This window comes from Panicum virgatum, chromosome 6K (assembly GCF_016808335.1).
Source record: "Panicum virgatum strain AP13 chromosome 6K, P.virgatum_v5, whole genome shotgun sequence".
In the NCBI taxonomy this organism is placed as follows: domain Eukaryota; kingdom Viridiplantae; phylum Streptophyta; class Magnoliopsida; order Poales; family Poaceae; genus Panicum; species Panicum virgatum.
Genome location: NC_053141.1, coordinates 9,721,483 through 9,864,013, shown reverse-complemented (window position 1 = coordinate 9,864,013; position 142,531 = coordinate 9,721,483). Strand labels below are relative to the sequence as shown.

Here is a 142,531-nt window from a genome sequence, read left to right as displayed (position 1 = left end):
AAACTATCCTAGGTGGCACATAATCAATGTGATACTACACATTGTAATTAGCGCAAAGAGTAGAAGTCAGTTGCCATCCTAAAAGGATTGCAATTCTAATTTTATCCTAACTCAAACCATTTTAACTTTATCCAAGTTTAAAAAGAACACCAATATTCATGATACCGAATGAGTTTCATCATGAACTACAATTTTCATAATATATCTATTTGGTGTGACAAGTGTTCATATTATTTTCTATAAATTTGATCAAACTTTAGATAGTTTGACTTAGGATAAATCGAGAGACATTTTGAAATGAAGTTAGCATATATTGTATTGAAAGTATTTCAGGATTGCATGTTATCAATTTCGGAAGCATTTCTAGCAGCCTTCATTAGAAGCCCAATTTTATTTGTTTTAATTATCTTTTTTCCTAGTTTTAAATACTTTTTCATGAACGTGTTGCAAACACGTGTTTTATTAAGAGAAAGAGTAGAAATACAGTAACACGGCCTCAAGTTACAATACCACTTGAGCAGTGGCAAACGATCCCACTGATCTCGGTTGGTAGCAGCGCAATAGATAGGAGCCGGTTTTGCTGCAGAGAGCACATGCCCTTGTTCGCAAGCCCATGCAGTTGTGACTTGTGAGGAACGTGGCCACTGGCAGCATTAGTTTGGTGCCAAGCAGCAACCAAATTTATTGCTCAATTCATTACACAATGTTAATCCTTGTATTCAAAATTCCACTTTACAATGTTTACCCATCGAGGATATCAAAGATATATAGTTACTGCAGTATCTCTACACGATACCCTAAGGCCACACTATTTATCGATGGAGGATAACGAAGATATATACTTACTGCAGTATCTCTCCATAATACCCTAAGACCATACTAGTACAAAAATGATCTTTGATATTTGACATTTATCTCAGCTACATTTTAGGCATTAATCCCAAGTTCAATGGCTAACAGGGGCCGGGGCATGGGGATAGTCCGGTTGGAACCACCAACCGGGACTAAAGGGTCTATATTTAGTTCCGGTTGGTAACACCACCAGAAACTAATGGATGACTTTTAGTCTAGTTGGAGGCTCCAACCAGGACTAAAAAATCCTTTAGTCCTGATTGCAGCCTCCAGCCAGGACTAAAGGATCCTCCACATGTTAGTTTAAAAGAAACGCACATCCTTTAGAGTCACATGTGCTGTGTAGGTGGGATGGTAAGGAAGCTACACGTGACATAAGAGGTCTTAGATTCAAGTCCTGCATCCCAACCGGTACAAATGAGCTTCTCTGTACTATGCCATTTCCAGTGCCCGTTTCGTAGGACTTTCATATGCACGTTAAATACTATCACATAGAAAATTGAATCAAAGAGAGGATGAACCATGTGCTGCCCTATAGAGTCATGGGTATTCAGTTGAATACATATTCATAGTCCACAACATATATATGTATCAAAAAATAAAAAAATAAGACATCTCTAAAAGAGTTCTTAAATCAGTCTCTAACTCTCTATATCCTTACATAGAGGGTCATTCTAAATATTACTTCTCCCCGAATTATCATTACTAGAAAACAGGCCAAAGATTCAGGCTAAAAGTACCACTTATTGTTTGAACCGGTACTAATGTGAGATATCAGCACCGGCTGCAATAATAACCGGTACTCTTGGCCTGCACCGAGCACTGGCAAGCCACGCCACGGCACAAACCGGTGCCAATGCACTAACAAAGGCACTGGTTAAAGCCATGACCCGGTACCAAATGGACGATGCATCAATGGCACCGGGTAGTGGTACGACCCGGTGCTAATGGAGCAGACATTAGCACGGGGTCATGCCATGACCCGGTGCCAGAGCTTTCTCCACATGATGATAAAACGAACCGGTACCAAATGTTTGAGAATGAGCACCGGTGGAAACAACCACCCGGTACCGATGTCCTCGCGCGTCTGGATATTTCCGAGTGCTGGCCGTCCTGATCTTTCTCTCGCGTCTCTCTACCCCTCTCATTTCTCCTTTCTCCTCTCATTTCTCCTTCTCCTGCATGGCATGGCTTGCAGGAGCTTCAGTAGCGGCGGCTGGATCCGGCCAGAGCGGCGGGGGCCGAATCCGCGCCATTGGTGCTGCACGTAGGGATCTGTGGCCGGCCTCCTCCCCGGCCTCCTCCCCGGCGACGGGCGGTGTGAAGAAGCCCCACCGCTTCCGCCCCGGCACCGTCGCGCTCCGTGAGATCCACAAGTACTAGAAGAGCACGGAGCTGCTCATCCGCAAGCTCCCCTTCCAGCGCCTCGTCCGCGAGATCGCGCAGGACTTCAAGACCGACCTCCGCTTCCAGTCCTCCGCCATCGCCGCGCTGCAGGAGGCCGCCGAGGCCTACCTCGTCGGGCTCTTCGAGGACACCAACCTCTGCGCCATCCACGCCAAGCGCGTCACCATCATGCCCAAGGACATCCAGCTCGTGCGCCGCATCAGGGGTGAGAGGGCCTGAGCGGGCCCCACCGCCTTCCTCGCCGTTGTCGATCCCTCCTCGTGCTGTCTGCTTGTAGGATCTGTGCTTCTCTTGGGTTCCTTCTGGTGGCATGTTATTAGTACTAGTATCGTTGTGGTTGTGTTCGTAGTGCCAGGAACCTGCTAGTTTATTTTGCCCTGATACAGTTTTTTTTCTTTTTTTTCCTTACTTTTTTGAAATAGAGATGGGTGTTGATTGTATCTATCCTGTGATCGATTCTTTGAATGATAAATCTATATATGGATTTTGTATATGTCGATCCAATATTTTGTGGTTGATTCTTGAATGATTGGTGGAAGGTGGGAAGAGAACGGAAGAGGATACGAGGGAACATGAGAGGATGCGATGGAACGGGGTGACCGCCTTTGGTACCGGTTTATTTTTAACCGGTGCCAAAGAATACTTTAGGCACTGGTTGATTTACCCGGTGACAAAGAGAGAGGCCTTTGGTCGCGGTTTCAGGGTACCGGTTCAAAAACCGGTACCTATGCCTCTTTTCAACTGGTGCCTACGGCTGTTTTTCTAGTAGTGTATCGTGTCCTCACGGAAGTTTTCTTATACCAAATATCCCGTATTATCATGTTCCCACGGCAATTTTCTTATACCGGATATCTTATTGTTTAAACCTTGACATATTAGGAAACGTGACTCGTAAATTAGAAATTTGAAGGAGGAAGATCTAAGAACCAGTTTTAAAATGGTAAGTATTTGGGATAGGGTGTGGATTTTTATTTCACAGATCTAGAATGAAGAGAGATGATTTAAGATGTTGCTAACTTAAGGGACTGGTTTAGAGAACATTTGGAGAGAGGTTTAACACTAAAAATTCTAAATTCATAATTAGAATATCCTTTAGGGTGAATCTTAGAGATGATCTAACATCACAAAACATGTTTTCCAATCTCATATTGTCTCTAGGGCTCAAATGGCCTACTCCCCTACTCTAGGCCCAGCCGTGACTCCCAACCGGCACCAACCCTAGGTCCCCTTCCTATCCATCCCGATTCCACTTCCCCTTCCCGCGCCCTTTCCGCTTCCACCCGGCAGCAGTAGACTCTAGTAGCAAAGCGGACGACGACTGCCTGTGACGAGACATGAGCGGCCTGCGGTTCTGGAAACTGCGTAGTGCATAGTGATAGTTAAAAAAAATTTCCCCTTTAAAAATGTTGAATACCCAAATCACAAATTCTAGATCCACCCTGGATGAACCAGGTTCAGATCATCTAGATGAAACCATGAGAGCAGCGAGCAACGTGTTGACGCAAATTTCGGTCAACACACGAGAGCACTCGAGCGTGCGGGTCGCAAACGAACCGAAGGGCAGCGAGGCCATGCAGATCGGTCAGACCGGTTGAACAAACCTGTCAGACTGGCTTCTAGGGTTTTGTCGGGATCGGTCGTCTCGAGGGATAACTATCACACTTACGCGGTGAAGGACGGCAAGGTTTACGAGCAAACCAACAAAGGATAACCAACGCGCTTACATGACGAAAAATGACTAGTTTACGAGCAAACTAGCAAAGGCCGTCGAAGCTCTCGCCCGGGAGGGACACCGTTAGGGCGTGAACGTCGCCGGACGTGTCCTAGGTTGACCAGCAAGCCTTAGGACGCCATCTCTGGTCGTGGAGATCAGCAGACAAACAGCATGTTGAGATTAGAAGAGAATTAGGGTTTCGAGAGGTTAAAAGTAGATACAAAATTGAGTTGTTCGATTGGGTGTGTATCAATCGGCCATAGCCCTTTATATTTATAGGGTGGGAAGATGTACCCGTGGGAGGTCGAAAATATGTCAAAAACTGACCTAGAATCAAATTATACAACTCTAATTCGGACTAATCTGCTAAAAACCGGTCACACCGGTCACCAAATCCGGTCAAACCGGATTCACTATGTCACATAGCAGCCAAAACTGGTCAGACCGGTTTCCATATACGGTCAGACCGGATTTACCCAGATAGGGAAACTTCCAGTCGCCATATCTCCCACATCCGGACTCCAAATTATGCGATCCATATATCCATTTCAATCGTCTCGGCGAGGGCTTCATCTTGGTGCATTAAAACTCATAATTTGACCTCATCTTAATGCTGTTTTGAATCCTTCTTTATCTCATTGATGAAATCATATTTAAAATATCCCAATACGATCTCCATATCCTGCACAATGGTCATACATGCCAAACTTGCAAAATAATAAGAGTTGATACTGAATTGGTTATTTTGGCCTTTATCTTGCCTCCTTCAGGTCATGCCAATTTTGAGTGTCAACATATGCCCCCTGTTTCTTGGTAAAGTTTGCGTACCAAGAAACATCTCTTTTGGCCAAAATTATAGAAAACCGATGACTAATACTAGTATATCGTCTATGTTTTTATTCTAAAGCCAATAAAACTTCATCGGCCAAGGTACTTGGTATTAACCAGGATGACAATATCATCTTTGCTATTTTCATTTGCACATCATGAGTGAGATACAAGCCCGAGTACACACCACCTCGGCTATAAATACTTGATGCAATGGCTAGAACCATCTTCACACTCTCAAATAACCACAGATGCCTAAATCGACCAAATCATTATGAAAACAATTGGTCTTTGCAATGATCCTCAACTTAGCATAAAGTAACCCAATATAACACCTGTAGGCCATTATGATCATAAGTTAAGCAAAGATGATATTCATAACATGCTCGTCAGCAATAATATAATCGGCCTCATAAATGAACATGCCACAATCACGGTGCAAATGGCCAAGATTAAATTATTGTCAAGAACAAACCTTCGGCATCTTGATGGCAAAACTCATCATCAAAATATAACTGATTGTAAAATGCCAAACTTTTATACAGCTAGAACTCTGTTGATAATCAATAAAAGATTTTCTCCAAACACTAACCTCGGCTGCATTATGATTTTGGGCCACCATAGCCAACTTAGTGTTTTCTACAGGAAAAACGGTTAGACCGGTTCCACAAGCGATCAGACCGGTCTCATAAATTGATTGGACCGGTTTGTCCAGAGAGTGCAGCTTGGCATCAACAAACATCGGCCTTTTGATATGAAATTGATCTTTTCTAATCGTATAGCCAGATGTTTGATGCTGTGTCAAAATATTTGCTCCGTTATCAACATGTCTAGGTATATGATAAATGACACATTCATCAAAGCAGGATATCACATCAAGACATTCACATAATAAGGATTTAGTGATCCAAGTAAGCATTAGTTTAACTTAGATACTTGCTGCACCTATTAATATTGAACCACCAAACACTTTTGGATATTTCACACCTATGGATTACAAAATTTCTAGATCGAATACAAAACTTTATATCCGGCTTAATTATTGGTGTAAAAGTATTTAAACTGGCTATATTTCTCAAAATAGCATCACTTGATGAAATAAAACAGCACCAGTGCCTTGAGAACTCTTTCAAGCCGATTCAACAAAGTATAAAATCCATAGGGGTAAATTACTCATTTATTAATATCCTGCCCCCAACCATCAAATCATCAACATGACGACAATTGAAATGTCACCAGGGAACCACCACTTTAGCACGATGACCAAAACATTCATGGGCTATACATGTTGCTAAGGTCGATAATAAAGATATCGTCCATGTATAATCCATCCATAGAGTATAAATAACTGAAATAATTATAAAGAAATATGAATGTGAAAACTAAATCATGAGAATCTCATAAGTATTTCGGCTTTTAAAATTAATAGCAATATGATTGCAATTAATTAATATAAAGACCCATATGGAACCAAGAGTCAAAATTAAAATATGAGGAGTAACCAAACATATTATAGGATGTACTCCATGATATAGGCATATGTGGCATTTGTAAAGCATGTGGATAATGCAATGACAAATAATTTTGATGATTTGGTGCAAACCTCATATTTGAAGATCGTCTCTCAGACCTTCTCTTCTCCTTCAATTGGGTTGTACCTTTTGCTTGAACATCAACCTTGTCTTGACTCTTAGCACTCCCTTTTCGAACCCATGCCAAGTTCTTCTTTTTCAGCTCTTGAGCACTAAGTCCTTGTAGCCTTTTCTTCTGCCAATTTAATAAACCAAGTGGATGGCTTCGCTTCGCTTCAGTTCTGGACAGCAATGATTTTCTCTTGATTTTTGGCTTCTTCAACTCCTTTTGTTCAGATTTGACACTAGGAATATCAACACTTGATTCTTCCCTTCCATTTCCATCAATAGCCTAAGTCTTCAACATATCAATCGGCTTTTCATCAATTGAATTCAGATCTGAACTTATATTTTTCCGGCCATCTCTTTTCACCACATAAACCTGCTTGGCAATATTTTTCTTCTCATAAACTCTAGACCGATTCTTTGACATAAAACGGTCATTCATAACATGTGGTTGTCCTGCATGCACCGGTTCTCTTGGAGCTGCATACTCTACATGATGTGGTCTAAAATATGAAGGAGTATATGCCCACGGATCATCCAACCCCCATGAGGAATAAGGACTAAAACTAGTTGGATGTGGAGCAGATGGAATTGGCTCGTCCTTGTGCAGCAAGCGCAGCACCTCCACGAAGTCCACACGTACGGGAAGAAGCTTCGCTCTCCGATTGCTAGATCCGCGAGAACGAACTAGAGATTGATGCGCGGGAGAGATGGCGGCGGCCAGCCAAGAGGCTAGGGTTGGGGGCGCCCTCCTCCTTCCCCTTGCTTATATAGGCCTGGGGGCGCCCCTCTAGGTGGACCTTAATGGGCCCCACCTTGGGCGCCCCCTTCAGGTGGGGCTGCTCCAAGCCCCCACCATGATTCCAACCCTATGGGCCTCTCTAGGCTCATTAGTGCATCAAAGCCCAGTCTAATTTGGATCTCATCCTCATTAGGCTTCTAGCCCTTAAGTGTGTGACCCTATGGGCTCGCGCACGAATAGATATGGCCCAGTACTCCTACTGGCCAATAGTTGATAGCGGTCTCTAGCAAGACGTGTCAACTCCTACGCATGTGCAAATCATATCTGTCGAGCCGTCACAATCTTATACATGCAGTTCCTTTTGCCTCACGATATTTGGTCTAGCTTGAAGCCGACCACTCTTTCTCGATCCTATGATTCGGAATCCTTGGTTAACTCTTAACCCTAGCATGGCCATGCATTTTCTGATCCGAATCACTCGAGGGGCCCAGAGATATCTCTCTCTTGTAGAGAGGGGCAAATTCCGTCTTGACTGACTATGTCTCACAGCATGCTTCTTGACAGACCCGAAAACCACCTTTATAACTACCCAGTTACGGTGCAGCGTTTGATGACTCCTAAGTAAGTCGGTTCACATCTTGAGTACATACGACGATCTCAGGTCTTAGGACACAGCGTACATATTGTGTAATGAGAAGTCATCATCTCGTGTTGGGTCAGTTCAATCTCATGTCTCACATGAGCCCACATTATTAGTTTGACATTACCATGTCCATGACTTGTGAAACGTAGTCAATCAACTAATACAAGTGCTAGTCTAATATTCATGTGTGTCCTCACATGAACTCCGACTAGGAACACTTTAGAATATTCATACAAGTAAAAAGTTTCACAAATACTTCACATAAGTATTAATCAATGCAAGTTGTCATCCATGAATATCCAAGGAACACTTTATTAACCATGAATACAAGGAAAAATGATTACCTCTAGGGTATATTTCCAACAGTCTCTCACTTGCACTAGAGTCAATCCAGAATGTATCTAATACCCATTGCTCTTGTGTGCCTCTTATCCTTGGCAGCTTGGGCTGTGGAAGGGGTTTTGTCAATGAATCTGAAATGTTCAGGTCCGTGTGTATTTTGCATATCTTAATCTCACCCCGATCGATGAATTCTCGAATGAGATGAAATCACCGCATAACGTGTTTACTCTTCTGGTGATTCCTTGGCTCCTTGGCTTGCGCAATGGCTCCACTGTTGTCACAGTAGAGATCCAGCGGGCTAGAGGCATTAGGGAATTCACCAAACTCAATAAGGAACTTCTTTATCCAAACACCTTCCTTCGCAGCTTCCGAAGCTGCGATGTACTCGACTTCTGTTGTAGAATCGACCACCGTCTCCTGCTTGGAACTCTTCCAGCTAACAGCACCACCATTTATTGTGAACACATAACCTGATTGGGACTTTGAATCATCTTTGTCAGTTTGGAAGCTAGCGTCGGCGTAACCCGTTACAACGAGCTCTTCCCCACCTCCATAGACCAAAAACACATTCTTAGTTCTTCTTAAGTACTTAAGAATGTTCTTCACAGCTGTCCAGTGACTCTCACCTAGATTAGACTGGTATCTGCTTGTAACGCTTAGAGCATAAGAAACATCTGGACGGGTACTTATCATTGCATACATAATAGATCCAATTGCCGAAGCATATGGAACTTTGCTCATGTGATCCCATTCATCAGTTGTCGTAGGACACTGACTCTTACTAAGATGTATGCCATGTGACATAGGCAAGAACCCTTTCTTCGCCTCTTCCATGTTGAACTGTTTCAACACTTTGTCAATATAAGTATCCTAGCTTAATCCTATAAGCCTCCTTGATCTATCTCTATAGATCTTGATGCCCAGTATGTATACTTCTACTCCTAAATCCTTCATCGAAAAACAAATTTTCAATGAAGTCTTTACGGACTCATGCATAGGAATATTATTTCCAATCAGCAGTATGTCATCTACATACAAGATTAGAAATGCAACATAGCTCCCACTTTTCTTCTTATAAACACAAGCTTCTTCTTCGTTTTTAATGAAGCCAAACCCTTTGACTAGTTCATCAAAGCGAATATTCCAACTCCGAGATGCTTGCTTTAATCCATAAATGGATTTTTGAAGCTTGCATATCTTTCCAGCATTGGTCGGATCGACAAAACCCTCGGGCTGCATCATATACACGTCCTCGGTCAGATTTCCATTAAGGAAAGCTGTTTTGACATCCATCTTCCATATTTCATAATCGAAATATGCAGCAATAGCTAGAATAATCCGAACAGATTTAAGCATCGCCACGGGCGAGAAAATCTCGTCGTAGTCAACTCCTTGAACTTGTCGAAAACCTTTTGCGACAAGTCAAGCTTTATAGATGTGAACATTTCCATCCATATCTTTCTTCTTCTTATAGATCCATTTGCACTCTATGGTTCTCACACCATCAGACGGGTCTATCAAGTTCCAAACTTGAATTTCCTTCATGGATTCTATTTCGGATTTCATGGCATCTTGCCATTTCTCAGAGTCAGGGTCTGCCATCACCTCTGCATATGTTGCAGGCCCATCATTGTCTAACAATAATAATTCCCGCGCTGCGTGGAGCCTTGCTGACCTTCGTGGTTGCAGAGGTGCTTCTGTTGCCATAGACATCTCAACTTGTTCAGCTACATTAGCGTCACTTGTAGAGTCTTGTCCTATTGGCTCATCTCGAACTTCTTCGAGTTGCACCGTTCTTCCACTTTTCTCTCCTTTGAGAAACTTTTTCTCTAGGAAAACTCCGTTCCGAGTGACAAACACTTTGCCCTCAGATCGATTGTAGAAGTAATACCCTAAGGCCTCCTTTGGGTATCCCACGAATATGCACTTATCCAATTTGGGTGCAAGCTTGTCAGACTGGAGTCGTTTGACATATGCTTCACAACCCCAAATCTTTAGAAAAGACAAACTGGGAGTCTTGCCAGTCCATATCTCATATGGTGTCTTATCTACGGATTTTGATGGCACCCTATTTAATGTGAAAGCTGTTGTTTCTAGAGCGTAACCCCAAAACGATAACGGTAGGTCCGACTGACTCATCATTGATCGAACCATGTCCAACAGAGTTCGATTATGTCCCTCAGACACACCATTTCTCTAAGGTGTTCCAGATGGCGTAAGTTGTGGAATAATTTCGCAACTCTTTAGATGATTGCTAAACTCGTGGCTTAGATATTCACCTCCACGATCAGATTGTAAAGCTTTAATTTTCTTGCCACACTGATTTTCAACTTCACTCTGAAATTCTTTGAACTTTTCAAAAGTTTCAGACTTATGCTTCATCAAGTAGACATAGCCATATCTACTCAAGTCATCAGTAAAAGTTATAAAGTATTGGAATCCACCTCTAGCAATTGAGCTCATTGGTCCACATACATCAGTATGTATGAGTTCCAGTAAGTCTGATGCTCTCTCTGGAAAACCTGTGAATGGCATCTTGGTCATCTTGCCTAGCAAACAAGCTTCGCATGTCTCGTATGATTCAAAATCAAACGAAGTTAGAAGTCCATCCGAATGGAGCTTCTTCATACGTTTCTCGCTTATATGACCGAGATGACAATGCCACATGTAGGTAGGATTCAAATCAGCAAGCCGAGGCCTTTTATCATTAATATTATAGATATGTGAATCATCAAGATTTAAAACAAATAGCCCATTCACAATGGATGCAAAAGCCAAAAACATATTATTCTTAGAGATAGCACAACCATTGTTTTCACTCGCAAAAGAATAACCATCCTTCATCAAACATGAAGGAGACAGAATGTTTCGACTCAAACTAGGAACAAAATAACAATTACTAAGCTCCAAGACAAATGCTGACGGTAGGTGAAGTTGCATCGTCCCGACGGCCACAGCAGCAACTCTTGCATTATTGCTGACGCGTAAGTCAACTTCTCCTCTTTCAATGCTTCTACTCTTTGTCATTCCCTGCATCGAATTGCATATATGAGCAACCGATCGGGTATCAAATACCCAAGAATTAACATAAGAGTCAGCGAGAAATATTTCTGTAATATGAACAACAAGCGTACCCGAGGTGGAAGAACGATTCTTCTGTGTGGCTAGGTACAGCTTGCAGTTCCTCTTCCAGTGTCCTGGCTGGTGATAATGAAAGCACTCCTTGTCTGCAGCTGGTTCAGGTTTAGCCTTGGGTGTAGGGTTTGGCTTGGGGTTCGCAACCTTAGCCTTGCCCTTCTTCTTCCAAGAAGAATCTTTCTTCTTGAAAGCAGGCTTGTTCTGGACAACCATCACATAGCCGCCGCTTGTGCTCTTCTTGATGTCACTCTCTGCTGTCTTGAGCATGCCACACAGTTCAGTCAGGCCCTTTTCAGCCCCATGCATATGGTAGTTCGAGATGAAGTTCTCATAGCTTGGCGGTAAAGAGGCGAGAATGAAATCAGTGGCCAACTCTTGGCCAAGTGGGAAGCCCAGCTTCTCCAACCTCTGTGTGTAACCAACCATCTTGATTACATGCTGACCCACTGCAGCGCCTTCTGCCATCTTGGTCTCGACAAAGGCCTTGGACACATTGAACCTTTCAGTCCTGGCCTAAGTTTGAAACATGTCCTGAAGTGCCACGATCATATCGTGTGCCTCATGGTTTGTCTCGAACTGTATCTGTATGTCAGGTTCCATGCAAGCGAGCATAAGGCGGCTTACTTCAAGGTTGTTGTCACAAGTCTTTCTGTAAGCAGTCTTTTCCTCAGCAGGTGCATCATCAGCAGGCTCTTCTGGTAATGGGGTATCTAGAACATCTTCCTTTTTCTCTACCCTGAGAACAATTCTCAGGTTGCGGATCCAATCCGCATAGTTAGTCCCATTCAGTTTGTCCTTCTCAAGGACCGAACGCAATGAAAAGGATTGGGTGTCATTGCGGACCATGATCTACAACAAAATAATAATGCAAAATACTAAGACAAACGTATTCACGATGGAGTGAACGATATTAAGCAATTAACAGAATTTACTCCCACTAAAATCAATATCCCTCTATTGATTCTTAGCGATTCAAGACCCACAACTATCAAGTCAACTAGTGAGCTTTAGCATCACCGTTAGAAGACTAGATAGATCGGTAAGCAACTCTTTGCTAATCATATCACATATGACTCTTGTTGTTGGGTGACATCTCCATGTCTCGCTCCCAACCTTTATGCCCCTAGGTCCTTAACCGTTAAGATGACCTTGTCAAGCTAACCAACCCTTTATGCATGCATGTATCCGATACAGCCTGTCTAGTCAAGGAAAATAAGTGGCGCCCTAATTTTATAGACCCACCACCAATCGTACAAGACATGTGACAGTGCAATGTTTAGTTGGTAGGGCATGATAGCTTGAAGTTTGTGAGGGATCGTTCTACTTCTACTATGACGCACGTAGTAGTAAAACGCCAAGAATGGCAAGCACATAATTGTGAATCAGTATGGCCCTTGTTCTTCTGGTGATCTCCATCTCCATAGAACTTGTTCGCCATGTAGATCTCCATCTTCATAGAACTTGTTCACCATGTTGATCTCCATCTCCATCTCCATGTACATGTGCACCATCCTTCATGTGATGAAAACTCCAAGAACTAGGAGGGTTTTACATATATACCATTACAAAAGATGGTCCCGACGTCCATACCACTAAAAAGTTTGGTGACACCTTTATATCATCGCATTTTTTTGTTTTGACGTCTGTACCATCATAGATGGATTGGAGGAACATATGCTAACAGAGCTACAAAAGGTCCATGATGCCCTTGGGTGCCCAAAAAATGATTTACCCTCCATGCCATTCAATTTTGGAGACCTCTCTATTTTTCTTCCAACGCTTGAGTACATGACCAAAAAAATTTTGTCCTCCATGCCACTCCATGGCATTCCATGCAAAAATGTAATATGCTTTGCAATATGATATATTTTTTTAATTCTTGCACAAATAAATTATATTTGGACAACACAAATAAAAATATATTTTTTATCCATCATTTGGACAGCATCATCATGTCATGTCTTCATATCTAGTGTGATCTCTGCTAACAGGAAAACACCTGGTTTTTGTGAGTAAATGCACAAAACTGTCGATGTGAATATAAATCCATATTTTTGTGAGTAAATCTCAATCTCCGAATGCTCCAACCAAACTCTTTTCACATTTTGAATTTGATTACAAGAACATTTTAATAACTGTATTTACAATGTTGATTCTAATACAGACTACTGCTAGTGCCCTATTACTGAACTGATCAGCTTCAGTAGTTCCAGAAGACTTGGTTTCTCCTGTACTGCTTCCTGAGGTAGATGCCGAGCAGCTTGTAGTACGCCCACTGCCGCTTCTCGCCGGTGGCCTCCAGCAGTGCCTCGGAGCTGGCGTGGAAGCCGCCCTTGCCGAACGCCTCGAAGATGATGTCGTTCGTGGCCACGACGGCCTCGGCGTTGCCGTCGAACCGGTCGAACGCGAACGTGAGGTTCCGCGTGAGCCGGCGCTCCAAGTACGCGTCGACGAAGCAGCCGTGCGTGACAAGGTCTGGCGCGACGCCGTCGCGGCGCATGTGGTCGACGAAGCAGGGGAGGGCGGGGCGGTGCCCCCAACGCGCGGCCCCCGCGCAGGCTCCCACGTGAGGGAACGCCCCTGCGCAGGCCCCCACAGAGGCCGCGTAGGCCCCGCGGAGAGGCGAATCTGGAGGCCGCGCAGACCCCCGCGCACGCGCCCCCCAACGCGCGGCGCACCCCATGGCGAGGCGAATCCGGAAGGGAGGGGAGGGGAGGGGCGGGGCCGGCGGCCTGACCGGCGGCGGCGGCGTGGGATGGGGGCGTGGGATGGGGGTGCCGGCGGCCTGGGATGTGGAGGTGGTGCGCGTGAGATGCGTGGATATGTGGATGTGGTGCTCGTGAGAAGAGTTGGGAGGATAGGGTTTGATGCAAGGGTAAAATGGTCATTTTACTAGGTTAGGCCCACATGTCAGAGCCCTAGATCTGTTAACTTCTAACGGATGGTGGATGGAATGGTATAGACGTCAAAAAGAAAAAACGCGATGATATAGAGGTGTCACCAAACTTTTTAGTGGTATGGACGTCGGGGCCATCTTTTGTAATGGTATAAATGTAAAACCCTCAAGAACTAGAACTTGCTATTACACCAAATAGCTAGTAAATAAAATTACAATCACGACTTGGATCATCACAGGTCGGCACGCAGGCCATTACATCAAATGCAACAATTCATATGGCTCTGGCCGAATTGTCATAATCACGAAACGCGGGTCATGAAACAATTACACACATGCATCACATACACATAGAGGCCATACCGATCACAAAACCTGCAAAACAGAGTTATGCGATTCCAACGTCCGAACTTAAAATGCCGAAAACTCTATCTTCTGGGCCGAATTTCGCAAATCTAAATTTCGCGTAAATGGTATGCCTGTTTTGAACCAAGTCTAACTTTTTCTGTAGATACAAATTGATATAAAATTCGCCTAAATCCGAGTTCGTATGCAAAAGTTATGATTGTTTTACTGTAAAACACGTTTTTACAACAAAACAGAATTTACAGTAGATCCAATCTACTGCCCTAGGCATCTCATGCATCTGGCTTATGCCCTAAGTTTCGATTCGACCAATCACATTGATCTCCAACCGCAGCAACCGGGTTTATGTGCACCACTTAACTCCGATGGCGGAAAACCGACTGGTAGGAGTATGTCGTTGCACAACCTTCGCAGCTAGTTTACGAAACTAGGTCATAGATCGATCTGAAACTACGTATATCTCCATATGCGCATATCCGAATCTATAACAAGACAGCACTGGCTCTTGATACCGCTGTAGGAATATGGGGTAGAAAAAACAAAAAATTTATACCGCATAAACCAGGATTACTGCAGTTATAAATCACGGGATTACCACTAGACGCGCGGTTGCGGAACTTCTATAGCGCGTCGGTGTAGTGCAGATAGAAGCCGGCAGTGAAGTTGCATGAACCTCCTCACGAACGGCTCGTCCTTGTGCAGCAAGCGCAGCACCTCCACGAAGTCCACACGTACGGGAAGAAACTTCGCTCTCCAATTGCTAGATCCGCGAGAACGAACTAGAGCTTGATCCGCGGGAGAAATGGCGGCGGCCAGCCAAGGGGGCTAGGGTTGGGGGTGCCCCTCCCCTTCCCCTTGCTTATATAGGCCTGGGGGCGCCCCTCTAGGTGGGCCTTAATGGGCCCCACCTTGGGCGCCCCCTTCAGGTGGGCTGCTCCAAGCCCTCACCATGATTCCAACCCTATGGGCCTCTCTAGGCCCATTAGTGCATCAAAGCCCAGTCTAATTTGGATCTCATCCTCATTAGGCTTCTGGCCCTTAAGTGTGTGACCCTATGGGCTCACGCATAAATAGACATGGCCCAGTACTCCTACTGGCCAATAGTTGATAGCGGTCTCTAGCAAGACGTGTCAACTCCTATGCACGCGCAAATCATATCTGTCGAGCCATCACAATCTTATACATGATGTTCCTTTTTCCTCACGATATTTGTTCTAGCTTGAAGCCTTCCACTCTTTCTCGATCCTGTGATTCGGAATCCTTGGTTAACTCTTAACCCTAGCATGGCCATGCATTTCCTGATCCGAATCACTCGAGGGGCCCAGCGATATCTCTCTCTTGTAGAGAGGGGCAAATTCCGTCTTGACCGACTATGTCTCACAGCATGCTTCTTGACAGACCCGAAAACCACATTTATAACTACCCAGTTACGGTGCAGCGTTTGATGGCTCCTAAGTAAATCGGTTCACATCTTGAGTGCATACGACGATCTCAGGTCTTAGGACACAGCGTACATATTGTGTAATGAGAAGTCATCATCTCGTGTTGGGTCAGTTCAATCTCATGTCTCACATGAGCCCACATTATTAGTTTGACACCACAATGTTCATGACTTGTGAAACGTAGTCAATCAACTAATACAAATGCTAGTCTAATATTCATGTGTGTCCTCACATGAACTCAGACTAGGAACACTTTAGAATATTCATACAAGTAAAAAGTTTCACAAATACTTCACATAAGTATTAATCAATGCAAGTTGTCATCCATGAATATTCAAGGAACACTTTATTAACCATGAATACAAGGAAATATAATTGCCTCTAGGGCATATTTCCAACAATCTCTCACTTGCACTAGAGTCAATCCAGAATGTATCTAATACCCATTGCTCTTGTGTGCCTCTCATGCTTGGGCTGTGGAAGGGGTTTTGTCAACGAATCTGAAATGTTCAGGTCCGTGTGTATTTTGCATATCTTAATCTCACCCCGATCGATGAACTCTCGAATGAGATGAAATCGCCGCATAACGTGTTTACTCTTCTGGTGATTCCTTGGCTCCTTGGCTTGCGCAATGGCTCCACTGTTGTCACAGTAGAGATCCAGCGGGCTAGAGGCATTAGGGAAGACACCAAGCTCAATAAGGAACTTCTTTATCCAAACACCTTCCTTCGCAGCTTCCGAAGCTGCGATGTACTCGGCTTCTGTTGTAGAATCGACCACCGTCTCCTGCTTGGAACTCTTCCAGCTAACAGCACCACCATTTATTGGGAACACATAACCTGATTGGGACTTTGAATCATCTTTGTCAGTTTGGAAGCTAGCGTCGGCGTAACCCGTTACAACGAGCTCTTCCTCACCTCCATAGAACAAAAACACATTCTTAGTTCTTCTTAAGTACTTAAGAATGTTCTTCACAGCTGTCCAGTGACTCTCACCCGGATCAGACTGGTATCTGCTTGTAACGCTTAGAGCATAAGAAACATCTGGACGGGTACTTATCATTGCATACATAATAGATCCAATTGCCGAAGCATATGGAACTTTGCTCATGCGATCCCACTCATCAGTTGTCGTAGGACACTGACTCTTGCTAAGATGTATGCCATGTGACATAGGCAAGAACCCTTTCTTCGCCTCTTCCATGTTGAACCGTTTCAACACTTTGTCAATATAAGTATCCTGGCTTAATCCTATAAGCCTCCTTGATCTATCTCTATAGATCTTGATGCCCAGTATGTATGCTGCTACTCCTAAATACTTCACATAAGCATTAATCAATGCAAGTTGTCATCCATGAATATTCAAGGAACACTTTACTAACCTTGAATACAAGGAAATATGATTGCCTCTAGGGCATATTTCCAACACAAACATAGCATTATATATACATCATAGGCAGTTAATATCAAATATTCTCATGGGACATCCATCACAAACATCGCACGTATAGCACAAATATCACATAATGTTCAAATTTAGTCCACAAATCCGAGTCGAACATCCACAGGCACTTGTCCAACATCGACAAGTCCAACATCCACAAGTCTAACAATCACAAGTCTAACATCATATAGTCCATAGTCCAGCACGCACAAGTCTCTGGTCAGATCCCCTAGCTGGCCACTGTGACGCCGGCGAGTGCTCATCCGGAGGCTCATTCGATGCCATCCCCGATTGATTCTGCAAAAAGGAGAAGATACAAGATTACATTCCTGAGTCAATATTTAATTTAGGCGGAGGTTGCAGGCAAATACATTCATACACACTGGAGTGACTGTAGAAAGAAATACTATAGGTGTAAAGGCCAACTCTGGTGGAGGTGGAGCTGGCGGAGGCCACGGCATCGTTGGCGGCGGTTGATAGTTTACCGATGCACCTAGACCTTGAATATAGGCGAACATGGTCTGCATCTGTTGTTTCGAGGCCTCATACCTCTGCCGCTCCTCTGCAATCCTCTGCCGCTCAGCATCCATCATCCAACAAGTGTACGTGTCTAGAGAATAACAAGCATAACAAGCATAACATTTTTGGCATGCAAAGGTTTGCTGGTACACTTATCTAGAGACAAACAAAAGAAAGGAACGCACGTATCTAGAGAATTTTCAAAGTAAACTGGAAATGTTTATTTGCTGGCAAATGACACAAGCTTATATAGTTCATAAGAGAACTTATTTGAAGATCTCAAAAATAAATATACATATCGACATAGGTAATTGGTTGTGTATATTTGAAGCACAATGTTCTAGCAATGGCAGCAATGACAGGCCTATAATAATGCTATAACAAACAATCTGAGAACATGTTCGGTAATGCTATAACACACAATTTGATAGCTTCCCCTCCTACCATTTCCATTTTCAAAGCTCAGAAAAATAAATGAACAAGTGTGAACTAAATCGACCACCACGGCGTCCAGGCGGAGCTTCAGCAGCTCAACTGGATTTCACTCTATATAATTTTTCTTGTTGTTCTCGCAACAAGCCAATAAGCAACTAAATAACCAAAAATATATGCTATTTACTTCTCATGATGCCGAGAACGCACGGTCTAGTCACCCTCACCAAGCTAGTCTGCAGATCCAAGGTGACGGCACTACAGGAAACCGGTAATTCGCCGTGTACCTAAGAGTTCGCCGTGCGCAAACCATCGGGCACACGGCGAAGAGAGCCTTTGTCGTGGGCCAAATACAGAACACACGGCCAAAATAAAGCCCACGGTGGAAGGAGGCTTTGCCGTGTGCCCTAACCTCGACACACGGCAAAATGATTCTTTGCCGTGTGCCTCAGAGCGGCACACGGCAAAGGTAGGGCCACGTGGCCAGAGCATCACAGTCGGTCAATGCCGTCACATTTTGCCGTGTGTCTCCGTTAGGCACACGGCGAATTTACATCTATACCGTGTGCCACATGGAGGCACACCGCAAACATAGCGCCACGTGGCCCGTCGATCACGGCCGGTCGACGTCGTCATATTTTGCCGTGTGGCCAGGTTTGGGCACACGGCGAAATTTATATGTTTGCCGTGTGCCAAGATCTGTGGCACGCGGCAAAGAATCTTTGTTGTGTGTCCTAGATCGGACACACGGCGAACTCCCGCGCACTTATTAACTCTCTGGCTCACTGACGCTCTCTCTCTCTCTGGTCTCCCTCACTCTCTCGCTCACTCGCTCCCCACCGCCGCGCCAGACGCCCCGCCCCGCCGCCGCCCCTGTGCGCTAGCCCGGCCTCGCCCCGCCGCCGCTGCGTGGCGCGCAGCGCCGTCCCGCTGCCGCCCCGCCCCTCCGCCCTGATGCCGCGCCGCCACCGCGGCCCTGCCCCGGCCCCGCCCCGCCACCGCCCATGCGCATCGGCCCGGCCCCGCCCCGCTGCTGCTGCATGGCGCGCAGCGCCGTCGCCCTGCAGGAGCCGCCCCTGCTGGAGGTCCCGCGCCTCCCGCCGTCGCTGCTAGAGCCCGCGCGAGGAAGTCCCGCGTCGCCCGTCCCTACTGGAGAGCCGCCCGCCGCCGTCTCCTGCGCCTGACCTCCGGCGCCATCCGCAGCCCCTCCTGCCACGCCATCCCACGAGGAGGTCCAGCGTCGCTAGGCCCAGGCTCTCGTACTACCGCGCCACCATCCACGGTACGCATCAATCTCTCTCCCCATTGTTTTCTGAACTAAATTTGTTTTATGATTTCAATTACTGAATAATTGCATAACAAGGACAAAGGCAAAGCGCCACAAAGACACATTCAAGCACCGTATGAAGCCCATGACACAATATAGCTGTAAAGTCGTATATTTAAGCATTCCTATGCCATCCAGCACAGCTAGGCAAACAAAAGTCCAGATCCAAGATGGAAGATTTAGAGGGTAAATGCAAAACAAATAAAATGACTAATCTCTTAATCGACATATATTAGAAATTGTCCTTACAGAAATGAGGAGGATAAAATACGGCAACAAATTAAGAAGATAGAAATGACTATATAGTCCCACAAGCAGTAAGCAAGGTGATACTGAATCACTGAACTTGCTTCCACAAACAAAACCACATATTTAGACTTCATAGCACACTGATTCGGAAGAAAGGGGGTGAAACAAACTAGTGAAATACAACAGGAGGCTTCAGTATTTAATTTCATATTTTTCAAGTGTACAGGTGCTTCACCTAATAGGATTGCTTAGAAATTCGGCTTCTACATGTAGTTCCATTTTTTTTTTGAAAACTGTCATGCAGTTCCATTTCTTTTAAAATTGCCATGCAGTTCTATTATACACAACTCCAATAATTAATCTGTGCAAGTTATTCTCCCAACTCAGTTATTTTGTTCTTGGGACTCAGTTATCCTTGTCTGACCACTCAGTTATTCTGGTATGCGGCCTCAGCTATCCCCCCTCCCAGGCGCCTCCTCCAAATCCAAGACCGCGGGGAGGTCACCTCCTCCACATCGGGCGAATCCAGTACCCCAGATCTGTACATGCATTTTTAATCATCGCATTGTATCTACAACTACATCAGCAAACCCAGATCCACAGGTGAAATTTGTCTGTGTTTGCTTTGGTGGAGCCATTCAAATATCAAAGTTCTCACAAAATCCTATGACATTACGGAAGAAGTTATCCAAGATGATTAGCTAGTTAGGTGGGTGTCTGCCCTGTAGCAACTGTGTGACCCATGTCAGCTGCTTCTCCAGCACCAACCACGACAACCCCGTCGTCACCATCAACTACTATGGCAATACTCCAAGGGAAGGAGAAAGTAGTGGTCACGGTAGCCAGCTGGAAGGAGGAAGCCAAGGTCGCGGCAGCTAGCAAGATGCTTTGCCAGATCTTATATAGATGTAATTGCTAGAAAGGTCTTGTGAGATGGATTTCTGTTGCCTGATCTGTATGCATGTACATCTAGAGTATCAGTTTGCATGCTACAGAGTAGGTGATTTGTTATGGACTTGTTTGGTGATACTTGTGAGCTTGGTGGTGGACTTGGTTTGATTTGTGGACTTGTGATGATATCTGTGGACTATATGTGTGATATGTGGACTTGTTTGGTGATATATGTGATATTTGAGACATTTGTGTGATATATGTGATATTTGAGCGATATGTGTGATATGTGAGGTGTTTGATTTGCAGGAGCTGAAACTAAAAACAAAAATAAAATTGAATTTTAGACAGCTTTGCCGAGTGTTTTGGCTAAAACACTCGGCAAATCTGGGTGCCGAGTGCCATCACTTTTGCACTCGCACTGCTGGAGGCTTTGCCGAGTGTCGGAATTTTGGCACTCGGCAAATCTGGGTGGAGACTTTGCCGTGTGGCCAGGTTTGGGCACACGGCGAAATTTATATGTTTGCTGTGTGCCAAGATCTGTGGCACACGACAAAGATGAATTTAAAAACAAAAAAAGAAAAAAAATCTTTGTCGTGTGTCCTAGATCGGACACACAGCGAACTCCCGCACACTTATTAACTCTCTGGCTCACTCACGCTCTCTCTTTCTGGTCTCTCTCACTCTCTCGCTCACCGCCGCGCCGGACGCCCCGCCCCGCCGCCGCCCCTGTGCGCCGGCCCGGCCCCGCCCCGCCGCCGCTTCGTAGCGCACAGCGTCGTCCCGCAGCCGCCCTGCCCCTCCGCCCCGGCGCTGCGCCGCCACCGCGGCCCTGCCCCGGCCCCGCCCCGCCACCGCCCCTGCGCATCGGCCCGGCCTGGCCCCGCTGCTGCTGCGTGGCGCGCAGCGCCGTCGACCTGCAGGAGCCGCCCCTGCTGGAGGTCCCGCGCCTCCCACCGTCGCTGCTGGAGCCCGCGCGAGGAGGTCCCGCGTCGCCCGTCCCTGCTGGAGAGCCGCCCGCCGCCGTCTCCTGCGCCTAACCTCCGGTGCCATCTGCAGCTCGTCCTGCCACGCCATCCCGCGAGGAGGTCCAGTGCCGCCAGGCCTAGGCTCTCGTACTGCCGCGCCACCGTCCGCGGTACGCATCAAACTGAACTTTAGGATCACTTGCTTCCACAAACAAAACCACATATTTAGTCTTCATAGCACACTGATTCAGAAGAAAGGAGGTGAAACAAACTAGTGGAATACAACAGCAGGCTTCAGTATTTAATTTCATATTTTTCAAGTGTACAGGTGCTTTACCTAATAGTATTACTTAGAAATTCGGCTTCTACATGCAGTTCCATTTTTTTTTGAAAACTGTCATGCAGTTCCATTTCTTTTATAACTGCCATGCAGTTCCATTATACACAACTCCAATAATTAATTTGTGCCAGAGCAGGATTGCTCCAGGGAAAAATTTAGGATGTTCAAATTTGATATAAGTTCCAGGTGAATCCTAGTCATCAATTCCAATTCGAAACAATAGTTCCTGCTCTTACTTCTACTTCTAAGAGAGCCTACCATAATTTAATCCCTTGCAAAAACTAAATAGAAGAGCTTAAAAACTAAAAAAGCATATTAATGTGGTAAGGCATGTAAAATTAATTGAATGTTGCAAGGAAACATGGAATTCAGCCTCAACTCGGTCAGAGCATAGCATGCCATGAAAAGAAAATGGGCGCATTAGAACAAAGTAATAAAAAACTTGAAAATATTAATTTACCTTGAGATCCAACTGTTTGTGAATCTAGTAGGGGGCAGGCATGCAAACACAATAAGCAGATTTTTTTTGAGTCATGACATTGAAAATTTGACCTATACTTATGTTGTAATTGATGGAATTAGATTGGAACGAGGAGGAGAGAGGAGGACAAGAAAAAGGAGTCCACGCCGCGCACGTCGTCAAGCCCATAGGTGAGCGGCATAAGCAACCTCTCTTTCCGTGTTATGCATAAGCCCATAGGTGAGCAGCATAAGCCCATAGATCACGTAACTTAGTCGTCTCCCGTTCAAAAGAGATACGGTTCGAAATATGCAAGCTCTTTGCATATATGGAACCGTATGTGTTTCGAATTGTCCACGTCATTTGGACAGCCCAAGGGTGCGTAGATATGGTTAGTTTTCATGGTCAACTCTGATCCGTGCCAGAGTTTTGGCATCACCTCCCTGTTGTTCTCCGGATACACAATCTCCTTGACAGGACGTGTATTTAGAGAGCAGCGGGGAGGTGCTGCCGAAATTTTGTCTCGGCTAGGAGTGGATCATGGAAACCAATCATATCTACGCATCCTCGGGTGGGATTAGGACCTATCTTCACCTATTAGAGTTTGTTAGATATCGTGTATATGAAATCGATTTTTAAATTTCTCGCTCGTATGTTAAAGGATGGATGACCGTGAGTGGATGTACAAGGGCTGGCAGAGCGAACAAGAGTATATTGAGTTTGGTCTAAATGTCAATGACTTTTTGGAAAAAGCATTTGATAGAGGACAGAGTAGAATGCCGTGTCCATGCACCAAGTGTCAAAATAGCATACATCAATCACAACTCACTATGGGTAAACATATTATCACAAATGGGTTTGTGGAAAACTATACCCGGTGGATCTGCCATGGTGAAGCCCATCGTGCGAGAGAAGAGGTAGTCAGACAACGCATCGATGATTATGATGCTGATGCCGGTTACGCAGACATGTTAGCTGACTTTCATGAAGCACACTTCGAAGAAGGATCTAGAGAGGAACCGCCAGAGCCTACGGCAAAGCAGTATTACGACATGTTGTCTGCGGCACAGAAACCACTTCACCAGCATACTAATGTTTCTCAGTTCGATGCTATTGCACGCGTACTGGCCCTAAAGTCTGAGTGTGGCATTAGTCGAGATGGCTTCGACAAAATGTTGACGGTTTTTGGTAGTCTGCTTCCGGAAGGACACATTCTTCCAAAGAGCATGTACAAGGCACAAAAAACTTCTTCGTAGTCTTAAGATGCCATATGAGAATATACATGCTTGTCCGAAGAGATGCATGTTGTTTAGGAAAGAACATGCAGACGCAAATTACTATACAAAATGTAAATCATCTCGGTGGCTGGAGGTAGATTCTGGTGATGGTCAAAAGAAACAGCTCAAAATCCCCGTGAAAATCGTATGGTATCTTCCATTCATACCGAGAATCCAACGTCTGTTCATGACCGAGGATTCAGCACAACAGATGAGATGGCACAAAAACAGCAAACGCTACCGTCCTGAGAAGATGATACATCCATCCGATGGTGAAGCATGGAAACATTTTGACAGGCGTCACATATATATATTGCATGAGCTTATTGTGATATATGATCAATGATATATGGTTTGAGTGGGTACTTTAAACGCGAAAAAAAACAGGTTGTTTCTGGTCACTTTGCCATGTGCCAAGCCCATGGCACACGGCGAACTGACTATCCTTTGCCATGTGCCGCGGGACCTGGCACACGGCGAAGTATGCTGCCACCTGGGCCCCAACCAGGACTACGCCATGTGTCAAAATCTCGGCTCACGGCAAACCTCTCTCCTTCGCCGTGTGCCCAGGGCCCGCGGCGCACGGCGAAGTTTCTAATCTTCACCGTGTGTCACACGTCTAGCACACGGCGAAGTTGACCCTGCCGCCGTAAACTCAGGCCGACGACGTTTGAGACCTCTATTTTGCCGTGTGCCACGAATAATACACGGCGAATGTGTTCGCCGTGTGCCCGATATTTGACACACGGCGAACACTCTTTTCGCCGTGGCAGCGGCTGCCGTCGGCGCTTCGCCGTCGGCCACTCACGGCGAAGTTTTCGCCGTGTGCTAAATGGGTTTCGCCGTGTGCCTCTGGCACACGGCGAAATGAGGAAATCCGGTGGTGCGGGGTGGCGGCAGCCCGGCGAGGCGGCTGGGTGGAGGCGGACCTGCGACGCCCCGGCGAGGAGGCGCTTTAGCGGCGCAGCGGAGGTAGGCCGGCGGCGAGCAGCAGCGGCGCTGCGGAGGTGGGCCGCCAGCGGCGCGGCGCCCGGCCAGAAGGTCCGCGCGTGGCTGGCGGCGGAGGCCAGCAGGCACGGCGCGTGGAGGCGTGCACCTCACCCGGCGGCCATTGCGGGCGGCGCCGGCGAGCGGTCCGGCGCTGCGGCAAGGCACGCGGAGGCGAGCTGTGCGCTGTGGTTGTGTGAGCTGTGAGCTGTGCGTGTGTGTTGCGTGCGTGTGCTTTGTACGTGTGGCTGTGACCAAGTGCTGGAGGGCCCTTTTGCCAAGTGCCCAGAGCTGTGCCCAGATCCATGGCACTCGGCAACATTTTTTTTGTTTTCTGTCTTTTATTTATCAAATAAGTTTTACTATATTTTTTAAAAGTAAATTCAAAATACCATCTCAAATAACTCAACAGTTTCTATTTCCTGCTTCTGAGATACAAAATCTATTATTTCATGTAGTTATACCTTAAATTCATTTTATTTCATCTAATATTCTTATCTAATAAGTGTTTAAGTAAATTTGTTTGAATTTTTTTTGAAAAATAACTTTACTAATTGACTCAGTAGTTCATATCTGACGCGTCAACAAAAGAAATCCCATTATTTCATGTAGTATAAGTTCAAATTCAAATTACATCAATTTCAATAATACAGTACTAAAAAAATTAATATTATCAAATGGACTAAAAAAATAATGAAAATTTAACATAAAACATTCCATCATGACCATTGCCTATACAAAAAGTTTTGAAGTCAAATCTCAATTCGATCATCACTTTTACTCAAAATCTTAACGAATCATTCACAACTCTCTGGAACTTCTTCGGAGATGCTTCGTCTTCTAACCAATGTATGACAACTTTTGTGAAATCTTCTCAATTTTTTTCCACAGCCTCCACTTATGATATCATGATATCATGAGAAATTTCATAATTTTTAGACTTCGTTTGAGTTTTATAGAATTTAAAATCTATCCGGTCACACATTCGTGAGCATGTTTCGTGAATCAGATGTTTGATTTTTTTTTCTTTGAATTCTTCGACAATGTGTCAAATTGGACTCAATAACAAGAATATCATTTTTCCATTCATTATACCACATTTTACAGTTCTAATTTCAATTATCCCCAATATATCCATTTAATCAATTAAATTAACTAAATATAGTAAACATAAACAGAAATTTACTAAATTTTATTATGAAGTCCTTCACATAGTATAATAATAGAGAAAAAAGTTTGGAAGGCGAAAGAGGAAGTTTTTTCATTATTTTGCCGAGAGCCACAAAATACACTAGGCAAAGGCACCGGAATGCCATGTGCAAAAGATTTGGCACTCGGCAATGGGCACTCGGCAACTACTAACGGTCGTGACGTCCATCTCATGGTAACGGGCGCGTGCGACACACGTGACACGGTTTGCCGAGTGTGGTTTAGATAGCACTCGGCAAAGGATTGTTTCGGCGAGTGTCGGCTTGTCGGCACTTGGCAAAAATATAGTTCGCTGAGTGTCGTCATTCAGGCACTTGGCAAAGACGTTGTTCGCCAAGTGTCCAGGTTTCGCCGAGTGCTTTTTAGTATGCACTCGGCAAAGACATTGTTCGCCGAGTGCTCGATATTGTGCACTCGGCATCTGTGTGGTTTCCGGTAGTGACTGACTACTACAAACCTGAACTTTTATGTGTGCTGAAAACCCTCAGGAGATTATTTGTGTTGTCCACCCGACAGGCAATTACTCTCAAGTACAGATTAACAGCGAAAATAAATCTGCCTATTAGTTTCCCGACAGAATGTATTTTTCTAACGTTTTTGCCACTCATAAAAATTTCTCCTGTCGGCATGTTTTGCAAAACAAGACATGACGTATACATTTGGAATCTTTACAGATTAGAGCATGTCTTGAAAAAAAAAACGGATTGGGATTAGCCTACTCCTAAAATCTTTTCAGCAGATCACGTATGGATATGTTTTCAGGTCGTGGTTTGGGTCGTTGGAGCCATTTATGTACGGATGCCGGCCGGCTTTATGACATGGGGAATAAGCACGTAAGGCCTTCCGCAGTGTGCTATGGGAGTGATGCCCAAAAGTAGAGAGAGTGTTTAGGCGTCACTCCCAACATTACAGGTAGTAGTACTAGGTAGGAGTGATTCATGTGAAACAGTGAAGCGGTGAACGTAGATTAACCGGTGCCCAACTTATAAAATAATATACATTCACTGTAGCGATTTTTCCTCCCGCAAAAGAACCAGACCGAGAAGAATGAAGGGAGATGTATTTTATTAGATGCGGGTCCCGGCGATGGCAGATGGCATCGGTGCCAAAGATTTTTGACACTGCAGCTTCACGGGCATCACTGTTGTGTCCTGTTCTCTGGGTCCAATTTTTTTAGGCAGCGCTTCACCACTGCGGAAGGCCTAGGAGAGAGCATCGAATAATTGGCTCATGCCATGGATCCTCCACTATAAATAGTGGCCACACCCCAACGCACCAGGCACCATCCAAAGATCCACGTAGAGCACAACACCTGTCACGAAGCCATGAACGGCGCCATGGCGAGCGCCTTCGGTAGCTCGACGAGCCCCCTCGTCCCGGCGGTGGTGGCTCCCGCTGCCTCGGCCAAGTCCTCTGCATGCCCGTCCAAGAAAACCCCCGCCGCCACCTACCCCCGCCGCACCGTGTGGTGCCGGGCCGCCGGCGGGCGCGACGACGACGGCCTCCTCTGGCTCCCCCGCCGGGACGTGCTCACCAGCCTAGGCGGCGTCGCCGCCGGCCTCGTCGGGTACCCAGGCCTCGCGTCCGGCGCCCAGCCGGAGGCGATCCCCCTCGAGAGCTGCCGCCGCGGCGACAAGGTGAACGAGAGCCTGGTGAAGTGCACGGACCCCAACCGGGAGTTCCCGTGCCCGCCGCCGGCGCACGTCAAGGCCGTCGACTTCACGCCGGAGCCGACGGTGAAGCGCGTCCGGCAGCCGGCGCACCTCCTGAGCCGGGAGAACCAGGAGAAGTACAAGGAGGCCATCGCCCGGATGAAGGCGCTGCCGGCGAGCCACCCGCTGAGCTTCGCGGCGCAGGCGGCGATCCACGAGTCCTACTGCGACGGGCACTACCGGTACGACCCGGCGGAGAAGAACCGGCCCTTCGACGTGCACTTCTCGTGGATCTTCGCGCCGTGGCACCGCATGTACATCTACTTCTACGAGAAGGCCCTCGGGCAGCTCATCGGCGACGACACCTTCGCGCTGCCCTTCTGGAACTGGGACGCGCCGGCCGGCATGGTCGTGCCGCCGCTCTTCCGCGACCCCTTCGCCAACCCCCTCTACAACAAGAACCGCGAGCAGTCCCGCCTCGACAAGCTCGTCCACCTCGACCTCGACTTCCTCAACGCCCCCACCGACGCCCCCCTCATCCCCTTCGACGGCCCCAAAGACGACAAGTACCAGGCCCTTGTTAACAAGAACCTCTGCACCATGTACCAGCAGGTGTGTGTGTTTCTCTGTTTGTGTATAACATATTTATTTATATATATAACATATATATGCTATATATAATATATGTAGCAAATTCGGGGCGGCAAGGGCGCGCGGGCGTTCCTGGGCGAGAAGCTGTGCAGCGACGCGGACGCGCGGCTGAAGGAGATGAACGCGCGTTCCAAGAAGAGGCGACGCGGGAAGAAGGCGACGCGAGACAAGACCAAGAGCCAGGGCTCGCTGGAGCGGATGGCGCACACGGCGCTGCACGTGTGGGTGGGCCGCTCCGGCGCACCGGACGGGAAGGCGTGCTCCGCCGACACCGACGGCGTGCTGGGGCACAACGGCGCCTACACCTGCAAGAACGACATGGGCTTCCTCGGCGCGGCGGGGCGCGACCCGCTCTTCTACTCGCACCACTCCAACGTCGACCGCATGTGGCACATCTGGTCCACCAAGCTCGGCGGCGAGGGCTTCAAGGACCCCGAGTGGCTCGACGCCAGCTTCGTCTTCTACGACGACGTCGAGAGCCCGCGGCCCGTGCGGATCAAGTTCCGCGACGTGCTCGACACGCGCAACCTCGGGTACACGTACGACCCCGAGGCGGAGAAGGACCTGCCGTGGATGACCAGCAAGATCAACCCGCTGGTGCCGCGCGGCGGCGGCAAGCGGCCGCGGGCGGCGGCGCCGCCGGCGAAGGCGCTGGCGTACCCGCTGAGCCTGGCGGAGGCGGAGGTGGTGGAGGTGGCCGGCGTAGCGGTGCCGGCGAAGCAGCCGGGGCAGCAGCGGGTGCTGGTGATCCAGGGGATCGAGTACGACCCCAACGTGGAGAACAAGTTCGACGTGGCCATCGGCGTGCCCGGGGACCAGGCCGGCAAGGTGGGGCCCGACCACAGCGAGTACGCCGGCAGCTTCGCCGTCGTGCCGAGCTCCAAGGCCGGCGGCGGCACGCTGGAGGGGAGGATCACGCTCTTCGTCGACGACGTGCTGGACGACGTCATGGGCGACGGCGACACCACCGTCGACGTCGTGCTCGTGCCGCGCACCGACGAGGAGATCAAGGTCCACCTGCCCCCGACCATCGAGAACCAGAGCCACAACTAGCACTACTACTGGGCGATGGTGTCCGGATGCAAGAAGCGAAGAATAAAATGTCGTGTCGTGTGCTTGTACCTTGCATTTCATTGCGAGTCCGATCGAGGATCTGAGATCGTACGTGTAATAATTCCTTTGTTTTTGTTCTACTAGTCTCAAATAAAGGGATGTGCCATCCTATCGTTTGTGTAGTCGATGAATGAATGACAGTAGTGCAAGTCGTCTATGTTCAGTAATCATATCGATCGGATTGTTTGTTTCTATATATGACATCGATCTTCTTCAACCTCCGGATCAAGCTTAATTTTGTGTCACTCCACCAACTATTCACTGTTACGTGTGTGTGTGTGTGTGTGTGTGTGTGTGTGTGTGTGTGTGTGTGTGTGTGTGTGTGTGTGTGTAACCTATACGCCTTAGGAAGTTAGGATTTGCTACCTCCATCCGATCCGTAACCACCACTGCGTCGCGTTCGTTCATATATGTTCTTCAATTTCTATCCAGAGTGTGTGAGATTTTGACTGAACATTTCAAATCTTAAATGGATCAAAAACATCATCTATCAAAAGGACTCAGACTCACCCATCCTGCCATCTTTATTGGAGGCACCGTCTTCAACCTCGATCTCCATTGCTCCATTGTAATGGACATCGATCAAGTGTCATTGTTGCTACTAGCGTGTGTGCCCCACGTGTGTGAGTGTGTGTGTACCCTTGCTAGTACCAGTGACCATGCCGGTCCTTAATTTTCTGGTTGCTGCGACTCCATTGGTGAGTGTACGTACTTTTCATATTTCTTCTCTGCACCATATCCTCCCGACCGTCTTAATCTCCGAAGATAACCCCACTACTCCTCCCTCGTCATTGTACCCCTCCAAACTCCAACAACCACCGCGGCGGCTCGCCTCCGTGCTAACCACACAAATAGTACATCCCTGTTCCATAAATCCCTTCAAAATCTTGTACAGTGAACCGAGTTTAATTATCGGATTATTTGGAGCATTCGATCATCGGCCACGGAGCGGATGAACTGCTTTTTCAAAGAAGTCTTCACAAATCTCCAATGAAGTTCGAAGGCAAGACAGTAGACATATTTCGCTCCCTAAATTTGTCATGACATAAATCTCTGCTATATACATGTATTCTTTTTATTGCTTCTTGCTCCGAAGAGTACTACATGCAAAATAGGTGGCCCGAAGAAATTGAGATTTCTTTATTCGAATACACAGGAGAGTTGCGCATCATTATTATTACGAAAGTGACAGGAAGTAGTTTAAATTACAACGCGACATGGACTCTCGCCTGGACCCACACTTAATTAGCTCTAACGCTATATTATTACGCGCTGAGACATCAGGAGATCCGAGTCTTATTAGCTCCTGGACTTATGTTACAACTTACAACACAATAAACAACCCATCTTGTCTGCTCCAGCTTGGACCCCGGCCCCCAGCAGCATTATTGGCCAGCCTATTTGATTAGGATCTATATATCCATTGGCACTGCACAGTCAGCCAAGAATTGAATCTCCGGGCCCGGCCGGCCGGACATGTGATGAATCGCGGTGGTGATGGCCCGGCGGGATCCTACATGCGTCTCCCATGGAATTCCGTCCCTCCGGCCCCTGTTGCCACCAGGCACAATTAATATATAGGCCCATCCAATCCAACCAAGCCCGTGTTTGGATGCAAAATTCCAAATTCCAAAAAAAATTTCCGGCACCTGCATGGAGACTTAAATCTAGACGAAATAAAAAACGCATTGCGACTGCTGTCTGTAAATGGCGAGACGAATCTAATGAACCTAATTAGACTGTAATTAGATGCTAAATTGCTACAGTAATGCTACAGTAAATAACCTCTAATGACGAATTAATTAGGCTCATTAGATTCGTCTCGCGATTTACAGACGAGTTCTGTAATTATTTTTGTGATTAGTCTATGTTTAGTACTTCAAATGTAGAAAGATGCCTTTTTAAAAATTTTACAACGCGCAACCAAACGGGGCCCAAATAACCATTACAACCCACCAAACTCAGCTCATCATGTTCGACATCATATTCATCCACTTGATCCCCAATAATGTACAAGCTCTGTGTCAACATTTTGAATTTAACATTTCAGGGGGCATCATGTGTGTGTATTATGTACACCTGCTGTAACATCCCAAAAATTTACCAAATCAAATTATGCGCTAAAATATTTCTTTTCAAAACTTTTTCATCGTTGAGCCCAATTAACCCTAATCACCTCCCAGAATTTCCGCCACCCTGATGTCCGATTTCAATCGTTGCCCCATCTTTTTCCGCCGCCCGTACCCTCCCTCTTTTTCCTCGCCGCCGTCTCATCCCGCGCCGCCCGGCTGCCTGTCGGCCACGCGCGACCGCTCGCCGCGATCGGCGCCGGCGCATCTCTCCCTTTCTCTCTTTCTTTCTCTCTCTCCCTTCCTTTTCTTTTCCTTTTCCCCTTTTCTTTTCTTTTTCTCTTTCCCTCCTCCTACCTTCTCCTCTCTCCCTCCTCTGCCCCGCTCCCGCACGGGCACCGCTCGGCCCGCGCCGTCCAGCCCCCGGCTCTCCAAGCCCCGCCGCCCCTCACGCGCACCCGCACGCGCAGCCCGGCCCGGCTCCCCCTCCCCTCTCCCGTGCGCTGCAAAGCGGCCAGCTCGCCGTGCCGCCCCTGGCCGCCCGCGCGCGCACGCACGCACACGGTGCTCAGTGCCCCGAGCCGCGACGCCACGCCAAGCCGCGGCCGCTTGCCCACGCGCTCCACGTGCGCACGCACGCGCGCGCCACACGACGCGCGCCGCCCGCCGTGCCGCTCGCCGCTGCTCCCTGCCCCGCCCACGTGCGCCGCCCCTGTGCACGCCCACGCGCGACACTGCTCACCGCGCCGCCCGCCGTCAGCCCCAGTGCCGCTGGCCTGCTCGCCACTGCTGCCGCTCGCGTCCCATCACCCCTGCGCCGCCTCGCCGCCCGTGCGCTGCTCCGCGACATACGAACGCGGCCGAACGCCATTAAAGGCTCGCCGCGCCGCTCGCCGGCTGCCACCACCGCCTCGCCCTCTCCAACGCCTCGCCACGCCTATAAATAGGCACTCCGCGCACCTCCGCTCCTCCACGAACCCGCCCAGCCCCGCACGCCTCCTTCCTGACCTTGCAGCGCCGCCACCCAGAGCCGCCGCGGCCATTGCTGCCCGCCGCCGTGGGCCGACCGCCTCGCTCCACCCCAGCCCGAGCCAAGGTGGGGAATCAAACCCCCTAAGTCTCCTCTCCCTTTTCCCCTCCTCTCCGGCCACTCCCGCACCCTGGGCCGCCGGCGCCAGGAGCGCCGCCCCCCTCCCCTGCCCCTCCTCTGTTCCTGGCGAGAGGAGGAAGAAAGGGGGCGATTTTGCCCCCATCCCCCTCCTTTTCTGCCCATTTAGTAAAGAGTCCCCCCTTCTTTAATCATTTTGCAAAGAAAACCCTCTCTTTTAATTTATTAGAAAATTAGTCCCTCCACACTATAAAATAATTCCAGAAAGGCTCCTACCCCTTTCCAGAGTAGTCCAGATGTTTCCAAAAATTATAATCTAGCCCCTGCCTTCTCGAAAATAATTACAAATAGGTCCCTGACCCCTTGTTCAACCCTTAAACCTCGCTGTAACCTATCATTTCATGCGCCAAACAATCTTCGATCGACCTGAGACTTTACCACACATTTCTAACATAGTTTTGGCCATGCCATTAGAAAATCTCTCAAAAATATTATTCCTATCCCCATATCTTAAATCGTTTCCAATTCGAGCTCATTTTATTTTATGTTTATGCTTGCTTATGCTGTTTGTCGGTTGTGTGTTTCCGCCGCGTATGACGAAGTAGAACCGATTCCAGAAGAGAAACCATAGGAGTCGGGAGATCAGGAGATCACCGCCGCCTACGCGTACGTAAGCGAAGGCAAGTCTCATCGATCCTTTATGTTGACCATGATTGATCCTAAGTGAGGTTAAATAAAACTTGATAGACATAGGGATGACATGAGATGAAACACTGAGAGAATGAGAGAAACCACTGAATGAAGCCATGTTGCATGTTGATTTACTGCCAGACCTGTATGGTATCAGATCTTGTTAAATGATGAAACATGGTTGGTAATGAGGTCAGGGCAGTATGGGATGTGTTGGTACATGCGCTATCGTGGTGGTAGACTTGCGACCGAGCTCTGTCGTGGTGACATCTCGGGTTTGGTCGGTCATGGTTGTTGGCTGCCCTGATGAACCTTAAGGACCGTGTGTTGTGGTGCCATCTCACCTAACCTACTTTCAGTACGACCACATGAGTTTGTATGGGCAAACCTTAGTCTAATCCCACTGGCTAACCTGGTAGTCGTCCGGGGTGGATATATTTTGGGGTGATACCTGGATTGGTCAAGACCCCGGGGGTTTGTGGGTGACTAGTCGGGGTTGAGCCACGGCTAGGTGTCGGCTATGACGGAGCCGTCTCCGGACGGTGAAGTGCGTGTGGGTAAAGCGTACAACCTCTGCAGAGTGTACAATCCATTCGAATGGTGCGTGTCCTCGGTTTGGACAGGTTACGGTGTGGACATCTCAACTAGCTGAGCCACCTAGCCCCTGAGATGGATGATTAGTTGGATTACCTTTAATACTACATTTGTTATTTATTCTAGTTGATTAATGGACCTTTGCATATTAATCTGTTACTCCCTCCCCGTAAGGGTGAGGTGGGACTTGCCGAGTACTTTCTTACTCTACCCTTGTTGATTAATTTTTTTTAGAGGATCCTGTCATTGTGCCTGAAGATTACGAGTAGATCGTGTCCGCACCCAAGCTGATTGAGTGGAGCCGTGATGGATGAAGAGCTAGTCCTCCATGCCGTCATGCTAGTCGTTATCCTATGGTTGTTTTGTGTAGCTCTGTGTTGTCGCTTTATCCCTCGTGTACATGTTGAATAAGCTCTGTATGACTCTGGACTCCACTTGATGTAACATGTATGCCGGAGACCCTATTCGGTAATTAATACATGGTTTAGCCTCGATCTTTGGGGTCGGGGCGCTTCACCTACACCCACCCAAGTTTACCCACACCCCGTCGGATGCATGTTTCAACATTTTCTAACATTTTACGAGGATCAGATATGTATGTATAGTTGGCTTGGGGCGGGGTCAGGTATCTATGCACTCCCCAACGGGCCACGCATTGTAATAAGGAACAGGGTCCTATTAAATCATAGTTTGTGATTTTGTTGATTGTGTGATAACAAAATTAATTAGACTAATAATATTTATGAGCCCAAAATTTTCAAATTTCTAGATTCCATAGATGTGACCCAATGTGTCCAATCGCTGTCAATGTCCAATTATATATAGTGAAAAAACAGAAATAGAATATATTTGAAAACACCGTTTCCGCTTCAAATGGATGGTAGTATCATTCAGGAATAAAATTAAGAAATACTGTTAAATAGGGCATTTTTTTACTTTGGAAGGCTATGGAAGTAATTACTAACTTAACTTTAGTATTGTCAAATATGAAATTTCCTCCCTAATAAACAAGAAAAGGCAGACGGCCAAAACGGGCAGCGCAAACAAGCCGCTCCCTCTGCGTTCCCGACCAATTACAATCAATTGTTGAGCTAGAATCGGCCAATCAGCCTCCTTGCTCATGTATTTGTTGCTTAGGAAGAAACGTGAAAAATCAATGGATACGAATGTAATGCGTATACTTTTTCTTTCTAGACCACACTATATCCTAATAATAGAACTTTTGACCCACAATTTAGTCTACACCACAAAATTAAAAAATATAGTATACACAATGTAATTAAAATAAAATTGGTATTGCTAAATAATTAATATACTACTAAGTTGTAAATTAGCAAGATAGAAAATGGGGGCCTGTTCCGCACGGGCCACATGCCCATGGGCCCCCCCTACCAAAAAGGCCCATCAGATATATAAGTGCTTATAGCAACACAAATAAATAGTTACGACATAGCAACATGTTATGGCAACGGTTTAAAATTTTCCTTGCAATAAGCGTCTAGCAATTGCAATGCCATTGAACATTATTACAACTAAAAAAATTGTGGAAATATAAATATATTATTGCATCTATTGATAATATTTGTTGCAATAACCATGTACCTATTGCAACATCACTGAATATTATTGCAACCAAAAACAACCGTGGCAATAATGGTTCCACGCAAAAGCAACCAAATCCAATATGGTTGCAGTATAGCACCAAATAGAAAATCAATACTAATGCAACTCTAAAGTGTTGTGGCATTACTCCCAACCAGTAAAAAACATAATCCTAAAAATAGCTGTGGTAGCATCTTCCTATTGCCCACAAATATTGCAACGCAATTTATTAGTAGTAATATAGTCACATATTGGCACCATTTCATAGAGAGGTTGCAATCCGACCTACCTATTGCACCCGAATTAGTGGTGTTGCAAAGGTGCCTCGTGGCATTGGGGAAAAAACCTTGTATCCATTTAGTCTCGGCTGCCGGTTGGTGCTATCAACCAAGACTAAACGGTACTCCACGAGTTAGTTTAAAAGGAAGACATCCCAACTAGATTCATATGTGCTATGTAGATGGAGTGATAAGGAAGCTGTGCACAAGATAAAAGGCCTCAGGTTCGAGCCTTAGGTGTTGAGTAATTTTGCACATACCATTTAGTCCCGGGTGTGGAATCAGGATTAATGATGATCCGGGTGTAGAAATCGGGACTAAACATCCGGGTTCAGGTGTGGGAACAGAGACTATTAGCCGGTTCTGCTGTAGCGTAGTACGAATCTTAAAATATTGAAAGTTTGGTTCGGAAAAACTACCCAAAGCCATATATATAGGATTTCCCCGTCCAAATGCATCAGCAAAAGGGGGTAAGTGAATGCTGAGAGACGCATGGCGCGGCCCATTTGTTGCTGAGATCGCGGGCCATATCACATGCAACTTTCATTGCTTCTTTTTCTATTCCTTACGTTTTTCTTGTTTTTGTTTCATTATTCAGTTATTAATTTCATACTTGTTTTTTCTTTACATTACCTTTTTCCTTCTGGGCTCATCAAACATTTTTTTCTTAGAATAATTATATTGTTTAGAATAAATTTCTTGTTGCTTAGAACGATGTTTATTTTGGATCAGAACTTTTGTTTGGTGAATTTACCCTTGAATGTTGGTCCTATGCCAAATTCAAGATCTTTTTTGAAAATTAGGTATTACTAAAATAGCAAAGTTAAAAATTAATAATAGATCAAAAGTATATATAGAATTTCATATGATCATAGAATATATAATGTGCTGATATATGTTTTTTAAAAGTTAAAGCACTTATTTACCACTCATGTAGTTCAAATAATAATGTTGAAATATAAAAAATATCTGTGATGAAAAAATTGGTAAATCTTTTATACATAAAAAACCATATGAAATAGAGCTATAATTGATTGCTATATGCAAATGTTGGTTTTACGTGAATAAACGTATGGAACTAAAAAAAGAGGTGGTGGCCTACGTGGGCCTATTGAGCTGCATGGTAGGGGAACCCCGACTGGAAGTGTAGGAAGCCCCGACGGAGCCAGCCGATCTCTCTTTCTTTAGCAACACGATAGCCATTTTATAAGAGACCCACCTTTAACTATATGGGAGGATTTCTCCATATAGGACACATAGAGACGTACGGAGAAAGAACACACGCATGTTTGCTCCCGGTCGAAAGCTTGTATGAGAAAGAACACACGCATGTTTGCTCCCGGTCGAAAGCTTGTAACTCTCCAATCCTTTGAGCACCCGGACGCAATCTGCAAGTGGACTAGGGCATTTTAAGCCCAAATCAGTATAAATCCCGAGTCATTGTGTGCTGATCATATCCGATCAGACACATAATAACACGCAATCTGAGTAGATTAGTAGTCTGTCATTTCCGAAACCGATAGTCAAGATCCAACAAGTTAGATGACACGTGGGTGCAAAAAGGATACGAGCTGCAATACGTGCGTACGACCACACACAGATAGTACTTGGCGCCGGGCAAGAAACAAGACATACATTCATACGCAGATATCATATTTTTTAATAAAAAGACCCTTGTCTCATTTGCATATTTTTTCTTGGCTGCTGGCCGCGCTGTTATTTCCCTTCCATTGCAGGGGCCAAAACGGAAAACGGGCGTGTGGACGCGCAGGGCCAAACGAGGAAGACGACACCCCCGCCTGGCACGCCGGCCGGTTACCACCCGCGGGGCCGCGAGCGTCCGTCCGTTAGCCCTCGTGCAACGCGTTTGCGTCGCCCCCGGCCCGGCCCCCGCGGCGCCCGTCGCCGTCCGGCCGGCGGGGCCGGGTGCCTCCTCGGTTTTTTTTTTCCAACCTGGGCAAAGGCCCGAATTTCATTACCAAGGCAACGAAATTACAAAGTTTTGTTCATCTAGAAATACTGGTCCAGCATCTGGAAAAAAAACGAAAATGAGAAACAACTTGTTTTCAGTTCAGCACAAAAACTCCACCAGGTGCCTCCTCGGTGGTCGACCGAACACGAGGAGTCCACGGGACGGGCACGTGTCACATCAGGGTCCATCACGGGCCAGGCCGAGCAGGACATGTTGCAAACGGATGAGTCTCCTCTGCAGTATTGCAGTGACTCTCCCACTGACATGTGGTCCCCTGAACCATGGGGTCCATAGGTCAGTGGCACCGAGTCCCTTTGTAGTACTGCAAAGGAACCGGTTCCGTTGCAAACGTTCTAGAGCATTTTTATGGGCTTCGGTTTCCATTCAAGTCCGGAACATCCCTTTATCTAAAAAAATAGGCTTGGGTTTCAACTATATTGTGCAAATGGAGATATAGTACATAAAGCTATTTTGCAAGTTACCTAGAAAAAGATATTTCGCAAGTTAAGGTAAAAATTAACTGCAAAAGGTCATGTAGCCTAGTGGTTACAAGAGGCTCGGTAGCACCTAAGGTCCTGGGTTCGACCAAAACTGCGAAATGTCTATAATATAGAACCGAGCTCTCTTCTTCTTTCCTCCGGTATTTCCGATCGGACTTTGCCCGGGATGAGCTCCTGGCGAGCTTCAAAAATACACCAAATAAAAAGGAGGGTTTCCATCTTGAATTTCATGGAGTAGGTGACTCTCTAATATAAGTTTTGACATTCCCATCTTCTTTTGCAAATTTTTCATCTTGATATGACGTAGAGCTTAATTAATTTGGAATTAGAATTTGCTAGCATGAGAACTCCCAACCCAGTTTGTGTCAATTTTGCTTGCATGATGATGATCACGCGAGGGGGAAATCGCGCGAGTGATAGGACCCAGCGGTAGTAATGTCGTCGGTGTCGGTGTAGGTATTGGTGTGGATGTATCGTTGGTGTTGACGTCCGCGAGATCCAAAGTGGGTCCTGTAGATCACTCGACTTTTTCCATACTTCGATTCGATTTGGGTATCCTAGCTCGACAGTCATCAAATAATCTTCCGAATGGCACCAAAAAAAAAAAACTGGTCCTGCTTCTACCATGTGGACCCAATAATGGATGGTAATTTGAGGAAATTTGGCCTGAAAATTAGCACCACCCATTTTCTAGCACGTGGCCGGGTGCACGGATGGATAAGTTTTGCCAGCTTGAAAACGATCCCAATGGCTCGTCGTTCCATCGATCCACTAGTGCACCCATAGCTTTGCCAACATGTACACACCCAGCCAGCAATACTGACCGAGATCCACTAGTGCGCAGCGCAGGGCGCGCCATGGCGAGCGCCAGCGCCACCTCCAGCCTCCTCGTCCCGGCGACCCCTGCCGCCTCAACGCCCCCTGCATGCCCATCCAAGAAGACCGCCGGCGCCAGCGCCGGCGCCGCACCGTGTCGTGCCGGGCCAGCGCCGGCGGCCTCCTCTGGCTGCCCCGGCGGCACGTGCTCGCCGGCCTGGGTGGTGTCGCCGCGTACCCGGACCTCGCGTCCATCGCCCTGGAGGCGAGCCCCGTCGACACCTGCCGCCGGGGCGACAAGGTCACGGACAAGCTGGTGGAGTGCTCGGACCCGACCCGCGGCCCCCCGTGCCCGCCGCCGACGCCCACCCCCATCGTCGTCGACTTCCAGCCGGAAGCCACCGTGAAGCGCGTCCGCCGCCCGGCGCACCTCCTCGACCGGGAGCACAAGGAGAAGTACCGGGAGGCCGTCGGCAAGATGCGGGCGCTGCCGGCGACCCACCCGCTGAGCTTCGCGGCGCAGGCGGCCGTCCACGAGGCCTACTGCGACGGGCACTACCGGTACGACCCGGCGGAGAAGAACCGGCCCTTCGACGTGCACTTCTCCTGGATCTTCGCGCCGTGGCACCGCATGTACATCTACTTCTACGAGAAGGCCCTCGGGCAGCTCATCGGCGACGACACCTTCGCGCTGCCCTTCTGGAACTGGGACGCGCCGGCGGGCATGGGGATCCCGGCCATCTTCAAGGACGACGACTCCTTCGCCAACCCGCTCTACGACCCCTACCGCGACCAGACCCACCGCGACGCCCTCATCGACCTCGACTACATCCACTCCCCCAAAGACGTGCCCCCCATCCCCTTCGTGCGCACGCCGGCGACCGCCGCAGCCTACGATGAGGCCGTGCAGAAGAACCTCTGCACCATATACCAGCAGGTTGTGTGTGTGTGTGTGTGTATATATATATATATATATATATAATTATATATATACATATGCATATATATGTATATATGTTTATATATGTATCATATTTGTATATATGTAAACTCACATCGCATCACATGTTGCAGCAAATCCGGGGAGGCAAGGGCGCGCGGGCGTACCTCGGGGAGAAGCTGTGCAGCGAGGCGAGCGTCCGGGTGAAGGAGATGAACGAGCGGTCGAGGAGGAGGCAGGAGGACGGGCAGCAGATCAAGCCGAACCCGACGGCGAGCCAGGGCACGCTGGAGCGGATGGCGCACACCGCCGTGCACGTCTGGGTGGGGCGGCCGGACCCCAAGGGCGGCTGCGCGACCCTCGCCGGCGGCGCCGTGCTGGGGCACGACGGCAAGCCGCACTGCGGCAACGACATGGGCTTCCTCGGCACGGCGGCGCGGGACCCGCTCTTCTACTCCCACCACTCCAACGTCGACCGCATGTGGCACCTCTGGTCCACCAAGCTCGGCGGCGCCGCCGCCGGCTTCGACGACCCGGAGTGGCTCGACGCCAGCTTCGTCTTCTACGACGGCGTCGAGAGGCCGCGGCCGGTGCGCATCAGGTTCCGCGACGTGCTCGACACGCGCAACCTCGGGTACACCTACGACGACGAGGAGTCGGAGAAAGCGGCGCTCCCGTGGCTCGACAGCAGGCCGACCCGGCTCTCCCCCGGCGGCAGCAAGAAGGGTGGGTCGTCGTCGAGCAGGGCGGCGGCGGCGCCGCCGGAGTTCCCGGTGACCCTGCGCGGCGGCGACCAGGCCGTGGCGGTGCCGGGCGTGGCCGTGCCGGCGAGGGAGGCGGGGAAGGAGCTGGTGCTGGTGGTGGAGGGCATCGAGTACGACCCCCGGACGAGCAACAAGTTCGACGTGGCCATCAACGTGGCCGGGGAGGACGCCCTCAAGGTGGGCCCGCAGTGCAGCGAGTACGCGGGCAGCTTCTCCGCCGTGCCGAGCTCCAAGGCGGACGGCGGGACGCTGCTCGGGAAGGTCAGCCTCTTCGTCGACGGCGTGCTGGCCGACCTCGGACTCGGAGCGGGCGGCAACGCCACCGTCGACGTCGTGCTCGTGCCGCGCACGGCGGGGGAGGTGAAGGTCTTCCTTCCGCCGACGATCCAGAATGCGTGACATGTCGTCACCGGTGTCCGCAAAAATAAATCGCCTTGTAGTAGTTTGCTCGTGACATTTGTATTATATACTAGGCAATTATGTCCGTGCATTGCTACAAACAAAATTGGTATAAGTATTGGATACATATTGGTGCGTGGATCTACGTGATCGAGTCGTGGACAGAGGGGGTTGGTCCGACTCGCATACGGGATGGATTAAATCTCACATGTCAATAACACAAGCGAACCAAACTGTTGGCGCTGCCCTGGAACACGCGTTCCACGCTCTCGCACTCTCCCTTGCTCGTTCAAGCTCTCACACACGCTAGCAGACCAAGGAAGAAGATGAACAGTAGACACTAGAAAAAAACTGGCGACGAACGCCCCGGCGACAACTCGCCTGTATGTTGGCTGGCCTTTGATTGAAACTGAAAATGACTCCGGCAGCAAATTACGGAGGAGAACGGGCTACTAATAGGCTGAGTCGCCACGGAGCTAACCTCCACGCCCGCCATTCACGCCATGACCCGCAGGACCCGCTCACGTCGTCGTGAGCCACTCGCTCGCCCGGACGACGCGGCTACCTCCATGCAAGTCGGCGCCACACACACCGCCCCCTCACTGACACCGGCCGAGCCCACCGCAGTACACCTGCTCACGAGCTCGACGCCCTACAACCTGGAACGCGCCACGCCGCGGTCGGACTCCACCATGGCTGCAGCTCCTCTGCAGCTCACGGCTGACTCGGCGACACACGTTTGACACACACATACACGACGCACACAACGCACACACAGTCATGTCAAGTTAGTTCTAACAATCACCCCTCTAAGCTTGACATGGCAAGTCCTTCTGCTCACAGCAATATCGGCTCCTCATCGGCCTCCGCCATCAGCGTCTTGCCGTCGTGCACCTTGGGGCAATACTTGGCAACGTGGCCGCGCTCGCCGCAGTTGAAGCACCTCCCTCGGTTGCGGCGCCCCGAACGCCCGCTTGCCCCCGAGCACGTGCTGTTGCGGTCGTCCTCGTCATGATCGCCTCCATGGCCGCTGCCGCCGCCGCGCGCCCGCTCCTTGCCGACGCGCTGGCGCCGCCGCGCCTCCCACTGCTCCTCGGTGAGGAGCAGCTGCTGGACGCCCTTCTCGGTGCCGTCCGCGGCTTCCTCAGCGTCGGCGTCCTCTGCCACGCACAACCGGCCGATAAGCTCCTCCACTGACATCTTGTTGAGGTCGGAGTGCATCTCGATCGACACCGCTACCTGCTTGTACCTCTTCCGGACCACGCGCAGCATCTTCTTCACCACGCGGCTGTCCTCCATCTCCTCGCCAAGCTCGCCTAGCTTTTCGACGAGCCCGATGACGCGCATCGCGAAGTCGTCGATGGACTCCCTGTCACGGAGCGTGATGTTCTCGAACTCCATCACGAGCCGCTGCACGAACGAAGACTTCACGCGATTGTCGCCGACCCTCATCTCCTTCAAGGCCGCCCACGCTTCCTTCGCGGACTTTTTTCTTGGCGAGGCGAGACTTCATGTCCGGCGGCACCCCACGCAGGATGGCGGCCAACGCCCGCCGATCCTTGGCACGGTCCTTGCACTCTACCTCCACGGCATCCCAGAGTTCCAACGCCTCGAGGTTCACCTGCGTGACCAAAGACCACTCGTGGTAGTTGGTCCTCGTCAGCTGTGGCACCTCGACAACGCCGGAGTTGGAGACAATGCGCTCCACGATGACCTCGCGTGCGCAGCTGCCGCTACTGCCGTCGAACTTCGGCCTCTTGGGCGAAGAAGGACGCGGGGGACTGCTATCACCGGCCATGACTTCCTCCGGGCTTCACCGGCTCTGATGCCACTTGTTGGCGCTGCCCTGGAACACGCGTTCCATGCTCTCGCACTATCCCTTGCTCGTTCAAGCTCTCACACACGCTAGCAGACCAAGGAAGAAGATGAACAGTAGACACCAGAAAAAAAAACTGGCGACGAACGCCCCGGCGACAACTCGCCTGTATGTTGGCTGGCCTTTGATTGAAACTGAAAATGACTCCGGCAGCAAGTCACGGAGGAGAACGGGCTACTAATAGGCTGAGTCGCCACGGAGCTAACCTCCACGCCCGCCATTCACGCCATGACCCGCAGGACCCGCTCACGTCGTCGTGAGCCACTCGCTCGCCCGGACGACGCGGCTACCTCCATGCAAGTCGGCGCCACACACACCGCCCCCTCACTGACACCGGCCGAGCCCACCGCAGTACACCTGCTCACGAGCTCGACGCCCTACAACCTGGAATGCGCCACGCCGCGGTCGGACTCCACCATGGCTGCAGCTCCTCTGCAGCTCACGGCTGACTCGGCGACACACGTTTGACACACACACATACACGACGCACACAACGCACACACAGCCATGTCAAGTTACTTCTAACACAAACTAACGTACCAAACTAAAAAATTGGGTGGAAACCTTACTCGCTTTAGTAATATAGGCAATTATGCCCGTGCGTTGCTACGGACAAAGTTGGTATCAATATCGGATACGTATTGATGCTCGTGTGTTAGTTTGTAGGGATCTACGTGATTGAGTCGTGAACGGTGGAGGTTGGTCCGACTTGCGTACGGGATGGACTAAGGCCCGCCTGTCGATAACACAGTCGGACTAAACCAACGTACCAAACAAAAAATTTGGGTGGAAACCTTACTCGCTTTAGTAATAGGTATAGATATAGATATAGATTTTTCTATTAGTATAGTGCTCGTGCGTTGCTACGGATAATATAAATTTTACCCATATCTATATATGAGATCATAAATTTTTTGATGGAAACTCCATGTACATACAGATACAACCCATGATGGTATTAATTGTCCAATTTTTTATTGTGATTTGTATTGATCTGATTAGGATTTGGATTGACATACCATAAAATCATTGTTTACTTCAGAAATAGTAGAGATAGAGATATATCCAATTGTTCATCGGAACAAAAAAGGGAAAACTAAATGAAAAAAAATGAATTTTGCTCCGGTGGTCCCTTTCATGAAGTTTGAACGCATCTTAAAGCACCTGACATTTGATTTTGTTTTTTTTTCGAGTAGATATTGTTTGGACCCAGCCCTACCCATACCCTAAACAAGCCCAGTTCATGCCCGATCCATGTTAGCAAACTTCATGGAAGGGACCACCGGAGCAAATCTCTAAAAAAAATTTGTATCTGAATCTGATATATATTCGATATTTGTACCATAGGTCCATATACAAATACTCAAAATTCAATGATCAATATGTGAATATAGTACATACTCCTCCCGTTTCAAATTATAATTCATTTACTTTTTTGACCTCAAATTTAACTACTCATCTTATTCAAAAAAAATTCGAATATAACCAGTGCTATTTTTTCAAATGCTAGGAGCCCTGACCATTGACAGCGATGTATCTGTGGTGACTTCATCATTCTCGAAGATCTATCGTCTGAGTGTATCATAAGTGCTCATAGAGATAAAATTTGTGTACCTATATTCATAATGCGTGTATGTGAGCTTCTGCGCATGTACCATATTTTTTTTAAAAAAAAAGACTCAGTCAACAGACAACGGTGTATATAATCTACTCTGGAATGTGGCCGTGATACACATGTATCGTGTACCTCTCTCTACCGCAGGTCGTGATCGACCTTTTAGTGGTACAGAAAAGAATGATACTATCAGACAGACGACAAGACGACGAATGGACTACGCGTGCATGCGTTGTAGCACGGGATTGTATCCCTCTCGATCGATCAAGTTCATTCTCTTTTTATGGGGAGAGGAAAATATCTCTGCAAGGAGCGAGCCAGCTACCTTTTTGTGTGATCTTTTTTTTATTAACATAGGGATGCAAGTGGGATTATGTGGGTTCAGACTAACCACTTGGCTAACCTATGTAACCAACCATAACAAGAAACGGCATCTGTTTCTTCATAAACCACTTGCAACATAAAACACTTCGGTTTACTACATTACATAATAATATGTACATCAAAGGATTCATTTGCATAGCAATTGTGTAGAACTCATGCAAGGAATTACACCTTCCATTTCCTATAAGTTGTCACAAATCATGCTTCTGAAGGGCTGCCACATGGGCAGCCCTGGAAGACTTCTCAAAGGGCTATAAGTATAGGTACTAGGAAAGAGTAGAAGGTTGAAGTGGAGGAAACAAACATACATACATGCTCGAAGGACCATTATTCTGAAACAAACAATGTCTGCCTCTCATGGGTGGGCGATGTTTCTGTACAGCTATGCCCAGCCCAGGAGCCTGCAAAACCTGGACGGTTGCATCTGACAACAGCCATCATTGGTTAGTTTCTCAAAATTTGGACGCCGAATGGTAGAGCTCGATGTAGTCCAGGGCAGGCCGGTTCCACGACCAGTCTTGCTCCATGACCCTCTTGCAGAGAGAGTGGAACCAGCTCCGGGCGTCAAACCAAGCAGAGACCGCCCTGAAGATGTAACATCAGGCAGGAACGATGAGTAAACAATTGCCGGAGTTCAGAAAACCAGGCTCTGCGAGATTGTGCTTGCCTGTTAAGGGCGTAGTCAACACCACGGCTGTCAGCTCCGTCGAAGCTGAACCCATTGGGCTCAAGGCCTCGTGCCTGGGCCCTTTCCTTGTCAGTGTCCACGTCAAAGACAGTGTCGTAGAGACCTGACAAACACGAGAGATCAGGTCTTGTGCTCACTTTAATACGGTGCAGAGTGCAGTGCAGTTTGATGGCAATGGAGAATAATGGTCAAGAGTTGCGGCACATACCACCAGTTTTCCGGACAATAGGGATGGCTCCATAACGCATAGCAACCAGCTGAGTTAACCCACAAGGCTCAAACATAGATGGAACCAGAATGAAATCAGAGCCGGCGTATATCTGTAGACGGACATGGACTTATATTAGATGGAATTTTTAAGGTGCTCTAACAAGGGTTTTCATGTGGGTTGTCAGCTCACCAGATGTGAAAGAGGTTCGTCGTAGGTTAAACAGAGTCTCACTCGGCCATTGTTTACACCATGGAGAGCATTTGCAAAGTTAACAAAATCACCTTGGATTCGAGGGTCTGGGGCTGAACCGAGCAAAACCACCTATCAAGCAAACATACCATTTTCAGTTTTAAGATTGCAGACAGAAACAATTTTAAAAAATTGTGCTACAGGAAATATTCAAAGGTTTAGCTGTGCTGCAAGGGAGGGACCTGTCCGTTCCATTCAAGTGTTCGATGAACCGCATGCTTGATGAGGTGTATTCCCTTCTGGGCTGTCAAGCGAGTGACTATTCCAACGATGGGCACATCGTTTTCCTGTAAGCCGAGCTTCTGTTGCAAAGCCTTCTTTGCAGCGCTCTTGCCTTCAACAACATTCTCAGAAGTGTAATGGACCTGAAATTGTTTGAAATAAACATTTGAACAGGAAACTATCTGCCACACTGGTATGCATTAGCATTTATGAACAATCAGTAACAGCCAAAGAATGGAAAGTGATGCAGATTAATAAGAAAAGCATCACATGAATATTACTTTAAATGATTTTTCAACTTGAGAGTGTACATAAGTGGCCATCTAAGCAAAACTAGGTCACTTGTGAAATAAATAAATGTGCTATTAATAGTGCTCTTTCTTTTCAGTTTACTAAGTTGAAGCAGTAGAGAACTAGAGATGTAATAAATAGATTATAATAAAAGCAATATTTGTATGCACAAAGTTTACCGGGATAAATTTGTCTCTGTACGGATCCCAAATATCTGGATCAATCCCGTTGAGAATACCATATAATTTTCCCAGATGAGGAGCAATGGCACCATGACCTGACACTTCCCTTGAGTACGAATTAGAAACCTGCAGAGAATGGAAACATGCGAATAGATAAACAAAATAAACAGAACATAATTTACCACACCACAAGATAATTCACTTCTCCGACACATTTATGTACAATATTAAAACCTGTAAGAGTGTATCACTCGCACTTTTTTTAAAAAAATACATTTCAAAAAAACGTATCACTCACAGTTGTGGCCTTATCACAATATCTCATTGCTTTCCCGATATAATGTGCTCCAAATTCAAGATTATGGATGGTAAATACAACTCGTGCATTTGCCAAACTGGATTGTGCATAGTTTTCCTTGTATAGCCATGCAACAGGAGCACTTGACCAATCATGGCAATGTAGTATATGCTGCAAGGAGGAAATTTCAGTGGCTTTAATGAGAAGATTCCAAAAGTCAGGAACTCGGGATGCACAAAAGTTAATATTTTAAATGAAAAAATAATGAAAAAGCAAACTAAGCTACTGAAGGAATAGGAAATTCCTGTCAGCCAGGAATGGTCTAATATATAGTAGATACAAGTTTTTTATTGTAATGAACTGCAGGTGTGCCAAATAGTAAAGAAGGTAACCCATGAAGAAACAATATGGCCCCGCTGTTGTAATTTGGAAATAACACGTACTGGAGAAGATTCACTCTGGAGGAGAAACTCTAGAGCAGAATGACAGAAGAAGCCAAATCGACGGTCATCATTCCTTCCATATACACACCCGACTCCAAATATCCTGAAAAGTAAAGCCAAATTATTATCTTTTGAAACCTCTTGCAAGATAGTGTCACCAGACAGTGAGCCAAATTAGACAAATAGATCATTAAACTGATATACTACTAAGAATGAAACCACAGTATTTAGATTAAAGAGAAATACCAAAATGAGGCCTGGAATATAAAGTCAAACGTCTCAGAAAAGGTGGACCCGAGGATTACTGAGTTTTGCTTCCAAACATTAGAAATGAAACTCAAATTAAACAGAACTGCTATCTCGGCGATTGATCAACCCAAATCGAACACTGAATAGCACCAAAGAAACAACAGAAAATGGAGTGGTACTGACTTCTGAAACTCTAATAGTCAGACAAGTGAAGAATCTTCCCAGAGATCTCAATGCCTCTAACCTATACATGTTTTGGATAACATAAGTCGTCGCCTTAATTTTTCTGAAATCGTTACAATTTAGCATACAAAATGAATAAGTCATTGTTTTTTGTTATCTTTTCCTAGTTTTGCCAAAATAATTTGGCTACCCCAAAAGAGACCATGGAACTGCCAATCTCACATAATCATCAATGCAACTACTTCCCAACCATAATTTCTCTGTGATGTCCAATGATTCCAACTACGTAGCATATCTACTGTTTTTAATAGTAAAAGTCACGTAAATTTACAAAAACATGTTTTGTCAATCTAACAAACTTTTCTACTCCAAAAGAGATTATAGAGCCACCAGTCTACATTGCTGCTTACAAACCAGTATCAGGCTCCAGCACTTTGTGCTTTGTGAAAGATTGTCACTAAGGCGTTTATTTCAGTAGCTACGACATACCCATTTTTAGGTTCCAAGAAGTAAACACAGAGGTCTTCGACTAGTCCACGCCATACTTTTATTTCAGAACCGCCAAAAGAAAAACTTTGATGCACGTGTAAATTCTTCACCTGCATTGAAATAGATGCATATTAATTGATAAGAGATATTAACTTATCATATACCTTATTTTTGTCTTCATATGTTCTTCTTATCACTTGGTAAGTTGTGATTGCTGTTTGCCTCCATCATTTTTGCATAATATTCAATACTCCACAAAGGAATCAAAATATGTTTGCAAACCAATACAGATAAAACAAGGAATTCTACATTGATATGTTAAGTGTTGGTGTATATATGAGTGGCCCATACGGCCCATGTATTAGGCCCATCTAGAGGCCCATGTACAACTACTATATTACCCACCCTTCTAGGCTTTGGAGGAATACAATGAGCATATTCCCTAACATGGTATCAGCCTAGCCTCTGTTGCCGGTGCGGCCCTCTCCTCTGCTCCTGGCGCGCCGCGCGCGTGGCCCCAGGGCCGGCCGCCCGCCTCCGCCGCCGCCGCACTTGCCGCTGTCGGGGCTCCCCCCGGCGCGGCTCCCCCCAGCGCTCCTCCTCCTCCTCCTCCGGCCGCCGCCGCCGCCCTGGGCGCGGGCGCGGGGGGCGCAGGCGCCGCAGCCGCCGCCGCAGCCGCCATGGGCCCGAGCGCGGCTCCTCCTCCCTGGCGCGGGCTGGGTATGCCCCCGATGGACGCGCCGTTCGCCACCACTGCCTTCCGCGGGCAGCAGACCCTCGTCGCCGGAGCTGCTACGGCCGATGCTGCTCTCGCCGCGGCCCTCCTCGCCGCCAAGTCCGAGGCTACGACGGCTCAGGAGCGGGTCCGCGCGGCTGCCCTCGCTTGGGAGCGCGAGCGCTCCGCGGCCGATGCTCTCACTCGCCGTGTCACCGAGGCGGAGCACTACGTCCTTGTCTCCTCCGGCCAGCAGCCCGTCGTCCCCTTCACCGAGCACGCCGCCTCTTCTTCCCACCAGGCTCCGCCCTCTAGTTCTGGACCCCGACTCGACCCGACCGATCGCATGGTCACCCAACTTCACCTCCAGGCCGCCGGTGTCCAGAACATCAAGGCCTTGGTCTCCGTCCTCCTCAACCCTACGTCCTCCTCCTACTGGCGCTGGCGGGACCAGGTCCTCCTCGCCCTCCGCCGCTACGCCCTCGACGACCACGTCCTCCTCGACACGCCAGTCGAGGCGCAGGACATGGTGTGGCTGCGCCTCGACAGTGTCGCCATGTCCTGGATCTTTGGGACCATCTCCCTAGATCTGCAGGACATCATCAGGACTCACGGCGGCACCGCGCAATAGGCCTGGCTGGCGCTCAAGGGGCAGTTCCTCGACAATGCCGAGGCCCGCGCTCTCCAGCTCGATGCCTCCTTCCGCACCTTCGAGCAGGGCGATTTCTCTGTTGGTGAGTTCTGCAGGAGGATGAAGGGCATGGCTGATGCTCTTGACAACCTCGGGTGCCCGACCGGGTCCTGGTGCTCAATGTCCTGCGGGGTCTCAATAGTACCTATGACCACCTGCGGACATGGATCACCCGCTAGAGGCCCTTCCCTCCTTCCTGCAGGTCCGGGACGACCTCGTCCTAGAGAAGATCACCAGGGGTCCCGCGACCGGATCGTCCTCGTCCTCGTCCTCCTCCACCGCGCTCATGGTTGCTCCACCGGCTCCTTCCGCCTCGCCTGCCACCTCTCTCCTTGGTGCTCCTCCCACCGGGCAGAGCGGGGGTGGGGGGCGCGGTGGGCGTCGTCGGCGGAGGGGACGTGGTGGTGGTGGTACTGGTGGCACTGCTACTGGTGGTGCTGGTGGGGGTCGTCAAGGCACGCCAACTCCGGCTCTGGCTCCTGCTTCTGCCCCTGCCCCTGGAGGTACACCCTGGTCATCCTTCAGTAACCCATGGTCAGGGCTCATCTCGATGTGGTCATTTCAGGGTCAGGAGGGCCTCGTCCTCAGCTCCAGCCGGCGGCCATGTTCACCAGTGCTGCTCCCCTGTTCGCGCCGTCCTGGACTCCACTCGCTCAGCCTAGCCAGCCCCGACCTAGCCTGGGGGGTGGGACCAGGCCGCGCTGGCACAGTCCTTCAGCACCATGGGGCTGACACCGCCGGTCAGCACCGAGTGGATCGCTGACTCGGGTGCCTCCTTCCATACCACCCCAGATGCTGGTATCTTTTCTTCTGTCCGACCCCCACATCCTTCTTGTCCTTCTATCATGGTTGGTGATGGGTCTTGTCTTCCTGTCACCTTCGTGGGTTCTGCTCCTGGTTCTTTTCGTCTTTCCAATGTTCTTGTTGCTCCTCAGATGGTTCATAACCATGTTTTCATTCGCCAGTTTACAGCTGACAATTCTTGTTTCGTCGAATTTGACTCCTCTGGTCTTACTGTGAAGGATTCGGCTTCCCGGCGTCTGCTCCTCCGATGTGACATCTCCGGGCCCCTTTACACCCTTCTTCTTCCTGCTTCCACTGCTCCACATTCGACTTCTTCTTCGTCTGCTGCCTTTGCCGCGACGTCGTCTTCTACCACCTGGCACCGCCGACTTGGTCACCCTGGCCGCGACGTTTTGGCTCAGCTCAGTCGTAGTACCGATGTTCCTTGTACTAGGGCTCCTGCTGAGCATCTCTGTCATGCGTGCCAGCTAGGTCGTCATGTTAGACTTTCTTTTTCTTCTTCTTCTTCGCATGCAACGCATGCCTTTGATCTTGTTCACTGTGACCTATGGACATCCCCTGTACCCAGCATTTCGGGTTATAAATATTATCTGGTGGTGGTTGATAATTTCTCTTATTACTCTTGGACTTTTCCTTTGCGCACCAAGTCTGAGACTTTTCCCACCCTCCTCCACTTCTTTGCCTGGGTGTCTACTCAGTTCGGCCTCACCATTAAGGCCGTCCAGTGTGACAATGGGCGTGAGTTCGATAACAACACCTCCCGTTCTTTCTTCCTCTCTCGGGGTGTTCAGCTGCGTATGTCTTGTCCGTATACCTCTCCCCAGAATGGCAAGGCTGAGCGGATGATTCGCACGACGAATGACATCATGCGCACCATTCTGATCCAGGCCTCTCTGCCTCCCCGCTTCTGGGCTGAGAGTCTCCACACCGCCACCTACTTGCTCAACCGCCTTCCGTCCACAGCTTCCCCTGCTCCCACTCCACACCACGCTCTTTTCGGTACCCCTCCTAGCTACGATCACCTTCGTGTCTTCGGGTGTGCATGTTACCCTAACATCTCCGCCACTGCTCCTCACAAGCTGGCGCCCCGCTCGACTCGTTGTGTGTTTCTTGGTTACTCCCCTGACCACAAGGGGTACCGTTGCTTCGACCTCACCTCTCGCCGAGTCATCTCCCAACACGTTGTGTTTGACGAGTCGGATTTCTCCTACTCCACCTCTTCTACACATTCCCCTGACACCGAGTTGGAGTCCATGTTTTCTCCTGACCCGGTGGTTCAGCCACCTTTGTCTGTCTGTCTTTTTCTAGCAGGTTTTCCTGGTACACCGACACCGCTTCCGGTGATCTTTGTCGTGCCACGCGCAGCCCCGGCGTCTCCTGTCGTGCCACGCGCGGCCCCGGTGCCACCTACTGCACCTGCGCGCTACGCTCAGCCGGTGCAGGTGTACCGGCGTCGTTCGGTGACGGCACCGGCACCGGACCCACGGCCTCCGACTCCGCCCCCGGAGGCTCCAGCGCGCTATGCGCACCCTATGCGCGTCTTCGAGCGCCGCTCGACGGCTCCGCCTCCACCGCAACCTACGTCGGAGCCGTCACCACCGCCGCCTCCACCGACTCGCTCTCGTGTCGAGCCAGCAGTGTACCACCCGCCCACCATCCATTGGGACCCTAGTCATATTCATCCCATAGTGACTCGGCGGGCGGCTGGGGTTCTTCGGCCCGCGACTCTCTCTGCCACCGAGGGAGAGCCGCGGATCTCTCCGGTACCCTCCTCTGTCCACAACGCACTGGCGGATCCTCACTGGCGTCGCGCGATGGAAGATGAGTACAAGGCTCTTCTTGCCAACCAGACATGGGACCTCGTGCCACGTCCGTCTGGTTGCAATGTGGTCACTGGCAAGTGGATCTGGACGCATAAGTGTCGGACTGATGGTACACTGGATCGCTACAAGGCTCGATGGGTTCTCCGGGGTTTCACCCAGCGTCCTGGTGTGGACTATGATGAGACCTTCAGTCTAGTGGTGAAGCCTACTACAGTGCACATGTCCTCTCTGTAACACCCTAGGTGTTTGCACAATTAAATTGCACTCATTGTATGCAACTTGTGCTTAGTTTACTTGAAAAGGGATTTTTTTGTAATTATAAAAGGGTATATGTGTAATTATGATTTTATGCAAGGTACTTTCTGCAGTTATATTTGAATTGGGTGTGCAATTATAACTCTTGTGGAGGGTGTTTTTGCAAAATGTGGTGTAATCATTACATGGCAGGGAACTTTTCAAACCAGCCCAAGATTGAAATGAAATTTCATTGAAAAAGTCAAGTTCCTTTAAATTCAAATTCCTTTCTTTGTTTTCAAAATTAGCTCTCTATCCTTTGGTCAAATAAATTTTTGCACAACATCAAAGTTGTAGATCTTGAAAAGTTGAACAACTTTCATGTTGAGCACTTTTTCATTTGAGCTTTAGTTTAAAAGTTATTGCTTGTTTACATTTTGGTCCCTGAAATTTTCAAAAATTGCAAACCATCCCTTTTTCTTCTTCCTCCAGCCCTCTCCTCTGTTTTTTTTCTCTGCCGCCGCCGCAGAGCTTGTCGCCGGCGCCGTGGAGAGCCCGCCCGGCCGCCCTTCGCTCTGCGCTGGCACCCACGCGTCGCCTCAGAGCTTCTCCACCGCCCTTGGCTGCGCGCTGGAGCCTCCCCTGCAGTGCCACGCCGCCCAGTGCTGCCGCATGGCCGCCACCGCGATGCCGCCGTGGAGCGCCCCCTGCAGAGCTCCAGGACCCCTTCTAGCGCGCGCCCGAGCACCTCAAAGACCCCAGCGACCTATTCCTCTCCTCCTTTTGCTCTCCCCTCGCTCTCACACCGCAGAACGCCGCCGCCGCCCCGCTTGAACGCCGGCGAGCTCACCCTCGCCGCGGAGCCGCCTCACCGCCACTCCTCCGCCCGCTCTGACCCCCTAGCAAGCACCGCCTCGCCCTCGCGCAACTCCCAGGCCACTTCCCCTCGCCCGAACCCCACCGGAGCCACCCCGCCGCCGTGCTCCGAGCTCCACCGGCCGCCGCTCGCCGTGGACCGACCTCCTCCCACCCTCATTTCGCGACCCAAGGGCATCCAGAGAATCGCCTCGACTTCCTCTCCGTTTTCCACAACCTACCCCTCGCCGCCGGTGAGCCCCTCGCTGGGATTTGGCCGGTCAACCGTCGCCTCCCCTCTCTGACTCAGCCAAGGACCCTGGGGTTTAAATTCGAGAAAGGCCAGGGGGTTATTTGAATAGCTCAAGACACAGATGAATAGTGCCTTAGGGACTTCTTTGTGATGATTTTCAGTGATCTTTGAAATTCAATATCAATTCCTGGAAAATTCGTAAAATAGAAAATCTAGATGTTTTAGAATCCTCTTGAAGAGCTCTATGCAGTAGAACCATAATATGTTAGGCTTTAGTTGCAAGTTTTTGCTGAAAAATTTGATTTGTGTTACTAGTGCATATATATTAGTTGTTTTTATCTTTTTCTTATCTACTGTTTGAAGCCTGATCTTGCAATGAAATTTTTATGGTGATTTACTCTTATGTATATAGTGTTTCTATAAAAATTTCGAGCTCAGTTCTTATGTGTAGGTTTTTATTTGTTTTAATCCTTGTTTAATAGACTTTATTTATGATAAATAGTTTCTATTCTTGTTAAATCCTGAAAATATTCCTGAGTGTTCATCTGGAGTATCTTAGCTTGTCCAGGAAGTTTGAGCCTCAGTTCATGACTAGAACAGGATCAAAAAATGAATCTTGCTAATCTGTTGTTCTGTTTTGTTTATTTTCTCATAATTATATCTGTGTAGATAAAATCATGAAAAATTCACAGTAGTTAGTTCATTTCTGTTTAGATCTCCTGTTAAATTTTGAGCTTCTTCTTTGTTCTAGTTTGACCTGTATAATTCAAATTTGTTCAATGTGCTGTCTGAATGATTGATTTGTTCTGATTAAATGGTTAGATGTTATGGCATGATTTTTACAGGGTAGATTACTTTGTTCATGTTCTGTTTAGTGAAATTTTGGCAGAATTTATTACTGGTTATGCTCTGAGTGTTTAGTTTATTAGCAAACCATGTTTTGTTTGTTATAGAAAACCACCCCCACTTGTTTATGGAGTAGTCAACATCATTTGTGCTGTTGATCATGATGCCTTGAGTAGTTAGGTTTGTTAGTTAACTACTCTATAAACGATTGCCCATGTGTTATGCTTGTTTGCCAGTTGTTAGCCTACAACTTTACCATGACAGGGGTATGTTCTTAATTATGTCACCTTTTGCATTTCATATAGATACGACTACGATGACGGACGGGACGTACGAGTTGATCCCGGAGTCTGACGGAGGTGATCCAGAAGTCCAGGTGAACGCAGCTGAACTAACTGAAGCCCCGAACCAAAGTTCGGAAGAACCCCAGGCTGTGTTAGCTAGCGACTACCGAGAAGGCAAGCCCCGGACATAACCTATACTTCAAATTAATATCATTTACTGTATTATTTACTTGTGCATTTACAGTTCTTAGGATTTGAATTGAAACCCTAGATGCATGATCCTAGGAACCTATGTACTGAAAACTAGACTTGAGTTCGACTACTTGCTAAGCTTATAGGACCGGTAAAAGTCGAGTGATTGCCTGTCACTCGCGAGCTTTATAGGAACTGCTTGTTTACTTTCTGTTATCAATATAAGGACGACGGACGGGGTTGTGTTCGATATCATGACCTTATGTGAGACCCCGTCTGTGTTGATGAACTTGCTAAGGTCGCGGTGTGTGGTAGCGGTGGTTAAGTTTTTGAAAGTACTAGCCACATGCCGTAAATATGGTACGCGGCAAGCCTAGTAGCCGATTGGACCGGGGAGTGGATATACCTCCCACTCTCTCTTAAGGATAGGTTTATTTTTATGTTGCGCAACACTACGACTTCTAGGGACAAGGGTGGACCGGACACGGGTGGACCTTGGAGCCCTGTAGTCGGGGAGAGTGACACTATCCACAAGCCGGAAAGAAAGGTCAACGGTTGTTTGGGAACGACCCGACGGTGTTCCAGACGTGTGTGCTAGGTTTATCCTTGCAAGGTTGAATTTCGATTCAGAATCGTCCGCCTCTCACGATGATATGAGACTGCTTGATCCCTTTGCCACACAGAGTAATAAGAGCAACAATATTATTTATCAATCTTGTTGTTTGCTTAGTTTTCTACCATGTTTGGATAGTAGTTGCTTACATAGAATGGTTAAATCAACTAGAATCTTGAAAGTTAAAACTTGAAAGTAAGGATCTACTCTTTATTGCTTTTCAGCAAAAAAGGAAAACCAGAGCCTCACAAACCCTACATAGTCTAGCTATAGTGGGCTACTTAGACCCGTTGACGGTTAAGTCTTGCTGAGTATTAGAATACTCAGTCTTGCTGTTGAAAACCTTTTCAGGTATGAGTTTTGAGGAGCAAATCGCTAGCTTGACCTACCCTTGCTCGTTGCCTCCTGGCTGGTCCGTAGAGTGGGACACGTCTTCGACCGGCAATGACTATGGCGAGTGATACCATGCTTGGGCTAGCCTGGTATCCTTTTGCGACGTGTTGTAGCCGTCGTGTTTTATCTTCCGCTGTCTAAACTCTGAATTTAAGTTATGGCTTGTATAACTGTTTACTAAGGTTGGTCTTGTAATAATACTTTAGAACTGGTTTGTAATAACTTTTATGCCTGTGATGTAAAACTTGTGGTTGTAATATCTCTGCACTCGCCTTCGTGCGGGGTATGCTTGTTCGATCCGAGAACCGGTGGTTGTATCGGGACGTTACCCGACAGACCAAGGATTGTTCCGTTTGAAGTGCGTTTGAGCCGGTGTTGCCTTTATGGTGATGGCCTGCGCACTTGAGCAGGGATAATTCAGGTGGTTCTGCCACAGCTGGTATCCGAGCTACAAGTGTACACCAGAGGTGTTGGAACCTTAAAAATCATTTTCCGTATAAAATTGGAACAACAAAGAATTTCGGAAAGCTACGTTGGATTCGTTAAGGGTTGTGCATAGAACGTAAAGTCCTAGGGAATTTACGGGAATTACTAGGTGGTTATTTATGTATGGTTTATGTCTCTGACTTCCAGCGCTTTACATTTTGTCAAACCATACTCACAAGCAACTCTTAATTCTTGTAACGACGCACCTATGTTGAGGTAAGAAGGTAAGGATCCTTAGTCAGCTGAGGTAGTCTGACCTTCCCATCGGTGATGCGAGCCGAACGCTGCCCTCAAGCAGTGGCTTACTTGAGGTGCTTCCAATATACCGACTAATAGTTGACTATATTGGAAGTAAAATGTGCTCGGTCAGCTGAGGGAGTCTGACCTTCCCGTCGGCGATGCGAACCGAACGCTGTGCTCAAGCAGTGGCCTACTTGAGCTGCTGCCAATATATCGATCTTGGCCGACTATATTGGGAGTAAAGGAACTTGTGAATACGCTTCTGAGTAGCGTATGTTAATGTTGGCCATATGGCGGAAATTGTATGGCTACCGCTTCTATAGTGAGCGGTAATGTTTGGGGACGCTTTCATGAGTTTTGGCATGAAAGGTTCATTGGATATATATATATATTTGTTCTGTCAATCTTCTGCAGGTACACTAACCGCGATTCGATAAGTTAAGAACGGTTAGAATGTATCGACTAGCTATATAGGGAGAGCCATATTTATGTATGCCACCGTGCTAACCACGTAAGCCCAATGATAGTTGGCAATTGTTTATCTTGTGAGGACGGTCAGGACGTGCATGCATATCTAGTTGATGTTTGAATTGGTTCTTAGTGTTTGAAGTTGTTACCTAAGCTTTGTAAGGAATTTCTAGTATGAATTCTCATAGATAAGTGTTAGTGTGCTTAAACCATGAGTGAGTTGAATTTTGATTTTAGTAGCATGCTTGTTAAATGCTTAGGTTTCCTTGGATGAAAAATAGGGTTTTGAGTCATGCCTTCATCCTAAGCCCCATGTTGTTAAAAGGATCTCTTCATTCCTTAGAATCTCAAATGATGAACCAGTACCGATTGTGGTTTGTTATTTTCTGAGTTTGGAACCATGTCATCTTTTGAATTAGGATCACATTTGCTTTACCGCAGTCTTCTTAAAGCTTTATTTGAGAAGTCTTGAGATAATCACATTACTCACATTTGAATCCTTTTTGATTCAGATGGCGGCTTGTCCTCAGATGTATTGGGATGAGGAGGGAAATGCTCATACCGACTGTCTGTACTGGGAGGGTTTTCCGAGGATTCTTTGGGATTCACTTCGTATCTTTCACTAACCAGATCCACCCCAGTACACGGGACGCCAGTTTTCTGAGGATGGGATTCAGAAGAACAGAGTTACCATGACCATTCCTCAGCACCCCATCTTGGATTGGCCACCTATTGATATTGAGGTGGTGGGATATCGTTTGGTTGATGCTTTTGAGACGGCAGCCCTCAGAGCTATTACTACTTTTTGTGAGCACCATCCTGAGGAGGTAGCTGCGTATCCGATTGGTTTGTTTCCAGCGGTCAGTGCTGGTAATGCAGAGTGGCTCTTCAGGGCCACACACTTTGGGCACTTAATTGGAGATGTAGCTGTGGAGACTATTCAGGCAGTAGTCAGATATATGAATGCGCAGAATCACTACCAGATACTTCAGCAGCGACATATGGAGCAGGTGCTAGACTTAGCCCAGTCCTTCCAGCGAGGTCTTCGTTTGAGGGATACTCAGATCCAGGGACTTCAGGATGCCGTTGCTGGTAGGGATCAGGCCATTGCACAGTTTGAGCATCAGGCTTTAGAGCATGGTGCTGAGATAGAGCAGCGCAACACGGTTATTGGTTTTCTTCAGGGGCAGGTGAATGAGCTTCAAGCAGATTGGGCTGATGCTTTAGCCCATATTGGTGCGCTCCAGGAGCAACTAGATGTTCCAGCCGCGCCTGCAGCAGCAGAAGAGGACCCAGAGGAGATTGAGGGAGTTTCTGACTTGGATTCGGAGCACGCACTTGCTGAGCCTAACCCTCAGCCGGACGATTCTTTTTCCGGCAGTGCCTCTTCTGTGGGCAACCTCGACGACTTCTAGGCGTCTTAGACTTGTCCTAGATAGTTGTGTTTTCTCTTATTGTAGCATTTGTACATAGAGAAGATGATGTAAAATAGCCCTAGGGAGGAGTACCACTTGTTGTATTATATGTGGTAAGGATGTATGATGCTAGGTTGTATGAGAAAGGCTACATTGGATGTAATATAAGTAGCGACTACCAGTTTGAAAATCATGATCTTCCTACTTGCCAAATCTCTTCATTTGTGCATTTCCACGCTGTTTGATGAATACTAAGATGTTGCAAATTTTGTGGCATGTGTGCTCATCAAATTTTAGCCTAGGAATCTATGAGACTATAGTTTAGTCCAATCACTTCTATGATCTCCGTTGGTTAGCCGCGTAGCGCAGAACGGCGAAGAATGAATTGATGGATTAGCTTCTTTACCCTTTTACTCTCAGCAATGAGTATCAATACGATGGAGCATGAAGCCATCTAACAGTTGACCAATTCTGAGTTTTATGGGTTGTACAAATATGTGTTGTGCATATTATGCTACACCGCATTTAGATAAATTCTGCTGATTCTATTTTGATATCCAATCTTTGATCACTGCATTTACCATTGATTTTGGGAGCAAGAGAAATGTATCTAATGGATGTCTTCCATAATTACAGATGGTTGGTCAAACTCGTGGAACGCCTGAAGGCTTCGGCCGTGAGAGTGGCAGTGGATCTCAGCAGCCACCGCCGCCACCGTCGAATCTGCACGAGTTGATGGCCATGTAGACTGAGCTGCTTCGTCAATTATTCCAAGGGCAACAAAATCAGCCCCGCCAATATCATGGAGGTCGGGATGCTCAACCCGCGGGTTACCAGGAGTTCTTTGCTACCCAACCTCCACTCTTCAGCCGAGCTGATGACCCACTAGATGCTGATGCTTGGCTTCGTACTATCAATTCCAAGTTTGCTCTATTAGCGGTACCGTGTGCTGATGCCAACAAAGCCCACTTTGCCGCCCAACAACTTCGTGGTCCTGCACGCATATGGTGGGATCATTATTGTGAGATGCAGCCTGCTGAACATGTCATCTCTTGGGAGGAATTCCGAACTGCCTTCAGATCACATCATATTCCTGAAGGACTGATAGAGAGAAAGCTGAATGAGTTCTTGGCTCTAAATCAAGGAACCCACACTGTTCTACAATATGCACAGACCTTCAATCATCTGTGCCAATATGCGGGCCATCATGCTGATACGGATGCCAAGAAATGTGATCGTTTTAGTCGTGGCCTCACTACCAAGCTCAAGGAACGCCTGAACCTTGTTCAGCCCAACACCTATAATGAGCTGGTCAACCTAGCAATTACTCAAGAGGACTGCATCACTGCCCATCGTGCTGAGAAGAAGCGGAAGGCACCCACAGGACCCTCGAGTGCCCAGCCACCGAGGTATCGTCTGGTGCAAAATACTCCACCCAGACCTCCACAGGGAAATGCCCCAGTGGGCAGGTTTGTCTTTAGGCCGCCCCAACAGCAGGGAGGATTCAGACCTCCAGTGCCTCAACAGCAGCAACAGCAACAGCAGCAGCAGCAGCAATCTAGCCCAAGGCCGAATGCCCCACAGTTCAATAGTGGGAATGGTAATAATCGATGCTTCAACTGCGGCAGTACATCTCACTTTGCCAAGAATTGTCCGCAGCCCAGAAAGAATTATCCAGGGCAGAACTCCAACCAGAACAACAATAAGGGCAAGGGCAAAAGGCAAATGGTGAAAGTCCGATAGGGACGAGTTAACTTTACTACTCTTGCAGAGCTTCCCGAAGGAGCACCAGTTATGTCGGGCACTTTCTCTATCCACAATAAACTCGCAGTCATATTATTTGATTCTGGTGCAACTCATAGCTTTATAAGTGCCAAATTTGGAGTAAGGGTAGGATTGGATTTTTGTCATGTCAAGAAATCTTATATGATAGCAACTCCTGGTGGAAAGATAGCATCCAATCAAATCACTACACATGTGCCACTTAAGTTGGGTAGCAAAGTGATAAAGACAGATTTGATCTTGTTGAACTTAGAAGGCATGGATGTTATTCTGGGCATGGATGTTATTCTGGGCATGGATTGGATGACTAAACATAAAGTACAGTTAGATATCTCTTCTCGAGCTATCGAGATAGATTCACCACATCAAGGAGCCACCATACTCTATCGGCCACAATGAGAGTGCTTCAACTCTTGTGCTTATGCCACAAAAGAAATTAAGATTGAAGATATTCCTGTTGTGTGTGAGTATGCGGATGTATTTCCAGATGATTTGCCTGGAATGCCTCCTGATAGAGACATCAAGTTCGTTATTGAGCTTCAACCCGGTACCGCCCCTATTTCAAAGAGGTCGTACTGAATGCCTCCAAATGAGTTAGCAGAATTGAAAATCCAACTCCAAGACCTTCTTGACAAGGGCTTTATACATCCAAGTTCTTCACCCTGGGGATGTCCAGCCCTGTTTGTGAAGAAGAAGGACAACAGTTTGAGGCTATGTGTTGATTATCGACCACTCAATGCGGTCACTATTAAAAACATGTATCCTCTTCCCCGCATTGATGTCCTATTTGATCAGTTAGCTGGAGCCAAGGTTTTCTCTAAGATTGATCTTCATTCTGGCTACCATCAAATAAAGATCAAGCCTTGTGATATTCCAAAGACTGCTTTCTCGACCAGATATGGACTCTATGAGTATCTGGTTATGTCTTTTGGTCTTACCAACGCCCCAGCATATTTTATGTACTTGATGAATTCAGTCTTCATGTCGGAGCTGGATAAATTCGTGGTGGTATTCATTGACGATATTTTGATCTACTCCAAGAATGAAGAAGATCATGCTGAGCATTTGCGTATCGTTCTTCAACGATTACGAGATCATCATCTTTATGCCAAATTCTCCAAGTGTGAATTTTGGTTGGATAGTGTGAAATTCTTAGGCCACACTATCTCCAGTGATGGTATATCCGTTGATCCAACTAAAGTACAAGAAGTGATGGATTGGGAATCTCCAACTTCAGTTCATCAAATTCGCAGTTTTCTTGGTTTAGCTGGATACTATCGTCGATTCATCCCTGATTTCTCCAGAATAGCTAAGCCTATGACGGAGTTATTGAAGAAGGGAGTGAAGTTTGTTTGGAGTGACAAATGTGAAGAAGCCTTTCAAACTCTCAAAGCTCGACTCACTACTGCTCCAGTATTGGCTACACCGGACAGTACCAAACCTTTTGATGTCTATTGCGATGCTTCTGGTACGGGACTTGGTTGTGTGCTTATGCAAGAAAACCGAGTTATTGCTTATGCATCAAGAGCTCTCCGGAATCATGAGGAGAATTATCCAACACATGATCTGGAGTTAGCAGCTGTTATACACGCCCTCAAGCTTTGGAGACATCATCTTATGGGAACTCATTGTAATATTTACACTGACCATAAGAGTCTCAAATATATCTTCACCCAAGCTGATCTCAACAAGAGACAGAGGCGTTGGCTAGAGTTGATAAAGGATTATGATCTAGAAGTGCACTATCATCCAGGAAAAGCTAATGTGGTTGCGGATGCACTCAGCCGCAAGTCACAATGCCATTGTCTATCTGTAGAGACATTCAATGAAACTCTATGCCAAGAAATGATGAAGTTGAACTTAGAAATGGTACCTCAAGGAAGTTTGAACCATATATCTATTGAGCCTACACTTCATGATAGCATCATCATGGCACAATTACATGATGAGGGTATCAAGGTCATCAAGGAAAAGTTATCCCAAGGTGAAGCAAAGTACAAATGTTTTCGAGTGGATCATCGAGGAGTTTTATGGTTTGAATCTCGACTTGTTGTACCCAAGGATCATCAACTTAGAAAGCAAATTCTTGACGAAGCCCATCTATCGAAGTTTTCGATTCATCCGGGTAGTACAAAGATGTACCAAGACCTTAAACAAAATTTCTGGTGGACTCGAATGAAAAGAGAGATCGCCAGATATGTTTCTGAGTGTGATGTTTGTCAAAGAGTTAAGGCTAGTCACTTGAAAGTAGCTGGTACTCTCCAACCTTTACCTATTCCGTCCTGGAAATGGGAGGACATCAGTATGGATTTTATTGTCGGTTTACCCAACACTTCTCAGAAGCATGATTCTATTTGGGTAATCGTTGATAGACTCACCAAGACCGCTCATTTTATTCCAGTGCATACAACTTATTCTGCCAAGAGGTATGCAGAGATTTATCTCGATCAAATTGTTCGTTTGCATGGAGTTCCAAAGACGATCATTTCTGATCGTGGGGCTCAGTTTATTGCACGTTTCTGGGAGCAATTGCAAGAATCTCTTGGAACAAAATTGATTCGTAGTTCAGCTTATCATCCACAAACTGATGGGCAAACGGAGCGGATCAATCAAATCCTTGAAGACATGTTGAGGGCATGTGCTATTCAATATGGCAAGAACTGGGACAAATGCCTAGCACTGGCAGAATTCTCGTATAATAACAGTTATCAATCCAGCTTGCAAATGGCACCATTTGAAGCGTTATACGGATGAAGGTGTCGAACTCCTTTGAGTTGGTCACAAGCTGGAGAACGCAAAATCTTTGGGCCAGATTTAGTCTCTGAGGCAGAGGAGAAAATCAAAGTTATCCAGACTAATCTCAAAACAGCCCAATCAAGACAGAAAAGTTATGCAGACAAAAGAAGAGATCCTTTACAATTCAAGGTAGGGGATTTCGTATATTTGCGAGTGTCTCCTACTAGAGGTGTTCAACGCTTTGGCGTAAAAGGGAAACTAGCACCCCGATACATCGGACCATTTGAAATTATCGAAACTTGTGGACTAGTTGCCTACTGACTTCGTCTTCCTTCTCAGTTGGCCGCCATTCATGATGTCTTCCATGTATCACAACTCCGGAAGTGCACCAGGGTACCTACTGAGATCCTTGAACCACAAGATATCGAGATTGAATCCGATCTATCTTATACGGAGTATCCAATCAAGATTCTTGACACCAAAGAAAGAAGTACTAGAAGGGAGAAAGTTAAAATGTACAAGATTCAGTGGAATCATCATACCGAGGAAGAAGCTACTTGGGAGACTGAAAATTTTCTCCAAAGAAACTTTCCTTACTTTCTTAGAACAAATCCAGGTATTAAACCTTTCCATTCTCAGTCTTCCTGTAATCTCGGGGCGAGATTCCTTTTTAGGGGGGAAGGCTGTAACACCCTAGGTGTTTGCACAATTAAATTGCACTCATTGTATGCAACTTGTGCTTAGTTTACTTGAAAAGGGATTTTTTTGTAATTATAAAAGGGTATATGTGTAATTATGATTTTATGCAAGGTACTTTCTGCAGTTATATTTGAATTGGGTGTGCAATTATAACTCTTGTGGAGGGTGTTTTTGCAAAATGTGGTGTAATCATTACATGGCAGGGAACTTTTCAAACCAGCCCAAGATTGAAATGAAATTTCATTGAAAAAGTCAAGTTCCTTTAAATTCAAATTCCTTTCTTTGTTTTCAAAATTAGCTCTCTATCCTTTGGTCAAATAAATTTTTGCACAACATCAAAGTTGTAGATCTTGAAAAGTTGAACAACTTTCATGTTGAGCACTTTTTCATTTGAGCTTTAGTTTAAAAGTTATTGCTTGTTTACATTTTGGTCCCTGAAATTTTCAGAAATTGCAAACCAGCCCTTTTTCTTCTTCCTCCAGCCCTCTCCTCTGTTTTTTTTCTCTGCCGCCGCCGCAGAGCTTGTCGCCGGCGCCGTGGAGAGCCCGCCCGGCCGCCCTTCGCTCTGCGCTGGCACCCACGCGTCGCCTCAGAGCTTCTCCACCGCCCTTGGCTGCGCGCTGGAGCCTCCCCTGCAGTGCCACGCCGCCCAGTGCTGCCGCATGGCCGCCACCGCGATGCCGCCGTGGAGCGCCCCCTGCAGAGCTCCAGGACCCCTTCTAGCGCGCGCCCGAGCACCTCAAAGACCCCAGCGACCTATTCCTCTCCTCCTTTTGCTCTCCCCTCGCTCTCACACCGCAGAACGCCGCCGCCGCCCCGCTTGAACGCCGGCGAGCTCACCCTCGCCGCGGAGCCGCCTCACCGCCGCTCCTCCGCCCGCTCTGACCCCCTAGCAAGCACCGCCTCGCCCTCGCGCAACTCCCAGGCCACTTCCCCTCGCCCGAACCCCACCGGAGCCACCCCGCCGCCGTGCTCCGAGCTCCACCGGCCGCCGCTCGCCGTGGACCGACCTCCTCCCACCCTCATTTCGCGACCCAAGGGCATCCAGAGAATCGCCTCGACTTCCTCTCCGTTTTCCACAACCTACCCCTCGCCGCCGGTGAGCCCCTCGCTGGGATTTGGCCGGTCAACCGTCGCCTCCCCTCTCTGACTCAGCCAAGGACCCTGGGGTTTAAATTCGAGAAAGGCCAGGGGGTTATTTGAATAGCTCAAGACACAGATGAATAGTGCCTTAGGGACTTCTTTGTGATGATTTTCAGTGATCTTTGAAATTCAATATCAATTCCTGGAAAATTCGTAAAATAGAAAATCTAGATGTTTTAGAATCCTCTTGAAGAGCTCTATGCAGTAGAACCATAATATGTTAGGCTTTAGTTGCAAGTTTTTGCTGAAAAATTTGATTTGTGTTACTAGTGCATATATATTAGTTGTTTTTATCTTTTTCTTATCTACTGTTTGAAGCCTGATCTTGCAATGAAATTTTTATGGTGATTTACTCTTATGTATATAGAGTTTCTATAAAAATTTCGAGCTCAGTTCTTATGTGTAGGTTTTTATTTGTTTTAATCCTTGTTTAATAGACTTTATTTATGATAAATAGTTTCTATTCTTGTTAAATCCTGAAAATATTCCTGAGTGTTCATCTGGAGTATCTTAGCTTGTCCAGGAAGTTTGAGCCTCAGTTCATGACTAGAACAGGATCAAAAAATGAATCTTGCTAATCTGTTGTTCTGTTTTGTTTATTTTCTCATAATTATATCTGTGTAGATAAAATCATGAAAAATTCACAGTAGTTAGTTCATTTCTGTTTAGATCTCCTGTTAAATTTTGAGCTTCTTCTTTGTTCTAGTTTGACCTGTATAATTCAAATTTGTTCAATGTGCTGTCTGAATGATTGATTTGTTCTGATTAAATGGTTAGATGTTATGGCATGATTTTTACAGGGTAGATTACTTTGTTCATGTTCTGTTTAGTGAAATTTTGGCAGAATTTATTACTGGTTATGCTCTGAGTGTTTAGTTTATTAGCAAACCATGTTTTGTTTGTTATAGAAAACCACCCCCACTTGTTTATGGAGTAGTCAACATCATTTGTGCTATTGATCATGATGCCTTGAGTAGTTAGGTTTGTTAGTTAACTACTCTATAAACGATTGCCCATGTGTTATGCTTGTTTGCCAGTTGTTAGCCTACAACTTTACCATGACAGGGGTATGTTCTTAATTATGTCACCTTTTGCATTTCATATAGATACGACTACGTTGACGGACGGGACGTACGAGTTGATCCCGGAGTCTGACGGAGGTGATCCAGAAGTACAGGTGAACGCAGCTGAACTAACTGAAGCCCCGAACCAAAGTTCGGAAGAACCCCAGGCTGTGTTAGCTAGCGACTACCGAGAAGGCAAGCCCCGGACATAACCTATACTTCAAATTAATACCATTTACTGTATTATTTACTTGTGCATTTACAGTTCTTAGGATTTGAATTGAAACCCTAGATGCATGATCCTAGGAACCTATGTACTGAAAACTAGACTTGAGTTCGACTACTTGCTAAGCTTATAGGACCGGTAAAAGTCGAGTGATTGCCTGTCACTCGCGAGCTTTATAGGAACTGCTTGTTTACTTTCTGTTATCAATATAAGGACGACGGACGGGGTTGTGTTCGATATCATGACCTTATGTGAGACCCCGTCTGTGTTGATGAACTTGCTAAGGTCGCGGTGTGTGGTAGCGGTGGTTAAGTTTTTGAAAGTACTAGCCACATGCCGTAAATATGGTACGCGGCAAGCCTAGTAGCCGATTGGACCGGGGAGTGGATATACCTCCCACTCTCTCTTAGGGATAGGTTTATTTTTATGTTGCGCAACACTACGACTTCTAGGGACAAGGGTGGACCGGACACGGGTGGACCTTGGAGCCCTGTAGTCGGGGAGAGTGGCACTATCCACAAGCCGGAAAGAAAGGTCAACGGTTGTTTGGGAACGACCCGACGGTGTTCCAGACGTGTGTGCTAGGTTTATCCTTGCAAGGTTGAATTTCGATTCAGAATCGTCCGCCTCTCACGATGATATGAGACTGCTTGATCCCTTTGCCACACAGAGTAATAAGAGCAACAATATTATTTATCAATCTTGTTGTTTGCTTAGTTTTCTACCATGTTTGGATAGTAGTTGCTTACATAGAATGGTTAAATCAACTAGAATCTTGAAAGTTAAAACTTGAAAGTAAGGATCTACTCTTTATTGCTTTTCAGCAAAAAAAGAAAACCAGAGCCTCACAAACCTTGCATAGTCTAGCTATAGTGGGCTACTTAGACCCGTTGACGGTTAAGTCTTGCTGAGTATTAGAATACTCAGTCTTGCTGTTGAAAACCTTTTTAGGTATGAGTTTTGAGGAGCAAATCGCTAGCTTGACCTACCCTTGCTCGTTGCCTCCTGGCTGGTCCGTAGAGTGGGACACGTCTTCGACCGGCAATGACTATGGCGAGTGATACCATGCTTGGGCTAGTCTGGTATCCTTTTGCGACGTGTTGTAGCCGTCGTGTTTTATCTTCCGCTGTCTAAACTCTGAATTTAAGTTATGGCTTGTATAACTGTTTACTAAGGTTGGTCTTGTAATAATACTTTAGAACTTGTTTGTAATAACTTTTATGCCTGTGATGTAAAACTTGTGGTTGTAATATCTCTGGACTCGCCTTCATGCGGGGTATGCTTGTTCGATCCGAGAACCGGTGGTTGTATCGGGACGTTACCCGACAGACCAAGGATTGTTCCGTTTGAAGTGCATTTGAGCCGGTGTTGCCTTTATGGTGATGGCCTGCGCACTTGAGCCGGGATAATTCAGGTGGTTCTGCCACACTCTCGCTCGCTCTCTCTCTCTCTCGCTCATGGCATGTGCACCAGCTGGATGTGAAGAATGCATTTCGCCATGGCACTTTATCAGAGATAGTCTACTGTAGTCAGCCGGCGGGTTTTGTGGATTCCAGTCGTCCGGACATGGTTTGCCGACTCAACAAGTCTCTCTATGGTCTGAAGCAAGCTCCTCGGGCTTGGTATTCTCGGTTTGCCACGTTCTTGCTAACATTGGTGTTCACAGAGGCCAAATCTGATACTTGTCTGTTCATCTACCGTCGTGGGGATGAGATTGCAAACCTGCTGCTCTATGTTGATGACATTGTTCTCATAGCCTCCAGTCAGTAGTTGCTTCAGCGCATCATCTCGTCTCTGCAGCAGGAATTTTCTATGAAGGATCTTGGTCAGCTCCATCACTTCTTGGGTGTTACTGTTGAGCCTCGCCCTTCTGGCCTTCTCCTTCACCAGCGGCAGTATGCACTTGATATTCTGGAGCGGGCTGGGATGACTGATTGCAAGCCCTGTTCCACTCCTGTCGACACTCAGGCGAAGCTGTCTGTGTGACACCCTAGGTGTCTGCACATTGGTGTTGCATACCTTTTATACATCATGTGCTTGTTTTGCTTGAAAAAGGACCTTTTTGTAATTATAAAAGGTTGTATGTGTAATATTGATTTTATGCAAGGGTCTTTCTATAGTTTAATTTGAATTGAATGTGTGTTTATAGCTTTTGTGGAGGGTATTTTTGCAAAATGTGGTGTAATCATTACATGGCAGGAATCTTTTCAATTCAGCCTAAATTTGAAGTGAAATTGCATTGAAAAAGACAAAATTCCTAGAATTCAAAATCCATCTTATGTTTTCAAATTTAGCTCTTGAATCTTTGATCAAATAAATTTTTGCACAACATCAAAGTTGTAGATCTTGAAAAATTGAACAACTTTCATGTTGGGCACTTTTTCATTTGAACCCTATTTTAAAAGTTATTGCTTGTTTACATTTGGGTCCCTGGAAATTTCAGAAATTGCAAAGCAGTCCATTTTCATCCACCTCAGGCCAACTCCTCTGCTGGCTCTGCCGCCGGCGTGTCGCCGCGCCGCCCACCGCTCTGGGCCGCCTCCCCGCGCCACCTCTTGCTGCGCTGGCTTCCACGCGTCGTGCCGAAGCTCCCCACCGCTCTACCCCTCGCGCTGGAGCCCTTAACCCCTTGCCACGCCACCCCGACGAGGTTCTGCGGCTGCCACCTCGCCGCCGCCATGGCTAGGCCGACGCAGCACCCCGGACTGCCCTCTATCGTGTGCAGCAGCACCACTGGAAGTTCCGCAACGCATTCCCCTCGTTCTCTCGCACGCTCCCTGCCCCGACTCCCCAAACCAGCGTCGCCGTTCATCCGTAACCCCGGCGAGCTCGACGCCGCCGCGGAGCCGCCACTGCAGCTCTCCTCCGCCCGCGCTAACCACACCAGCAGCTGTGCCTCGACCCCGCGCAGCTCACCGACCCATCCCCCTCGTCCAATTTTCACTGGAACACCCCGCCGCCGTTGAACATCCGCCGCCGCCGCCCTGCTCGCCGTGGAGCCGCTCCTCCTTCCTTCCTCTGCCCAAATCAAGCACCCCACTAGCTCCCTCATGTCGAGTTGAATCTCCCCGGCCACTCCACGCCACTTATACCCCACCGGAACACCTCCTCCGCCGCTAGCCGTCGCCACCGGAGCAACTGCTCCGCGGGGAACCTCCAATCCGGCCACCCCGAGCCCCAAGAAGACGACCAAAAGGTTCGCAAGGACATCCTCTTTCTTTTCCCTAACCTCCCCCCTCGCTCCCAGGGCCGGACCTCGCCGGGATCGGCAGCGCCGTGCCTTCTCTGTTTTCCTTCCTCAGCCAAGGACCTCGAGTTCAGAATTTGAAAAACTCCAGGGGGGCTGTCTGCGAAGCTCTAGACTCAGTTGAATAGTGCTCTAAGGACTTCTTTGTAATTTCTAGCTGCGAACTTTGAAATTCAGTAGAAATTCGTAGGAAATTCGTAAAAAGGCAAATCTTGATGTTTTGGAATCCTTGTGCAAAGATCTTTGCAGTAGAATCAAAATATTATGGTTGTTTGTTGAAAGTTTTTGCTGTATAAATGGTTTTGTGTCACTAGGTGCATAAATACTAGTTACTTTATCTTTTTCTTAAATATTGCTTGAAGCCATGTCTTGCAGTGAAATTTTTATGGTGATTTACTCATGTGACACTGGTATTTCAATAAAAATTTCATGGTCAGTTCTCTTGTGTTGCTATTTCTTTGATTTAATCCTTGTTTAGTATACTTTATTTATGGTAAATAGTTTATGCTAATTATAAATCATGAAAATATTTATGAGTGATATTGTTGAATAGTTCAGCTTATAAATAAAGTTTGAGCCTCAGTTCATGACTAGAACAGGAGCTAAAAATGAATCTTATTAATCTAGTGTCTGTGTTGTTTATTTTCTCAGAATTAATTCTGTGTAGAAAAAATCATGAAAAATTTACAGTACCTAGCTAATCCCTGTGTAGGCCTGCTTTTAAATTTTTAGCTTCTTTTTTGCTTTATCTTAATCTGTGTAATTCAATCTTGTTCTAGGTGTGGTATGAATGATTGAATTGTTATGAATAATTGGCTACATGTTTTGGCATGAATTTTACAGAATAGCCTACTATGTTCATGTTATGTTTAGTGTAATGTTTGCTAAATTTATTACTGTTTGTGCTCTAAGTTGTTTATTTATTAGCAAACCATAGTTTACTTGCTTTAGGAAACAACTCCCACTTCTTTAGGAAGTTAGTATAACTTTCTTGTGCTGTTGATCATGATGCCTTGTGTAGTTAGATTTGTTGAGTTACTACTCTATAAAAGATTGCCCATGTGTGTTTTTGTTTTGTTTGCTTAGCTTCTCTACATCGCGAGTGTGTTTATAATACTGTTCTTGCATTACATATAGATACGACTGCTTTATCGGACGGGACGTACGAGCTGATCCCGGATTCCGAAGGAGGTGATCTCGAAGCTCAAGCAAACACTGCAGTACTAACTGAAGCCCCGGACCAAAGTTCGGAAGAGCCTAGAGCAGAAATAGTTAGCGACTACCGAGAAGGCAAGCCCCGGACATAACCTATATTTCAAAGTATTATCATTTATTGTTATTACTTACTTGTGCATTTACAGTTCTTAGGATTTGAATTGAAACCCTAGATGCATGATCCTAGGAACCTATGTACTGAACACTAGACTTGAGTTCGACTACTTGCTAAGCTTATAGGACCGGTAAAAGTCGAGTGATTGCCTGTCACTCGCGAGCTTTAAAGGAACCGCTTGCTTACTTTCTGTTATCAATATAAGGACGACGGACGGGGTTGTGTTCGATATCATGACATTATGTGAGACCCCGTCTGTGTTGATGAACTTGCTAAGGTCGCGGTGTGTGGTAGTGCTGGTTAAGTTTTTGAACGTACTAGCCACATGCCGTAAATATGGTACGCGGTAAGCCTTGTAACCGATTGGACCGGGGAGTGGATATACTGACACTCTCTCTTAGAAATAGGTTTTTTAATTATGTTTATGTTGATCAACACCATGGGTGCAGGGAGGAAGTTGGTGCCCTATAGTCGGGGAGAGTGTTCCTATCCACAAGCCGGAAAGAAAGGCAAACGGTTGTTTGGGAACGACCTGACGGTGTTCCAAACGTGTGTGTTAGATCTGCCTGGCCAGGTTAACAAATTCGATTCGAATCGTCTGCTTCTCACAATTTGGGACTGCTTGATCTCTTTGCCACACAGAGTAATAAGAGCAATAATATTATGATCAATCTTGATGTTTGCTTAGAGTTCTCCCATGATTGGATAGTAGTTGCTTACATAGAATGGTTAATCCACTAGAATCTTGAAAGCTAAAACTTGAAATTAAGGACCTACTCTATTGCTTTTCAGCAAAAGGAAAACCAGAGCCTCACAGAACCTTGCATAGTCTAGCTAAAGTGGGCTACGTATACCCGTTGACGGTTAAATCTTGCTGAGAATTAGAATACTCAGCCTTGCTGTTGAAACCCTTTTTCAGGTACGAGTTTTGAGGAACAGATCGCTAGCTTGACCTATTCTTGCTCGTTGCCTCCTGGCTGGTCCGTAGAGTGGGATACGTCTTCGGCCGGCAATGACCTTGACGAGTGATACCTTGCTTGGGCTAGCTTGGTATACTTTTGCGACGTGTTGTAGCAGTCGTGTTTTATCTTCCACTGTTTTAACTCTGAAGTTTTACTCTTAAGGCTTTTATAACTGTCTTACTGAAGTTGGTTTTGTATTAGTACTTTGAACTGGTTTGTAATCTTTACCTTGCCTGTGTTGTAAAATTTGTGGTTGTAATATCTCTGGACTCGCCGTCGTGCGGGGTATGCTTGTTCGATCCGAGAACCGGTGGTTGTATCAGGACGTTACCCGATAGACCAAGAATTGTTCCGTTTGAAGTGCGTTTGAGCCAGTGTTGCCTTTATGGTGATGGCATGCGCACTTGAGCCGGGATAATTTAGGTGGTTCTGCTACAGCTGGTATCAGAGCTACAAGTATACACCAGAGGTGTTGGAACCATAAAAATCATTTTCCGTATAAAATTGGAACAACAAAGAATTTCAGAAAACTACGTTGGATTCGTTAAGGGTTGTGCATAGAACGTAAAGTCCTAGGGAATTTATGGGAATTACTATGTGGTTATTTATGTATGGTTTATGTTATCTGACTTCCAGCACTTTACATTTTGTTAAACCATACTCACAAGCAACTCTTAATTCCTGTAACGACGCACCTACGTTGAGGTAAGAAGGTAAGGATCCTCAGTCGGCTGAGGGAGCCTGACCTTCCCGTCGGTGATGCGAGCCGAACGCTGCCCTCAAGCAGTGGCTTACTTGAGGTGCTCCCAATATACCAACGGTTAGTTGACTATATTGGAAGTAAAGTGTACTCAGTCAGCTGAGGGAGTCTGACCTTCCCGTCTGCGATGCGAACCGAACGCTGTGCTCAAGCAGTGGCCTACTTGAGCTGCTGCCAATATATCGATCTCGATCGACTATATTGGGAGTAAAGGAACTTGTAAATACGCCACTGAGTAGCGTATGTTAACGTTGGCCATACGGTAGAAATTGTATGGCTGCCGCTTCTATAGTGAGCGGTAATGTATGGGGACGCTTTCATGAGTGCTGGCATGAAAGGTTCAATGGATATATATATATATATATATATATGTTCTGTCAATTTTCTGCAGGTACACTAACCGCGATTCGATAAGATAAGAATGGTTAGAATATATCGACTAGCTATATAGGGAGAGCCGTATCTATGTTATGCCACCGTGCTAACCACGTAAGTCCAACCATAGTTGGCAATTGTTTATCTTGTGAGGAATGAACAGGACGTACATGCATATTTGGTTGATGTTTGCTTTGATTCCTAGAATTGGAAAATGTACTTGAGTCTTCTTAAGGAATTTCTAGAGTTTGTTTTCATGACTATGTTTAGTGTGGTTAACAAAAGGGTGGAATGAAAACTTGGTTTGGGGAGTATGTTATTAGAGCACTTAGATTAAACCCAGGAAAGTCTATGGTTTGAGAGAGGGAGATTGAGTCATGTGTTTATCCTTAGTTCCATCTTGATGTCTTGATGATCTTTTCGTTCCATAGAATCTCAAATGATGAACCAGTACCATTGATTTTGGGAGCAAGAAAATTTCATCTAATGGATGTCTTCAATAATTACAGATGGTTGGTCATACTCGTGGAACGCCTGATGGCTTCGGCCGTGAGACTGGCAGTGGGTCTCAGCAGCCACCGCCGAATCTGGCTGAGTTAATGGCCTTGCAAACTGAATTGTTTCGCCAGCTGGTCCAAGAGCAGCAGAATCAGCCACACCAGCAGCACGGAGGACGGGATGCTCAACCTGCGGGTTACCAGGAATTCTTTGGTACCCAACCTCCACTTTTCAGCCGAGCTGATGACCCACTAGACGCCGATGCTTGGCTCTGTACTATCAATTCTAAGTTTGCTTTGCTAGCGGTACCTCGTGCTGATGCAAACAAGGCTCACTTTGCCGCCCAGCAACTTTGTGGTCCTGCACGTATATGGTGGGATCACTATTGTGCAATGCAGCCTGCTGAACATGTCATCTCTTGGGAGGAATTCCGAAATCCTTTTAGGTCACATCATATTCCTGAGGGACTGATTGAAAGAAAGTTGAATGAGTTCTTGGCTCTAAATCAAGGAACCCGCACTGTTCTTCAGTATGCACAGACCTTCAATCACCTGTGCCAGTATGCGGGCCATCATGCTGATACTGACGCCAAGAAACGTGATCATTTTCGTCGTGGCCTTACTACCAAGCTCAAAGAATGCCTGAACCTTGTTCAGCCCAACACTTACAATGAGCTGGTCAACCTGGCCATTACTCAAGAGGACTATTGCTGCATATCGTGCCGAAAAGAAGCGAAAGGCACCAACAGAACCCTCGAGTGCTCAGCCACCGAGATATCGTCTGGTGCAGAATACTCCACCAAGACCTCCACAAAGAAATGCCCCAATGGGCAGACTTGTCTTTAGGCCGCCTCAGCAACAAGGAGGATTCAGACCTCCAGTGCCTCAGCAGCAGCATTTTAGCCCAAGGCCAAATGCCCCGCAGTTCAATAATGGGAATGGTAATAATCGATGCTTCAACTGCGGCAGTACTTCTCACTTTGCCAAGAATTGTCCGCAGCCCAGAAAGAATTATCCAGGGCAGAACTCCAACCAGAACAACAATAAGGGCAAGGGCAAAAGGCAAATGGTGGAAGTCCGATAGGGACGAGTTAACTTTACTACTCTTGCAGAGCTTCCCGAAGGAGCACCAGTTATGTCGGGCACTTTCTCTATCCACAATAAACTCGCAGTCATATTATTTGATTCTGGTGCAACTCATAGCTTTATAAGTGCCAAATTTGGAGTAAGGGTAGGATTGGATTTTTGTCATGTCAAGAAATCTTATATGATAGCAACTCCTGGTGGAAAGATAGCATCCAATCAAATCACTACACATGTGCCACTTAAGTTGGGTAGCAAAGTGATAAAGACAGATTTGATCTTGTTGAACTTAGAAGGCATGGATGTTATTCTGGGCATGGATGTTATTCTGGGCATGGATTGGATGACTAAACATAAAGTACAGTTAGATATCTCTTCTCGAGCTATCGAGATAGATTCACCACATCAAGGAGCCACCATACTCTATCGGCCACAATGAGAGTGCTTCAACTCTTGTGCTTATGCCACAAAAGAAATTAAGATTGAAGATATTCCTGTTGTGTGTGAGTATGCGGATGTATTTCCAGATGATTTGCCTGGAATGCCTCCTGATAGAGACATCGAGTTCGTTATTGAGCTTCAACCCGGTACCCGCCCCTATTTCAAAGAGGTCGTACTGAATGCCTCCAAATGAGTTAGCAGAATTGAAAATCCAACTCCAAGACCTTCTTGACAAGGGCTTTATACATCCAAGTTCTTCACCCTGGGGATGTCCAGCCCTGTTTGTGAAGAAGAAGGACAACAGTTTGAGGCTATGTGTTGATTATCGACCACTCAATGCGGTCACTATTAAAAACAAGTATCCTCTTCCCCGCATTGATGTCCTATTTGATCAGTTAGCTGGAGCCAAGGTTTTCTCTAAGATTGATCTTCATTCTGGCTACCATCAAATAAAGATCAAGCCTTGTGATATTCCAAAGACTGCTTTCTCGACCAGATATGGACTCTATGAGTATCTGGTTATGTCTTTTGGTCTTACCAATGCCCCAGCATATTTTATGTACTTGATGAATTCAGTCTTCATGCCAGAGCTGGATAAATTCGTGGTGGTATTCATTGACGATATTTTGATCTACTCCAAGAATGAAGAAGATCATGCTGAGCATTTGCGTATCGTTCTTCAACGATTACGAGATCATCATCTTTATGCCAAATTCTCCAAGTGTGAATTTTGGTTGGATAGTGTGAAATTCTTAGGCCACACTATCTCCAGTGATGGTATATCCGTTGATCCAACTAAAGTACAAGAAGTGATGGATTGGGAATCTCCTACTTCAGTTCATCAAATTCGCAGTTTTCTTGGTTTAGCTAGATATTATCGTCGATTCATTCCTGATTTCTCCAGAATAGCCAAGCCTATGACGGAGTTATTAAAGAAGGGAGTAAAGTTTGTTTGGAATGATAAATGTGAAGAAGCTTTTCAAACTCTCAAAGCACGATTAACTACGGCTCCAGTGTTGGCTACACCGGACAGTACCAAACCTTTTGATGTCTATTGTGATGCTTCTAGTATGGGACTTGGTTGTGTGCTTATGCAAAACAATCGAGTTATTGCTTATGCATCAAGAGCTCTCCGGAATCATGAGAAGAATTATCCAACACATGATCTGGAGTTAGCAGCTGTCATACACGCTCTCAAGCTTTGGAGACATCATCTTATGGGAACTCATTGTAATATTTACACTGACCATAAGAGCCTCAAATATATTTTCACCCAAGCTGATCTCAACATGAGACAGAGACGCTGGCTAGAGTTGATAAAGGATTATGATCTAGAAGTGCACTATCATCCAGGAAAGGCTAATGTGGTTGCGGATGCACTCAGCCGCAAGTCACAATGCCATTGTCTATCGGTGGAGCCATTCAATGAAACTCTATGCCAGGAAATGATGAAGTTAAACCTAGAAATGGTACCTCAAGGAAGTTTGAACCATATATCTATTGAGCCTACACTTCATGATAGCATCATCATGGCACAATTACATGATGAGGGTATCAAAATCATTAAGGAAAGGTTGTCCCAAGGAGAAGCAAAGTACAAATGTTTCCGTGTGGATCATAGAGGAGTTTTATGGTTTGAATCTCGACTTGTTGTACCCAAGGATCATCAGCTTAGAAAGCAAATCCTTGATGAAGCACATCTATCGAAGTTTTCGATTCATCCCAGTAGTACCAAGATGTACCAAGATCTTAAACAAGATTTCTGGTGGACTCGAATGAAAAGAGAGATCGCCAGATATGTTTCTGAGTGTGATGTCTGTCAAAGAGTTAAGGCTAGTCACTTGAAAGTAGCTGGTACTCTACAACCTTTACCCATCCCATCCTGGAAATGGGAGGACATCAGTATGGATTTTATTATCGGTTTACCCAACACTTCTCAGAAGCATGATTCTGTTTGGGTAATCATTGATAGACTCACCAAGACCGCCCATTTTATTCCGGTGCATACGACTTATTATGCCAAGAAGTATGCAGAGATCTATCTTGATCAAATAGTCCGTTTGCATGGAGTTCCAAAGACGATCATTTCTGATCGCGGGGCTTAGTTTATTGCACGTTTCTGGGAGCAATTGCAAGAATCCCTTGGAATAAAATTGATTCGTAGTTCAGCCTATCATCCACAAACAGATGGGCAAACTGAACGAATCAATCAAATCCTTGAAGACATGTTGAGAGCATGTGCTATTCAATATGGCAAGAACTGGGATAAGTGCCTAGCACTGGCAGAGTTCTCGTATAATAACAGTTATCAATCCAGCATGCAAATGGCACCATTTGAAGCGTTATACGGTCGAAGGTGTCGAACTCCTTTGAGTTGGTCACAAGCTGGAGAACGCAAAATCTTTGGGCCAGATTTAGTCTCTGAGGCAGAGGAGAAAGTCAAAGTTGTCCAGACTAATCTTAAAGCAGCCCAATCAAGACAGAAAAGTTATGAAGACAAAAGAAGAGATCCTTTACAGTTCAAGGTAGGGGATTTCGTATATTTGCTAGTATCTCCTACTAGAGGTGTTCAACGCTTTGGTATCAAAGGGAAATTAGCACCCCGATACATCGGACCATTTGAAATCATTGAAACTTGTGGACCCGTTGCCTATCGACTTCGTCTTCCTTCTCAATTGGCCGCCATTCATGATGTATTCCATGTATCACAACTCCGGAAGTGCATCAAAGTACCTACTGAGATCCTTGAACCACAAGATATCGAGATTGAATCCGATCTATCTTATATGGAGTATCCAATCAAGATTCTTGACACCAAGGAAAGGAGTACTAGAAGGGAGAAAGTTAAAATGTACAAAATTCAGTGGAATCACCATACCGAGGAAGAAGCTACTTGGGAGACTGAAAATTTTCTGCAAAGAAAATTTTCTGACTTTCTTAGGACCAATTCAGGTATCCAATCTGTTCCATTCCTTTTCTTCCTGTAATCTCGGGGCGAGATTCCTTTTAGGGGGGAAGGCTGTGACACCCTAGGTGTCTGCACATTGGTGTTGCATACCTTTTATACATCATGTGCTTGTTTTGCTTGAAAAAGGACTTTTTTGTAATTATAAAAGGTTGTATGTGTAATATTGATTTTATGCAAGGGTCTTTCTATAGTTTAATTTGAATTGAATGTGTGTTTATAGCTTTTGTGGAGGGTATTTTTGCAAAATGTGGTGTAATCATTACATGGCAGGAATCTTTTCAATTCAGCCTAAATTTGAAGTGAAATTGCATTGAAAAAGACAAAATTCCTAGAATTCAAAATCCATCTTATGTTTTCAAATTTAGCTCTTGAATCTTTGATCAAATAAATTTTTGCACAACATCAAAGTTGTAGATCTTGAAAAATTGAACAACTTTCATGTTGGGCACTTTTTCATTTGAACCCTATTTTAAAAGTTATTGCTTGTTTACATTTGGGTCCCTGGAAATTTCAGAAATTGCAAAGCAGTCCATTTTCATCCACCTCAGGCCAACTCCTCTGCTGGCTCTGCCGCCGGCGTGTCGCCGCGCCGCCCACCGCTCTGGGCCGCCTCCCCGCGCCACCTCTTGCTGCGCTGGCTTCCACGCGTCGTGCCGAAGCTCCCCACCGCTCTACCCCTCGCGCTGGAGCCCTTAACCCCTTGCCACGCCACCCCGACGAGGTTCTGCGGCTGCCACCTCGCCGCCGCCATGGCTAGGCCGACGCAGCACCCCGGACTGCCCTCTATCGTGTGCAGCAGCACCACTGGAAGTTCCGCAACGCATTCCCCTCGTTCTCTCGCACGCTCCCTGCCCCGACTCCCCAAACCAGCGTCGCCGTTCATCCGTAACCCCAGCGAGCTCGACGCCGCCGCGGAGCCGCCACTGCAGCTCTCCTCCGCCCGCGCTAACCACACCAGCAGCTGTGCCTCAACCCCGCGCAGCTCACCGACCCATCCCCCTCGCCCAATTTTCACTGGAACACCCCGCCGCCGTTGAACATCCGCCGCCGCCGCCCTGCTCGCCGTGGAGCCGCTCCTCCTTCCTTCCTCTGCCCAAATCAAGCACCCCACTAGCTCCCTCATGTCGAGTTGAATCTCCCCGGCCACTCCACGCCACTTCTACCCCACCGGAACACCGCCTCCGCCGCTAGCCGTCGCCGCCGGAGCAACTGCTCCGCGGGGAACCTCCAATCCGGCCACCCCGAGCCCCAAGAAGACGACCAAAAGGTTCGCAAGGACCTCCTCTTTCTTTTCCCTAACCTCACCCTCGCTCCCAGGGCCGGACCTCGCCGGGATCGGCAGCGCCGTGCCTTCTCTATTTTCCTTCCTCAGCCAAGGACCTCGAGTTCAGAATTTGAAAAACTCCAGGGGGCTGTCTGCGAAGCTCTAGACTCAGTTGAATAGTGCTCTAAGGACTTCTTTGTAATTTCTAGCTGCGAACTTTGAAATTCAGTAGAAATTCGTAGGAAATTCGTAAAAAGGCAAATCTTGATGTTTTGGAATCCTTGTGCAAAGCTCTTTGAAGTAGAATCAAATATTATGGTTGTTTGTTGAAAGTTTTTGCTGTATAAATGGTTTTGTGTCACTAGGTGCATAAATACTAGTTGCTTTATCTTTTTCTTAAATATTGCCTGAAACCATGTCTTGCAGTGAAATTTTTATGGTGATTTACTCATGTGACACTAGTATTTCAATAAAAATTTCATGGTCAGTTCTCTTGTGTTGCTATTTCTTTGATTTAATCCTTGTTTAGTATACTTTATTTATGGTAAATAGTTTATGCTAATTATAAATCATGAAAATATTATTGAGTGATATTTTTGAATAGTTTAGCTTATAAATAAAGTTTGAGCCTCAGTTCATGACTAGAACAGAAGCTAAAAATGAATCTTATTAATTTGGTGTCTGTTTTGTTTATTTTCTCAGAATTAATTCTGTGTAGAAATAATCATGAAAAATTTATAGTACCTAGTTCATCCCAGTGTAGGCCTTCTTTTAAATTTTTAGCTTCTTTTTTGCTTTTATCTTAATCTGTGTAATTCAATCTTATTCTAGGTGTGGTATGAATGATTGAATTGTTATGAATAATTGGCTACATGTTTTGGCATGAATTTTACAGAATAGCCTACTATGTTCATGTTATGTTTAGTGTAATGTTTGCTAAATTTATTACTATTTGTGCTCTGAGTTGTTTATTTATTAGCAAACCATAGTTTACTTGCTTTAGGAAACAACTCCCACTTCTTTAGGAAGTTAGTATAACTTTCTTGTGCTGTTGATCATGATGCCTTGTATAGTTAGATTTGTTGAGTTACTACTCTATAAAAGATTGCCCATGTGTGTTTTTGTTTTGTTTGCTTAGCTTCTCTACATCGCGAGTGTGTTTATAATATTGTTCTTGCATTACATATAGATACGACTGCTTTATCGGACGGGACGTACGAGCTGATCCCGGATTCCGAAGGAGGTGATCTCGAAGCTCAAGCAAACACTGCAGTACTAACTGAAGCCCCGGACCAAAGTTCGGAAGAGCCTAGAGCTGAAATAGTTAGCGACTACCGAGAAGGCAAGCCCCGGACATAACCTATATTTCAAAGTATTATCATTTATTGTTATTACTTACTTGTGCATTTACAGTTCTTAGGATTTGAATTGAAACCCTAGATGCATGATCCTAGGAACCTATGTACTGAACACTAGACTTGAGTTCGACTACTTGCTAAGCTTATAGGACCGGTAAAAGTCGAGTGATTGCCTGTCACTCGCGAGCTTTATAGGAACCGCTTGTTTACTTTCTGTTATCAATATAAGGACGACGGACGGGGTTGTGTTCGATATCATGACATTATGTGAGACCCCGTCTGTGTTGATGAACTTGCTAAGGTCGTGGTGTGTGGTAGTGCTGGTTAAGTTTTTCAACGTACTAGCCACATGCCGTAAATATGGTACGCGGTAAGCCTAGTAACCGATTGGACCGGGGAGTGGATATACTGACACTCTCTCTTAGAAATAGGTTTTTTAATTATGTTTGTGTTGATCAACACCACGGGTGCAGGGAGAAAGTTGGTGCCCTGTAGTTGGGGAGAGTGTTCCTATCCACAAGCCGGAAAGAAAGGCAAACGGTTGTTTGGGAACGACCCGACGGTGTTTCAAACGTGTGTGTTAGGTCTGCCTGGCCAGGTTAACAAATTCGATTCGAATCGCCTCCTTCTCACAGTTTGGGACTGCTTGATCTTTTTGCCACACAGAGTAATAAGAGCAACAATATTATGATCAATCTTGATGTTTGCTTAGAGTTCTACCATGATTGGATATTAGTTGCTTACATAGAATGGTTAATCCACTAGAATCTTGAAAGCTAAAACATGAAAGTAAGGACCTACTCTTTATTGCTTTTCAGCAAAAGGAAAACCAGAGCCTCACAGAACCTTGCATAGTCTAGCTAAAGTGGGCTACGTATACCCGTTGACGGTTAAGTCTTGCTGAGTATTAGAATACTCAGCCTTGCTGTTGAAACCCTTTTTCAGGTACGAGTTTTGAGGAACAGATCGCTAGCTTGACCTATCCTTGCTCGTTGCCTCCTGGCTGGTCCGTAGAGTGGGATACGTCTTCGGCCGGCAATGACCTTGACGAGTGATACCTTGCTTGGGCTAGCTTGGTATACTTTTGCGACGTGTTATAGCCATCGTGTTTTATCTTCCGCTGTTTTAACTCTGAAGTTTTACTCTTAAGGCTTGTATAACTGTCTTACTGAAGTTGGTTTTGTATTAGTACTTTGAACTGGTTTGTAATCTTTACCTTGCCTGTGTTGTAAAATTTGTGGTTGTAATATCTCTGGACTCGCCTTCGTGCGGGGTATGCTTGTTCGATCCAAGAACCGGTGGTTGTATCAGGACGTTACCCGACAGACCAAGAATTGTTCCGTTTGAAGTGCGTTTGAGCCAGTGTTGCCTTTATGGTGATGGCCTGTGCACTTGAGCCGGGATAATTCAGGTGGTTCTGCCACAGCCTGCTGATATGGGTGACCCCGTGGCTGATTCTACTGCCTACCGGAGTCTTGCTGGTGCCTTGCAGTACCTCAGTTTCACCAGGCCGGACCTCACATATGCCGTTCAGCAGGTCTGCCTTCATATGCATGATCCCCGGGAGTCATATCTTACTGCGCTGAAGCGTCTCCTCCGCTACGTCCGTGGCACTGTTGACTACGGCCTAGTTCTTTACCGATCTCCCTCTGCTGAGCTTGTTGTCTACACCGATGCTGACTGGGCTGGCTGTCCGGACACTCGCCGCTCCACTTCTGGCTATGCCGTCTTCCTAGGCGGCAACCTTGTCTCTTGGTCGTCCAAGTGGCAGCTGGTTGTCTCCCGCTCTAGTGCTGAGACGGAGTACCGAGCTGTCGCTAACGGCGTGGCGAAGGCGTCCTGGCTACGACAGCTCTTGGCTGAGCTTCATAGCCCGCTCGCCAAGAGCACGCTCGTCTACTGCGACAACACCAGCGCCGTGTATCTCTCCACCAACCCCGTTCAGCATCAGCGGACGAAGCATGTGGAGATCGACTTGCACTTCGTTCGCGACCGGGTTGCTATCGGCGATGTTCGGGTCCTCCATGTCCCAACCACCTCCCAGTTTGCCGACATCTTCACCAAGGGTCTCCCCTCCTCGACTTTCTCGGAGTTTCGCTCCAGCCTCAACGTAGCAGGTGGCTAGTTGTGGCTGCCGGGGGGGTGTTGTCCCTGTGTGTGCTTTCTTTGTTGTCCAGTCTTGAACTCCACCGCGCCGGTAGTTCAGACTGCGGGGGGGGGTGTTGGTGTATATATAAGTGGCCCATATGGCCCATGTATTAGGCCCGTCTAGAGGCCAATGAGCATATTCCCTAACATTAAGCTACACATTGACAATTCCAATGTACTATGCATATTTAACACAACCTAGCCAACCATACAAGGAATGAGTGACTGAACTATGAGGAAGCACATGCATAAAAGAGTAGCACAGTAGACTTGATGCTCTAAACGTAGAGATGTAAACTTTCACTTGTTGCTACAAAACCACTACACTAGTCACAGCAGAGAAGCAGTAAGGGATGCAACAGCGCAGTTTTAACTTACATTGTTTAGATTCAAGCAGTCGTGCTTTGGAAGAATAACCTCAACATTGTGTCCTAAATCCTGGACAGCGCGTGAAAGACTAGTAACAACATCAGCAAGACCTCCAACCTATATATCATAGCATTGGTCAGACAGCATATATACTATTAACGTAATGCAACAATAAACGAGAAAAGGTGATGCATCTCATGTGTTGCTAATCACAGGAGTTTAACATAGGAACACAGATTACCTTCGCAATGGGAGCCATCTCAACAGCAATGTGGACTATGTGCATAGGAGGCTCCTTTGCAACGGAACCAAAAACAGGAATATGATAGTCCAACCCATTCCTGTTGTCATAAATTCCATCACCTTCTAACTCCGAGAAAACAAAATCCATCATATAGGCATCTCGTGGCACATTAACTGGAGAAGGAGGACTCTACTTCAGAAAGAAGAACAACTAAGGGGGGAAGGAGAATTATGCATCTCTGTGCTGCATTTAGGGGTGGTAATGGGCCATGGCTCTAGTGGCTTCTTCACAGCCCAATAAAGCCCTTAAATTATTTAGCTCAAAATTGTATAAGATTAGAGCTCGGCCCTTAGATTTTCTAGTTCAAAATCTTGGGCCCTTTACCGCCCCTAGCTGCATTAAACAATTACAAGGGAGCTCAAGGAGAAGTAATATCCCACTGCATGGATATGAAAACGATGTTCCAAAATAGGATACATGCAGCAGACAGGATTCAACATGAACTTGACCTAGTCTGTTTGCCACATTTTCCCAAGGTCTGTCTGACTGTCCAAGGGACAAGCAGCAGTGTGAACTCTTCTTTCTAAAAACTCCGTAAAAAGCTTAACACAACTTTTATGGCATTAAATTACCTAGCTCTTCTAAAAAAAATTGAGTCGTGCCATCATTTTGTTCAGAATTCATAAGTAAACACTATATGTTATATATACATATATATATATATGGATCAAAATCTGGAGGATAAATATGCTAGATTACTTAACCTACTTGATCAGTGCTCTAGCAGCTCATGGCTATATTAGTGGCATAAAAATGAACCGATGGGACAGTTATTGATTCTAGGAAAAATAACCTGGGAGGCTCGAACCTGTTGCTTTTAAGTGTGCACCATTTCCTGCTGTTACCATCTTCTGAGGTGGCAACACACCACCTGGATGCATCCAACGGTTAAAGGAACATTGAAACCAAACCTCCGGCTTTCCAGTTAGCACTGTATTAGAAGGATTGTAAAGCACATCAACAGTGTTTCCGGCATGTATTTCAAGTGGTTCAGTATAAACAATGTGTTTTTGAGAAACCAGAAACATTTTCATTGTCTTTTTCTTCATCTCAGCTTTCAGTTTTGCAGTTCTCTCAGCCTGTATTAGCAAAAGGAAGAAAAAGTCAACTAAAAGACTTCTCGCATGTCATTAAAATATCAAGAATTCAGTATAACATGCAAAAGAATTGCTCCCTTTCTTTGATCACATAAAGCACTACAATCAAAGCTCTGAAGAAATGCTGGCTAATTGGTTGGGCCATCACGAGTTACTGGTTAAACAGTTAGCAATTAACTTGAAAGTTTTAAGTGATGCTAATTCAAATGCGATGTCTTCAAAAGGCTAGTCTGCATAGCCGAATTTATTATACTATATATGTGAATGCGTAAAACAAAAAACAAGCAGAGATGAAAGTTGTTGTCTGCACAAAATGACTGGTCCTAGGCAAGTTCCTTTATTGATGAAGTTGTATCATGATTTTTTATATAGGATTGGTCCAGCTACAGCAAATGACCAGCAGGAACACATACTAGTCCGAACAACACAAGCATAAAGGTTCTGTTGCATCTTACCTTCCTTTTAGAAGTCTCCTCCCTTTCTCTCCTATCTTGTTGAAGCCTTGTATATGTCCACTGTTCTTCTTCCGCCCAATATTCTTCCTCAGTCATGTTATTCAGAAGGATAGCATGAAAATCCTGTCTTGCATTGTTGTCATAATTCCTTGCGTTACCTGGCGGCCCATCAGCGAAAACCCAGTCCAACACATATATTCTTTCAGGTAAGACAACTGGACATGAAGAGACAAGTGTTATCTTTGTAGTTAATGAAGTAAATACATAAATTAAAGAATCTAGAATAGGCCTTTAATCTTATCACATATGTACTTTAAGAAACCAACATCAGTGACTGCAAGCTTCTGTGGTTTTTAGTGAACGTTTTCCCACTACTAGCAATGTTATATTTAAAGATTACCCTGCTATCTTTAGAGTATGTTAAGAAGTTACAAATATCATCTGCAGATAAGTGTGAAACATCATACCATCTGCATACCACCAGTCACCATCTTTGTAATCAACATGAACAAGTCTTTCAGAAAAAGAGAGTCCATCAATCCAATTGTTGTAGCCCCCATGCATCCAAATCTCAGTACTGCGAACAAGGGGCCTCGAATTTCTGTTGTAGTACAATCTGACAGCAGCTCCTTGTCCAGTTAGGACAGGCTCTATGTACCACAAATTATCAACAGATGGCCGGGCTAAACCCAATACATTATGCAATTTATTCTTCTTCATCTCAACTTCAACCTTGGCTTGTGCCATGTCAGCTTCATCTTCTGCCCTTTCTTCTGCCTTTCGCCGCTGCTCTTCAGCTTGTCTCATCCTTTCAGCTTCTTCAATGGCAAGTCTCTCAAGTTCTCTTTTCTTTTCTTCAACCAAGAAACCCTCAAACAAATGTTCGTCCATGGTGTTTTCTATTTGTATCATAAAATCATTATTGCCATTATTTTCATATACTGTGAAGCCGTTAAAGAACACAAAATCTAATCTATATGCCTGCTTGGGAATATATAGTTTGCAACACCACCAGTCCCCTCCCAGTTCGCTCATGTGCAATTTTTCAGTGAAAAACCTCCACTTCCACCCATTGAATGCTCCTTTGATGAGTATGTCAGGCTCATTGGCCAAAGTTGATAAATCACGATTGAAATAGAGGTCAATAGTTGAATCAGCTTTTAATACCTCTGGAAAAGCAAAAAGCTTGCTTCCCAGAGAATAATTTTTTTGGGCAAGTTCTTGAAGCGTCCTCTGTAGTGCCTGCGGATCCACGTTATCGTGAGGTAACTCCTGGATATCTTGTTCGGCAAACATAGATGTCTCATCAACTTTACAATGTTCTTTATCCTCAGTTATCCCCACTCCATCTTCAGCCCATGAACTCTCCTTTTTAGAAAGCAGAAGAAGAAATTCAGCCTCGTTCATGGAGCTCCTTTCCTTGGTAGCAATCCACTGTTCTTCATCCACTCTAACACTTTTCTGCTCTTCAATCATCTCAAAATTTTCCTCCTCGGTAAGCAATGAATCATGAGTCCGAACAATGGCATGTTGTTTTGTTTGGGAATCTTTGGAGTTGCCAATAATTGGTATATCTTGTATATGGAAACCAACTATGGATTGTTTTTGTTCAGGGATATGAACAATTGACTGGTGCTGTTTGGGAAAATCAACAATAGATTGATCTGATGTACTATAAGCAATAATGGATTGGATTTTCTTAGGCACACCAACAATTGATTTATCTCTTCTATAAGAACCAACAATAGATTGATTTGATTTATTATAGCCAACAATGCATTGGATTGGCTCAGGCACGCCGACAATTGATTCATCTTGACAATGAGAACCATCAACAGATCGGTCTTGTTCATGCGAATTAACAATTGATAGATCTTGTTTATAGGAGCCAACAATTGCTTGTTTTTGCTCCAAGAAACTAATATCTTGTTTTGGGAAACCAAAAATGGCGTGGTTTTGCTCAGGAAATTGAACAATAGATAGGTCATGTTCACAGAATCCGTATGTTAATAGCTTTTGTTTATCAAAATAAGCGACATTTCCCCCTTGCTTATGGTAATCTACCACTGGCTGGTCTTCTACACATGAATCAATAGTTGATCCTTCTTCCTTCTCAACACTGAAAACTAAGTTGTGTTGTTCCTGTAGGCTCTTCGAATTTTCAGGTGAATCAATGGCATTGTCCTCCATGGATGTTGAAGGCAGTGCTGAACATTGCCCTTGCTCATTCTCTCCCTTAGCTAAGTTTTCTTCTGAACACTCTGCTGCAATATACATTGCTTTACCTGAAGAACTGCTTAAAAAATCCATCTCGAATATATTGGTCCCAACCTTAGCATGATCCACCACATTCAGTTCCCCCAGTCTTGATACATCCATCTCAAATGTAACTTCTTGATCAGCACGTGGTTCACCAACCTCATCCACATGCCCATTTATTCCACTGCTTGAAGCATTGCCTGATGACTCCGCAATAAATGTCTCATGTATAGCCTCAGCTTCATCTACCACTTCCCCCACTACAACACTATCTGATGCAATTCTTGATAAATCTACTACAAATATGTCTTCTTTAGTGTTAGCTTCATCTTTTGAATCCCATTCCCAAACTACAGCACTGCTCAACGCAGTTCCTGAGAAATCCACCTCAAATTTATCCTCTTCGACCTCAGCTTCATCCACTACTTCTAGTTCGCCTAATGATATATTAATCAATGCATTTCCTGGAAGTTCTGCCTCAAAAAAGTCCAACCCAGCTTCTTCTATTTCCCTAAATATTGGATACCTTGAAGCATTATGAAGCAGATCCTCTTTGGCAATTTCTGCACCTGTGCCACTTGTTGACTCTACCACATCAGTACTTAACTGTCTATTGTATGTACCAATAGTTTCTTCATCACAACCACGTTGTTCGCTCTTCTTCGTGCTTGATTCAATGGTAACTTTTTGAGCATAGCCTCTAAAAGCATTGACTTTTATCTTAGGATACACCATCCTCCTTGATTTCCTACTAGGACGGTCTGTATAATGAAATATAAGACAACATAAGGCCGGCAAAATATCCAATAGATCAAATAAGCTTTCAACAATATAGTTCTTCATACCTGAACTTGCTACTGGGCATCGAATAAGCCTGCTTATGGCACATCTACTAGTCCTAAACAAAGCCTTAAAATACAAAAACAACAACAAAAGTAAGTTCTGCAGCTTAAGATGTTTCGATCAAGATATCAAATTGCTAACAGTAACACAACGTTATGGTAAATTGTTAGATTCGATTCTTATTTTCATAAATTCACTATTGGATTATTATGCTGCGGGAAAAAGTACATACAAATTTCCCCAAGAAAAACAATGTGCCACTTCATGATACATCCCCAGCAATACCCTTCTGGAAATCACTTCAAAGATTGTAAGTAATCCAAGATCAGCCTGGATACTCAAAGTAAGAAAGCAACATTTCGCTAATCATACAGCAAAAAACAAATGAACCAGAAAAAACAATAACAAGCGGAGCACTTTTTTTCTCATAAGCACTTTCAGAAAGGGGAAACAGTAAATCACAATGCTTTCGCACAATATTAACATGCACTGCCAGAAAGAAAAGATTGCCCAAAATGGAGGCAATAAAACCCTCCCACGAATCACAGAACCTGCCGTAAAAAACACGATCCCCAAACCAAATGGCCTCAAAAATGAAAGGCCGAAACTAAGAGGAAAATACTATCTAATCAATAAACAGAGATATCAAGGGATCATATAGCAAAGCAGTCGCAGAGTTTTCTTTTTTTTAAACTTGCATCAAGGGATCATACACAACCATACCTGAGCAGGGCCCACAAACGCTGGACGGATCACGAGCGCTTGGTCGCTCAGGGGGCAAATAAGGCTCTGGGGCCGGAGCATCATCTCCATTGCTTAAGAAAAAACCTCCAAATCCCCACAAGAATCACACCCTTGGCTTCTTAATTAGTCTCCGCCCTCTCTGTTACGCTCCTGCGGCAGGAACTGAAATTAATTTGGAGTTGCGTAAACGGACAACACAGTGCACTGCCCACAATGCACCGTCGATGAATGGTGATTGCGGTCGGAAATGTTTCGAATGGTGGTGGTCTGGTGGATGGTGACGAGGGCGGGGGCAACGAAGATGCATTAGGCACAAGTTAAAGGCGGCAGAGGTTCAAGACGGGACGACGTCGGGAAGAGTTCCAAACTTCGACGGGGACCATTGCCGCGGGGACGATCCGAGATGGCACGAGATGCAGAGATGGAGAAGAAGATTACGAGCTTACGGACATGGCGTCGCGTCGCGGCGTGGCCTCCTCCGTCTCCGACGACGACGAAGACGTACGCGGGCGCGGCGGCGCTCCCCTGGAGCGGCGGCCGCTCGGTCGCTCACCCGCCGCCTCCTCGCTGCGAAGCACGGACGAGGGATCTCGTCGCCGGCCACCTCCCGTCCTTGAAGGCCTGCTCGACTCCAAAGTCTCGATCGAGCGCCAGGACAGGAGTGAGCCGAGGCAGAAGCGGAACCGTCGACCGATGCACGTATTGGATTTTCTGTATATTTTTTTTCTTTTTGACGTTGGATCCAGTACCTTGTATTTCAGCTTTTTTTAGAAAAAATAGCTATTTGTAATGGTCAAATTCGTCCCTCCACTTTCAAACTGTCCATCAACTTTCATTTTAAGGTGATACACATCCTTACGTTGATATTATACTCCATACTAATATGAGATAAATACAAAATATTCTTTTCTACCGTTGGCTTCTTCCTGCCCTCCTTAATTTCCACTCTTCATTCACCCGCAATACATTGCGATGTATGGATAAATAAGATTCTATTTCTAAATTTATCATTTGCGATGTTCAGCTCCTAGATGCATTGATGTCCATGCCACTATACTAATTTGCTTGCATTTGCTAAATATTTTTTTAGTAATAATAAATTGTTTAGGTATTTAGAAGGGAAAGGAGACAAGGGCAAAAAGGACTTTTGGCACAAATATCATATTATTATGGAATAGCACAAAAATGAGTTTGACCTAAAAACAAAATTTGAGGGACTATATTGGTCTATCTGAAAGTTGAGGGATTAACTTGACTCTTAGAGCAAAGTTGATGGACCCAAATGTCTATTTTGCATTTTCTTTTTTCTGTTTTATTCAGATGGGTCAAGACAAGGAGGTGGTCAGTATATGGGTGGAATGTCATCGTACAGTTATCAAAAGTCAAAATAGTTATTTTCTTCCCTCAACTTTAACTCAAAGGTCAAATTACTCACTCAACTTTGAAATTATCCCAATCTACTCCCTCAAATTTTGGTTTTGGATCAAACTTGTCCCTCACCTTTTAAAATGGCAAGTCTAGTCCCCCACCTTACTTTTTGGCCGAATTCATCCCTTAAGAGCTCAAAATTTTTATATCTAAATACTTTTAATCATCTCCATGTACTTTTATGAGTATATTTGCTAAAACAAAGAACCTGACTGCCTTAGTGCGTGTTCATGATAGTAGGTGATCTCATCCACCACGTCGGCATTAGAACAATTTGTCCAACGTGGCATGGATCATAAATTTCGGGATTGTTGCCCGTGCCTTTTCATTTTTCACAATTTCACGTTTTCTAAAAGAAAATGATGCGCCGCAAATAATCAGTGTTTCTAGTCACGGCTTTCCACAGCTTAATATTTGGGCTTCTCGTTAGCATTTTCACAAGAGAGGTTTGGGTGGGCTATTAGCATCATCTAATTCATATCGGCTGCGTGATTAACCTGCACTGAGTCTCGAGATAGATAAGGGCATGGGAAATATACGCTCTTTAAAACTCAACCAACTTGCCCTCACAGATCATCGCAGGTCATTCAATTCCGATAGAGATTGAGTCCTGGGGGAGAAAATCGGATATGTAACTTGATCTCGCCGGACTGCCGGAGGGCTTGGGGTTACCTCCTCGCGTACGGCGGCACTCGTCGAGGAAGGACAAGGAGAAGCTAGACGAGGGCTGTAAGAGTAGTTACGGGCTGATGGACTCCCATCGGCCTCAAACTATCCCAGGTTACTGATTAGTTTGGCAGCCAACCCATCACTAACATCCGAGCAAACTAACGAGCACGAACCAGTTGTGGAGGTACGTGTATAGACAACCTAATAGTAGAGGCCCGATAGCTCGGCGCGAGGCAATAAGCATGGATTTTTAGCTCGGTCCAAGCATGGGTGCTTAGGCTGGCACAGTGGACGCCTTCTCGGCATGCCGGGTGGCATAGCACGGCCCAATTTAAGAGCATAACCCGCTAAAGGTCCGTTCAATTCACAGCTCATGACAAAACTTCCACGGTTGGGATCCCATCGACACCCTTTCCCACCTCCAACCGCCAATGTTCGCACTTGCCGAGCGAACCTATCACAGAAGGTTCATGTACAGCCCACAGCTGCCGCCGCTCGCCATGCCGCCGAGGTAGGGGATGGGGTGGAGCGGCCGCCGAGGGTGGAAGGTGGGGGGGAGCGGCTGGTGGCGAGGTCGCTGCCGGCTGGGGTGCTGGTCGAGGCAGCGGATTTAGAATTTGGGGTTGCTAGGGTTGGGGTGGCTTCCATGGGCGACAGCTGTAGAGGAAAGGTCTTGGGTGGGGCGGTCTGGCTGTGGTGGCGGTTTGGCCAGCGGCGAAAGTGAGGCCACACAGGAGCACTGCTAGCCGAGCGGGGTTGGATCCCCGGTGGACGAGGCCGATGGCGGGGGCAAAAAAGAGGTTGGATCCATCTGAAATGTTCTCCTCCATACTTGACTCGACTTAGAATTGTTAACTTATAGTTCATGATCCAACTAACCAGATAAAGGGTCCATACTTGACTCGACTTAGAATTGTTAATTTATAATTCGTGTTCAAACTAACCAGATAAAGGGTCCAGATCCAATTCTTAAAAATTGGCCGGAACCTATTACGAAGAATCTAAAATGTGAATCCAAACCTATTATTTTGCGGACCAGGGACCAGGGACCACTTATAGAAATAATAGCAAAGGTATTTGATATTTTTCCTTTATCGTTTGTCTATAAATACACATACTAACTATTGGAGGAGTTTAATTCTGAAGATCCCGAGGCTTGTGCTTCAGAACACATAACGGTAACTCCATTTTCACGTCACAGTAATTCAAAATCTTGTTTTTTTCGATAAAAACGTCTTTTGTTTTCTACCGCCCATAATTCAGCATCATCATTTATTTCGAATCCACAACTTCAAAATGCAAACATAACTTATGGTCCTAATGGATAGAACATAGAGCATCACACATCTCCATTTCCACTCCAACTCCCGCACATCTGTGACGATAGAATTTGCACACACATTGACTCCACGATCATGATCCTGTATTCTTTCTCCATTTCTTTGCTTGTACCTCCTCTCTAGGAACTCTCAACTTCTCTCTTTAACCGCCACCTTGTGCCCCTCACATGCCACCTGCACTCCTCCATTGCCTTGACCTCCATCCACCTTCATTCCTTCTCATGCTTAGCTTCTCCGGGCCTCCATCTCCTTTGTTGTGATCACACGATCGCCATGTGGTTGGGTTCTCACAGTTTGGAAGCCGATCGGTAGAGCTCGATGTAGTCCAGGGCAGGCCGGTTCCATGACCAGTCCTGCTCCATGACCCTCTTGCAGAGGGAGTGGAACCAGCCCCGGGCATCGAACCAAGCAGAGATCGCCCTGAAGATGGAACATCACCAGGAAGGTGCGATGATTAAGATCGAATTGCCGAGTTCACTGAAGCAGGCTCTGTGAGATTGTGCTTACCTATTCAGAGCATAGTCGACACCATTGTTGTCAGCTCCATCAAAGCTGAACCCGTTTGGCTCGAGGCCTCGAGCCCGGGCCCGTTCCTTGTCATTGTCCACGTCAAAGACAGTGTCGTAGAGCCCTGGGGAACACGAGAGAGATCGGTCAGGTCCTGTGCTCACTTCATCCCAGTGTGTGCAGAGTGCAGGGAGTTGGATGGCAATGGGGAATAATGGTTAAGACTTAAGAGTTGCAGCACAGACATACCTCCAGTTTTCCGGACAATAGGGATGGCTCCATACCGCATGGCGACCAACTGAGTTAAGCCACAAGGCTCAAATATGGATGGAACCAGAATGAAGTCAGAGCCAGCGTATATCTGTAGAAGAGCATCATGACCATGGAATTATATTAGACAGGATTATAAAAATTCTCTGATGAGGCCGGCACTTTGTGTTAGTGATCATTTATTAATTCGTCAGCTCACCAGATGTGAAAGAGGTTCATCGTAGGTCAAACACATCTTCACTCGACCATGGTTTTCACCCTGAAGAGTATTTGCCAAGTTGGCAAAATCACCTTGGATTCGAGGGTCTGGGGCAGAACCAAGCAGAACCACCTGGAATGCAAATGTACCATTTTCAGTCTTATAAGATATGATGACAGACGGAAACAATTACAGAAAGAGAAATAACAATGTGCAATCTGCAATGCAAGGGGGGTGGATCGACCTGTCCATTCCGTTCGAGTGTTCGACGCATCGCATGCTTGATGAGGTGGATTCCCTTCTGTGCTGTCAGGCGACTGATGATTCCAACAATGGGCACATCATTTTGCTGTAACCCAAGTTTCTGTTGCAATGCCCTCTTTGCAGCAGCCTTGCCTTTGACGACATTCTCAGGAGTGTAATGGACCTGGAATTTATTAAAATAACCATTTAAACATGAAGTACCCACCACACTGGTATATGTTAGCATCTTTGAACAACCAGTAACCAGAAACAGGGTGCAGATTAAAAAAAAATTACATGCATATTACATAAAATGATTGTTCAACTTATTGGTCATCTAAGACAAATGTGCTATTAACAAATCAAGCTTTTTTGTTTCAGTTTACTAAGTTCACCTTGAAATGGCATAAATAGCTTGCAACAAAAAGCAAAATGTATATGGATAAAATTTACCGGGATAAAGCTGTCACTGTATGGATCCCAAATATCTGGATCAATTCCGTTGAGAATGCCGTAGAATTTTCCAAGATGAGGAGCAATGTCGCCATGGCCTGACACTTCCCTTGAATATGTATTAGAGACCTGCAAAGAATGGAAAAATGTGAGTAGTTAAACATATCAAAAAGAACATAATTCTATAGTAAATGACAAGCCATTTGGTGTCCATGACATAAAAATGTGTAACAAAGTATTAAAATCTGTAAGATTGTGTATCACTCACAGTTGTGGCCTTATCACAATATTTCATTGCTTTGCCAATATAATGTGGTCCAAATTCAAGATTATGGATAGTAAATATGACCCGTGCATTTGCCAAACTGGATTGCGCATAGTTTTCCTTGTATAGCCAGGCAGTAGGAGCACTTGACCAATCATGGCAGTGTATTATATTCTGAAAGGAGGATAAAATGTCAGCTGTTTAGAGGAGAAGTTAAATAAATAGACAAATAAGTCAACTTCTCTGAAAGTCAATACACAAGAAGTTAAAGATTTTTGAATGAAAGCTTAATGAATCAAATTAAGATACTGAAAGTAGCGTAAGATAGAACGACTAATACAAACTTTTCTTACTACAATATGAACTGCATGTATCCCTAACACATGAAAATCCAATATAACCCCAAATGTGCAAACAAAGCTTACCGGTGAAGATCCACTCTGGAGGAGAAACTCTAGAGCAGAATGACAGAAGAAGCCAAATCGACGGTCGTCATTCCTTCCATATACACATCCAACTCCAAACATCCTAAAAAAGTAAATGCCAAGTAATTGCCTTTTGAAGACTCTTACAAGAAAATCTCAGCAGATAGTGAAACAGATGAGACAAAGAAATCATTAGACTAGTATACATATATATGGCAAAAAAATCACGCTATTTGAATTACAGAAAAACTAAAAAGAGGCTTGGAACATAAATTCAAACATCTTACAACAGGTAGGCCAGAAGATTACTGAGCATTGCTTCCAAACATTAGAAATAGAACTCAAATTAAATAGGACCATCTCAATCAACTAAAATTGAACACTAAACTGCACCGATGAAACAGCAGAAAATGTGGTACTGATTTCTAAAACTACCATCAGACCAAGTGAATACTCCCAGTGCCTCTAAGGAATACAATGTTCTTGAATACAATAAGTTATCACCTTATCTTTTAAAAAATTATCCAAGTAGTCCCAACTTAGTATACAAAATGAATGAGTGGTAATTTATTTATTTCGTTTACTAGTTTCCCAATATATACTTTGTCTACTCCAAAGGAGATCATGGAACTGCCAATCTAAAATATCATTGCTGCAACTAGTTCATTGTTGGAGTATATTGAGCCCATGTGTATAGAGGCCCATCTAGAGGCCCATGTTTAAGGATTATATAAACCCACCCTTCTAAGGTTGGAGGAATACAAGCCATTATTCTCTCCAACATGGTATCACAGCCTAGGGTTTTGGATCCCCATCCCGCCGTCGCCGGCGACCCGCCGGCGAGCTGCCGGTGAGCCTCTACCACCGGCCGGCGAAGCAGCTCCACTCCCTCTTCTTCAACCTCCGCGCCACTTTCCCCTGTTTCCGCGCGGCCATCCTGCTCGACGCCCCTGCGCGATCCCGACGTCCGCGCGCCCCTGTGCGGCCCCGCCCCGCCGGCGGCCTGCCCCCGCGCCCTCCGCGGGCCTGCACCTGCGCGGCCCCGCGCGCCAGCCCATGCGTAGCCCCGTGCGCGCGCTCCAGCTCCGCGCGGTCCTCTGCTCTGCTTGCCTTCGCTCTACTCTGCTTTGCCTCCGCTCCGCTCTTTGCTTAGGTCTTTTCTCCTCCCATGGCAGCCGCCGCCGCCATGGCTGGTCGGCCGCCGGCGCTGCCCCTCCCTTCCGCTTCCTCCTCTGCCCCGGCGCCGCCGCGTTGACCTTCCTTCCAGCCGCCGGCGCCACGTCCTCTGCTCTGCTGGCCGCCGGCGTCGCGTCCTCTGCTCTGCTGGACGCTGGATCTGCTGCCGCCGCCGCCGCATGGCGCGCTACTCCGTCGGCCGGGGCCGCCGCCGCCATAGCTGCTGCCGCCGCCCCCGCGGCCGGCCCGGGCGCGGCCGCCGCGGATGCAGTCGCTGCAGCCTCCGCCGGCCCTGGATCTCTCGCCGCGCAGTGGACGCCGCAGCCCCAGCATGCAGCGGCCTTCCAGGCCGCCCCTGCTCTGCTCCAGGGCGGGGCTGCCCAGGCCGCCCCGGCTGCCCCTGCTGCAGCCGCTGCTACCCGCAAACTTCAAGGCTCCTGCCCTGCGACTGCTGCGGCCAATGCCGCTGCAACCTGGCGTGCCCTGCGACGCGAGCTCGACGCGCTTGCTGCCATCGAGCAGGCTGCTACGGTTCGCTGCACGAGTCCAGAGTTTACGGATGCCTCGCAGGCCGCCGTCGCGCCCGCCGCGCTCGCCGTGCCCGCACACGCCGCGCAGGCCGTCGCGTCCGCCGCGCAGGCCGCGCGGGCCGCCGCCGCGCGCACCGCGCCGGCTGCCGCCCCTGGCGCGTGGCTGTCCCAGGGCGCCGCCGCCGCACCGGCCGCCGGATCCACCTTCCCCGAGGCCCCGGGGATCCACCCGACTCTGGCTCCTGGAGGTGGTACTCGGGGCACTCCTCCCACTCCTGCTCCTGGCCCTAGAAGCATGCCCTGGCCATCCTTCAGCGCCCCATGGCCAGGGTGCATCCCGATGTGGCCGGTTCAGGGGCGGGGGGCGGGGGGAGGGGCCTCTCGTCCTCAGCCCCAGCCGGCGCCGTTCTGGACCCCACCCGCTCCACCCAGCCATCAGCCGACCTGGCCTAGGGGGTAGGACCAGGCCGCACTGGCGCCGTCCTTCAGTGCCATGGAGCGGACACCGCCGGTCAGCACTGAGTGGATCGCCGACTCGGGTGCCTCCTTCCACACCACCCCACATGCCGGTATCCTCTCTTCTGTCCGACCCCCACACCCCTCTTGTCCTTCTTCCATCATGGTTGGTGACGGGTCTTGCCTTCCTGTCACCGCCGTGGGTTCTACTCCTGGCTCCTTTCGTCTTCCCAATGTCCTTGTTGCTCCTCAGATGGTTCATAACCTTCTTTCCATTCGTCAGTTTACAGCTGACAATTCTTGTTCCATCGAGTTTGATTCTTCTGGCCTCACTGTAAAGGATTCGGCCTCCCGGCGTCTGCTACTCCGGTGTGACAGCACGGTGCCCGTGGTCGCGCCACGCGCGGTCCCCGGACCTCCGGTTGTGCCGCGCGCGGACCCGGTGTCTCCCGCTGCGCCACGCACGGCCCCGGTGCCTTCACCTGCACCTGCGCGGTACGCTCAGCCGGTGCAGGTGTACCGGCGTCGTTCGGCGTCGATATTGGCGCCGCCGCCGGGGGCTCCTGCGACGCCGACGCCAGAGCCGTCGCCGCCGCCGCCTCCTCTGGCTCCCTCTCGAGCCGAGCCGGAGGTGTATCACCCGTCAGTCATCCATCGGGATCCTCGGCATATTCATCCCATGGTGACTCGGCGGATGGCGTCTCAGGCCGCGACTCTCTCCGCCACTGAGGGAGAGCCGCGGGTCTCTCCGGTACCCTCCTCTGTCCGCGACGCCTTGGCGGATCCTCACTGGCGTCGCGCGATGGAAGAGGAGTACGCGGCTCTTCTTGCCAACCAGACGTGGGACCTCGTGCCGCGTCTGTCTGGTTGCAATGTGGTGACTGGCAAGTGGATCTGGACACATAAGCGTCAGGCTGATGACACACTTGAGCGATACAAGGCTCGCTGAGTTCTCCGGGGGTTCACTCAGCGCCCTGGTGTGGACTATGACGAGACCTTCAGCCCAGTGGTGAAGCCCGCTACGGTGCGCACGGTCCTCTCGCTTGCGCTCTCGCGCCCCTGGCCTGTGCACCAACTGGACGTGAAGAATGCGTTTCTTCACGGCACTCTCTCAGAGACTGTCTACTGCTCTCAGCCAGCGGGATTTGTGGACTCGAGTCGTCCGGATATGGTCTGCCGGCTCAACAAGTCTCTCTATGGTCTGAAGCAGGCTCCTCGGGCTTGGTACTCTCGGTTCGCCACGTTCTTGCTGACATTGGGGTTCACCGAGGCCAAGTCCGACACGTCTCTCTTCATTTACCGCCGTGGGGATGAGACTGCATATCTGCTGCTCTATGTCGATGACATTGTGCTCACAGCCTCCAGTCAGCAGGTACTTCAGAGTGTTATCTCTTCTCTGCAGTAGGAGTTTGCTATGAAGGATCTGGGTCAGCTCCACCACTTCTTGGGCGTCACTGTTGAGCCTCGCTCGTCTGGTCTTCTCCTTCACCAGCGGCAGTACGCACTCGATATTCTGGAGCGGGCTGAGATGACTGATTGCAAGTCCTGCTCCACTCCTGTCGACACTCAGGCGAAGCTGTCTGCTGATCTGGGTGATCCGATGGCTGATCCTACTGCCTACCGGAGTCTGGCCGGCGCTTTGCAGTACCTCACCTTCACCAGGCCGGACCTCACCTACACTGTTCAGCAGGTCTGTCTCCATATGCATGATCTCCGGGAGTCACACCTTGTTGCGCTGAAGCGTCTCCTCCGGTACGTCCGTGGCACTGTGGACCTCGGCCTGGTGCTTCACCGCTCGTCCTCTGCTGAGCTGGTGGTCTACACCGACGCTGACTGGACTGGATGCCCGGACACTCATCGCTCCACTTCCGGCTACGCCGTCTTCCTGGGCGGCAACCTGGTCTCCTGGTCGTCCAAGCGGCAGCCGGTTGTCTCCCGCTCTAGTGCCGAGGCGGAGTACCGGGCTGTCGCTAACGGCGTGGCGGAGGTGTCCTGGCTACGACAGCTCTTGGCGGAGCTCCACAGCCCACTCGTCAAGAGCACGCTCGTCTACTGCGACAACGTCAGCGCCGTGTATCTCTCCACCAACCCCGTCCAGCATCAGCGGACGAAGCACGTGGAGATCGACCTACACTTCGTGCGCGACAGGGTCGCAATCGGCGATGTTCGGGTACTCCATGTCCCGACTAACTCCCAGTTTGCTGACATCTTCACCAAGGGACTGCCCTCCTCGACCTTCTCGGAGTTTCGATCCAGCCTCAACGTAGCCGGTGGCTAGTTGTGGCTGCGGCGGGGGTATTTGCCCTTTGTACTCTATTTGTACTCTCTTCTTGTCCAGTCTTGAACACCGCTGCGTCGGTGGTTCAGACTGGGGGGGTGTTAGCTTTCTTGTTGTCCAGTCCTGAACACCGCTGCGCCGGTAGTTCAAACTGCGGGGGGTGTTGGAGTATATTGAGGCCCGTGTTTAGGTATTATATAAACCCACCCTTCTAGAGTTGGAGGAATACAAGCCATTATTCTCTCCAACATTCATCAACCAGCATTTCCATGTAATGACTAATGATTCAAACTAAATAGCATATCTACTCTTGTTGATAAAAAAATTACATGATTTTAAAATAAAAAATGGATTTGCTGATCAGAATAAATTTCGCAAGCATACTACTCCAAAGAGGCTACAGATCCACCAATCCGACATGAGCCAATGTGCAGCAGCAAAAGAAAAAAAATACTATTGCCTGGTAGGATTTAACAAAGTGTTTTGATTCTCTAATTTGATAGTAGTTATATGACATTTAGACTAATCAAAACCAGGTTAATAATTATGCATTGCCACTTACAAACCAGTATAAGGCTCCAGCACTTTGAGCTTTGTGAAAAAGTGACACTAAGGCTTTTATATCTATGAAGAATAAGCTGCTACATACCCATTTTGAGGTTCCAAGAAGTAAACACAGAGGTCTTCGACATGTCCACGCCATACTTTTATTTCAGAACCACCCCAAGAAAAACTTTGATGAATATGCAAATTCTTCACCTGCATTGAGATAGATGCATGTTAATTGCTAAGAGATAAATTTTATGATATACCCACCTTCTGTCTTCTCACGCTTATCACTAGGTTAGTTGTGTTTGCCTCTGTCATTTTTTTTTTCATATTATCCAACAATCTACAAAGGAATTAAAATGTATTTGCCAACTAATGCAAATAAAACAAGGAATTATACTTGATATACTAAGCTACATATTGACGACTCCAAAGCATTCCGCATAAACAAAAACTACAGCATGAGGAATGTGTGATTGAACTACGAGTAAGCACATACATAAACAGTAGCACAGTAGCCTTAGATGCTCTTGACATGGAGATGTCAACTTCAGTTCTAGCTATAAAGCCACTACACTTGTCACAGAAGAGATGCAGTAAAGCACTTTTAACTTACATTGCTTAGATTCAAGCAATCATGCTTCGGAAGAATAACCTCGACATTGTGTCCTAAATCTTGAACAGCACGTGAAAGACTCGTAACAACATCACCAAGACCTCCAACCTGCGCTAGCATTCGGTAGACAGCATACTATTAATGTAATGCAACACTAAAACGAGAAAAAAGTGATGATGTCTCATGTGTTGTCAATCACAGGAATTTACTTAGAAATATGGATTACCTTTGCTATGGGAGCCATCTCAACAGCAATGTGGACAATATGCATAGGAGGTTCCTTTGCAATTGAACCAAATACAGGAATATGATAGTCCAACCCATTCCTGTTGTCAAAAATTCCACCTTCTTCTGACTCCGAGAAAACAAAGTCCATTATATAGGCGTCCTGCGGAACGTTAACTGGAAATGGAACACTTTACTTCAGAAATGAGAACAAATAAGGGGAAAAGAAAGAGCTTTGTCTTTGTGCATCTCTGTGCTAATTAAATAAATCCTAAGTATCTAAAGGAGAAGTAGCATCACAGTGCTTGAATATCAAAACAACTTCCAAAAACAGGGTACAAAGCAGCAGACAGGAACCAACATGAGTTTGACCTAGACTGGATGAAAAACTGCCACATTTTCCCAAGGCTTTACTGACTGTCCTAGGGACGAGCAGCAGTTTGAACTCTTCTGCTGTCTGCATTCTCTCAAATACAACCTTTTTAAAAACTCCAACAAAAATCTTTATAGACATCTGTTATAGCATTAGACTAACTAGCTCCTCTAAAATAACAGATTTGTGCCACCATTTTATTCAGGTTTCATAACTAAACACTACATCTTATCTATAAATCGATATAAAATTCTATAGGACAAATACTAATGGCACAAAAATGACTTGGAAATGTATTAGCACTAGGAACAATAATGAGGAAGCTCGAACCTATTGCTTTTAAGTGCGAACCATGTTCTGCTTTTACCATCTTCTGGGGTGGCAACACACCACCTGGATGCATCCAACGGTTAAAAGAACATCGAAACCAAACCTCTGGCTTTCCATTTAGCACTGTATTAGAAGGATTGTAAAGAACGTCAACTGTGGTTCCAGCACGTATTTCAAGTGGTTCGGTATAAACTATGTGTTTTTGAGAAACCAGAAACATTCTCATGGTCTTTTCTTTCATCTCAGCTTTCAATTTTGCCCTTCTCTCAGCCTATGCGTGTAAAAGGAAGCAAAAGTCAACAAAAAGATTCCTCAGCATATATGTCATTGAGATATCAGGAATTCAGTACATCCGGCTGGAAGAGATTCCTCATAGTTAACCTTTTTTTAGTGACAGTCAAAGCTTTGAAGAATGCTGCTACTTCGTTAGACCATCATGGGTTAGTAGTTAAACTAGTTAGCAACTACCTTACAAGTTTGAAGAGATGAATATGGATGAATTATTTAAAAGCTTTGAAGAAAAGCTGCTACTTCGTTAGACCATCATGGATTCAGATTGTCAGGTCAACTATGTTTTCTTCAAAAGACTAGTCACTATGGAATATGGATGAATTATTTAAAAGCGTAAATTTGAATGTGAAAAATAATCAAGCAGAGATGGAAGTTGTCAACTTCCTAAAATGACTTGTTATGGGAAAGTCAATCATTGATGAACTGTAACTTGATTTAAGAGCAATAGGTCTGTTGCAACTGACCTTCATTCTAATAGCCTCCTCCCTTTCTCTCCTCTCTTGTTGAAGCCTTGTATAGATCCTCTGTTCTTCTTCCGCCCAATATTCTTCCTCAGTCATGTTACTGGGCAGGATAGAATGAAAATCCTGTCTGCCATTGTTATCATAAATCCTTGCATTCCCTGGTGGCCCATCAGCAAACACCCAGTCCAACACGTATGCTCTTTGAGGTAAGACAACTGTACAGGAAAGGGTAGGTGTTATCATTGTGGTTAATGGAGTAAATATAAATAACATACATAAAGAACCAACATTAGTAAAAGACCGCAAAGCTTATGCAGCTTCAGTTCGTAGGCTTTTCTTTTTCTTCATGGGACTATTAAAATACAGAAAGCCATGATATATTTAAATGTGTACCCTTCTAATATTGAAGTATGTTAAGATGGTATAAAATATCAAGTGCGCATAACTATGAGATGACATACCATCTGCATACCACCAATCACCATCTTTGTCATCATGATGAACAAGTCTTTCAGCAAAAGAGAGTCCATCAATCCAATTGTTGTAGCCCCCGTGCATCCAAATCTCAGCACTATGAATAAGGGGTCTCGAGTGTCTGTTGTAATAGACTCTGACAGTAGCCTCTTGCACAGTACTGATAGGTTCTATGTACCACAAATTATCAACAGATCCTTTGGCTGAATCCAATACATTCTGCAATTTATTCTTCTTTGTCACTATCTCAGCCTTCGCTTGTGCCATGGCAGCTTCATGTGCTGCCCTTTCTTCCTTCATCCGCTTCTCCTCTTCAGTCTGTTTCTTCCTTTCAGTTTCTTCAATGGCAAATCTCTCAAGTTCTCTTTGCTTTGCTTCAACCAAGAAATCCGCAAACGAATGTTCATCCATGGTGCTTTCTATTTGTATCACGAAATCATTCTTGCCATTATTTTCATACATAGTTCGACCATTAAAGAACACAAAATCAAATCTGTATGCCTGCTTGGGAATATATAGTTTGCAGGACCACCAGTCCCCTCCCAATTCACTCTTGTGCAATTTTTCAGTGAAAAACCTCCACTTCCACCCATTGAATGCTCCTTTGATGAGTACATCAGGCTCATTGGCTATAGCCGATAGATCACGATTGAAATACAGAGCAATAGTTGAATCGGCTTTCAAAACCTCTGGAAAAACAAAAAACTTGTTTCCTAGTAAATAATTTTTTTCAGCAAGTTCTCGAAGCATCCTTTGTAGTTCTTGTGGATCCATTTCATCCTGTGGTGATTCTTGCATATCTTGTTCAGGAGACACAAACGTCTCCTCAACTTCATAGTGTTCTTCATCCTCAGATATCCCTACTTCATCTTCAACCCATGGATCCTCTTCTCCAGGAAGATGCAGAGATTTGTCCTCACCCGTTTCCATCTCCACCTCAACCACTGAAATGCTTTCATCAGTAACAATCCATTGTTCTTCCCCCATGCTAATACTTTTCTTCTCTTCAACCATTGCAAGGTGTTCCTCATTGATTTTCTTGCTATTTATCATCTCTGGTGCTTCTTCAGTGAAATCTTCCTTATGTTTCTGTAACAAATCAACATCAGACTTTGCATGAAGCTTGTCCTCGTCAGTCTTTTGAGGTGTGTAATCTCCAGCCTTAGCTTCTATTTCCTCTGTACGAAGTGCATCACGACTCTCAGGAATATCAAGTTTCTTTGTTTGAGACTCTTTGGAGCTGCTGAAAGTTGATAGATCTTGTTTATGAAAGCCAACTATGGATTGTTTTTCTTGAGGGATATGAACAACTGATTGTTGTTGTTTGTGCAAACCAATAATAGATTGTTCTGCTTTACTGTAACCAACAATAGATTTGATTTGTTCAGGCACACTAACAATTGATTGATCTTCTTTATGAGAAGCAACAATAGATTGATCTGGTTTCTTATAACCAACAACAGATTGTATTTTCTCGGGCACAGCAGCAACTGATTCATCTTTTCTATGAGAAGCAACAATAGATTGGTCTGGTTTACTGTAAACAACAACGGATTGGTTTTGCTCAGGCACACCAACAATTGACTTGTCTTGTCTACGACAACCAATAATACACTGATCTTGTTCTTGTTCATCAAAAGTGGTAACATTTTGCTCTTGCCAATCATAATCTACCACTTGCTGGTCTTCTTCCTGGGTATCAAAAGCTGATCCCTCATCAACACTGAAATCTAATTTGTCCTGTTCCTTGACCCTGACAACTGTCCTGGGTTCAGGCCCCAAACTTTCATGTGTTTCATTATTGGCCTTGTCCTCCATGGATGTTGACGGTAGTGCTGGATGTTGCCATTGATCATTATCTACCTCAGAGATTTCTTCCGAAGACTCCACTGCCATATATATTGCACTATAAGAAGCACTGCTTAAATCATCCACCTGAAATGTGTATTTTTCAACCTTAGCATCATCCACCGCATTCACTTTGCCCAGGCTTGCACTGTTTGAAGCAGTTCCTAAAATATCCATCTCAGATGTGGCTTCTTGGACCCACGGTTCACCCACATACCCTTTTCCACTTCTCGAAGCATGGCCAGATACATCCACATCAAATATCTCCGGTATATCCCCAGCTTCATCGTTCAGACCAAATCCCAACAAATCAACATCAACCCTGTCCTCTTCCACCTTAGCTTCATCTATCATTTCCCTCATAGCATCACTGTTTGTTGTAATTCCTGAAGAACCAGCCACAAATATGTCTTCTTTAGCCTTAGCTTCATCCTTTGGATCCAATTCCTGAACTGCAGCACTGCCAAATTGTACTCTTGTGGAGTCTATGTCAAATTTATCTTTTTCGACTGCAGCTTCATCTACTTCTTCTTCTTCTACCCCTAACGATATGTTAATCAATGCATTTCTTGATAAATCCACCTCAAACATGTCAAGTGAACCTTCTTCTGCCACATCCACTTCCCCAGAAGCTAAATTGCTTGAAGCATCTTCCAGCAAATCCACTTCAGCAGTGTCTAAATCTCTACTACTTGTCGACTCATCTGTATCAGTACTTAACAGCCTATTGAATGTGCCAATAGTTCGTTCATCGCTATTATGGTGTATACTCTTCTTGGTGCTCGACTCAGCAGGGAGTCTTGGAACATAACCTCTAAAAGCAGCGACTTTTACCTTAGGATACACCATCTTCCTTGATTTCCTACTAGGAAAATCTGCATAAAGCAATGTAAAAAAAATGAGGTCCGCTGAACTGCTAACAAACCAAAAAATATTTGCAATATTATTCATCAGACCTGAACTTGCTACTCTGCATCGAATAATCCTGCTTCTGGCAAATCTGCTAGTCCTCAAGAAAGACTGAAAATGCCATAAGAACGACGAAAGTAAATTCTGCATCTTAAGGTATTTTGGGATAAAAGGAACTTCTTTTCAGCTAATGCCTGAGCATGATAGAATTTTAGTTACTAACAGAACATGATGGTAAAAATAATCACCTGCTAGATTTTGTATACCTCTTTAATAATGAATAAAGCATTGTTCATTAAACATACTAAGATCCTTAATTTGAAAAATCACTATCAAATTATTTAGGCTACAGGATACTACATTACAAATATTTTCCCAAACTTGCTTCATTTCCTATTATGCCAGTGCCCAAAGGAATAAACATTTTCGTGATCAACCAGTCCAAAACAAATGGAAAAACAACAAATAGGCTATTTTCATTTGTAAAATCACCTTACACTAAATGAAAATAGTTAACACCGTCATGTTCATAGATAGTTCATTTAGGATTGTGAAAAGGAGCTAAAATTTCCCAAATAGCTAGGACCAACCAAATCCTTCATAATCCATCAAACAGTACCCCACCCCACCCCCCCCACACACACACAGAGACAGAACATAACACCTTGATCCCCAAAGAGAATGACCGCAAAACAAAGGAATCAAAAGTTCAAAACCGGCAAGAAATGCGACCCAATCAATAAGCATAGAGATAAGAGGGATCAAACAACAAAATAGGGACTCTATCATCTTTAATACACATCAAAAGGATAAGATGCACCCACCAATACCTATATGAATCGAGATCTTTAGAGGGTGCAAGTTGAAACTATACCTGATCGGGGCCTCCGCCCAAGGTGGTTGGCTGGAGCATGAGCGTTGGTTGGTTCCGAGAACAGAGAGGGCTCTGGGGTAGGAGAGCCATCTCCATTGCCCAAAACCACCTCCTAACCCTACAAGAACTACTAACAAGTTACGCACCTCCCAAGGCTTATCAACCCCTCCCCCCTTCTCTCTCTCTTGCCTCTGGCTCACTCACGAGGTAGGAACTAAAATCAATTCATAGCGCGCAAGCGAACACCACAACACGCATTGAAGAGGCCTCCCCTCTCACCTTTTAATCAAACTGAATTTGATCATTTCTTCTCGCCTTGCTTTACCTGTTGAGTGCGGTCTTGCATGAAAACTGGAGGTGTCGTCTTGTGGGTCCCAAGGTTTTGTTGTGCAGCTGTGGGTCACCTTGCTCGCCTAGTTCATGAGACGTGCACACCGTATAAGGTGGGGTGATGTGCCATGAGTACCATTGTTGCTTGTGGGCCGATATGTTCCCAAATGGTCCCTGCATGCCGTGTGGGTTTCACGTTTTACATTCACATGCTCGTGTTCGTTGCCCGTGGCATTTTGCTCTCGGTTGCTTCATTGAAGGACTTCACGTGTGATGTGCCGGCTCTGAACATGACCTGGCAAGTTAGGTAGGCTACATTGGTGACAGCTCTCAAAACCACCAAATTTGTTTCATGAGTTACTCTAATGCAATATGGCATAAAAATTGAATTACTCTAATGCAATAAAGTTGTTTCTATGTGTGCCCCAGATCGACTTTTAACGTAAGTAGACAAGATAAGTAAAATGTTGGTTGCTTCTGCATGTGTTGATATGTTCTAGAATGTTCCGCGTGTGATGTGAGTTTTCACACTTTACCTTTATAGATATGTGTATGTACACATGCGGACTCTGTGTGGCTCGCCAAGTTAAGTAGGCAGTATATGTTACATTGTTGAATTGCTCTTGGGTAGGGAATAGCATGGCACCGCCTGCCAGTCTTTCACTAGTGAAGGAAAAGATAATCTATTGCAAGGTGTTATTATATTCTCGATTGGCATCATGGTACACAGTTTGGAGTTTCGGAACATTATATACGCACACGCCTATGAAATAAAGTTATTGCTTTAATGTGCTTGAGTGTATTTCCATGTGTGCGCCAGGCTGGCTCTTAACATGAGTAGACAAGTTAAGTACTAGTGTTGGTTGCTTCTATATGTTGATATGTTCTAAAATGCTCCACATGTGATGCGAGTTTTTACACTTTACTTTTATAGCTCTGTTGTGTATGTACACTACTAAAGTTCATGCTTTCTTCTTCCTTGACCCAATAAACTTAAAAATTCTCTCTTTGACACTAGGTCTGAATTTGGTTCCCAAAATAACACTTCCATCCATTTGAAGCAGTAATGGTGTTAAATGGCAGTTGAAAAGACCGTTTTACCCCTAAACCTAATTAAGGAGTTTTGTTGTCTATAAAATAAGGAAACTATATTTGTATATCAGGGATATTGTTTTTTTGCATCATTTTGGATCTCAGACCATGGCTATGTACTACCTCGATAGTTCCCATCTTCTTTTGACTAGAAGATAGTTTCCATCTTGGAAAGTGTCTTCATGTTATTGCAAGGCATAGAAATTTTGGCATTTTTGTCAAGCGAGTGAGCAGTTACCATCCGATTGCAATCCAAAGGACCCGATCTAATAGACTACTGTTCATCTTCTACCTTGGTCCAGCGACTTATTTCTGCCTTGAGTGATGACGAGAAGCACTCCCCCACCCCGCCCACCTCCAGATCATCTCCAGCGGCTCACCTGCCAGCTGGATCCGGCAGCAGCAGCCTCCGCCACCCTCATTCATTCAATTTTACTCTTCCGCTGCCTTCACCGCCCACCACCGGTCCAAGAGACTGATGGAAACTATGAATTAGTCACAGATGGCAAATACAAGTGACTACAAAATATTCTGAATACAAGTGACTACAAAATATTCCAGGGTGAATATGCTCCTCTACACAAACAGTTTAATGGAAGTTTGTGCTTGGATTTGCTACTGTATCACTCTACTTACTCCACTATATTCATGAACTCGCATCTTCACAAATAGTTTCAGGCTCGAGAAAGTTTTAGTCTTGACACGAGGACGATACTGAAAGAGAATCGATCGCAGGGGGGGTGGGGGGGGATACCGAACAGGTAGCGCTCCCTCCAATCGAGAACGTCGAGGCCTATGGTGACATTGCAGTGGTGCATCTTGCGCCCAATCCAGTTCATCCTCCCTCCTCCCCGCAACGCCTGGCGCCGCAGCTCGCCTCGCCCAGATTCGGAAGGAGCGGCGGGGGCACCGGTTGTTGGAGCAGCACGAGTGGCCGGCGGCGACCCCGCGCGTGCCCGCAAGCGAGCGCCTTTGGCCTGTAGCGCCACGGTCGCCCGCGTCTCCCGTGCACGAATGCGCGTGGACGGCGCCCCTACCCGAGCCCCCGTCGACATCGAGCGCGCGCACGACCTTCCCGGCGCGCCTGCCGCCTGGCGCCGATCTCGGATTTGCGAGGGGGACCACGGGGAGCCTGGACTGTTGCCTTTTCTCTCTTTTTTTTTATTCTTTTCAGAGCGGCTAGCGCTTCGGACGTTTTTTCTGAGAAATTTTTTAGTTTTTATCTGACGCTCTAAAGTAATATTAAGAATTAAATACAGCAATATTTAAAATCACTACTTGCTATATTAAGAATATATATATATAACTCTATCACCAATTTAATGTAGAAAATTCACACGGCAATACGAGTTGCAACATCCAATGAGAATAACAACTTGTACAAATAGAGTTATATAACATGGACGCTTACCATTTGCAATATTTAGCAACTACAATTGCAACATTCCGAAAAATAGTTTTTCTAAAAAAATAAAATAAATACAATTAATCGCTTAGATTAAAAATGTGCAACATGGAAATTAATTATTGAAAATTTTAGAATAATTTATTTAATACTTTAAAATAATTGTTGCAACATCACCCCACATCTCTAAGCATACTGAAAATGACCACTGCAATGATCACATATCTACATGGAACAATCTTAAAATAACTATTACAACATCAATAATTAATTGAAATTTTTCACTGCAAAATTAACAATCAACTTAAACTCCTGCTGCAATATCATCGTATGTCTATCTCAGAAAAAAATCATGTATAAGAAGTTCACCATAACATCACTTATTAAGGTTGGAGTGCCTTTCTCACTACAACATCAGCTTAACAAAATTGAAACATCAGCTCGTATATGTGTTGTGAGGCTCATACGACACAGGTGAAAGCTGCTGGAGGCCTGGAGCGCCTTTATTTGGGCCACCGGCACGTGCAAGGCCGCGCGTCGAGATTGAATTGAAAGAGCTCGAGAGAGGCACTTTTTTCATTTTTATGTTTTAAAAAAACAAAATTTCAAAAATATATGTTGAATAGGGAAATTTTCAAAAATGGGTGCATGTCGCCCCCCCCCCAATGGGTGACAGGGTACCTGTCGCCCATCCAGTGGGCGACAGGACCTAAATGTAAAAACAATTTTACATTTAGGTCCTGGCGCCCAGGGCGCATTAAACAGTGAAATTGTAAAATCGATATAAAATCTTAGAAAAATAAAAAAATACAAATTCAACTATTCTGAAATTTATAAAACAAGATCTATAACTTTTGTTACATAAAGTTTTTCATTTGATCAATGTATCTTGCTCAATTTTAAATACCAGTTTAATGCACTTTTATTTAAATCTCAAGATCCATTATTTGGATGCATGTCATCTTTGGCCAGAGTGTTGCATATGGTGAGCATAGTCTTGTACAAAATTGGTAGGCCCAGAAAACATTTCTAGAATAAGTTTTTAAATTAGATCTTGCAATATGTCTAATTTAAATGGGATATTTATCCATGCTGCTATACTGAGTATTAGAAGCCATAACTTTTACAGTACTATTATTTTATTTTTTAAGAGATATAAAAAAAGTTTGGTAAATTTTAGATAAGCACAACTAGACCAAATGAATTATTTCAGATTTTTCTTGGTACAAGAACTATTTTTCTTGATTTAGATACATTGATAAAATGAAAAACTTTATGTAACAAAAGTTGTAGATCTTGTTTCATAGAATCCAGAACAGCTGAGTTTATATTTTTCCAATTTTTCTACGATTTTATATCGATTTTACAAGTTCACTGTTTAATGCGTCCTGGGCGCCAGGACCTAAATGTAATTTTTTTTACATTTAGGTCATGTCGCCCACTGGATGGGCGACATGCACCCTGTCGCCCATTAGGGGGGCGACAGACACCTATTTTTGAAAATTTCTTTATTCGACATATATTTTTGAAATTTTATTTTTTAAAATATAAAAATGAAAAAAGCTCTCGAGAGAGAAGCGGAGCCTATGGATCGGCCCAGGTTGGTTTTGGCTGCCTGCTACAAATAGCCCAGAACGGGACGTGCACAAATTGGGCATTTGGGTGCAGGAACCGCAAATGTTAGGAGTCGCTCGGGTTACTGGCAGTTAAACCATCGCTCGAGGTTTAATAACTATTTTTTATTTCAAAACAAAAAAATTTTGTTCCCGAACAAATGTTTTATACTGCTAAAACAATTAAAAAATTATTCTGAAATAAAATAAATTTATTCTAGAATAAATTTGACTATGTACTAGTTTGTTGGGCGAATTTAAATCCAAAAATATAAAATTTAGAGTGGATGACAAATTGGGGGGGGGGGGCGTGTGACCCCCAGCAGCACCGTAGGAACGGGCAGGAGATTTGCCACGTGCACATGCAAAGGGCCTTGGGAAGGATTTTTTTTCAACGCTCCTAAGTGTCCGGACGTTCCATAGAAAATTTTCTTTGAACAATCTGTTGAAGCATTAAAAATTAGTTAGTGAAACATGACTATATGGTCGACTCCAGGGAAGAAAATTTCCGCCGCAACATAAACACTATGTTTTATATAACATTTACTTTGAAACATGCAGAAAACAATAGTTACAATATTGATACTTAACTATCGCAACATATATATGTCGAAGTGTTTGATTTTTTTTAAGATTTCAGACATTAAGATGCTCATGCACGCGTACGCATACTACTATATCACTATGCACATCTTTAAAATACTAAATAGTAAATCTTAATAGTAAAATTCAAGTTGACGAATTTACCGTAAATGTCTCACTGTCTACGGACACATCATCTATCATTGAAAGAACAACGTCTATTAAATTTTAAAATAATAAATTAAAAGAATACGAGCACTGGTACCGATTGGATAACTCAAATGCAAGATATCCTACCCGCTAATTACGCTCGGTTCAGTATATTGGGGATACTCGCTTTTATCACTCACTCACTAGAGTGTACTGGAACAAACGGTAAATCCATCCTACGAAAGATGATATGCTAGCTTGGAGGATCACATTTCCATAACAGAAACTCGCTATGTTTTTTCTGGTTGTGGCTGGTGGCTATTGCTGATTTGCTGTGAGAGAAAATTATTGTTGGCTGGATGGTGACTAGTGACTGGTGTTGAATTGATGTGAGAGAAAAATAATATTGTTGGTTGCCAGCACATCAACAAAGTGAGAGTCAGAGCTACTATCTCCTATCCTAGGAAAGATGCTATACGATAACTTTTTTTTTTGAAAGTACCCAGAAGCATTAGGGAATTATGTAAGAACTCAAGTGAACACTCGCGCCGACCTCGCGCTCAAACGCATGTGGACTGCTGAGAAATCTAGAACGCGTCTGAATTATGTAAGAACTCAAGTGAGCACCCGCGCCGACCGCGCGCTCAAACACAAGTGGACCGCCGAGAAATCTAAAACGCGCCTGGAGGCTCACAGCCGCACACACGCACTCAGGGCTTGTTTGGATGCGACCCTAGACCAGGCAGCTGCTGCCAGGCAGGGATCCTAGCCCCAGGCCGACGAAATTGACCGCCTGGATGCACTGCCTGGCACAAGCAGGTTTCCCAGGGCTCCATCCAAACATGCCATCATACAGCTGCAGACACGAGCCCGCAGCCCGTCTGGGGATTAATCCCCGGTGCGACACCCAGAATCGCTCCATCCAAACATGCCATCATACACCTGCAGACACGAGCCCGCAGCCCGTCTGGGGATTAATCCCCGGTGCAACACCCAGAATCGTCCCGGACGGGGTTCGAACCTGGGGGGTGGCCTGGCCACTGCCAGTTGCTCACCAACCGAGCGTTCTAACGCTCGTTCGCTACGATAACTTTTTTGAAGAAAGGCTATACGATAACTATCTCCTATCCATTGATGGGATCACAAAAACGACAGACGTCAGAGCAATCATCCCGTTGGCATCCCGCCCGTCCCCACCACGGGAACAGGCAAAAGGCGAGCCACGCCACGCCACGCCACGCCAAGCCAGCCAACAACAGGCCGCATCGGATCACATGATCCGCACCTGGTTGTTGCCTTGCTTTCCGTTGGCCGCCGCCCCAGTCCGAGCCATCCCACCGGTCCCTTCCTTCCACGGCACAACCGCCCCGCGGGCATCGCATGGGCACGGGGGTGGCAGTGCGCCGCACGGCTCCGGTAGCTTAGCCGATCGTGCATCCGTCTACAACCGTCAGCAGCTGCCTGCCTGCCTGCCTTTTATCCGCTAGCTAGCAGCATAGCTAGCTTCTGCGTGCCAAGCTTCTTCTGGTCGCGATCCAAGTGCCTGCCCAACTCGACGGTCACACGCGGGGGGTCGACGGCTCGACGTGGTGGCTCCTGCCAACGAAGCTTCTGGGTGCGCGCTCCCTTGACGTCCCCGTGGCCAGTGGCCTGGCGGTATTTACTTGAGTAGGTTTTGTTTACGTGTGCTGTTTCTGCTGTCATGTTTTTTTTTGATGCAATGGAAGTTTTATGGAAAATTTTATAACATTAAATTCTATATATCATATTATAAGTTTTTATTAATATGATAAGAAGAAAGAAGAAGGGAGTTTCATGAGATGTGAGAAGAGTTTCATCACCATAAAACATATATAGTACAATTACTTAATTTTCAGTCTAAATAACAGTGCCATAAAACTGTGCAGGCCTTAAGCACCACTACTGTCGCTAAAATTAATAGCTTTTTTCTTTTCTTTTTTTGCGGGTAGCTATAGTCTATTTATTCCCTGCTATAGTGCGTGTTACAATGCATATGAGTGCGCAAACACCACCTCGTGGTTACACGTACAGATCCAAGTAGGGACTATATACCGTATGCCAAGACAAAGATACGAAGACCGCATCATGTATTTTAATAAGTAAGCAAACTTGTACTCCCTAGAATAGTTAGGGCCCCTTGGTCTGGCTCCAAGGACGTTGTCTTCACCTGAGAAGGTAAGAGCATCTTTAAGAGCTTTTATGTCTATGAATAGCTAAAATTATAATATAACTATTATGTAAAACGAAATAGCTAACGAAAAAGGGATTAAATTCAATAGTTTCTCCAAAATCTAAAAAGGGATGGCTAGCATTCAGCGCTAGGCAAAGATGTCTAGCGGCACACCCTGGATAGAAAACGAGGATAGAAGACGAGGTAGACAGAGTTTCTGTTGAATGCGGTTTTTGTCTTCCTTTTCTTTTTTTAGCTAACTCACTCAAAATACAAAAGCTTTTAAAGATGCTCTAACATGATGATATTGCACGGCTAGAAGCATACAGCCTGTTCGGCTGGTGGTTTTGCCCCGGTTGTTTACTGTAGCAGCTGGTTTTTTGTGAGAGGATGTAAACTGTAGCGGCTGATTACTGTAGCAACTACACGTGATATAAACTCGATTACGCGTGTGAGCACATACTGTACTAGTACTGTAGCTACGTTGGTACTGTAGCTACAGTAAATCAGCCAAAAAAAGATCAGCGCAGCCGAACAGGGCCATAGTCACTTTTTTTTCAAAAAAGGAGGAGAAAATGAACTAGGAAGAGGTGGGAGCTGGTGAAGTCAGTTTTTTAGATCGGCCGTTCCCTGCTATATGTGTGCTACAATGCATATGTATAGGGGTGCAAAGAGATGATCTTAGATGCACTTTCAACTCTTTTTAGTTCAAAATTTTGTACTACTTCTTCAAAGTAGAACCTCCAACTCTTTTTAGTTCAAAATTTTATACTACTTCTTTAAAGAAGTAGAACTAAATAGAGTTAGAGGTGCGCCTAAAAAATATCAATTTGCACCCCTACATATGCATGGTCCAAGCTAAAACCCATTGGAATTTGGACCACACCAAGGGGCCTTTAATATCCCACGGTATTACCAAGGGGCCTTTAATATCCCACGGTATCCAGTTTCAGAGACATGCACCCGTGCCAAGTTTAACCAACTGATGTGTGAGCTTACGGAGCAATGTAAGAAATAGCGGGCTAAAATATTTAGTGAAATCTCTTCTAAAAAGCTAAAAGAGCAATAGTGGAAGCTAAATCATTTAGCGGAATAATAAGATAATCAATAATTACATGCAAATTTAGAAGAATCATTGGTCTAACACTCTAAAAATTAAACTCAACACATCTCTTGACTGTCCAATTATGCCTTTGTTGCTTCGTTTATGATCCACCCTAGTTATATTAATTTTTTATTTCTTTCGAATAAATCTTTAGCGCACATAGCGGACAAATGTTGTACAGCGTAGCGGTAGATCTCTTAAAAAAATAATAGCGGGCAATAGCGGGTTATTAGTGGATAGCAATTTTAAGTCGACCAAATATTATTCAAATTTATACACACTCCAAGTGCCGCAAAAGCACCTGGCGGCCTTTCCATCTCCGCACGGCCGGAGCTGGACCCCAACCCAAATACCCAACCGAAGTGCCAGGCAGACCGCCCCTGCCGGCCCCACCTGCCAGTGAGCCAGCCCGCGCGGCCCCGTGGCCGCCACGCCCCTCGGGGCCTCGCCCCCGGGCCCCGGCGGCCGCTCGCCGCGACGCCTCGGAGGGCAGCGCAGCAGCAGTGCAGCACACGAGCCCGCGGCAGATCCAAGTAACGAGGGTCGGCCCCTACCCGCAACCGTGGTTAGTTCGCTGATATTCCCATCAGCCCAGACTGCCAAATCCTATCGCCTCCGCCCGCCCGGTCGCCCGCCAGTCCGCCCCCAACCCCCCTGCGCCGCTCCGGGCTCCGCCTCCGGGTTTCCTGATCTCCCATAGCCCATCACCCCCCACTTGCGGCCTCCATGTATAAAGCCGCCTCCGCCCGCCTCCTCCTCCTCAGATCCCTCTCCTCCGCCTCCTCCGCGCCCGGCAAGTCGCGCCTCGCCGCCTCCGCCTCCGCCCGCGCCGCCCTCCCCCGCCCCTGCGCCGCGTGGGTCGGCCGCGCCGGGCTCGCGCGCGCCGCCGGGACCGCGCCGCGCCTCGCCGCCGCCAGGGCGCAGATCGGGCCCGCCGTGCCCGCCGTGGAGCGGTTCCAGCGCAGGATGGCCACCCAAGGTGCGTGCGTCCGTGCGTGGGGTGGTCTGCCGTCTCGTTGCGGGTCGTCGTGTGGTCACGGGCGTGGGGCGCCATCTGGTCACGGGTCGTCTCGAGATGGATTCCATTCCACTGAGATCGTGTTGGGGTTTGTCTCTGGACGAAGCGACATTTGCCGGATTCGCTTAGGGGCTAGAGGTTTAGGGATCGAGGCTGACAGATTCCTAGTATTACTACTTCGCTCTTTAACTTTTGTCTAGAGATTCGAGATGGATGTTTTGCTACTTTTCTCTGTGTGTGTTGCTTTGACTTGCTTTCGTTATGCGAGATTGCTGCAGTATGCGTATCGTGGCGTCTGATTGTTAGCAGTCCATTCAGCTTAGGTTGCATCTTACTTAAGCTAGCGCTTTTCTCGCATCATGTGGTAAGCAGAAACAGAGCTCGAGCTGAGGATATGGATTGTGATCAGTAGTTGCAACTCACAGGCGGGGGTTGTACTGGTTAGTGTCATTTGTTCTGGTTTACAACTAATTTATCCGGGGGGGGGGGGGGGGGGGGTTACTGATTAAATGATTAGATGAGGAACTGGGTGTTAGGCAGTGATGTCATGCTTGTTTTGGTGTTCCCTGGTGGTTGTGACTTGATTCCTTCCTTCTGAAAGACCTTATGTGAAAATAGCGCCTTCAGTGGTGTTTCCTAGGATTGGTTTGGTACTATAGGGATAGGATTACATGCATGTGCTGGGATTTGATACAACACTGTGACCCTTTTTTCTGAATTGATGCCATCATTGCACCAGTAGTCTGTCATGGACTTAAGGTTATAGTCATGATCAGTTGTCCAATAGTTAAAATTCTTGTTTGTAGATATGTGTCTTTTATTATGTGTCTGCTCCCAATCTCATGGGCATTTGTTAAGAATAATCTATAATCGGGTAATTTTCAATGAACCATCAACTTGATGACTCGTTCAGTTGACTTTGAATCTGTCTTTATACATACTGTACTCTCTTTACTGTTAAGTGCATTAAGACAAATGCAGTCTAGCAAAATGCACCTTTAATAATTTTTGCCATGAGTAATTTATCATGGAACATTCATTAGTAGCAATTTGTTAATGCACCATTAATCATGCTTCTTTACTTCGCTTTCAGCAACTGAGCATGCCTTCAAGAATATTCTGACCAGCCTCCCTAAGCCTGGAGGTGGTGAATATGGAAAGCTCTACAGCCTTCCTGCACTAAATGATCCAAGGATTGGTAATTTTTTTGCTTGCATTTTGAAACTTTTTCATTCCCTTTACTTTTGTCACTGCCAATTTATTATGTACCTTTTCAATTTTGCTGTGTATGTTGAGTGTAATTTTAGCATCCTAAACTACAGAAAAATAGTAGTATATGCTTAATATTACTTCAGTCCCTATTCTTCCAGTCAGACATGAGGGTTTGTTTGTCAGTTTCTTTTCTATCGGTCAATGATCCAGATTTTTAGGAATAAAATAGCAACACATTCTATGCTAGTCCTTGAGAAAACTATGTTTCCACATCAAACTTGAACTTGCCGACATTTTTACATTACACGATATTATTGGTTATATTTTACATTGAACCACCTCAAATTGGCGTCTCCCTAATCATATTGTTTGTGTTTGTATCAATGCTATGGTTTATCTATTGTTGATACTGAATGTGTATTACATCTTTTATTTTTTTTCTTTACTGAGTAAAGGTTTCTTTCGTGATCTATCAGATAAACTGCCCTACTCCATCCGTATTCTTCTCGAGTCAGCTATCCGCAACTGTGATAATTTTCAAGTTACCACAAATGATGTTGAGAAAATCATTGATTGGGAAAACACATCTCCAAAGTTGGCTGAGATACCATTCAAGCCAGCACGTGTTCTTCTTCAGGTTTGAACTGGCAACATCACAAATGATCTCATCTGTTTCTAAATGCCTTTGGTCATCGTTGACATAATTTCTTCAGGACTTCACTGGAGTTCCAGCAGTTGTTGATCTTGCAGCTATGCGTGATGCGATGGCCAAGTTGGGAAGTGATGCCAACAAGATCAACCCATTGGTACATATATTTTCTCTCATTTCTACCTGAAAACTGAATAGTCAATGTATTTCTGAACCATTAGAAATTCCACAAAGGTTATTTCAAGTAGTACAGATGTTTGGGTCCTATGTGACATCATCTTAACATTTCCTGATTTGGGCATTTTCATTTGGAATGCAGGTCCCAGTGGATCTTGTTATTGATCACTCAGTGCAGGTGGATGTAGCAAGGTCTCCAAATGCTGTACAATCAAACATGGAATTGGAATTTAGTCGCAACAAAGAAAGATTTGGTTTCCTTAAATGGGGCTCTAGTGCTTTCCAAAATATGCTTGTTGTTCCCCCCGGTTCTGGTATTGTGCACCAGGTAAATGTGCTGGACTTATGGAAAATTTCTGCAGTGCTACCATGACTCCTGACTAACTCCAATTTTTTTTAATTCATACCCTAATATCAGGTCAACCTTGAATATCTGGGCCGAGTGGTTTTCAACACAGATGGCATTCTCTATCCTGACAGTGTAGTTGGTACTGATTCACACACCACAATGATTGATGGTTTGGGTGTTGCTGGTTGGGGTGTTGGGGGTATTGAAGCTGAGGCTACAATGCTTGGTCAGGTAAATCAGTTCACACTGTAAAATGCTCTTTACGGAGCTTACCTTGAAATGATTTAGTTGCTTATGACCTTTTAGTATGTTGTACTTGGGATTTAGTTAAGAATTTTACTCTCTTAAATAAATGCTGTTCTATTTGTTATTTCCTTACACAGCCAATGAGCATGGTTTTGCCTGGTGTGGTTGGCTTCAAGTTGACTGGAAAGTTACGGAGTGGTGTCACAGCTACGGACCTTGTTCTTACAGTGACACAAATGCTAAGGAAACATGGTGTTGTTGGCAAGTTTGTTGAATTCTACGGTAAGTACTTCATGTTAGTAGATGGAATGTGTTGACCTGATGCAATATGATTATACACAGTTGACACATTTTCCCTTTTCTTTTCTCTCCAGGTGAAGGTATGGGTAAGCTGTCTTTAGCTGACAGGGCCACAATTGCAAATATGTCACCAGAATATGGAGCTACCATGGGCTTCTTTCCTGTGGACCATGTGACATTGGACTACCTTAAACTGACAGGCCGCAGCGATGAAACTGTATGTTTTCACTGTGGCAAACTCTTTTATTTGCTACCTTCACATTAGTATTTTCATGTCAGATATAATCATGAAATATTTGGTGATGCGTAACATATCCTGGAATTTTCCCCATCTGTGGCATAATACTGTTCTTACTCCCCATGGGGATGTGGCTCCAAGCTTCTCCAGTTGGCTTTCTTCAGTAGGAAACTGGTCCATATTTGTTCTAGAAAAGGGTCTGGTAAAATTCAATGGATATAAAGTTGTCTCCCCCAAAACATTATGTCCTGTTGCCATCCATACTATTGTTTTTTTGTCCTATTAGTTTCATTTTGTAATTTGAATCTTCAATGTTTCATTTAGGTGTCGATGATTGAAGCATATCTGCGAGCCAACAAGATGTTTGTGGACTACAATGAGGTAGCCTCCTTTTCTCATGGCTGCCATGAGTCTCAGCTATTATTTGTTGCGCAAAATATAAACACATTTGCATTATGATGGCAGCCTCAAACAGAACGAGTTTACTCCTCTTATCTTGAACTGGACCTTGATGAGGTGGAGCCTAGCATTTCTGGCCCAAAGAGGTATTTTCTTGACTCTGTCCTGATTGGACAATAGTACTGCAGTTCTGCTTATTAGGGGTCTTACTGTGTTTCTTAACCTGTAGGCCTCATGACCGTGTCCCTTTGAAGGATATGAAATCAGATTGGCATGCTTGCCTGGACAACAAAGTTGGATTCAAGGTAACTACTTGGTTTTCTACCATTTATTGTGCATAACAGTGCTTCATCTGACATTACTAATCAAATATATGTCGAAAATCCCAGGGTTTTGCAGTGCCTAAGGATCAGCAGGATAAGGTTGTCAAATTTGACTTCCATGGGCAGCCAGCGGAAATCAAGCATGGTAGTGTTGTTATAGCAGCAATAACTAGCTGCACAAACACCTCAAATCCTAGCGTTATGCTTGGTGCTGGCCTTGTAGCCAAGAAAGCCTGCGAGTTGGGTCTTGAGGTTTGTTCTTTTGTAATGTAATCACATGCTATAGTAGTAAATACTTAGCTGCGCTGCTGATGTGAAATGGCTCTTTTCCTTTAGGTGAAACCATGGGTGAAGACTAGCCTTGCCCCCGGATCAGGAGTTGTCACGAAGTACTTGCTTCAGAGGTATCTTGTCATCTCTTAATAAAGAATAGTGAAACATAGAATTTCAGTGCATATCAGATGGCATCTTAGAATAGAATCTGGTGATTTCTTTTTACAGTGGTCTTCAAGAGTACTTGAACCAGCAAGGATTTCATATTGTTGGCTATGGATGTACCACTTGCATTGGAAACTCTGGTGATCTTGATGAGTCTGTATCAGCTGCTATTACAGAAAATGGTAATTTGACAACATTGCCTATCTAGTTTCGGTGAATTTCAGTATGATTGACTTATGGCTTATCTTTGTGCATAGATGTTGTTGCTGCTGCTGTTTTGTCGGGCAACCGGAACTTTGAGGGTCGTGTGCACCCTCTGACTCGGGCTAACTATCTTGCTTCACCACCTCTTGTTGTTGCTTATGCACTTGCTGGCACTGTAAGTCCATGTTGTTTTCTCACACTGATAGTTACCATAACAGGGGAGGTGGTATACTGGTAATGGATCATGGCCCCAGTGCCCTCTTCACAATCCAACTTGTCCCTTATATATTTTTAGCTCAAAATTGTAAAGATAAGAGCCTGGCCCTTTTTGAGACCGGCCCTTAGATTATCTAGGCTAAAATTTGAGGCGGGGTGATTATCTAGGCTAAAATTTCAGTATAGCTGGGCTTTAAATTGCAGGTAATTGGTTAACATTGTCAGTTGTACTTTTCAGGTTGACATTGATTTTGAGAAAGAGCCCATTGGAATTGGAAAAGATGGCAAGGAAGTCTACTTCAGGGATATATGGCCCTCAACTGAAGAAGTTGCACAGGTATATTATGTACTGAAACTTTGTTGCCTTTCAGTTATTTGTACACAATTCAGTGTTGTTACTTTCGTTATCATTATTTATACTGGAGAACTTTCTGTCTCCATTTATTTCGTGGCAATAATGGTTACTAAAATGGTACCCAACAGGTTGTCCAATCTAGTGTGCTGCCTGACATGTTCAAGGGCACCTATGAGGCTATCACGAAAGGCAACCCAATGTGGAACCAGCTAACTGTCCCAGAAGCATCGCTCTACTCATGGGATCCAAAATCCACTTACATTCATGAGCCCCCGTACTTTAAGGACATGACTATGTCCCCACCTGGTCCCTTTGTGGTGAAGGATGCCTACTGCTTGCTGAACTTCGGGGACAGCATTACGACAGATCATATTTCACCTGCTGGAAGCATACACAAAGACAGTCCTGCTGCTAAGTATTTGATGGAGCGTGGTGTGGACAGGAAGGACTTCAACTCATATGGTAGCCGCCGTGGTAATGATGAAGTAATGGCAAGAGGAACATTTGCCAACATTAGGATCGTGAACAAGTTCTTGAACGGAGAAGTTGGACCCAAGACCATTCACGTTCCTACTGGGGAGAAGCTTTATGTTTTTGATGCAGCCATGGTATGTTAGATGAAACTGCTATTATGAGGTTTGTCAATTCATTTCTCTCCATACATTCTCCTAATACCCATGGCCCCTTTTGCAGAGATACAAATCTGAGGGCCTTCCCACCATAATTCTCGCTGGTGCTGAGTACGGAAGTGGCAGTTCTCGTGATTGGGCTGCCAAGGGACCGATGCTCCTGGCAAGTTCTTCTACTCAGATTTTGTCCTTATTTGAATCATGTCTGGGAAGACATAGTATTGACACATTTGGTATGACATTATTTTCAGGGAGTTAAAGCTGTGATTTCCAAGAGTTTTGAGCGCATCCACAGAAGCAATTTGGTGGGGATGGGAATCATTCCTCTCTGCTTCAAAGCTGGTGAGGATGCTGATTTGCTCGGCCTTACTGGGCATGAGCGGTACAGCATCAACCTCCCTACCAACCTCAGCGAGATCCGTCCTGGCCAGGATGTGACTGTCACAACCGACAATGGGAAATCCTTCACCTGCACCCTTCGCTTTGACACTGAGGTACATGCACTTCAGAAGATGTATGTTTATTATATAATTGAACTAATGGCTAAGTGTTCTCAATTGGTTGGCACACTGAATCACTTTCTTGGTTGTGCTGCAGGTGGAGCTGGCGTACTTCAACCATGGAGGTATTCTCCCCTATGTCATCCGCAACTTGGCGCAGAAGTAAGGCAGATTACACTGGTTCACCCGCGATGGCAGATGGCACATGGCAGGCTCGTCACCCCCACAAGGTGGACGGCCTGGTTGGATGTAGAGTTTTCGCTATGGATCTCAGGGCCTTTGTCAATTCAGTCCTATCAATAAACTCTGAAATAAAAAAGGCGGAGGCAGCGGGACCCACCAGTGGGTGTGTGCTGATTGAGCAGCTTCGCCTGCTGTTTGGTTACAATGATGAACCATGTTGCAGAACAGTCTTGAAATTCCTGTTTCACAGACATGTAGGGCGCGGTGTAAATGATTTCGGTGCTAGTCCCATGGTTGTGCTACACTGCTTATGCTCTGTACCGATGTTCCATTTGGTATTTTGGTGGTTTTTTTTATCTCATTTACGCTGCTGGTACAGATTCCTGTAGGTAATTGTATATTTGGTTTGTTGTCTCATCTAGTTGCGTATGGACGAGAAAATTGTTGTGCCTGGAGGAACAAATTTTGCGTTCATTTTTTTGAAGCAACAGGAGGGGATTGCTCCCCTACTCATTATAAATATATTAAACAAAAGGAAAAGAGTTGTACACCAAAAGTCTTGAGAAACAAAGAAAAGAAATGAAGCAAATCTGGGCTATTAATCAAAATGTGCTATCCATTCTTCTAATAGAGGCTTATGCTTAGTTTTGACTCGGTGTAAGAGCAAGAGTTCCTTCTTGAAGACCAAAATTTTGCGTTCATGATTTGGCTTGACAAAGGTCGCTGAGAATTCTATTGGTTTGCCAGCCAAGGCACGTGGGTTAAGCCGGGACTTTTTAGTAGCAATGCCTTTGGATATTCATGCTGAATTCTACAGGTGAGACTACGTGCTAGAAATCTGAATGTTTGGGTATTCATGCTGAATTCTACATGACTACGTGCTGGAAATCTGAATGTCATGATCGAGTTTAGAAGTTTCGATGGACTAGAGTCTAGAGTAAACTTATTTTACAGAGTAGTCCAGAATCGTTGTAGTGAGGATCTGGTCAGTTCATACTGAAAACGGACGGGAAGTTAGCTTGCAGTCGCTAAGTCTATCTTTAGGTTGGGATCAGGATTCAGGAAACAATCATGAACAACAGCATATCTAGCAAGCATGCAGTACTATTATAGTTAAGATTGGTAATTTTCTCTGTTGAACAGATCAACATTCACTATTGCAGCATCTGAAAACATTATTCTGCTAGAACTTGTTGCTGTACCAGAAGACGCGGGCCTTGCGTCCGTCCTCGTCGGGCTCGACGTAGATGCACTCCTTTAGACCTCCCGCCATGCCGCCTCGGCGAAGGGCGTGGGGTCGAAGCGGTAGTACTCGCCGAGGACGGGGCAGATGGCCCGGGCGGCCTCCACGGCGCGGTAGTGTGGGGGATGGCCGGCAAGTGGTGGTGCGCGACGTGCGTGTCGGCGATGCTGTGGAAGAAGGCCCGCCCGAGCGAGCGCGCCCTGGACTGGTTGCTTTCTAATACTCCCTCCGTTCCAAATTATAAGTCATTCTAAGAATTTTAAAGAGTCAAATCATCTTAAAGTTTGACCAAAATTATAGACAGAAATATAAAAATTTATGACATCAAATAGGTGCACTATGAAAATATAACTAATAAAGAATCTAATAATACTTAATTGGTATCATAAATGTTATTATCTTATCATATAAATTTGGTCAAACTTGAAAATTTTGACTCTTCAAGATTCTTAAAATGACTTATAATTTGGAACGGAGGGAGTACCTCGGTAAAAATTGCAGTTCCGGGAGTTCACATTTTTTATTTAATTTATCTTCAATATTATTTATTGCGCTTTACTTCCACATTTATCCTTTCTAGAATTACCATGTGCAGTTGCTAGGATTGGAACTTAGAATGGTAGAGGTAGCAACACATAGAAAATCTAGTACACTTTAGATAAAAATTAGAATAGATTTTTCGGCCTTGCTAATTTCTACGCCCGATAATTTTTTTATTGGACGCTCCGTTGCAACATCAAGAACACACGGTTGCAACATAAAAGATTAATTTCTACAATATAAAAAACACGTACTTAAATGCATCACAACATCTGGACGCAAAGAACAAAATTCCCGTCGCAACATCACAGCTATGTTTCATGCGACATCCATTAAGAATGGTAACATGCAGAAACAATATTTGCAACATCGACACTTACCTTTTGTGACATCCAAAATTATATGCTGCAACATTAGAAACCATAAATTAAAAACATCGAATAAAATCCGATCAACATTGCAGCAGTATAAATCATTCTTTGCAATATCTAAAAAGAATCATTGCAACATCTTAGCTCAGCGCCCTACAACTGCACTGTGGGATGTGGCTAGCCTGCGCGCGGCAGGGCTGCAGCGAGGCTCGCCAGTGGTGCCGCGGGGGGGGGGGGGGGGGGGGGGGTAGCCTCGCGGCAGAGCTCATCACTGGGGAGGTCCTGCAAGGCAGCAAAGCTGATGGGTGGAGGCTCAAATCGGTCGAGGAGGGCGAGAGCAAGCCGCAGCAGTAGAGCGAGCAGAGAAGCCACCTCCCAACAGCAAAGGATAAAAAGAGCTCAGTATACGTGGTGTACGACTTGACACGTGCCGTCCGATATTTTGTTTCCCATTAGACGTCTTACTACTTCCGTTTCAAAATATAGATCGTTTTAATTTTTCTAAATTCATATATTTTGTTATGTATCTACACATATATTATACATAGCAAATACTAACTTAGAAAAATCAAAACGACCTATATTTTAAAATGGAGCGAGTATTACCATTACCGTAGATTTTTATACATGCCCCGGACCCTGTGCAAGCGGGAAGTACGTTCACCGGGCTGCCTTCCTCTCTTTTCAGAGTGTCACGTCCCTCCCCACGGCCCATGCACGACTTCCTTCGGTGGCATCAGACCGCGTAGCCGCAGACGCCGTTGAAGCATCCGGCGTCCCAGCAGTTGTTGCCGCAGCGGCCGCAGTTCTCGGAGTCGTTCTGGGAGTTGAAGCAGTAGCCGTAGCAGCAGATCCAGGGCCAGCTCCCGCACCCGTAGTACCAGGGGTCGCACCCGCCGCAGTGGTGGGCGTCGAACGAGGTGTCGACGCAGACGCCGTCGCAGCACTCGGCGCCGGGGAAGGGGAAGCCGTTGACAGGCTCGATGATGTCGGGGCACGGTGCCTCGCTGCTGCAGCTGCTGTCCAAGGTCGCCAGGAAGCGGCTCCTGCGGCCGACGGAACGCGTCCCCAGCGCCACTGTTGGTAGTAGAGCAGTGGCGGCGGCCATGGCGAGGGCGAGTGCCGCCATGAGGAAGATTCCGGGTGCTTTTCTCATGGTGTCCGATCCGGCTGTCCGCAGTCCGTACGTGGAGGAAGGACGAAGCTAATAAGCTGCTGGGGGTGATCGATGGGCGGAGGAACAAGTGCTTATTTATGTCGTGTGTGTGTGTGTACACCTGTTGAAGGCACTGCATGTGCAGTGGAAAAATTCAGAGCGTGCAATCGCAAAAGCCTGGAGTGATGGGCGTCCACGGTCAACGGCATCACCCACACTGATCCTTCAAAGTTATACTTCGAGAGCACTAATATAGTTATATAGGACCGTTCGTCCTTGCATTCGCTGTCACCGGCAATGGCTTCTCTTGCTTGCTTGCCGGCATTATTCTATTAAATTGCAACTCGAAATCAGAATGCATTGCATTCTGCAAGCACAGCAAACGTACCATCTGTTCATGGTTAACTCTGCCGGCTCCGTCTTCAGTCTTCACCGGAACAAGATTTGAGTCAAATCTTAAAAATATAAATTATAAATAACTATCAAGTTGTTGAGTTTGAAAATATGAAAATTATATGAATAGATTTGTCTTGAAAAATATTTTTATAAAAATTTACATATATCATTTTTCAAAAAATATTTTTAGAGAAATAAGAAGTCAAAGTTGTGTTTTGAAGACCATGTCGCTATCCGAAACGACTCCCTTTACCAGTACGGAGGGCATAGAGAGCAGCAAGCACTATGTTCAGTTGGTTGTGGCTGGTGGCTGGTGCTGATTTGTTGTGAGAGAAAAACATTGCTAACATGCTGGTAGCTAGTGCTGGTTTGGTGTGAGAGAAAATTACTGTTTGCTGATTGAAGCGAACAGAGTGAAGATTTAGTTTGGACAGTAACTACTCCCTCGGTCAAAAAAAAAACAAGTCATTTTAAGAATTCTAGGACAAATTAATAAGAAGGTAAAAGAATCATGTTTGTCTCTATTTATTATTGTTCATATTTGGCACTAATTGATTCTTATATACACATGCACTTTCTAAATAGGATAAAATGACTTTTTTGGGGTCCCAAATTTCGAATCCTAGAGTGACTTTTTTTTTGAACGGAGGGAGTAGATAGCTAGCTAAGCAAGCATGTGCATGATAGCGCCTTACTTAAGGTCTTTTTAGCAGGGCTCCAATCCGGCTCCCTGGGCAGCTCCTCTTGGAGAGTAGCAAAAATGTTTCTTTCTACGAGAAAGTGGAGCAGACGGAGCCAAAAAAAAAACAACCACTACCTTCACCTTTTCTGCAGGGAGCCGAAGGCCTCCTAGACGGGCCCTTATATATTCGAAAATGGGGCAGGTTGGACTCCGCGCAGACACTCGCACCTCACCATGTCAACGAATAACTCTTACTCCATGGTATTCAAATTATAATTTATTTAACTTTTTGACGGTATAAGTATGATCACTCGTCTTATTCAAAATTTTATGCAAAATATCACTTTTGTTTATTATGACTTGTTTTATTAATAAAATTTTCAAAAATAACTTAAATTTGACTATATTTTCATATTTTTGAATAAGACGAGTGGTCAGATGCGAAGCTAACATAAACATTAAGTGGTGCAACGTTAAATTAACAAATAAAATTTTCTTTTGATGTGTGGTAAATATTAGCCAATTTACCTATAAAAATTATGTGTGTTGCGTGTGCACTAGGCTAACATACTATGGTGTCGGCTCTGCGAGTGGTTAAACCTGAGGTCAAAAAATCAAACGAATTATAATTTAGAATAGAGGAAATTAAAATTATATACCTACTGTTGAAATTGATCCGTTCTTACTCTAACACAGCTTTCACTCGCTTAACCTAATCACCATAGTTTGTCTAGATCGTGCCGCGGGACCGAAACAAGATGTCGTGCAAAATCTCAGTCAAAAGCCTATCCATTTCATTATCAGGGAAATTCACCTCTTCCAAACATGTGTTTTTATTCAAAGTCACGCGCATCTACTTCTAACTTCTTGATGAATGATGACCAAAAGTTCTTCGGTCTCATCCAATCCAACAACAGAAAAGGCCCTCCGGTTTCCTATTATTCCTGTAAAAATTTTACATGCAGACTCCAACCCGAATTTCAAAGAAATTTACAGGCTCTGGTTTGCCAAACCGATTTGGTCAGTTTTCGAGCTGGGCCCATGGACGCCAACTTTTTCCGTCCGAATTGGGCCCATAGAGCGGAGGTATGTCGGCCGGGCCTGTTCCGGATCTGGCCCAATGAGTCAGGAATCCATTTGGCCCAACCCACCTGAGCCCGGCCCGGCCCACCGCCACCGCCTTCTCCTCCTCTCTTCCCCCTACCTCTCGCCCCCGGCCGCTTCCCGAGTCCCAACCGCAAGAGCAGCGAAGGAATCGGCGTCGGCGGCGATGGTGTGCGCCAAGTGTAAGATCCCCTCCCCTCCTCGCTGCCCTAGATGTTTCTCCGGCCGGATTTGGCCGATTCGTCTTTGCCCTAGGGGTTCCGTGCCGGGATCTGTTCTTTTTCCTTCTGATTTTCCCCTAAGATGGGTTGGGGGGATTGGGGATGCAGGCGAGAAGAAGCTGGGGAAGGTGATCGTGCCGGACAAGTGGAAGGAGGGCGCCAGCAACACCAACGAGAGCGGGGGCCGCAAGATCAACGAGAACAAGCTCCTCTCCAAGAAGAACAGGTCAGCCTCCCTCCCTCCCTCCCTTCCCCAATCCCCGGCCGAGCCGCCTCCTCCACCACTAGTTCTTCGCGATCAAGGTTGAGCTGATGCATGTTTCTTGGGATCACAGTTTCATTTACTGGGGTCTCTCGAACAGATCAGGTAGGGCTGGGGTTTCTTTAAGAAAATAGGCAATCACCAGAGTGAATGGCTCCACTAGGCACTAGTCAACATGAGGACATACAGTAAATCAGTAACCAATCAATCAAACAGATTGTTTGCTGGCTGAACTTAATGGGCACGCTGGTAGACCTGATTACTGACTTTGAGGCACCTAAAGGATTTTATTTTAGAAATTGCGGCACCTTTTATTTCTCCCACAATTGAATCTGATTGATAAATTGGTGATATGCCAGAGAGAGTTCATGAAAGTTTGGGATCGCGGTCTGGCTGTATGATGTACTGCAATGGTGACACCACAGCAGCCTGATGCCCCTAATCCCAAATTCTATAAACAATAAACTATTCTATCGGTTATTTGGTGTTATCAGAGAAATGGTCACGCTGAGTGTTATATTTGGGTGAACAAAGGAATAGGAAGACATCACCTGTCAAATTAATGAAACTTTCATCACTAGTTATGCGAATTGATGAGGGGAAGGAATAGGAGTTTTGATTCTGTAAGGGATGAAAAGTTGAAAACAGGGGCTAGATATAGTTTCTCATATGGATATGGGGAAATAGGGCACTGAGATTTTCATTTCATTTAGGCTTCTGTAACTCTCATATTCTGGTTAGATCCTTATTTTCAAGGAAGGTGCTCCTTAATTTCCATAGAAATATCTTATGTTGCCATTGGTTTGTCTATATTCTGTGTGTTTGCTCAGGAGTCAAGATGTACTGGTTCTAAATCTGCAGCTTCAAATTTTAACTAGTTTTGTGCATCCATGGATTCTTTAACCTCTTTGGATATTTTTCAGAACAAGCCATCTTTTTCTTGTCTCTATTGAAATTGTATTCTTGTTCTTCTTGTAAATTGTAAATGTTCAAATCATATCTGTTGAAGGTATTAAATTGGGATTGTGATCTAACACTATGCACTTCTGCTTAATTAACAGGTGGACTCCCTATGGAAACACCAAATGTATAATCTGCAAGCAACAGGTGCACCAGGACGCAAAATATTGCCACACCTGTGCTTATTCCAAAGGTAAGGAACTCCATTAGAGTCCATGACTTAACGAGATTCTATCTGAAATAAGTTAATTCCTGATTCTGATTATAGTGCTGACTTTCTTTCAGGAGTGTGTGCAATGTGCGGGAAGCAAGTGCTGGACACAAAGCTCTACAAGCAAAGCAACGTGTGATCCTAGCTGTATACTTAACTGCTAATTACTTGTATTAAATCTCGTACTCACAATCTAGCCATTGGATGTACTGATGTGTGTTATAACAGAAAAAAGTTTGTACTTTGCTAACTGTTATGGAAGATGAAATGTTTCCAAAATTAAGTCCCAGGCTCCAGCAACTCGAGTTTGTGTGTCTGTTGTCGCTGTTGCAATCGAAAGCAGTGAGTTACGTGAGTCTTGATTTCATGATGCGAAATCAGAACTAGCATGCCTTTTCTTTTTATCAGAATTCATATGACCTCCATGCAGACAGTTTCTGCAGAGGTTTCCATTTCTGAATATCCTGCATTTTTTAAACGAAAGCGCATTTCAGAGGTGTTACAAACCTTCACTGCCAATGGAACAGTTTGTCTGAACAGTGCTTCTTGTTTGCTGCTACATTACTGGTACAGTTTGTCTGAACAATGCTTCTTGTTTACTGCTACAGCACGAACAATGACGACACTATAACCTGTCAAATGTACTGCCACAATTAGACAGATGCATCAACTATGGCCAGGTCAGCCTACTAGGCTACAACTAGCTATATACTTCTATGAAGTAGAAGCACAAGAGACTAAGTTACATTCTACAATGCACAAGAGAAATGAAGTAAAAATCCAATGCTTGGAATTTTATTTCTGGATGCGAACTGCAGTTCTAAATTAGGTTTTCTGGTTGAGCACATGACGAAGCTGAATCTTCTGGGTTTCCATCCGGGCTTCTAAAAGCTTTGCCTTGAGGCTCTGCCTCTGAACCAGCTCCATGCAACCTCTGAAACCCCGGTTGAGCTGGCTGTTCATCGAGTCTGGTGAGCTCCACTGCAGTGTACTTGGGGTGCTGGCTCCCATATCTAAATTCAAGCCTTTGGCATTTGAGAACACACCATTGGGAAGACTTGCACTCGATGATCTCCCATTTGTCATCTCTGCAGCATCTTTAGTGCGGAATTCGTAGTTTTTCAGCGGGGATGACTTCCAGAGCTTCGATATGGCAGACTCTTTCTTGGGCTGTTTCATGTCGGTCAGGTACACATTGCTCAAGTCATCACACAGCTTGTTGGTCTGCCCACCCTCTGAATCGTTTCCACTCGTCCAGGAAATTCTGTCAAAGATCTTGTTGACTGAACGATCACTTCCATATGGCGAGTGGCTTGAGCCCTGCATCTCTTCATGGCTCATGGTCTCCCAGCTGCTGCCATCTTCCATTTCGCTCTCACCAGAATGGCTTCCATCTTGAAACAATTTGGCTCGATTTTCCAGAAATATATCAGCCGCTGGGCTAGCTTCTTGGATTTCTGATTCACACATTGCATAGCTCTGGTTTGGACACGGTTCAGTGTCCTTTGTAACAGTTTCGTCACTAGGGCGCAGCTCTTCAAAGATGGCCAATATATCTTCTGATGCTCGTGGCGGCTCATACGTGAATTCGACCTCTTCCTCTCTAACCGCTCCAATGGTCTGTATGATATTGCATGCTGCTTCAACAACTGTGCTGTCTCCTTTGGAAGAGCTAAAAGTGGAAATGAAAGCCTCTACATCCTCCTGAAGTTTGCTCAACTTTTCATATTTGGCCTCCAGAGTGAGTTTGGAATCGACAAGTTTCATCTGCACTCGCTCCTCGCGCCACACCTCAGCCATCTGTAGCAATTTCCGGTCCTCATCCAGCTCACCCCGCAGTTTGACGGAATCCTGCTTCAAGACTTCAATCTCTGACTTCTGTTCCTCTATCTCCCTCACCAGCTTGTTGCACACCTCCTCTGTGAGTTCCCGCGTCTTCTGCTCGTTATCATAATCCTGCAGTAGCTGCTTCGCTGCCATTTTGACCTCTTTCAACTCATCAACAAGTTTGAAGTTAATAGTCTCCAACTGCCTCTGGTTCTTTTTCTCATGCTCCAGGTCTGCCTTCATATCTTCAAGAATGGCTCGAACCTTCTTGTGCTCTCTGTTCCGCCAAGCTGCTTTCTCCTCTGCGAGTTTCTTGAACAAGTGATCGAGTTGCTTCTTTGCTGAAACCCGCTCAGCTTCTAGCTTGCTCACCCTATCCCGTGCCCGCTGAAGCTCCATCTCAAGGCTAGCAACATAACTTCCCCCATGCTGTTCCTCAACGAGATTTAGTTGGCTGGCAATCACATAAGCACCATCTGGTTCAATGCTCTTTATGCTTACAGGCTCCCATTTTGTCGCATCCTCCACGCCAGAGGCAAGACGAAGATGTACCTGCACAGTTAATCCACTGCATTAGTTCACAGCATGGAATCGAAAACAGCAATTTTGGTGCAAGTGATTTCTAGCTTTACCTTGTGGAGCTCTCCACTATGTGGCTCCAGGACGGAGTTGGGGCTTGAAATGTCATCCTTTAGACAATGGTGGTGGCCAAGAGGATCCTTCCTCAGAAGCTGAGCTTGCAGATGTCTTGGTATATGCTGTCATACAAGGAAGTGAACCAACAAGTGACTAAGAAAGAGCAACCAATTGTCACAAAAGCAGAACAAAAATAAGCACTGATCATTTCCCTCCCTTCCCAGCAGAAAGACTAATATATGGGTAAAAATTCAGACAGTTCCACAAGATTTACCCATTCTAGAAGTTACAGCTCACAGTTATTCCTGAATGAATCATAATAAAGAAGCAAATCTCTGAAAGCCAAAGGGAAAAGATGAATCGTCTGTATGAGTATGCCTATAAATCTGGGGGGACTCTGCTGAGTGGATCATTCAGATCTCATCACCAGATATGACAAATGACAGCGATGAGTTCAGTGAAATAGCATACCATCTTTTGAAACAAGCATCTAGTATTGTTCATGGAATGAACAACAGCCCCATCGCAATCAGCAAGGTTAACTATTCAGGTGGAAACTGAACTCACGACTAAGTTTACACTGAACATCTCACTTGGTAAGGTAGCTCAGCAGTGACTCCAGTAAATAGCCATCCACACACCACAGCCGCAGGGGACAAGCGGGTTACTCCGACATCAAGAACCCTAGCAAGGTACAGCCGTGCCCCGTGTAATTGCACGGCACGCCGACGGTTGAATGAGCCCGGAGCAGATCACATGAGCGGGATCGAGTTGGTTGGGTGCGTCACAAGGAACGCGCCCATTGCCTGACCCATAAATGCCGCCCGGCAACACTGAAACGGACGCGTTTATATATATAAAAAAGAAATGGAAAACTGAAGGGGACGAGACGCCGCCATAAATGGGGATCTGGGCTTCGATCCGGCAGCCGCCGTGCGACGCCGCAACGGCTAGAACTGCTTGCCGCCACGGGCTGGAACGGGGGCGGTACTGGTACGAGGGGTAGGGCGAGTACGGCGGCTTGAGGGGGGGAGGGGCGGCGTCGCCGTCCGGCCGTCCAGGATTCGCCTCCCCGTACGCCGAATCCGGCAGCGTTCGAGCGGAAGCAGCTGATTCAAGCTAAAAATTCGAACTTTTTTTTTCTTTTTATTCGAAATGGGGAGCGTGGGGTGGGGAGGACGCGTACCTCGAGCCCGACACGGGCGGCGGTGGCGTCGGCGCGCTGGCCGGCGGCGGGTGCCTCCTCGGGTGGCCGCAGCCGCCACACCGCCGCGGCCAGCCACCTGACGGAGGAGGGCGGGCCCCCGCGCGGCTTCTCCGCGCCGGCATTTCCCTCGCCGCCCCGCGCGTCCCACCGGAGCTGCGGGGTCGAGGGGCCGCCGCCGCGGCTGGCCGCAGCGCCACCGGCGGCGGTGGGTTGTGCGGCTTTGAGGGCGCGGCGTCGGCGGAGGCGGCGGGGAGCGCAGGGAAGCGACGGTGGAGTGGAGGAGGCGGCGGCGGGGCGGGAGGCGGGCGGCATTGCCGGCGGGGGTAGGTTTCCAGCGGCTGGAAGGGGGGCGGAGAGTGTGAGACGTTGGAGCGAGCGGAGAGCAAGAAGAGGCCGCGAGGGGTCGGAAGCGACAAGGGGGAGAGAATTAAGGGACTTGGATGGAAAGGGGACGTTTTTTTTCGGGGGCCTGTAAGGAAGTCGGCATTGATGAGCAGCACGTGCCCATGCCTTCTGATTTGATTGCAAGTACGAATGTTTGGAGAAATTGTTTCAATTAGGTTTAAAAAAATAGGCCAACTGTTAGTATCCCTAAGACGTGTGTTTATATTTTTCATTGAAATGGAAGGAAAAAATTGCGTTATGAGAAGATTAGAGAAAATAAAGACTTCCACAACTAAACCTAGACCTTAGCCAACTTGCCCTGGATTGAGATCGTAAGGAACTAGTCCAAATTGATTCCATTTAATCAATTTATCGTCCATTGATCAACTCAATTAAAAAGAATCAATTCTAGTAGTTTTTAAAATGTGTCATGAGCAATGCCTATAATTTAAACACACTTCACGAGCACAAGTTAAACATTATATCGTTAAAAAAAACAAGTTAAACATTATCACACAAGCACATTCATACATAGAGTTCAAATTACATAAAAAGGTTCAAAGTACATGACACAAGTCTTAAAGTTCTGCAGCGGAAAGTTCTACATCGCGTTCATTCCACATATAGCACAAAATAAGAAGGTTAACACTATGCTGATAGTGTCTTTCTCATAGCCACCGGCTATCTACTTATTGCTCGCACCTCCGTTCGCGGTGAAAGTTCCCTAAGATGGCCTCTAGCTACGGATCACCTACATCAACTTAACAGTAGCACCATAGTACAAAGTGTATTCGCATGACTTATCCAATAAGAGTATATACTTGCCCGACCTCAAGGAGAATGCATTTGGTTAGTAACAAGGAAAGGTCATAGTATTTAATTTTGCATAAAATGCATCTAACTTTGATCAAGTTATATTAAACAAAAGACATTATGATCTCTATATCATACATCAATACTATTGCATAAGTAAAGTGATCATAAATCATGAGCTCAATCTTCCTGAACTTCCTCGATAACTCTACGTTAAAGTCAAAGTACAAGAGCATGCTCAACGACCAAGAGCACAACTATTGCAATAGATCAAAAAAACTTGTAGGGGTGTACAACTTTTCCCACACGAGAACAAGACCAACGACCATACCCACAACAAAGGATAAGTGCTGATTCATGCCTCAACTGTTCACATACCCATTCCCGACTATGAAGGAATAGCTAGGAGCCCGGGGGGACGAGTGCACTAGAACCCCCGATCACACTCCATCATAACTTGCACCAAATCCGCTCAAGGCAGGGTGCGTCTTACGCCACTTAATTTACCATCCTATTATTAAGTATGTGGTTTGTACGAAAAAATGCTCAAGTATCAAAACAATTGCGCATGGGTCCTTAATTGACCCAAGCAAGTCTAACCATTTGAGTTCCACTTCCAACATGGCTCTATACCTGCCCCAGTCCAAATCATCATTCATAGTTGCTCAACTTTTATCCAACATTGACTACTCACGTGGAATTAAACATACATCCTATGGCTCACGAGTGGTGGCGACCTTGCCACCTCTCTTCTTCTACCAAAGCTAGGTATGACTAAACATATAATTCAAGACACCTAACAAGCATACTCAACTATGGAATAATGTTCTAAGCAAGATTGGTAGTGCATCAATTAGGTTCTAAACAATAATGGATACATCTAGTAACTTATGAACAAACAAGACATATATACTTTCTAGGTGTGGAGTTGTCTTGGAGTTCCAGGATCCGGCACTTTTTGATGTTTAGGGTGCATAGTGCCGCAACGGTACTTCGACGAGGGGTCCTGCATGGCGGTGGCTCTTTCGGTGTGGTGCAGTGGGCTCCTCTGCTGACTTCTGCTAATATACGGCCGGAGTTGGGAAACCTGCGATCGTGTTTGCATGATATGAAGATGACATTGATATGGTGGAGGAGTCGTGGTGGCCACTTGGCTTGCAGCGGACTGCGGCAGCCAGCTCTGCACGGCAGTGGCTGGTCGGTGCAGGACATCGTCGGGGACGATGTCGCTCATGAGGTGGGCTGCGTATCGGCTTCTTCTTGGGTAGTAGTGGCATGGCGTGGGGATTTTTTATGGAGGCGAGATTGAGTTGCACAACTGTGTTGACATCCCAATCCAACTGGTTGTTTGAGTCGAGTTGAAGAGTTGTGTGGTCGCATTGACCGATGTTGTTGGTTGTTGTAGTGCCCAGTCTGGGCGTCGTTTCTTCTTTGTTAATATAATCGGCAGCTCTCCTGCCTGGTTCGTTTCAAAAAAAGACATATATACTTTATTGATCCAAAACGAGGGGAAAAGATTCATAGGTGTCTACCTTGATTCTCAAACGGAGTGTCGTCTCCCACGGTCTCTGACTCGCCCACCTCTTGCTGTGGCGTCGCGGTCTCTACACGAGTGCAATGATGCTTGATAAATAAATATGCCATGAATGATTGCAATGATATGCAAATGATACCATAAAGCATGCTTTAACATTGCAAAACTATGATAAAAGAAGTTAGACATACAATATATATAGGTGGATTATTTATGAGTAAGTGAAAGGGTAATAAACGAGTAAATGCGGACCGTTCGACATAGAAGAAGCGGACTATCCAGGATAGAAGAAGCGGGCCGTCCGGCTCTAAACGGTGGACCATTTGGCGGACGGTTCGCCGGCCAACCGCGGACTATTTTGGTAGAGAAACATGATTTCTGTGTGTTTTTTAGTAGTGTTGAAAAATAACCTAAGGACCGTTCATCCCTAGAGGGGAGACCGTCCGTAGTACAAATTTCTAGGAGCTCTCAAAATGTCCAGCTATGACGGATGGATCGTCCACACCACGGCCGTGGCTTACCGGCAAGTTCACCGGCGGCGATTCCAACCACGATTTGAGATGGGGTTTGTTCCTAAAGATTTCTAGACGGCTTTATGGTTAGGGCAATGGGAAGGGATCGGGAGGGGATGAGCTCACTGGTGACAACTGGAACACCAGCAAGAGCTGCAAGATGGTGTAGGAGACTTAGTGAAGCTCGAACTTGTTCTTCTCTCTTGAAACTTAGAGGAGGGGATGAAGTTGGGGAAGAAGCTTGGGGTAGCTCCTAGGTCCAAGGAAGAATAATATGTCGAGGTGGTGCAGCTCGACGATGTACTCCAGCCTCGTCTGGCGATGCTTCAGCGAGGCGGAGGGGCTTCAATGGTGGGGAAGAAGGTGGAGTTCCTCCATGGCTTGGGGTTAGAGAGAGTGAAGTTTGAGTGAATGGGGAGGGAAAGAGAGAGAACAGGAGGTGCTTTGGTGAAAGGAGAGCTCGAGCCGACATGCGGGGCCTGTGGGGGTACGTGACATCCAAGTTTTGCGCATTTGACACGCACCGGGGAGGCACTAGCAGACTGTCCGCGAGTGGGGTGTGAACCGTCTGAGGGCGTTGACGTGTCAAAGAATTGACTTGGCCGTGGTTGACCGAATTGAAGTTATTCTTGCTGATGAACTGAGGATAGTCTGCCATATAGGGGCGGACCATCCGCCTCTATAATTATGATAGGGCTTAGTTCTATAATTTTAGCACCACTAAGTGCAATTTAATCATAGTTAATACTTGATGATGAATATGATGACATGGCTATCATTTTAGTTAGCCTAGGGCTGTTACAGAGATGGAGGGGAGAGACTGAGAGCGTCGATGGAGTGGGTAATGAGTGCTTAGGGGCTTCAAAACACCGGGCATTACTAAGTACGTCCCCCACTTTTGTTGATTTATGATTTGCCCTTGCAAGAGATTTTTAAGTTTGCCATTAGGATGGGCCTTAATCCTCGATAGGTGGCAGAGGTAGTGTATACTACTACCTCTACCCCAAAATATAATAATTTTTAGACTTGATCAAAGCCAAATATTTCATCTTTAACAATTAATATCTTCAAAAATAATTACTTTAAATAGAACAAGACATAAGTTATGATAGTTGGTTTCATTATATAAATAAACTAATACCATTTTTATATTATCAATCTTTATATTTTTTATTATCAATCAATCTATAAAAAGTTGAAACAATTGAAACCCTTTCTCACCAAGATTAGGCCTACCGTATCCCTCATGGAGGCCCTACTTGTCAGGCAAAAATGTTTGACGAAAGAGAGGGGGAAATTGGTTTCGTTAATATTTTCCACTAAAATCCTAATATTTTTTTACACCAGCAATTTTTTATACTCACCATTTGTACCCACATAACTTTCTTTTGGCACACACTTTTACGAAGTTAAAACAACTGAAACCCTTTTATCACCAAGATTAGGTCTACCGTACCCCTCATGGAGGCTCCACTTGTCGGGCCAAAAGGTTTGACGAAAGGGAGGGAGATATTGGTTTCGTTAATATTTTCCACTAAAATCCTAATACCTTTTGCACCAACAATGTTTTATACTCACCTCTAGTACCCACATAATTTTTCTTTGGCACACATTTTTACTTTCCTTTAAACATGCATTCACCTATAATTCATGTCATTAATTGTTTTGGAAGGATAATAATTGACATCATTATTTATGGAAGGAAAAAATATGTATTATTTTTTGAAAAAAATAAATGACACCGTTGCTTGATGGAAGAAGAATCAATAGGTGCCTGTGTCACATACATCTCCACTAGTTTATAGTTAAAGTTTAAAAAGTTCAACTTAAAAAAATAAAATAGCTATATTCTATGATAGATGGAGTATATGGCATCTCCTAAGTTTCCACGTATTCATTTCGGAGTAACTTAAGTTAATTAGCCTTAATTGTTATTAATCCCCACTTGGGAAGTACTTGCACGCACCACCATGGATGTATTATTCCCGTACAGACATGTGTCTTTTAACTTTTAACCTTCCAACTCCTAGTGGACCATTTGTGAGAAGTAATAACTACAGCAGTAGTGGCCCCTTAATTTTTTTTCTTCACGTGCACAAGTTGATTACGGATAATAAGCCATATAAACTTGCACACCACAAAAATTGATTTATTCCCCTTTGCCTGTTTACATATGCAGATAAGTATCGATATTAACAGACCCTTCAAAAAAAAAGTTTGAAGTTTGTAGCATCTGAACTTTTTTTGTTGTTGAAAATATGCATATGAACTTGAGAGATCAGTTCATATACGACCACGCCTCGTACTATACAAATGGAATTTGGAACATGGAGGGATACTGAAAGAGGCCAGTGGCGATCAGGTGGTAGTTCAGACATCACTGGCATCTACAGTCCATCCAGAGAGGGCAGGGACATCCCATGTTGCAAGAGGGAGGTAGTATTCTCCCAAAGAGTCTAACTGTAGTTTCATCCTTATTTTTGGGCTTCAATGTAATTTTGGAAGCTTCCCTCCATATTAGTAAAGGAAGTCGTTTCAGACATCGACAAAGTCTCCAAAACAACTTTGACCGCTATATTTTTACTATAAAAAATTTATAAAATATAGTTAATATATACTTTTACGAAACTACTTTTCAAGGTGAATCTATTTACATTGCTTTCATATTTTCAAACTCAACCCAAAAGAATTTATTTATAGTCAAAGTTTAAAATGTTTGACTTAAGACAAACTCAAAACGACTTTCTTTACAATACGGATGGAGTAACTATACACCTAATCATAGTGTAACATTATACACCTAATCATAGTGTAAAAGCAGGGGCTAGAGGCCCCTTGTAGGGCCATATTTTCTTGATACAAAGGCACTTGTTCAGAACAACTTGTGACTACAATGCTACTTCCTTTCAAGAAGATAAGATTCATCATTCAGCTTTTTGTAACTGGATGGAATCTTGTTGAAGATTACACACAGTATATTCTATGGCCCTGATGTTCCTGCATTATTGATCTATAGTGGTTTTGCATATTCAGCTCGTATTGGGGCCCATCTGATCGGCAGAAAGAACGTCAGCAGCTCAAGGCTTGGGCTCAGGATAAGGGTCTGCACCCCTGATGATTCTACAGCCCTTGGAGATCTGTGAGTCCATGACTGGATAGAGCAGATAGCCTGCACATGGAGATAGAGGCCTTGGCGATTAGCAGAAATGTTTCCGGCCATCTAAGTAGGCCTTGTTTGGTTTGTATGTGCTAGTTCCTAGCACGAATTTTTTTTTTGCATGTATGAAGTACTAAATGAAGTTTATTTGCAAAATTTTTATAAGAATGGGTGTAATTTTTCACGACGAATCTAATGACGGTAATTAATCAATGATTGGCTACAGTGATACTACAGTAACCATCCTCTAATCGCGGGTCAAATGCCTCATTAGATTCTTCATGGTTCCTAGCGCAGGGGTTGTGGAGTTAGTTTTGCAAACTGCCTTTATTTAATATCTCTAATTAATGGTCAAAGTTGCTACAGTCTAGCATAGCATAAACCAAATATGGCGTTCGCGTGTCATCTTGAAATGAATTGCTACAGTGCATTCTATATGAAGTAAAAAATTCTTAATCTAGATAATTGGAATCAAAATGTTGTGCACTCATAAAGACAGCTAGAAGATTTTTCAAAAAAAAAGTTTGTGAAAAATCAAACAAACAGCTTTCCAAGGGCCCCTGGATTATTCAATGCTGTCTTGAGGACTTGTCAATGATAATAGCAACATCTTTAATTTCAACTCATTCACTGCAGGGGAATGAGCTGTGATAAATGTGAAACTCCAAGTATTAATTTGTAAGGTGCCACCCTAAAGACGATGACTAAGCCCAGTCTCAGTGGAGCTTTTATAAGAGCAAGTATTATAATAGGCCGTAAGCAAGCTGAATGCTGAGGTGGAGAAGAGAGAAGATGAGGGAGAGGAGCCAGCTTCTAGACAAAACCAAAAAACTTTATGAGAGAGGTAAGTGAGTCATATATTAATAGTAAAGGGCTAACTACTATACGAGTGGACCGAGATTGGTTGCAATGATCCTTACAGCCAGCAGCAGATTGTTTTGAGATTTTTTGCATTCTCACTATTGTTTTGAGATTTCTTAGAAAAACACTTATTTTAGGATGAAGAAGTAAATTCGACTATGAATTACTGAAACAAGTTATAAAGATTGACACATATACAAAAATAAATTAGTAGGTTCATCATGAAGCCAATTATGATAACGGATTTACAACTTGAATTGTGAACTGACCCAACGACCTACTTAATTTACGCGGGGTTGAGCTCCATGAATCTAAGTTGATAGTGTGGTGTGTTTATATAGGTTTGGTAAATCTATACAGTTGGCTTGGTGTGGGGTGGTTAGTGATGAGGAGGTGAGAACATATGAGATCATGTATTGATGTTGGAGAAATCACTATTTAATTACCACTTTACCACCTTACTCAACTCTACCAAATTAGGGTACCATTTGCACCTGGTTCTACTCGAACTCTCCTGCGCGCCACTATTTTCACTTTTCTAGTGGACGTGGCATCAATTTTATAATTACCCATTGTCAGACGTGGAGCATAAGAGGAAAGGACCAAAATACCCACTGTCCCGCTTATATGTCAAGGTGGCCTTCTTCCCTTCTTGAGATACTCTCCTTAGACCTCCCTGTGGGCTCACCATGCTCTAGTCCCCCAATCTTCAATAGACCTCAGTTTATCTTATTCGGCCCTCATGTCACCTCCCTTTTCTTGCACTCCCCCTTGGTCTCTGTGACGGAACCGCCAAATTAAAATACTAAATTAAGCGTAATGACCCTCATTTGAACACATTAGGCGCATTAGTTTTTTGACAGCTCTTTCTCAACCCACGTCCCGATCAAAATAACACCGGTAGTCCCACGCGAAGGTGGGCGCAGATGGTACAACATGACAATATTTGGAAAATACTAACACAATACATAGTGCGAAATATTAAGGTTTACAAACCGAGTTCAAATACAAAGAAAATTTACATGTCATTTTACAAAAGTTGGATAAACATATAATCCGACAGCTAGGATAAGAGATTACACACTTTGCCCAAAGGTGTATAATCAGGAGTCCATCTAAACATCTGGGCTGGCAACCTCCCAACCATCCGCGTTAAGGCGGATGAACTTGGCGCAGCAAGGACAGAAATCTATATCTGCAGGTCCTGAAATAATTTTTCAACAAAACCCTGAGCAACTAATACTCAGTAAGACTTATCCGTCAATGGGCATACTTAGCCCTATATCTAGACATGCAAGACTTTCTGGCTGGTGATTTTTGTTTTGCAGAAAAGCGACTAAGAGTGTATCCTTATTTTCAATATTTAGGTCAAGATTCTTTTTAGCCTAACCATCAGCTAATATTTGCATAACAACTAGAGCAAACATGGTGGATCATTAAACAACAATTCAAAGTCATCATGTATCATTCATATTCCATCATTACTACGATGCGGTGCTGCAATCAAGGTGTTCATATCCGAGAGCAACTGACGGTGAATCGATTCGATTTAACCTTGCAAGGTGGACCTAACCAACACGGCACACATATATCCCGTCGGACCACACGCACCAACCATTCCCCTCCCCGCCTTGAACTACAGAACCTCCCCAACTACATATAGTCAGCCGAGCTCTACGAGAGACCACCAAAAGTAAATACATGCATCCCCAATTCTCCGCGGCCACTCGACTGCCATAAGGGGTGGTGATAAAGTTCTGTATTTTCGAAGCAAGGCAGTACTAGGCTTACCGGTTTCGACTACCTCCTACTCCCAGCATGCGGTTAGTACAGTTCAAACTCGATATTACAATACTCCATATTCTTGAATTATAGAGACCCCCTGTATCTCGCGAGTAATAGAAAATTACTCGACTTCTACCGAGTCCTATTTAGCATAGCAGTGCTATCGACCTACACATACTAGTATAAGGCCCAAGGGAACCTAGGGATCATGCAACTAATGTTCCAAACAATTCCTAGAAAAATATAATGCACAATTAATAAACATATAATGATTCATAATTTAAAATAGTAGGTTATGCACCGGGGCCTGCCTTCGGGCTGTTGCACTGCGCTAGCATCAGTCGGGCCTTGGGCCGAGTTCTCGCGACTCTCCTGCTGGGCTTGCTCCGTCTGCTTCTGCGGCTCCGCGATTGCATCGTACACGACTTCCTTGGCTACGGGCTCTCTACGCATGCATATGAAATAATGAG

General features: G+C 45.7%; 7 protein-coding genes, 1 long non-coding RNA gene and 2 pseudogenes across 16 annotated transcripts; 5 read left to right on the top strand and 5 right to left on the bottom strand.

Annotated features, from left to right (window-relative positions):
* The first annotated feature begins 2,034 nt into the window (after nt 1-2,034).
* On the top strand, nt 2,035-2,777 carry LOC120713211 (annotated as a pseudogene).
* Nucleotides 2,778-17,365: 14,588 nt separating this feature from the next.
* LOC120711649 lies at nt 17,366-18,651 on the bottom strand. The gene is made up of 2 exons (XR_005690368.1): nt 17,877-18,651; nt 17,366-17,747 (listed from the first exon to the last, which is right to left on the bottom strand). It is a non-coding gene; the product is annotated as an uncharacterized LOC120711649 (long non-coding RNA).
* An 8,731-nt stretch (nt 18,652-27,382) lies between these two features.
* Nucleotides 27,383-29,719, top strand: LOC120711648 (polyphenol oxidase I, chloroplastic-like). The gene is made up of 2 exons (XM_039997249.1): nt 27,383-28,373; nt 28,452-29,719. Exons 1-2 carry the CDS (start codon nt 27,435-27,437, stop codon nt 29,463-29,465), a joined length of 1,953 nt encoding a protein of 650 aa, XP_039853183.1. The 5' UTR covers nt 27,383-27,434; the 3' UTR covers nt 29,466-29,719.
* A 9,377-nt stretch (nt 29,720-39,096) lies between these two features.
* LOC120711647 lies at nt 39,097-41,393 on the top strand (annotated as a pseudogene).
* A 3,808-nt stretch (nt 41,394-45,201) lies between these two features.
* LOC120711646 (soluble starch synthase 3a, chloroplastic/amyloplastic-like) lies at nt 45,202-89,257 on the bottom strand. Its single transcript, XM_039997248.1, has 16 exons — nt 89,083-89,257; nt 88,362-88,425; nt 85,725-88,277; nt 85,258-85,472; nt 84,514-84,784; nt 83,643-83,818; nt 83,411-83,518; nt 48,638-48,747; nt 47,717-47,819; nt 47,274-47,444; nt 46,973-47,101; nt 46,463-46,645; nt 46,221-46,352; nt 46,029-46,140; nt 45,800-45,923; nt 45,202-45,717 (listed from the first exon to the last, which is right to left on the bottom strand). Exons 1-16 carry the CDS (start codon nt 89,170-89,172, stop codon nt 45,585-45,587), a joined length of 4,674 nt encoding a protein of 1,557 aa, XP_039853182.1. The 5' UTR covers nt 89,173-89,257; the 3' UTR covers nt 45,202-45,584.
* A 3,138-nt stretch (nt 89,258-92,395) lies between these two features.
* Nucleotides 92,396-108,821, bottom strand: LOC120711643 (starch synthase 3, chloroplastic/amyloplastic-like). Of its 7 annotated transcripts, none has more exons than XM_039997240.1 (19): nt 108,472-108,821; nt 108,010-108,192; nt 106,621-106,920; nt 106,296-106,413; nt 105,469-105,532; nt 102,652-105,387; nt 102,191-102,405; nt 101,436-101,706; nt 100,734-100,909; nt 100,508-100,615; nt 99,992-100,101; nt 94,903-95,005; nt 94,481-94,651; nt 94,213-94,341; nt 93,761-93,943; nt 93,517-93,648; nt 93,297-93,408; nt 93,048-93,171; nt 92,396-92,960 (listed from the first exon to the last, which is right to left on the bottom strand). In XM_039997240.1, exons 3-19 carry the CDS (start codon nt 106,803-106,805, stop codon nt 92,828-92,830), a joined length of 5,070 nt encoding a protein of 1,689 aa, XP_039853174.1. In that variant the 5' UTR covers nt 106,806-106,920; nt 108,010-108,192; nt 108,472-108,821; the 3' UTR covers nt 92,396-92,827. The 7 variants fall into 7 exon arrangements, with proteins under 7 accessions (XP_039853174.1, XP_039853178.1, XP_039853179.1 ...); XM_039997244.1 differs by having other exon boundaries at nt 92,405-92,960; nt 106,575-106,920; XM_039997245.1 differs by having other exon boundaries at nt 92,405-92,960; nt 106,611-106,920.
* A 6,668-nt stretch (nt 108,822-115,489) lies between these two features.
* Nucleotides 115,490-122,640, top strand: LOC120711644 (putative aconitate hydratase, cytoplasmic). 2 transcript variants are annotated; one of them, XR_005690367.1, is made up of 21 exons: nt 115,490-115,742; nt 116,875-116,979; nt 117,470-117,630; nt 117,707-117,799; nt 117,962-118,147; nt 118,238-118,399; nt 118,552-118,696; nt 118,789-118,931; nt 119,277-119,333; nt 119,418-119,497; nt 119,581-119,656; nt 119,741-119,926; nt 120,011-120,078; nt 120,176-120,294; nt 120,370-120,491; nt 120,771-120,869; nt 121,016-121,495; nt 121,581-121,679; nt 121,768-122,010; nt 122,114-122,339; nt 122,372-122,640. XR_005690367.1 is itself a non-coding variant. In XM_039997247.1 (20 exons), exons 1-20 carry the CDS (start codon nt 115,490-115,492, stop codon nt 122,180-122,182), a joined length of 2,946 nt encoding a protein of 981 aa, XP_039853181.1. In that variant the 3' UTR covers nt 122,183-122,626. The 2 variants fall into 2 exon arrangements, 1 of the variants encoding a protein (XP_039853181.1); XM_039997247.1 differs by having other exon boundaries at nt 122,114-122,626.
* Nucleotides 122,641-125,089: 2,449 nt separating this feature from the next.
* Nucleotides 125,090-125,461, bottom strand: LOC120713210 (stigma-specific STIG1-like protein 4). The gene has a single exon (XM_039999215.1). It carries the CDS (start codon nt 125,459-125,461, stop codon nt 125,090-125,092), a length of 372 nt encoding a protein of 123 aa, XP_039855149.1.
* Nucleotides 125,462-127,728: 2,267 nt separating this feature from the next.
* Nucleotides 127,729-129,641, top strand: LOC120711642 (cysteine-rich PDZ-binding protein-like). The gene is made up of 4 exons (XM_039997239.1): nt 127,729-127,873; nt 128,021-128,138; nt 129,236-129,327; nt 129,420-129,641. The coding sequence occupies exons 1-4, from the start codon at nt 127,858-127,860 to the stop codon at nt 129,482-129,484; spliced, it is 291 nt and encodes a 96-aa protein (XP_039853173.1). The 5' UTR covers nt 127,729-127,857; the 3' UTR covers nt 129,485-129,641.
* Nucleotides 129,642-129,842: 201 nt separating this feature from the next.
* Nucleotides 129,843-133,391, bottom strand: LOC120711641 (microtubule-associated protein 1B-like). 2 transcript variants are annotated; one of them, XM_039997236.1, is made up of 3 exons: nt 132,995-133,391; nt 131,805-131,930; nt 129,843-131,724 (listed from the first exon to the last, which is right to left on the bottom strand). In XM_039997236.1, exons 1-3 carry the CDS (start codon nt 133,325-133,327, stop codon nt 130,171-130,173), a joined length of 2,013 nt encoding a protein of 670 aa, XP_039853170.1. In that variant the 5' UTR covers nt 133,328-133,391; the 3' UTR covers nt 129,843-130,170. The 2 variants fall into 2 exon arrangements, with proteins under 2 accessions (XP_039853170.1, XP_039853171.1); XM_039997237.1 differs by lacking the exon at nt 132,995-133,391 and adding an exon at nt 132,280-132,940.
* Nucleotides 133,392-142,531: the final 9,140 nt, after the last annotated feature.

Excerpts from the sequence above, each read along its gene's own strand:
- LOC120711648 (XM_039997249.1), top strand. The coding sequence starts at position 27,435 with ATGAACGGCGCCATGGCGAGCGCCTTCGGTAGCTCGACGAGCCCCCTC. Across the intron at positions 28,374-28,451 it reads TCTGCACCATGTACCAGCAG|CAAATTCGGGGCGGCAAGGG; the intron begins GTGTGTGTGTTT and ends TAATATATGTAG.
- LOC120711646 (XM_039997248.1), bottom strand. The coding sequence starts at position 89,172 with ATGGAGATGATGCTCCGGCCCCAGAGCCTTATTTGCCCCCTGAGCGAC. Across the intron at positions 88,278-88,361 it reads ATGCCCAGTAGCAAGTTCAG|ACCGTCCTAGTAGGAAATCA; the intron begins GTATGAAGAACT and ends TTCATTATACAG. Across the intron at positions 83,819-84,513 it reads TGCACACTTAAAAGCAACAG|TTAATGTGCCACGAGATGCC; the intron begins GTTCGAGCCTCC and ends CTCCTTCTCCAG.
- LOC120711643 (XM_039997240.1), bottom strand. The coding sequence starts at position 106,805 with ATGCAGGGACCATTTGGGAACATATCGGCCCACAAGCAACAATGGTAC. Across the intron at positions 105,388-105,468 it reads ATGCAGAGTAGCAAGTTCAG|ATTTTCCTAGTAGGAAATCA; the intron begins GTCTGATGAATA and ends TGCTTTATGCAG. Across the intron at positions 93,172-93,296 it reads TATTGTCCGGAAAACTGGAG|GGCTCTACGACACTGTCTTT; the intron begins GTATGTCTGTGC and ends CGTGTTCCCCAG.
- LOC120711644 (XM_039997247.1), top strand. The coding sequence starts at position 115,490 with ATGTATAAAGCCGCCTCCGCCCGCCTCCTCCTCCTCAGATCCCTCTCC. Across the intron at positions 120,295-120,369 it reads AGCTGCTATTACAGAAAATG|ATGTTGTTGCTGCTGCTGTT; the intron begins GTAATTTGACAA and ends CTTTGTGCATAG. Across the intron at positions 120,870-121,015 it reads CAACTGAAGAAGTTGCACAG|GTTGTCCAATCTAGTGTGCT; the intron begins GTATATTATGTA and ends GGTACCCAACAG.
- LOC120713210 (XM_039999215.1), bottom strand. The coding sequence starts at position 125,461 with ATGGCCGCCGCCACTGCTCTACTACCAACAGTGGCGCTGGGGACGCGT.
- LOC120711642 (XM_039997239.1), top strand. Across the intron at positions 128,139-129,235 it reads CTCCTCTCCAAGAAGAACAG|GTGGACTCCCTATGGAAACA; the intron begins GTCAGCCTCCCT and ends CTTAATTAACAG. Across the intron at positions 129,328-129,419 it reads CACCTGTGCTTATTCCAAAG|GAGTGTGTGCAATGTGCGGG; the intron begins GTAAGGAACTCC and ends ACTTTCTTTCAG.
- LOC120711641 (XM_039997236.1), bottom strand. The coding sequence starts at position 133,327 with ATGCCGCCCGCCTCCCGCCCCGCCGCCGCCTCCTCCACTCCACCGTCG. Across the intron at positions 131,931-132,994 it reads CCGCCCGTGTCGGGCTCGAG|CATATACCAAGACATCTGCA; the intron begins GTACGCGTCCTC and ends CTTGTATGACAG. Across the intron at positions 131,725-131,804 it reads ATAGTGGAGAGCTCCACAAG|GTACATCTTCGTCTTGCCTC; the intron begins GTAAAGCTAGAA and ends TTAACTGTGCAG.